General features: G+C 43.6%; 4 protein-coding genes and 2 long non-coding RNA genes across 8 annotated transcripts; 2 read left to right on the forward strand and 4 right to left on the reverse strand.

The window, feature by feature from the left end:
* Positions 1-1,129: 1,129 nt before the first annotated feature.
* Positions 1,130-43,891, reverse strand: LOC115102679 (vasopressin V2 receptor-like). The gene is made up of 9 exons (XM_065005521.1): positions 43,461-43,891; positions 42,680-42,720; positions 18,073-18,461; positions 17,126-17,371; positions 14,556-14,702; positions 12,501-12,729; positions 11,951-12,463; positions 4,150-4,368; positions 1,130-3,026 (listed from the first exon to the last, which is right to left on the reverse strand). Exons 3-8 carry the CDS (start codon positions 18,457-18,459, stop codon positions 4,169-4,171), a joined length of 1,722 nt encoding a protein of 573 aa, XP_064861593.1. The 5' UTR covers positions 18,460-18,461; positions 42,680-42,720; positions 43,461-43,891; the 3' UTR covers positions 1,130-3,026; positions 4,150-4,168.
* On the forward strand, positions 5,641-69,019 carry LOC135562984 (uncharacterized). The gene is made up of 3 exons (XR_010460177.1): positions 5,641-5,738; positions 6,711-6,779; positions 68,104-69,019. It is a non-coding gene; the product is annotated as an uncharacterized LOC135562984 (long non-coding RNA).
* Positions 7,064-7,733, reverse strand: LOC135562985 (uncharacterized). The gene is made up of 2 exons (XR_010460178.1): positions 7,521-7,733; positions 7,064-7,104 (listed from the first exon to the last, which is right to left on the reverse strand). It is a non-coding gene; the product is annotated as an uncharacterized LOC135562985 (long non-coding RNA).
* A 14,362-nt stretch (positions 69,020-83,381) lies between the features above and the next one.
* LOC115102678 (SLIT-ROBO Rho GTPase-activating protein 3-like) lies at positions 83,382-103,539 on the reverse strand. Its single transcript, XM_065005522.1, has 23 exons — positions 103,343-103,539; positions 101,315-101,518; positions 98,410-98,483; positions 97,823-97,994; positions 97,387-97,552; positions 97,026-97,088; positions 96,724-96,828; positions 96,514-96,642; positions 93,730-93,951; positions 93,535-93,636; positions 93,166-93,372; positions 92,924-93,008; positions 92,483-92,510; positions 92,272-92,371; positions 92,126-92,186; positions 91,922-92,003; positions 91,275-91,399; positions 91,031-91,136; positions 90,079-90,306; positions 89,934-89,971; positions 89,621-89,786; positions 84,864-84,912; positions 83,382-84,617 (listed from the first exon to the last, which is right to left on the reverse strand). Exons 3-23 carry the CDS (start codon positions 98,468-98,470, stop codon positions 84,453-84,455), a joined length of 2,460 nt encoding a protein of 819 aa, XP_064861594.1. The 5' UTR covers positions 98,471-98,483; positions 101,315-101,518; positions 103,343-103,539; the 3' UTR covers positions 83,382-84,452.
* A 4,469-nt stretch (positions 103,540-108,008) lies between these two features.
* LOC115102677 (N-alpha-acetyltransferase 10-like) lies at positions 108,009-111,016 on the reverse strand. 2 transcript variants are annotated; one of them, XM_065005524.1, is made up of 8 exons: positions 110,818-111,016; positions 110,327-110,425; positions 110,070-110,128; positions 109,940-109,985; positions 109,646-109,761; positions 109,347-109,391; positions 109,001-109,087; positions 108,009-108,625 (listed from the first exon to the last, which is right to left on the reverse strand). In XM_065005524.1, the coding sequence occupies exons 1-8, from the start codon at positions 110,836-110,838 to the stop codon at positions 108,442-108,444; spliced, it is 657 nt and encodes a 218-aa protein (XP_064861596.1). In that variant the 5' UTR covers positions 110,839-111,016; the 3' UTR covers positions 108,009-108,441. The 2 variants fall into 2 exon arrangements, with proteins under 2 accessions (XP_064861596.1, XP_064861595.1); XM_065005523.1 differs by having other exon boundaries at positions 109,347-109,394.
* A 15,063-nt stretch (positions 111,017-126,079) lies between these two features.
* Positions 126,080-140,841, forward strand: zgc:158263 (ceramide kinase family protein). 2 transcript variants are annotated; one of them, XM_029622862.2, is made up of 13 exons: positions 126,080-127,548; positions 128,591-128,689; positions 129,814-129,951; positions 130,300-130,428; positions 130,636-130,699; positions 130,980-131,125; positions 131,398-131,472; positions 132,087-132,239; positions 134,243-134,348; positions 136,488-136,591; positions 136,878-137,074; positions 137,282-137,592; positions 140,366-140,455. In XM_029622862.2, the coding sequence occupies exons 1-12, from the start codon at positions 127,422-127,424 to the stop codon at positions 137,570-137,572; spliced, it is 1,629 nt and encodes a 542-aa protein (XP_029478722.1). In that variant the 5' UTR covers positions 126,080-127,421; the 3' UTR covers positions 137,573-137,592; positions 140,366-140,455. The 2 variants fall into 2 exon arrangements, with proteins under 2 accessions (XP_029478722.1, XP_029478721.1); XM_029622861.2 differs by having other exon boundaries at positions 126,089-127,548; positions 137,282-137,568; positions 140,366-140,841.
* Positions 140,842-144,179: the final 3,338 nt, after the last annotated feature.

Raw genomic sequence — 144,179 nt, forward strand, 5'->3', positions numbered from 1 at the left:
GAATGGTAATTTCCTTCATTGTACAGTCTAAATTAAATTCCTCGTGTTTTTTCTATAATGTGTTATTACTTGTGCATGGACTTAACACCATCAAATATTCAGATGTGGTCATCTCTGCATAGTAGCAATGTGATATCTCTCTCGTGGGCAGTCTGTGAAGAGTCACGTCTCCATGTGTTTATGAGATATCCTCATAGCATGACATCCATACATGACGGTGGCGGCTGTGTTGCACTTCTAAGAAGTACTTCTAAGAAGTCTCTCTCTATCTCTTCTCGCTATGTTGAACATTCTCCCGTGTGCCTAGTATTGTTAATCCAGATTTAAAAAATCAGATTTCTCTCCAGATGTGAAATATAATCACATAATTGCGTCCCAGCTTGTTGTTGAAGCCTTGGTCTGCTAGATTCATTCACTCCCTCTTCTCTCTCTCTCTCTCTCTCTCTCTCTCTCTCTCTCTCTCTTCTCACTATGTTTAACATGCTCCAATGTGTCTAGTATTGTTTATCCAGAGTATTTATTCTGATTTCTCCCCAGGTCTCCTCTTACTTGTTTGACTCTTTCTCTTTTCACAAGTCACCATTGTTCTTTCTTTCTTTCTTTCTTTCTTTCTTTCTTTCTTTCTTTCTTTCTTTGAAACCAGATATTCCTCTCCCGCTCTTCTGAGTGAAGATGAATTCCACCTCAGGCATGCATTTAGAAAACATTTTGATTTGATTTCCTGTAGTTCATCCATAATATTAGCTTCCACTACTTCAACCGCCCCTCCAAGGATTGCTCCCAAGCTTGCTCCCACGCTCTCATCCTCTGTTTATTCTGCTTCCAAAAATGGTCCTCTCCAGTTATTTCTTTCACTCTCACTCTTACTCTCTCTCCCTCCATCTCTGTCTCTCAATTCAATTCAATTTAAGGGCTTTATTGGCATGGGAAATGCTCACTCTCTCCCTCCCTCCCTCCCACCCTCCCTCTCCCTCTACTGGGATTCAGACAGTTACTCTAGATCTAAATAAAAGAGTAAAAGTCATCCACTGTTCCTCTACCTTCATATCATCTTTCCTCTCCTCTCTTCAGGCCTCTGATTGGAGTTGGGTTGCAGCCAATAATCAGCATAGGAACCTCCCTACAAGAAGAGACAGAAGAGAGACAAGGACACACACACACACACAAACAAACACGCACACGTGCAGACACACACACATACACACGCACACACACACGTACACTCAGCTAGTTAATCAATACAAGTGGTAGGTAGTACAGAGATCCAAAGACTTGGCTCTGTGGAATTAGTCCCATTCACCCTCCCACAGCCCCACAGCATCTGTAGCTGCATCCAAAATGGCACCCTATTTCCTATATAGTCCACTACATTTGACCAGGCCCCAAAAGAAGCGCAATTTGTAGGTAATGGGATACCATTTGGGGCCCAGATTGTTTCTCCATCTGCATATTCAATCCACACACTCATGCAGTCAATGTAGGAGATTATAAAATCATGCATATGTAATCAGAACCATACAGCCAGTACAACGTGTATGTCTAATATGAACAATGAATTGCACAAGTATCAGCTTCTCTCTCTCTCTCTCTCTCTCTCTCTCTCTCCCAATTTTAATTGTAATTTTTTCAGTTCAATTTACTTTATTGTCATGACGTAAAGCTTACTTTGGATATTTACAATATGAAAATAATAAGAATCAAAATGATCAACGGGACAACAGTAACAACAACATCCAAGTGTCAAAATAACCATACATTGAACAATAACAATAAGCATACAGTAGAGGACATGTGCAGGTTGATTGGTCTGTCAGACACTGTCCCTCAACTTATGGCAGGCAGAAATGTAGTGCACTGCCAACACACAGCTCTCTGCATCCTCCCCCAACAGGACGGGTAGCCTATCCTCATCAGAGAGGTCTTTGAAACTTTGAATAAGGGTTTCAAATTTGGGGAAATGACACTCTCGAATTGTTTTATATTTTGTACATTTTGTCAGGAAATGCAGCTCCGTCTCAGGTTCTGCTGTTGTGCAGTGGTTGCACAGCCTTTCCTCTACAGGGAGTCCGGTTTTCCTGTGTCTACCCTTCTCAATGGCAAGGCTGTTCTCACTGAGCCTGTACTCTCTCTCGCTCTCCCCCTATTTCTCTCTCTCTCTCCCTCCCTCTTCCCCTCTTTCTTTCTCTCTCTCTCTCTCCCTCTCTCTCTCCCTCTCCCTCTCCACCTCTTTCTCTCTCTCTCCCTCTCCACCTTTTTTTCTCTCTCTCTCCCTCTCCCCATCTCTCTCTCTCTCTCTCTCGCTCTCTCTCTCTTTCTCACTCAGTCTGCTGTCTGGCTGCTTTGTTCTGTAGTTTGAGCCATAGCGTACTGTGAGCTTATGCACTGCTTTGTACATTAGGCATGTAAGTCCACTCAACAAACATTTAATGTACTGCCTGTGTCGTCTTGCGAGAGGTGAAGTAATTTGTAGCCTTGAAGGGAATCACCGTCTGACAACTGCACTGTTCTCTTTATATAGAGACAGACATGTAGAGACAACGTATAATACAGGATGTGTATACTCCATGGTCAGCTTATTCAAAGGAGCATTTGAATATCTTTCTCTGTTTTCGTTCCGTTTCTACAGTACCAAGTGAACATCTTATCCTGCTGTTGATATATGCATATTTATAGGTACAGTACCTATACAGGTGCTGTAAAGGTCTATATTCCATTACGTAGTGTCGATGTCTTCACTCACATTTGTCCTCCTCAGCTGACTCACGTTTCTCCTCTCGTTCAATAGCAACCTCCTCGGTGTGAGGGAGAGAAGACAGAGGGGACAGACAGACAGACAGGGGATGTTTCATAGGGGTCCTTCCTTCCTGGCCATAACACAGCTGTCCATGTTTCCGTGTTGGGGGAAATGTGTTTGCTGCCTGAAGGTCAGTGCGGGCTGTCCTCTAGTCTTAGGTGCTGGCAGCAGTGGAGGTGGTGGTGTGTGTGTGTGAGACAGTACAAGTTGTCCTTGGTGGAGTGTGTGTGCTCTAAAAAATTGAAGAATATATATTTTTTAAACAAGTAAATAAATAGAATCTCAAAAAGATAGGAATCAAAATGATTGACACCCCTGTTTTTAATACTCCAGCGCCCTACCCTTGTGAGGATAACAATGCGATTGGAAAACACATTGGGAGGGATCTTAGATCATTCCTCCATACAGAATATTTCCAAGATCCTTGATATACTTCGTCTTTATCATCAAAGATCCACCAGCATATTTTACAGTAGGTGTGAGGTACTTTTCTGCGTATACTTCTGTTTTTCAACGCCAAACCCACCACAGGTGTGCGTGGCAGAAGAGCTCTTTTTTCATGTCATCTGATCACAGCACCGGTTCCTATCCAAGTGCCAATGCCATTCATCAAACTCCAGGAGTTTACATTTGTTGGATGGCATGAAAATAAAGCTCTTCGGTCACGCACACCGGTGGTGGGTTTGGCGTCGAAAGAAAGATGCATATGTCGAGAAGTATCCTATACCTAATGAAAAAAGACAGTGGTGGATCTTTGATGTTGTGGGGCTATTTGGCTTCCACTGGTTCTGGGTTCCGGGGCCCTTGTTAAGGTTAAGGTCAACGGCATCATGCACTTGATCAAGTAACAGGACATTTAAAAATCCTTAAAGAAATGGTTAATTGACCACCAAATCATCATTCTGCAATGGGCATCCCATCTTAGTCTCCGGACTTGAAAACCTGTGGTTTGAATTGAAGAGGGCAAGTCCATATGCGCCACAGATGAAGGATATCAAGGACCTGGAAATATTCTGTATGGAGGAATGGTCTAAGATCCCTCCCGATGTGTTCTCCAACCTCATCAACAACAACAAAAATATAAGGGCAGTGTCATTATCCTCACAAGGGTAGGATGCTGGAGTATTGATAACAGGGGTGCCAATAACTTTGATCCCTATCTTTATGAGATTTTTTAAATGACTTGTTTAACAAAATCTCCTTCTCTAAGCAATTGTATTAGTATCAATTAATATAAATTTCAACAACAAAAATAGCATACAATATAGCTCAGTATTTGTATTATTTATTTCTTAATGATTTTTTTGCTCATCTTTATCAAAGGTGTCAACAAATATTGACCGAACTGTACGTACGTGTGAGTGTCTGAATGTGTCAGTAGAGGCTGTCCTTGGTGGTGGAGGTGTGTGTGGTGGTGGAGTCGTCAGGTATGGAGCCCCTGCGCGGGGTTCTTGGTCTGCAGCGTAACAGGGCCTGTAGCTCCCTGGACACAGAGCTGCTGAAGAAGGTGTAGATCCAGGGGTTGGTACACGAGTTCAGACTGGCCAGCAGCATCAGGATGGTGAATGCTACGCCTGCAGAGAGAGAGAGAGGACACACATACGGTCAGGCAAAGACACACACGCGGACGCGATCAGGCAAACGCACACGCAGCCATCAGTCAGCCTGCAGGGAAGTGAGGGACATTGCATTGCCAGAGCCAGCAGCACAGCAGCCGTAGGCTACAACTAGTAAATTACAGCAGAGCTGACTGATCGCAATAGACTGTGAAGGTCAGAGATATAGATAGGTTTGTTTGATTTGTTAAACACTTTTTTGGTTACTACATGATTCCATATATGTTATTTCATAGTTTTGATGTCTTCACAAATATTCTACAATGTAGAAAATTGTACAAATAAATAAAATCCTTGGAATGAGTAGGTGTGTCCAAACTTTTAACTTGTACCATGTGACCTCACAGGACTAGAATGCACTGCTTCCCTCTCTCTCTTAGCTCTTAGCCTCTTATTCTGCTGGACCACTCAAGCTGGACCTCTCAAGTTGGACCTCTCAAGCTGGACCACTCAAGCTGGACCTCTCAAGCTGGACCTCTCAAGCTGGACCTTTCTTCAGGAGGGAGAAGAACCTCCATCTTCAATAGGACGACCACAGGGCCTGCATGGACCTTAGCCTATAATGGCAGGAACTGGTGAACTGATCATTTTGGGGAATGTACCTTTTAGGGATTAGTACTTGTATTGAGCACTGTCAGTACAAGGAGCCAATAAAGAGCTAGCGTAGCCTGAACGATACACTTAAGCTATCCTTCTTCAAGGAAAGAAGGAGAAGACAATTAGAGCACAGACTGAGTATAACATCAGGTCTTTACTTATTGTCTTTCATTCTATTGCCCACCTTTCCATGATCATTATCATTTATGTTTGTAAATATTTTGGTTAGTGTTATTAAATGTTGATTGTATAAAGAACTTGTGTTTGTCTTGTTATTCTAGGAAAGAACTCCGATTGATTCTCAAAGAATTCATACCTTCAGATGAATCAATTCATTACTATTATTCTAACTGTAGCTTTATGAGCCATAACTAAAATAACTGACAAATCAGGTCTTCTTAGAATACCACTTTTTTCCCAATAACTGGACTGATGCCCCGTTTATAATTCCATAGTAATAAGTGTACACTTTACTTTACAATAGTGCTGTTAAAAAGGCCAGCTCTTATTTAGCCGTTTCATCATCCCTAATCTAGTAGTTAAAATTATATTTGCCCAACACTTTATTTTCACCAAAGTGGTACCTATAAATCACCCCACTTGTATCAGCCAATCACAGTCCGGCGTTCCCTGTCTACCTCCTGCCATCAGATTGAGATCGCGCCGTCTGAAGAGAAGGAAGGACATATTGGACTGTTTTCTATGATTTCTGTTATTGCCTGCATCTAATTGTAAGTACTGTACATGTCATTGCTCCTTTAGTTGGCTGTTGCTAAGGCAGTCAAGTTATTTACCATATTTAGAAGGTATTTTCCTTTACATCATGCTAGTTACTCTTTTAGCCAGCTAGCCAAGTAGGTGCTAGCCAGTCATGCCAGCTAATTTATACTCTGTGTACCACATGCCTAGTTTAGGATATTATTTTTTACGTTCATATTGTCAGTTTATGTAGGAGAGTTAAAAAGGTTATTCCATCAAACTTCAAATTATTAGAATAGTACACAACGCAGAACAGAACAAACAGGTTGGGGGTCAGTGGCCCAAGCCCACGAACAGGAATATTCTAAATTCAGACAGAAGTCAGATCGCTATGGAACTTTACTTTTGGTGTCTATTTTTAATTGTTGCGCTACTGGTGCTGCCTGTTGATGTTAGGTAGGCAGCTACAGTAGCTGAATGATATTAACATCTTCGGGTTTTGTTTCATTAAATGTATTTTATTTCATCTGGGTGCTTGCGTCACCTACTAACACCCTGGTACTACCCGTAGCTCCCGTTCTCCTCAGTCCTACAAAAGCACTAACGTGAAATAAATAAAACATCCCGAGGTTAATGCTGTAGATATTGTTATACGGTGGTGTGAGACTATTGAAACATGTACCTTTGAGAGTTTTATTGTTGATATTAATATAGTTTACAGAGTGCTAAAAAGTGTTGCTGTTGCTAGCTAGCATGCCTTTCTGTGATGCAGACGGTTCGCTGAGCTGCCGACTGGTGCTGGCGTTGCATTATGGGAGATGTAGTTTTGGCCCTCTACGGTTTGAATGGGATAGAGGCGATTTCACGTTGTAGCTTGTTTGTGTTGCAGTGTTTTTGTACATGAGTTGTTGTATTTTGGTACTGTAAAAACTGAAAGCCCCTAGCAATGTATTGGGGATGTGAGACAGGATATGTGTTTTACCTTTCTTCATGCTCCTGTATAGAACAACTTGTCTGATGGTGTATTGGAGACTGATGTGTTCCTGTCCTGTCTTTTCACAATACTATTGCAGGTATGGTTTTATTGTCTAATAATTAAGATGATACATTCTTTGTATTAAGGACTGGTTATTATTTTATAGTATGCATTATGGCTTTATGTATGAGTGTGATTGTGTGAGTCTGAGAAAACACTGAGAGAGAAATAACAACTTGTCAGATGGTGCCTTGGAGACTGATGTGTTCCTGTCCTGTCTTTTCACAATACTATTGCTATTCTGCCCTTGAGTTGCGCTCCCATGCAAAACTAGACAGATAGCTAACAACTAAGTCTTCAATAAAACTCCCAAGGCGTGACTTTTCTTGAATGAATATATTGAAAACGTTTATGTTGTGAAACTGCAAAATACAGAAAAGAATATACTTTAGTGTTCAATTCACACCGACATACTGTAGCTGTACATTAAACATTTGAAGTTGCATAAATACAAAGCACGCGCTAAGGTACCATGCATCTGGCATGATGCCAAACCATATAGCTAATTGTTAACCATATGGTAATTGTCTCCTTTCATTACTCTAATGTATAACCATCTATGTAGAATAACAAAGCATATTACACTAGAAACAGTAACAAAACTACAGTATTGTATATTTTACAATTCGTTTGCATGACGCATGAGCAAAGTAATACAGCTAACGACATACATTAAAGGCATTGCAATTTGTTAGTAAATGCAACCAACATTGATATGTAAGCAACTCTATCAATAACAAGATTATCATCATTAGCTAAATGCTTGAATCGAACTTACAAACAAATATTTTTCCAAGGCTGAAGCGTGACAAGAAATAACTACATTGAAAGACCTGCAACGTAGCGTTGTTTGTAGCTGCTCTATGCGTGCAAAACAAATTCTGTACTTCCTGTTTGCGCCGTCTTTCTAAGTACCAGAAAGCGCCACTAGGGGGCAAATAACACCATTGAACACAATGAAAATCCAATTTAACCATTGTAATAAAATAATCTGTTACCTTCTAACAGGATGGCAGCACAATTGCAGATCGACATAAAAGCCAAAAAGACAGCCGCGGTGTCGCTCTTCATTTCTTGGTTCTCCTGTGGTACATATAAAGACCGCTACACGTATAGCCGTGTTTATGGACAATTACAACCTTTATTTAGCCTCATGCTACTCTGCGCTGTATATTTAGTCTTATGTATGTATGTATGTATGTATGCTAATTTAGCCTGTGCCTTTTCTGGTGGGGCAGTTACTATTCCTTGTTGTGGTCTCCTGCACATGCGCAGAACTTGGGTACATTGCCGTCACATTTCAGTTACTTTCTATGTCATTCAATTGATGTATTTTTGTATTTTATTTTACCTTTATTTAACTAGGCAAGTTGAAAAAAAAAAGTTGAAAAAATGCACCCGATCTTTAAGAGGTTTTAAGAACAAATTCTTATTTTCAATGACGGCCTAGGAACAGTGAGTTAACTGCCTGTTCAGGGGCAGAACGACATATTTGTACCTTGTCAGCTCTGGGGTTTGAACTTGCAACCTTCCGGTTACTAGTCCAATGCTCTAACCACCAGGCTGCCCTATAGTTATCATATGGTTACCAATAATCTATAGCCTATGCATTTTGTTTGGCCCCTTACATTATATCTTGGCATAAGCGGTATAGAGATTGTGTATTCTAGATACTAGCACGAATACCACCACAGTCTACTGGGCCTGTATATTGTATGTAAGCCTATACTCATGGTTATTCCTTTCTATTCTGTTACCATAGAAACACTTTTATACACTCTCACTTCCACTGTGAGCACTGTCAATCAAGGAGTATGGTAGGGTGAACCCTTATCTGTAATAAACCTGTTCTGAAGACATCTGACCTGTTCTTGCTGGACAGACCTGTGGCGGCTGTACCGCATCCTCTGGCAGATATAGCTCTCTAGTATATCTCTTAGTATTTTTCAAGTGCACAATATAGGGAATAGGGTGCCATTTGGGACGCAGGCATGGAGAGATCGAGGTCATGGTCCACTTCTTCCTCTTCGGTTACAACAGAGAGTAGTGACTATTTAACAACACCAGTATTCAGTGTGGAAACGAACTGTTTACGGTTTTCCATTTTAGTTTCCCTCTGGCACCATTAGACGTGCTGTAAATTCCCTTCTGGAACAAAAATCTAAACTTTACCTATTTCCTTTGGTCACTTTCTACTTCTAACATGCCGTTTTTATGTATTAAGTAGGACACCAAGCACTGGCCTCCTCCCTCTTTACTATTGCCAGTTTAGGAAGATAAAAGGAGCTGGGGGTTGACTAGAGACTACACAGCTGATAGCAATCAGTGTGTGCATGATGACTTATGTGTGCGCACTGTGTGCGTGTTTGCATGCTTTGGGTGCCTATTCATGTTTGTGTTTCACTCTGTGTGCAAGCTGTTGGCAGATGCTATTGTTGATGAAATGTCAACATCTGTCCGGGGTGTGAGAGCAACAGGGGATAAACAGGTTATTTACTGACACTGTGGTATGCTGTGTGTGTGTGTGTGTGTGTGTGTGTGTGTGTGCATGCCAGTTCTGCTTCAGATGAGAGAAGAAAAAACTAATCCACAGTGTTGAAGTTGTAAACCGTTGTAAGCAGACACCTGACACAGTGCTAGTTGAGTTGAGTTATGTTATGGTGACCTTAAATAAATTCTAGTTCTGGATCAGTTGTGGCACTTGAAATCGGAGGAGGGCTTATAGTAAAGGCTGCAATGACATAAATGGAATGGTATCAAACACATCTAACACATGGTTACCACGATATATCGGTAAGCGTATTGGAATCGGCCGATATTAGGTAAAAATGGCCCGATGTCTAGTTTAACGCCGATGTGCAAAACCGATGTCAAAGCTGAAGTGCATACCTATATAACGTAGGTAGATGACGTAATGACGCCACGAAAAATACAGTGCTACACAGAACAAAAGCAGAAAAATACTTAGAGCTCACTTCCAACAACTAAACAAGTTCAAGTCGAGCAGTCATTTGAAAGTGTAAGAACATTTCAGCGAGACAACTCAAAGGCAAAATCCATTAATGCCAAGATAATGGAATTCATTGGCCTTAGCAATCAACCGTTCTCTGTCGTGGATGATGTTGGCTTTCGCCGACTGGATCGAGCACCTCGAGCCCCGGTACACATTACCAAGTAGGCGCTATTTTTCAGATGTTGCCCTACCTGAGTTACACAGTATTGTTGAAACGCACATCCCTGAGCTACTTGCTCTGGGCGTCACTGCTATTAGCTTCACGATTGACTGACATTTGAACCAGCAATGTCAGCCCTATGAGCATGCTGAGTCTGACAGCACAGTGGGTCTACGAGGATTTTGAACTGAGGAAAGCCCTATTGCATGCTCAAGAATGTGCTGGTTCTCATACCGCTACTGCCATTTCAATGGCATTTGAGAACATGTTTCAAACTTGAAAACTTGAACACACTCCTGGCTCCATTCGAACAACTGACTGGAGAAATAAGCTAATCAACTGTGTCTGCAGCAGACGTGATACCGTCTGTCATGGCATTGAAACGCCTGCTCAACTAAACTGCCCACGCAGACCGTGGGGTTAACACTTGCAAAAGTACTCTACAAGAGGCTGTGAACAAGCGATTCGGTGGCATTCTCTCTGAGCCTCTTTACTGTGTTGCCACCATTGTCGATGCTAGGTACAAGGGCCTCTACTTCGAAGCAGACAAGAAATAAGGTTTACGTGAAATGTTACATACACAGCTGGACAAGATGGAAACGGACACAGTGACAGTGCGCACCGAGGAAGAGAAGTCACGGACAGACAGAGCTGAAACTTCACTGCTTGACATGTATGATGAAATCCTGGTTGAGAATGAACAAATGAACAACAAAACAGGACAGCAAGTAAGTGAAAGAAATAGATTTTGATGATGTTTTACTGGTAATGGGGACATGTGTAAAAGGCAAGAAAATAACTTTTTGGTCAGTGGTGTGTGTGTGTGTTAACTATTTAAATGTACTAGAATGCTTAAAATGCTGCTAAAATTTGTAATATTGGTTACCGATATCGGGTGTTTTTTGCCATGGAAAATCGCATATCGGTATTGGCCAAAAATGTAATATCGGTGCATCCCTACTACCAATTACATCAAACTGAAAGAAGTTAAGCTACACTAAAGTTACCCCTATGAAAAATATAGTAAACTAAAGTTACTTTGAAAAAGTACTTAGTGAAAAATTATCATATGTAAATCTGAAATGTCATAGACTGTAAATTGCAAGCACAGATCTGGGGTCATATGGGGTCATATGATGTCAGAAGAACCTCCCCCGGCCCTTGTCTCACAAACACCACTCTAGCTCAGCCTCCGTTAATCACACAGACTAATGGTTGGTATCAATGGATGTAGTAGAAATAGACAGGTCCAATGGTACAACCCAGAAGTCTGTAGGTGTTTAAAAAGGTTTTAGAAGTCCAAAACATGCCAGCGTCAAAGTGGGACTTTAGGATTTAAACACAAAAACAATGTTTCAAGTGAGAATTAGGAAGGTCTGATAAAGAAAAAGAGAGAAGTTTATTGCCTACTTTACCCATGTTTTTCTTTTTGCAATTTTTTTTGTTGTAGTTCCAGTAGTTAGCTACACCACTATATGGCTAAAAGTAATTAAAGTGCAATTCCATCACTTTTCGTTTTCATTTTCATTAATCCAGCACAATACCAGTGTCGACATATATTTTGTAGAAAAAAGATAAAGTTAAAAAGTTCTACTCGATGACATCAATGATTTTCAAATACTATGAGAATCGTGGTGACGCGTGGAGCAAGAAAGTACCCTCCTATTGGCCAGAATGTGATGTCACAGAGAACCATTTTTTAGGAACTTTCTTCTTATCTTTTTAACCACTGATCATAGAAACGTGCTGTTTTTACATATGTAGATACTGGTATGGTGCTGGAGATAGTGAATATGAGGTTGAGAAGTGGCGGAATCGACCTTTAACTACTGAAAACACTACCTAGATTTGAATTCAGTTCAACTACCACTAAGCTACTGTAAATTACTAGTTGAACTACATGTAGCTCTGGATATGAAAACAATAACAGATTTTTAACCTCAGTGACCCAAATATTTTGCCATACAGCGGAGCTCAGTATGCTTTGTGTGCTTAGTAAGTGTGTTTCTGTGTGCGTGCGTCTTCGATCTCTAACCTTGGTCTGGAGGGTTGGGGTCCCAGGCGGCCCACAGCTGAACGATGAAGAAGGGGGACCAGCAGACTGTGTAGACCAACACTATCACCAGAGTCATCCTCACCGTCTTAGACATGGCCTTGGAGATGGAGGGGGGCGTCAGGGCTCGGGGGGTTGGGGGAGGGTACTCCAGCGATGGGCGTGGAGAGGAGACACACCGGGGGGAGGATGGGAGCTCGAAGGATGTGTAGGACTCATGACAGTGGCATCCGCCATTGTTAGGAGGCACTGAACCACCACCACAACCACCTGAGGTGACTGGGCCATGGGATCCATGTGGGCACGGGTCACATGATGGGGGAACTACAGCTGTACTGGAGCCCCTTTGGTCACTGAGGCCGGGGTTGGAGGGGAGGGTTAGGTTATCTGGGGTGTTGAAGGGGCTTTGCTGTGTTGCTGCTGTGTGGTTGTTGTGACAGCTGCTGTACTGTGGAGAGGGGGACAGGTAGGGATAGCACTCTGAGGGTACAACAGCTGTAGTAGACTGGGGAGAGCGGTAAGAGAGGGTTGCAGAGAGTGCTGGAGGGGTTGTTGTTCATAGTCTTTAGAAGCTGCTCCCCTCCTACTCCTGCTCCTCTCCCCCCTCTGCATCCCCCCCCCCGCTCCCTGGTCGCTCTGTTGTCGTCCTTTTTGACTCTGTGGAAGTGGAAGATGACAGCGTTGTTCTTCTTGAGCTCTGCTGACACCATCCTCTCTGACTTCAGATAGATGTTGTTGTGAATCTCTCTGAAGATCCGTATCTGGAATGAGAAAGAAACGGATGAATGAATGAATTTGTCTTAATGAATCTGAATATGTCTGAAGTATGTAGCTAGATGCTAAAAGAGTAAAATACATACAATTAATAGAAACGTACAGCTAAATTCCAAAATAGAGGAAACACTTGAGTAAATGAGGGATACAAAGTATATTGAAAGCAGATGCTTCAACACAGATTCCTAAGTTAATTAAGCAGTCAACATCCCATCATGCTTAGGGTCATGTATAAAAATGCCCAGCCGTCCATTATTTTGGCTACCATGCCTAGAAGAAGAGATCTCAGTGCCTGAGACAGCATTTTTCACCACCATCAACAAAACACCAAATGATGGGATTTCTCTCAGAATGGTGTTGCATCCCTCCAAGTTCTAGACACTTGTAGAATCTATGCTAAGGTACATTGAAGCTGTTCTGGCGGGTTATGGTGGCCCAACGCCCTAAAGATACGTTACGTTTAGGTGTTTCCTTTATTTTGGCAGTTACCTGTAGATACTAATAGAACAAATGTACTTAGACAGTAAAAGAGTGCACACAGAGAAGTATTTTGGAACCGATTCATAAACCTAATCATCCCAACACAGACACCAAACACAGACCTTTCTAACTCAATTAAATGTCCTAGATTCTGTTTCCTGAAAAAGCACAAGACCCCAGCAGGTCATGAGAAACTGGGTCTTAGAACAATGTCTTGCCAAACCATGTTAGCAAGGACGTCACTTGATCAGATCTGGGTTCAAACACAACTTTAAATAATTTAGAATACTTAATAAGCTGTTTTGACTGAGCTTGCCTGGCATAATGGAACCAAAAGAATATTGCCAAAACAGCAAACTCGCACATCGGGGGAACTCTAAGGCAGAATAAATCACACACTCAAATTATTCAAAAGATTTTAAATAGTATTTGAACCCAGCTCTACACTTTATATGAAACACAAATTAATTCAATGTCCCTAATCTTTGGCTGGGATCTGGTTCATTTGACTGTTATTCTGGTTCCTCGCTGGGTCCCTCACAGTGGGTAGTGTTCTGACAGGCCAGCCACACAGCAGTAGGTCTACAGTGGGCTGTGTTAATTAGGCCAGGGGAAACAGCAAATAGCCGGACCCTGGAAATATCTTTCCTTAAATAGAGCAGCTTGCTCTCTCTCTGAGTCTGACTGGACCAGAGGGAGGTAGCCCAGAATGTCTCTATCCCCCACGGGACGCTACACAACACCAGCCAGTACAGCCACCCCATCTACCCCACCAGCTGTCCGGCCTGTCCCAGATCTGATAGAACTGACTCCCTGCAGTTTATTCAACAGTGCCTACCAAAAACCGCTCCATCAAACAGCAAATTTTATTCATGCAAAATCAAATTTTTTATTCTGTGTTTTGTATGTTCTCGGGGGTGGCAGGTAGCCTATAGCTTAGAGATATGGGGCGCATCCCAAATTTCACCCTATTCCCTATATAGCGCACTACTTTTGACCAGAGCCTTAAGGATAATGAAATAGGAAGTGTACTAGTAAACGGAGGGCAGCTGGTCTCTGATCCCAGGCACCCCCCAAGGGCATTGCATCGCGGTTAACGCTGTGCCTGTCAATGTGGAAAAAGGATACATTTCTATTATAGTTTTGTTCGGTGGTCACACTGTGTTGTCTCCTTGTCTTGTACCTGGCAGACAGTGATCATTAAGCCTGGCAGTGTGTGTGCGTGCATGTGTGTGCGTCTGTTTCAGTAGTAGTACCTGGCAGACAGTGATCATTAAGCCTGGCAGTGTGTGTGTGTGTGTGCATGTGTGTGCGTCTGTTTCAGTAGTAGTACCTGGCAGACAGTGATGATTAGTGCTGGCAGTAAGAACACTGCTAGGGTCATCCAGGTGATGTAGGCCTTGAGTCCCCACGGCTCAGCGAAGTGAGCCCAGCACTCAAACTCTCCTGGAGACACCTCCGACCGCGAGAAGATGAACAACTGGGGAGAGGGGAATGTTGGAGGAGGGAGAGGGTGGGGAATGGAGGGAGGGGAGGAAGGAAGAGTGAGGGGTGAGGGAGTCAAAACCAAACCAAACATCAATTTCCTTCACAACTAACAGAACAGGAGACCACATTGTCTAGGAAACTTCCACTGATCTCATGATACGCCTAAAAATGGAACACCTTAAATTTGACTGCAGGCCCTGGGGTCAGGGCAGGAGTGTCCCATTGAGACCTCATTTCCTGAGCCAGCATGTCATCTAGCTGTCCCTGGTTCACACCTGCGGTAGCCTATACTGATCAGCGGTGCCAGTGTCCCTACCTCTATATTGTTCTGAGGGCAGCTCTGCCTCGAGGGCAGAACATATGGAAATGGTTGTGTGAAAGCTCAAGTAAACAGTAAGTGGCTGTGGGCTGTCATGTTAGGGTTGTGTTTGAGGCTAGGGTTAGGGTTGAGCCTGGATGTGGACATGAAGCTAGGGTTGGGGTTGAGGGTTAGGGTCAGTGGAGGCTCTTCAGAGGAGGAAGGGGAGGACCATCCTACTATTTCTGAAAAATAAAAATTGTCACACGTTTGAGATAAATCTATAGTAAATATATATCACTTCACCAGATAAGTGATTAAAACACACTGTTTTGCAATGATGGTCTACATTATCCTCAACAGCACCCTCTAGGGTGGCACCATGGTGTAGCTGGAGGACAGCTATTTTCTGTACTCCTCTGGGTACACTGACTTCAATACAAAACCTAGGAGGCCTGTGGTTCTCACCCCCTTCCATAGACTTACACAGTAATTATGACAACTTTTCTTGCAGTATGAAATATCTTGTTCATCCAATCAAAGGCTCAAAGATTTAATCAAGTACTGAAAGCATAAACTACAGCTAGCTAGCACTGCAATCCATAAAATGTGGTGAGTAGTAGACTCAAAGAGAGAGAAAATAGTTGATCAGTTTAGAACAAGAGGGGGAGAGAGAGAGAGAGAGTGGGAGAGCTAAGCAGGGTTGGTCCTGGTCTGTCCCTGGATGGGAGACCAGATGCTGCTGGAAGTGGTGTTGGAGGGCCAGTAGTAGGAGGCACTCTCCTCTGATCTAAAAGAATATCCCAATGCCCCAGGTCAGTGATTGGGGACATTTCCCTGTGTACGGTGCCATCTTTCGGACGGGACTTTGAACGGGTGTCCTGACACAAAAGATCCCATGGCACTTATCATAAGAGTAGGGGTGTTAACCACGGTGTCCTGGGCAAATTCCCAATCTGGCCCTCATACCACCATGGCCACCTAATCATCCCCGTCTTCCAATTGGCTCATTCACCCCCCCCCCCCCTCTTTTCCCCTGTAACTATTTCCCAGGTAATTCATGTAAATGAGAATGTTAAGGTAAAATAAATATAGAAATAAAACCTGACTCGAACAGAGAGGAATGCTATTTACGTTAGCTAGCTGGCTAAGGATTTCCAAGACTGCAAGGTAGGGATTTCCAAGCCGAGGTAAGCTTTCGGTTTTATGAATTGATTGCTTCCGGGGCCCCCCGGTGTAACTGCTATACTGCTTGACGTGGTTGTGCACATGGATTGGATTGTGGGTTTCCTAGCGCGTTAGTTTTAGTTTGTTGACTATAATATGTTAATATGGTGACAACGATGTAGGCTGTGTAGCAGCTAGGGGTTATAGTATGAAGGTTTGGCTTGGAGAAGATTTTGCGTCTGGTCACTGATCAGGGGTGTGTTCATTACAGTGATTCTGCTGCAAAACATTTCTTCAACGTAAGCAAACGAAACGGGGAGGGACCTACATAAAATTGTCCAATAGAAAGGAATGTTTTGCAACTGTTTGGACTAATAATTACACCCATAATCAGCTAGATGCAGGCAAGAGTGTGCAAGGGAGTATTGATTGTGTCACTTTCTGTCATCTTATTTCTCCAATTTGTCTCGACCTGTGCACCTACGTTATAAATGTTCATTTGTATGCTAGGTTGTATTGTCATAATGAGTATAGGGTAAATTTGAGTATCATGTAGTCACCTAAACCCATCAATGTTACATAGAACTGGGTGAATGGAATAGGAATGACAGTCATCCTAAATGCTGTAATAGAAATAAAGCCTCGCTAATCAAAAATAAATAAAAATCGTCCTCACGAACCGGCACTGGTTAGGGTTGAGCTGGGATGTGGACATGAAGCTAGGTTTAGGGTTAGGGTTTACCTGAGATGTGGACATAAAACTAAGGTTAGGCTAACTGTCCCCTACAGTACCAACCTGTGGTAGGGAGAGCAGCAGGGCCAGGCAGTCATGATGGAGTTAGGGTTAGAGGTTAAGGCTTAGGTTCAAGCTTAGGCTCAGTGTTCCTACCAGCCTGTGGTATGGAGAGCAGCAGGGCCAGGGGGTCAAAGGTCAGTGATAGTGCTCCTACCTGTGGTATAGAGAGAAGTAAGGCCAGGCCCCAGGCCATCATAATAGGGGTGTTCCAGCGGGACACGGACCCACCACGGTAGGCCTGCAGTGGGCAGCAGATGGCATAGTGCCGGTCCACTGTCATGGCAACAATCATATAGGAGGACGCGAACATCCCTACGATCTGCAGGTACTTTACTGAGCGACACAGAAAATCCGGCCCCTGGAACCTTTCTGTGATGTTCCACACCAGCTGGGGAAAAACCTGTGGGGCCGACAGGAAATAAGAGAACATTTAGCGTGGCTACGTTAGATACTAACATACTACGTTAGATACTTGCATCCATGAATCAATGCATGCTAGTGTGGACATTGAACCAGAGTAGACTGACTGCCATAGCAATGGAATAACAATAATAATATTTATTTGAATGCTCACGCCATTTCCACCATACAATAGTAGGCAAATGTGTGTTAGTCATTTAGGACGGCCATAGGATCTTAATTTGAGCCAGTTTGCTACAGCAGGAAAATAATCCTGCAGCAACAGAAAACGTGGATTATAATGGACATTTTGGTAGGGGTTGCTACATTTTTCATGATGTCAAATCAAGTCTAAAATTTCAATGTGAAAATTACTAACTTTAGAAGCCTTTTTAAAACTCAAATACACTAGAAGTTTGCAGGAAATTGTGCAGCAACCATAATAAATTAAGATCATATATCTGTAACAATGATTTCGAGTTGTAGGAATAGTTGACTAATTCATATTGTTAAACAGACTAGAAGGGACAGAATCATGGTCATGTTAGCTTCACCACACTCTCCATGTCATTGTGACTTAGCTCACTCATTGGTTACCGATGTTGATTACTGTATACATGTGGTGCCTAGCAATCAAAACAGGGCTGGGGTTAATCCCAAGAGAACTGGAGTTGACTCTAATCTCTAAGGTGTCAGTCTCACCTGGAACAGCGCCACCACCAGGTCAGCCAGACACAGGTTGACCATGAACAGATGCATCGGAGCGTTGTGTTTCCTCCTGCGGAGCAGCACCCACAGTACGAAGCCATTCCCTAGGGTAGTGAGGGCCAGCACCAAGCCCAGGACCCCTATCTCCGCCCGGGCCAGACCCAGATCCCTCACCCCGGGCTGGGGTAAGGCATGGGGCGTGGTGGCTGAGGCGTTCTCGGGGATAATCCAGTAATAGGACCCTGCCCCTTCGTGAGAACTGTTGAGGGACGTGAAGTCGGAGAAGAGGGAGGAAGTGAGGTTGGTTCTTCCTGTTGTCACGGACGCCAGAGAGGAGTGGCCTAATCTATTCCAACCCATTTCCCCGGAGATGGTTTCCATGCCTGCGTAAAACACAAACAAAACAACAGAAACCTCATAAAACTAATAATGATCAAATCTCCCCCTGTGTTTGTTTTGTAGGGAGAGAGGGCAAAGAGGGCACAGAGCCTGCGGAAATGACCTATAGTCCTATAGTCCAGCCCTGTTCTATACCGGAGCATGCAAGTCACAAACTTCCTCTGTTTGTTTGCAGTAAACATTGTGGCTAAGATTTGATAATAAACTGATGGTTTGTTAGGTTTGGTTAATCCAATTTTTATTAAATTATCTTCAATTGCCTTCTAATTTGTTGGACAGACGAGCAGTCTTACTATCCCCCTTCCCTCCTTTCCTACGTCTTAGCACTCTCTGTCCAGACTTCTTGACAATACTTCTACCATATTTCTTTTCTTCCAGGGTCTCTCTCTAGACAAGCTGGAAGAACACTTTGTTTCATTGATTTGGATCTTCTTCCTGGTATGTTTTGTCATGAGGATATAAATCGCTTTTACAGGCCTCATTATGAAACAAACGTGATAATAACAATAATCCACGATGAAATCAGGGAGGGGACTGTTAATTTATATTATTTATTTTGTGCGTTAGTCACACGCCATATCTCAGACAGCACTGGGACGATTTTGACTAAAGATAGGCGAATGATGCGTTTTGCCATGAAGATCCGCCGTTTACTAAATTAAACTGATAGGCCCAAGGCGGGAGGTATTCTAATTAACTGACATTTGTTAGTCACACGCAATACCTCAATTGGTCCAAGGGGGGGCGATGCGTTATTAGTGCGGAGACTGTTGCCTTGCTTACCTTCTAGAGTGTTTTCCTTACAGAAATAATCTTAAAGTGCTTCAAAAAGAAAAACAAATGGCAAATGCAACAACATGATGGTTTTATCATTAGATTGAATGTTTTCAGATTGAGATTATACTGATTGTTCAAACTTAAAAGAGATCCTTCAATGTCAACTCATTGTGTCTATATGCAGTACTCTGAATAGGGAATAGGGTGCAACCATTGTTTATTTCCTGTCAGTATATATGTAGTTCAGTAAATCTGTGCTTTTATGTAACAGTTCTACAACCTGTCTGTTGGTCTATCTATCTGACTCTCTCCTTCTGTCTGACGTAAGTCCCGCTTTCAATTTGTTTTTTTCTCATACTTTCCTTGGCTCGATTTGACAGCTTTTCCCTCTATCCCACTCTCCCTGTATCCCTCTCTTTCTCTATCCCTCTCTCCCTCTATCCCACCACATTTTAGTCCTTCACCTTTGCTCTTATCTCTCTCTCATCCCTTGTTTATACCATTATTTTGCTCCCCTCCAATCACACTCTTGATCCCATTAAAATCCAGTTTATTTTCTCTCTTTTATAAATAAATAGCACAAAAGTAAATAATAACATCATTGATATGAATGACACTGATAATCAGAGAAACGAAGTCGTGGGATAGGGAGAAGCTTTGACCAAATAAATAGACAGGGAGAGAGGAGGAGGAGGAGGAGGAGGAGAGGGAGAGAATAGGGTGAGGGGGTGGTGGGAGAGCGAGAGAGTGGTGAGAGGAAGGAGAGAGAGAGCGAGCGAAGGGGAAGCTGAGGGAACAGAATAGTTGAAGAGAGATGAAAGATAAGACAGGAGGAGGAGGAGGAGGAGAGGGGTGAAGAATGGACAGGAAATTAGGTCATAATGATACTATAATTACTATGGTGACAGCAGGTATGACCTGACTGATATTATCAGGAAATTGGATGTAATATTTGTAATATACTTGTTACAGTATTTATTTGACCTTTATTTAAAGGTGCAAATTGTACAATTCTTCATTCAAATAGCAGGCGACTAACTTAAGAACCAAGTCTTATTTACCCTGATGGCATTCCTAGGGACAGTACTCACTTTGAGAGTTAGAGGTCAGGTTGTTCTGGAAATATATATTTGGAAACTGAATTAACGTAGCTCTGGTCGAATTATATTTAAATTTAGTGTGACTAACAAGAAATTACAAGGTTTGCACTCAGTCGTACCACAGCCACTTAATGTGCAATTTGCTGCCAGTAATAACGTTCACACAGCCTGGTATGTGTGATAATACAGCATGACTTATTCTTCTAAAGTGTTAGTAACTGTGTTGTTCTCTGCCAGAGGCATGTATCTATAGAGAAGACCTGGGTTCAATTACTATTAGAAATATATTTTTTAAATCTTTCAAATACGCTTGCTCTGTAGTGTCTAGAGTGCCAGATGGTGGGGGTTACAGTTCTGGGACTATTCTATTGATCAATTAAACCAGGCAAGTTCAATCAAGCACAGATAAAGTATTTTAAATGATTTCAAGTAGTATTTGAACCCAGTTCCGCTGTACAGGTTTTACAACCCAACACAGCTGCATCGCTCTAGCCCATTGTCTGTGTCACTCAGCAGGCAGGTAGGGAGTGATTGAGAGACAAGAAGCAGAGCAGAACCAGAGCCAGCGCTGCACTCTATGAATCCCCACGGGGTTACCAACCAAACGTCAGGAATCCCCAAACATTGCCAATGATGGCGATGGGTTCAACCATACTTTAAAAGAAAGCTGATCATTTGGGCCAGATTAATGCACTTGTTGAATATCTGCTAGCTTACCTAACCATATCCTCGAGAGTATAGTTTATTTTGTACTGTATTTCATAACTTCAATTGTGGGATATTGTCACTTTACGTTCATTAGTACAATTTGTAACATTACACATATTTTTTTATTTTGTTCAACGCACTAGTTCTGAGCGACTGGTTTGAAATGCCTTTGAAGGCAAATGCAAATGCACTTGCACAGAAAACATGTTCACTTGGCTGACTATGTAACTACTGCTGACTGAAACATGCTCAGTAAAGTTCGCCAAACTTTATATCTTTGTCTGTCATAACTACCACACCAACTATTTTGAGACACGGTCGCAGCAGTGGGATTTGGACCTCGGAACCGTTTTTAATTAGATAAATAGATAGGTACTTTATTCATCGCTGAGGGGAATTTTTTCAAAATGATGTGTTCAAGGCTGTAGTCAGAGGCCTCTTCTTTCTCTCTCTCTTCTGTCTTCTTTCTATTTTTAATCAGGGAATCTCTTGGCCTGACATTGAATCCCATTGGTCCCCGTTGTATCTTTAATCTAAAACCTAAGAGGCTTCTTTATACTTATGTTGCCCACGGCGTCTACCCTTCCCTACCTCCTAACCCCTCCCTCCCTCCCCCTGTAATTATAGGTGGCCTTGTGAGCATCCAGAAAATGTTTGTTCGCTAGCACAAGCTTCATGCCAGACCAAAGTTAATAGTTCATACATTGTTTCAAGTTCGTTGCAGACAGGCCATGTGTAGCCAATGAAATTTATAAGATATTTAGTTTATCAGGATATTTTCTACCTGCAGGCTGCAATGTTTTTCTTTGTTGGATTTATGTAGGCTATTTTTACATAGTTGAAAATAGAATAGAATTACTTTTTAGGTTTGTACAGGGGCGCAACTTTCACATGTCCCGCCCCCACATTCTGAAATTACATTTTTGTCCACCCCAGTTTAATCATTGGAATGTGATTTTAAAAAAGGCGGCGACGGTGTGCTTTAGGACCATGCGGAGACATTTATGACCGGGTGGACACCACAGAGTAGCCTGACAGGCTCTGTGAAGGCAAAGGTTCTGGAAGGCTGGCTGGACCATGGGAGAGTTGAACATGGTGTGTACGTGTTGCACTCTTTCACTGAGTTGTAAACAGAAACGGGCTATTTTTTTGTTGACTGGTAAACTAGTGTTTATTCGCAGTGCTGAGCTAGTATTGTAACTGACACGTAACGTTAGCTGAGGTGAATGAATAGGTTACACTAGTGAGTAGCTACCACAGCCATGTAAGCTCCAGCCTCTAGTTGTCTGTCAGACAGCGATATGAGGCGGCTATTATTACTATCTAACAGCAGTTGTTTGTATGGGAAGGTTTGTAGCCTTTGTTTTGTCCCATTTCAGAAGTAAATGAACTTGGCAAGCTTTCGCCTGTTGATGTACCGTTAGAGAGAGAGCTGGCCAAAAGTTGGCTTACATTAGCTATTATTTTTCCCTTAATCAAACTAGACCTGAATCCAACAATGAAATAATCGGCCAAATGATTGAAGATTGATATTCTGATGTTTTTTTCAGTGCAATGTGAGTTGTATTATTCAGTATGTCAATGTCATGTTATTGATCTGTAAGTTCCCCTAGCTAATTCCCTATTTTTCAGACTGACACAGTAAAAAACAGCTCTAACATTACCGGCTTCATTGTCATGGTGCACAGTAGAAGTCTGCGCGGACCGATTTCTTGCCCGCTCCCACTGGCGCTATCACAAGAACTGGTCCCAAACCCTGTTATTTCAGTCCAATGTGATGCAGCTCACTTGCCAGCCATGGTCCCTGCAATTTTGCGCCCTATAGGCAATATAAAATGGGCAGAAATAATTTAAGAAATAGGTTAAATTACCAGATTCTCACATTGGTCTTATATTGTATTACTGGGCTGTATCAGCATATTAGCATCAGCATATTGCTAGATGTAGTTAGAAGAGAGCAGAGTTGGAGAGACTTGCACTTTCTCTTGAGCTATTTTTATAGGCTACCTTTTAGGAGTGGGAAGATTTTTAGATAGAGAAATATGGGTGATCAATATTTAGGCCTATTTCTAGGCACTATAGCCTAATCATAGGCCTATTTAGGACGTACATTTCCTTGGAAAGATAACTGCCCCGTGCTTTACGCTTAACTAGGAGAGGTAGGCTACTGAAATTGAAGCTGTGAATTCTGAGTGTGTGAATAATGCGAAAAAGATGTGTTTTTAATACAATAGGTAGGTTGACTCATACAAAGCAGAAAGAGGACCGTTTCCAAATCATCTGTGGGATATAGGAAAAATATTTGAATCCCAAAGTCGTCTGTCTGACCGCCGCTCCTGCCTCCAGCGTGAAAAAATGCCGACTGCGCCGCAATGATCTCTGTCGGGACCTGCAGGTCCCGCAGGCATCCCGCGGGAATGGTGCCCTCTAGTGCAGTCAGTACACAACACTATACTCATCATGTTTTAGCAGGATCAGATGGTGACAGGGGGTCCCAGCAGGGTCAGACAGCCAGGGAAGACCAGTCTATGGAGCTCAAGTACATTTTGCGGTATATTCAGTGAATGATACAAAGTTCCATCTTGAATAGATGGCTCGACCTACAGTAGCTACAGGATAGCAGCGTTAAGCATAAAGCTAGAGTCTGGGATTATGTTAATAATGGTCATTTCAATTATTGAACCATTTATTCTATTCTTAAATGATATAATGTATAAATGTACACCAAGATAATTCTTTGTCATACCTCATTTTAGGAGGATCAGGCCAGGGAAGACCGGTCTGTGACAGAGGTGAGGTGAATTTTTGCAGATACAACACTTTATTCACTCTGTCCAGCTGGACAAGCGAGATGCAATTTTAAGGCAGTCTGACAAACCTCCAAAGTTGATTTCCAAACTGTATCAAGGGTTGATAGAGGCTTTTACCAATTACATACAACAAGTCAAAGAAAAATATGAGGAAGACCTGGGAGACGCTATTGATGATGATGAATGGATACAGATATGTTAGAATGCCCAGTCATGTTCATATAATCTCAGACATAAATGACTGCAGTTTAAGACCATCCATAGAACGTTCCAAATGCCAGTGAAACTGAATATCATGCACTCAGAAATTCTATTATTCTGCTGGAGGTGTAAAACATAAAAGGGTCCATATTTGCATATGTTGAGGTCTTGTGAAGGTATGTTATTTGATGTTATTTTATCTCCGCATGTCTACAGATTCTCAGTTCACCCTGTTTTTGTTTGCTTGGAAATGTTGATACTGGAGACTGTTATCTGAAGAAACTGTGTAACCTAGCATTTATAGTGGCTAGTAAATGCATTGCAATTAATTGAACGGTTGGTTATCCTCCCACAATGTATGGAAGAAATGTCAAGTTATGTACAGTATTACTAGATTTGTTTTAAGGGTATACTGTGCAACTTTCATAAGTTCTGGCTAGAGGCCTTATATGTACGACAAAAGGAGTCTGTATTGAAAACATGCCCACGTCAGGGGAGAATACCTATTTAGGCAATCCCTTGCTGTTGGGCTGTTCAGTCCTGGCCCTGGGGGTCGGCTGTGCTGTTGTCACTCTGGTCTTGGCCTTACACACCGGAAACCAATAATGAATGTTTCACTGAGATCCTAAAGCTGAGTGGGGTGTGTTGGGTTGAGGCGCTATAAGGCCAGGACAGGGTGACCCAGCTCTATTGAATGCAAGTAAAAAGAGCTCTACAGTACTATTAGTACTATGAATTATATGGAGAAGGGGGGGGGGTCCTGTTTCTGTGTGTTAAAGTATAGGTGTATGTGTGTTCTTTAAACTTTTGTTTTCCAAACCTTCCCCTTGAGACAAAAAAAAAAGATGGGAAGAAAGTTGTTTTGGGGAGAGAGTTGAGTTATTGACTAGACTGGTGGGGGTCTGGCGTGTAGGGTTGGCTGGGCGGTCTGGCAGACATTTTATATTGATTTGAGGATGTCTTGAAGACAATTTACTTTAGATGTGCTTCACAGTAGGACCCCCAGACCCTCTCCTCAATTATGTCCCCTAATAGCACTGCTGGGTGATTTAAAAGTAATAATATAATAATAATATAATATATCAATAATATAATAATACTCTTAGCAAAAATGTTTATTTTTCATTTATAATATGTAGAATATATGAGAATTAGAAAGGTTTAGAACTTTTGTGAAACATCACAGCAGAGTTGAAAAATATATGGCACGCAGAAATTAAAACTGGATGGTGTTCAGAGATAGATGGGAGGGGTTGAGTGGAGCTGAAGTATGGGACTAAAAAATAAACAAGAGATAACTATTGTAGAATATACTATTTAAATAGTATGTATAAACTGGAAGTAGAAGCCTGAGTGTTATTGTCCATTAGTTTACTCCAATTAGGGGAGGGATGGTAGGGTGAGGAGAAAATAATAAAGGAAAATATATTTTTCACAAAAAAAAAATATATATATTTACCCAAAAATATATGGGGGATTGGAAATGATGCAGACAATTATATTGATGGAAGCAACAATTTATCTGCAATATTAAAGCTGATCTAGCCCTACCAAAATGTTTTTTTTTATCTACATCCCCACTTCTAAAACCAAAGTTGCGCACCTGGGTTTGTATAATTTTCATTTAGATTTTAATATTATTTTGATTAACCACATGACATTGATTTTGAGATATGATGACTAGAGGTCGACCGATTAATCGAAATGACGGATTAATTAGGGCCAATTTCAAGTTTTCATAACAATCGGTAATCGATCATGGCCGATTACATTGCATAATTGCAAGGCTATGCTCAGTGAGTCTATACATAGTCAAGGATTTTCTTAATTTTAGGTCAGTCATTCTGCCCTGTTTACTTTAGGTTTAGGGCCAGATTCTGTTGAGATAATTCCACTAGAGGGAATAGTAGCCGTTTTTGTGCTATTTTGTGTGTTTTTTGCGCTGATCTTAACTTTTTTTGTACATCGTGTTTCCGCCATCATTTCCTATGACCGCAAAGAGCTTCTGGACATCAGAACAGTAATCACTAAACTCAATTTGGATGAGGATTTCTACTTCAATGAGTGGGGTGGTGGGTAGCCTAGTGGTTAGAGCGTTGAATTACAGGAAACATCCACACTGAGCTAAAGGCTAGAGCTGCTGCTTTCAAGGAGCGGGACACTAATCTGAACGCTTATAAGAAATCACGCTATGCCCTCAAACGAATCATCAAACAGGCAAAGCGTCAATACAGGACTAAGATTGAATCCTACTACACCGGCTCTGACACTTGTCGGATTTGGCAGGGCTTGCAAACTATCACAGATTACAAATAAAAACCCAGCCACGAGATGTCCGCTGACGCGAGCCTACCGGACGAGCTAAATTACTTCTATGCTCACTTTGAGGCTAGCAACACTGAATCATGTATGAGAGCACCAGCTGTTCCGGACGACTGTGTAATCACAATCTCCATAGCCGATGTGAGTAAGACCTTTAAACAGGTTAACATTCACAAGGCCAAACAAGATACCAGGATGCACACTCAGAGCATGCGCTTACCAGCTGGCAAATGTTTTCACTGACATTTTTAACCTCTCCCTGACCCAGTCTGTAATACCTACATGTTTCAAGCAGACTAACATAGTCCCTGTGCACAAGAACGCCAAGGTAACCTGTCTAAATGTCTATTGTCCCGTAGCACTCACATCTGTAGCGCAGGAGGTCGGTGGCACCATAATTGGGGAGGACAGGCTCGTGGTAATGACTGGAGCAGAATTAGTGGAATAGTACCAAATAAATCAAACACATGGTTTCCATTCACTCTGTTCCAACCATTATAATGAGCCGTCCTGTAGCCATAAAACGCTTTGAAAGGCTGGTCATGGCCTACATCAACACCATCACCCAGACACCCTGGACCCACTCCAATTCGCATACCGCCCAACAGATCCACAGATGAACACTGCCCTTTCCCACCTGGACAAAAGGAGCACATACTTGAGAATGCTGTTCGTTAACTACAGCTCAGCGTTCAACACCATAGTGCCCTCCAAGCTCATCACTAAGCTAAGGACTATGGGACTGAACACCTCCCTCTGCAACTGGATACTGGTCTTCCTGACGGGCCGCCACCAGGTGGTGAAGGTAGGCAACAACACATCCGCCACACTGACCTTCAACACAGGGGTTTCTCAGGGGTGCATGCGTAGTCCCCTCCTGTACTCCATGTTTACCCACAACTGCGTGGCCCGCATGAATCCAACACCATTAATTTTGCCGACTACAGAACGGTGGTAGGCCTCATCACCAACGACGATGAGACAGCCTATAGGGAGGAGGTCAGAGAGGACATAAACCTCTCCCTCAACATCAGCAAGACAAAGGAGCTAATCGTGGACTACAGGAAATGGAGGGCCGAGCACGCCCCCATTCACATCGAGAGGGCTGTCATGGAGTGGGTCAAGAGCTTTAAGTTCCTCTGTGTCCACATTTCTAAGGACTTATCATGGTCCAAACACACGTGAAGAGGGCGTGAAAATAACTCCTCCCCCTCAGGAGGCTGAAAAGTTCTACAGCTTCACTCTTGAGAGCATCTTGGCTGCCTGCATCACCGCCTGGCATGGCAAATGATTTCCATCTGACCATAAGGCGCTACAGAGGATAGTGTGTACGGCCCAGTACATCATTGTGGACTACTATACCAGGTGGTGTCAGAGGAAGTCCCTAAGAATTGTCAAAGACTCCAGCCACCCAACTCTTAGACTGTTCTCTCTGCTACCACACAGCAAGCGGTACCAGAGTGTCAAGTCTGGGACCAAAAGGCTCTTGAACAGTTTCTACCCCCAAGCCATGACTGCTGAACAGTTAATCAATCTCTACCCTTTTTAGTTGCATTGACCCCATTTTTATTTGTACTGATTCTCTTGCACCGGCTCTATGCACACTTACTGGACTCTACCAACACACTCACACATATTACACTGACACACATGCATATTTATGCCACACACACATACACATACACACACACACACACACATACACATACACATACACACACACACACACACATAGGCACACTTTCACACTCTTCACATACGCTGCTGGTACTCTGTTTATTATCTATCCTGATTGCCTTGTCATTTTTACCCCTACCTGCATGTACATTACCTCAATTGCTTCAACTACCTCGTACCCCTGCACATTGACTCGGTACTGATACCCCTTGTATACTGTTATACACTGAGTGGACACAACATTAGGAACTGGTCTTTCCATTACATAGACTAACCAGGTGAATCCAGGTGAAAATATGATCCCTTATTGATGTCACTTGTTAAATCCACTTTAATCTGTGTAGATAAAGGGAAGGAGAACCGTTAAAGAAGGATTTTTAAGCCTGGAGACAATTGAGACATGGATTGTGTATGTGTGCCATTTAGAGTGTGAATGGGCAAGACAAAATATTCAATTGCCTTTGAGCAGGGTAGGTGCCAGGCAGACCGGTTTGAGTGTGTCAAGAACGGCAATGCTGCTGGGTTTTTCATGCTCAACCATTTCCTGTGTGTATAAAGAATGGTCCACCACCCAAAGGATATCCAGCCAACTTGAAACTACTGTGGGAAGCATTGGAGTCAACATGCATCCCTGTGGAACACTTTCGACACCTTGTGGAATCCATTCCCTGACGAATTGAGGCTGTTCTGAGTGCAAAAAGGGTTGCAACGCAGTATTGGGACTGTGTTCCTAATATTTTGTACACCCAGTGTAGTCTCTTCATTGTAACTTTTTCCTTTTTAAAATTATTTTTTTTACTCTGCATTGTTGGGAAAGGGCTCGAAAGTAAGCATTTCATGGTAAAGTCTACACCTGTTGTATTCGGCGCATTTGACAAATACAATTTTATTTAATTTTGCTTTGATAGCATTCCAATTTGTTCTGTGTTTTGGTTTATTCTTTCCAGTGTGTCAAATAGTTATAATTGAGCTTTCTCAATATTTGGTTGGGTTTAATTGTGTTGCTGTCCTAGGGCTCTGTTGGGGTCTGTTTGTGTTTGTGAACAGAGCCCCAGAGCCAGCTGGCTGTGGGGACTCTTCTCAAGGTTAATCTCTCTGTAGGTGAGGGCTTTGTGGTGGAATGTGTGGGCATTGCATGTGGTGGAATGTGTGAGTTTTGTGCTGTACACACAGTATATTTTTGCAGAATTCTGCATGCAGTCTCGATTAGCTGTTTGTCCCTTGTCCCATTTTGTGAATTCTTGGTTGGTGAGTGGACCTCAGACCTCACAACCATAGAGGGCAATGGGTTCTATAATATTGAAGTATTTTTTTAGCTACATTCTGATTAGGATGTCAAGTTTTATGTTCCCTTTGATGGCATAGAAGGCCCTTAGATCGTTCACAGCCTTGTGGTAGTTACCTGTGGTGTTGATGTTTAGGCCGAGGTAGGTATAATTCTTTGTATGTTCTAGGGCAATAATGTCTAGATATAATTTCTATTTGTTATCCTGGCAACCATACCTTTTTTGGAACACCATTATTTGAGTCTTACTAAGATTTATTGTCAGGGCCCAGGTCTGACAGAATCTGTGTACAAGATCTAGATGCTGCTGTAGGGCATCCTTGGCTGGGGACAGAAGCACCAGATCATCTGCAAACGGTAGACATTTGATTTCCGAGTGCCCTCTCTCTCTCGCACTCTTTCTTTCACTCTCTCTCTCTCTCTCTCTCTCTCTCTCTCTCTCTCTCACTGAATCAGTGCTCACTGTGACCAATAAAACTGACTGAATTAGAGGTGTGAATGTTTAAATGTTTAAATTAAATTGGGATCATTAACGCTTAGAAAGAAATCCCTAACTGAAAAACAAAGATTCTTTTGTGTTGTTTTTTTCTCCGCAAAATTCAAATCACAGTGAAGTTATCACAAAACTACCACTAACTGTTACAGCGATGCTTGTACAAACTCGAACCTAGTCGCAGACAAACACAGCAAACAGAAGTAAAGGTAAATTCATCTCTTTACTTAGTCGCAGACAAAAACAAGGCAACAGCACAAGAGTGCACTAAGCAAAATATAAGACCAAAGCACAGATACAAGCAACTGAGGAACCTAAATATTTGAAGGTAATCAAAACCAGGTGAAACCAATAAGTAATAATTAGGGTAACCTGGAAACTAGAACACAAGGCAAGGGCGTCCTCCAGCGGTAACCCAAGGGAACAACAATCAAATAAACATAACCTGTGACAGGACGCCCCCCCCCACTCAAGGAATGGCTCCTGACATTCCACTAGGGGTAGCAGAGAGGCGACGAACTCCCGAATGAGTCCAGGATCCAGAATGTCGGAACCACGCTGGAACTGATGACTAGAAAGGATGTGTCACACAGTGTAGGCTGGCTGTCCCACTATCATTCGAGGCGGAGGTGGAGGCCGAGTGGCCGGAACCAGAACTGAACACCACAGGCTTGAGTCTGGAGATGTGGAAGTTGGGATGAATCCTCATGGACCGGGGAAGATGAAGGCAATAGGCCACTGGATTGATGCACCGTAGAACCTTGAATGGCCCAACATACCGGGGTGCCAACTTCTTAGATTCCATGTGTAGGGGCAGATCCCTAGGAGACAATCAGACCATCTGGCCTGGACGCAGGAGAGGGTGAGAACGGCGATGGCGGTTGGCCTGTCGTTGAGCTCGAGCAGAGAACCTCAGTATCGCTGACCGAGCCCTCTTCCAGGTCCGGCGGCAACGAGAGATGGGACGTTCAGCGGATAGAACCGCCACTTCAATCTCCTGATCTGGAAACAGAGGAGGCTGGTATCCGTACAACACCTGGAATGGTGACAGGCCGGTGGAGGAACACTGGAGAGTGTTGTGTGCGTACTCCACCGAGGGAAGTTGCTGACTCCAAGTGGTGGGGTTGGCAGACACACAGCACTGTAAGGCGGTCTCCAGATCCTGGTTCACCTGCTTGGCCGTTGGACTGAGGGTGATAGCCCTCAGTCAAACTGGCTGATGACCCCAGAAGGTTACAGAACGCCCTCCAGAATCTGGAGGCAAACTGGGGGCCCCGGTCGGAGACAATGTCCAGAGGAAGTCTGTGAAGGCGGAAAACATGCTGAATGACTAGCTGAGCAGTCTCACGGGCAGATGGAAGCTTAGGCAGCGGAATGAAATGTGCCGTCTTGGAAAAGCGGTCCACAATGACCAGGATGACAGTGTGGCCCTCTGAGGATGGAACCTGTGATGGAATCCATAGAGAGATGAGACCAGGGTCGAGAAGGTGTTGGCAGCAGATGAAGAAGCCCCAGAGGCTGCTGACTAGGAGTCTTATTCCGGGCGCGTGTCGGACAGGGAGCCACGAAGGTCAGAGTGTCCACCTCCGCTGAGGGACACCAAAACATCCTCCTCAAAAACTCTAGCTTTTGCTGCCCTCCCGGATGAGAGGTGAGACGCGATGAGTGAGTCCACTGTACCTTGGACCGTGCCCCAAGAGGAACAAAAAGTCTGTTAGAAGGACAGCCGTCAGGAACTGCCTCCCTATCTTGCACCTCCCTCACTACAGTCTCTATACCCCAGGACACCGGCACGAGGATGAGCGACTTGGGGATGATGGATCCAAGTGGCCGATCCTCACTGTAGCTGGGGAACTGGCGAGACAGGGCATCCGGCTTCACGTTCTTAGAACCCGGGTGGTAAGATAACAACATGAATCTGAACCGAGTGAAGAAAAGAGCCCAACAAGCCTGTCGGAGATTGGGGCATCCTCCTGGATGTAGGCCAGGTTCTTGTGGTCCGTCTAAACTGTAAAAGGATGTTCCGAGCCCTCCAACCAGTGCCGCCACTCCTCCAAAGCCAGTTTGACTGCAAGCAGCTCCCGATTGCCGACATCATAGTTCCTCTCCGCTGGAGTGAGACGTCTGGAGAAGAAGACACAGGCGTGAAGCTTTTGGTCTTTAGCTGAGCGCTGAGACAGAACTGCACCCACATCAACGTCAGAGGCATCCACCTCTACCACGAAGGGAAGAGAAGGATCTTCATGAACTAGAATGGTTGCAGAAAAAAAAATATTCTGGTCCTGGAACGCCCCCTCAGCAGCCGAGGTCCAGCTTACATGCCCAGCCTTACATGCCCTTGGTGAGCGCTGTCAATGGCACAGCCACATAACTAAAGTCTCTCACAAATCTCCGGTAGAAGTTAGCAAAACCCAAAACACGCTAGACTTGCTTGACAGTGCTGGGCCGCGGCCAGTTGACCACCGCTTCTACCTTTTGGGAGTCCATCCGTACACAGCCTTGAGACACAATGTACCCCAGGAAAGAGATCGGAGGAATGTGAAACTCACACTTTTCACATACAAGTGGTGAGAGAGGAGTCTTTGAAGGACCTGGCATACATGTTGGACTTGTTCAACCATGGACATGTGGAAGATGAGGATGTCATCCAGGTATACAAACATGAACTGGTGAAGGAAGTCGCGCAGCAACTAATTTATTTTATTTTATAAACAAATACCTAACTGTTGCTAGCAGCAGCGTAGGCCCCCAACTACAAACATTAGATAGGAATCTTCACTCTAAAGAAGTGCCAATTACAGAAATGATTGCAGTTGATATGCAGCCATTGTCACTGGTAAAGGATGTCGGCTTCAATGCCTGATGGCATATTTAGAACCAGATGACAAGATGCCATTTTGAAAAACTGTGATGGTCTGGTTTGTACAATGATTGCTCTGCAAGTACAAAGCGCAAGCTCTCAATATATTGTGGGATGACTATGAACACGCTGCCATACATCACTGCAACAAGTCGTCACACTGATGAGAAGTGGGACGTGAAGTTCCATGTACTGACAACTGAGAACATGGAGTAGAGGGACACAGCAGAGAGACTAAAAATGGCATTAACTACCATCGTTGCTGAGTGGGTGGTGGACAGCAGTAAGGTAGCCTTGAGTAGATGCCTTCTGGTAGCCTGAAGTAGATAGAACGGTATTGCCACCTAGTGGTCATACACAGCCCCATAACTGCATTAAGAATTCACATGTCATTTTATTATTTTGTTCTTATTGTTTAAACATTTAAATGATAAACAAGAATGTTTGTTTTTGTTGTCACATCCCTAGACTGAATCACCCTCCATAGGAAGGTTTCATGATGGATCGACTACACTGGGCCACGGTAGGAATGTGGTAATGATGTTAATTAACCTAGATACTGAACCAGGAACAGCTCACATTCTTCTCTAGTCCAGGGTCATTTTTTATTTTACCTTTATTTAACTAGGCAAGTCAGTTAAGAAGAAATTCTTATTTTCAATGATGGCCTAGGAACAGTGGATTATCTGCCTTGTTCAGGGGCAGAACGACAGATTTGTAACTTGTCAGCTCGGGGATTTAAACTTGCAACCTCCCAGTTACTAGCCCAATGCTCTAACCACTAGGCTACCCTGCCACCCCATCAGGCACCAAACTGAAGAAAACAGAAGGTACTGCCTGGATTTGTCCAATAACAAACACCCATTTGTGGTGGTGGTGATTACTAACTTCAAGACATGTGGTTATGATGAGGATGACTTTACGGCTGGTAATTGGTAATTACTTGAAATCAAATTTGATCAAATGTGTGTGTGAGGTCTCCCGGGCTTGTGCTGATAAAGCATCTTCAGTACTCTCCCTTTCTACTCTTCCTCCTCATCCTCCTCCATAAAAAGTCCTCAGTGCTCTCCTCCTTCTAAACCTCGTCCTCAGGCGAAGACAAAGCCGGTGGACGAAACTCCTTCCTAACACGTACCTAACACGTTTAGTCATCGCTGTTAGATCTAATCAATCTGTAAAGTCACACGTGTAAAATGGGGTCTCCTCCAAGGCTGATTAAGCATCTTCTGTCCTCTCCTCCTCTGTTAGTACTGTTTAGTCACTGCTAGACATCATCCCTTGAGCGAATACCAAGATGTCGGTTTACATCAGTTTCCCGAAAACAGTTTTCCCCCAAAATTGGTCCCTGGTTCTCGAGTTCTTGAGAGCACCCTGCGGACATTATAGGATTTCCACCATGTTCCGTGTTCCAGAACTTCCATTCTAATTTACATAATTGAAGGTGCATCCAAAATACACGATAAGCATGATTTGCACACATTCATACACGGATGAATAATGGGATGACGTGCACTGCACTACACACACACACACGCATGCACACACAGAGTGGTGCGAGTCATACAACCCAAATGTGCTGTGAGACTTGGATCAAAATGCCGCCTGTTCACAAACACCCATGCACGCAGGTACACACGCACGGAAACACACACACGCACGGAAAAACACACACACATGCACGGAAACACATACATACGTGCACGGAAACACACACACACACACTGGTTGGCAGAGCAAGCAGGCAGCAATGAGAGTCATAGAAGCAATCAGAGAGCAACTAACAGTTGAGCTACACAGGGATTCTTGGAAATATTCTCTAAACTTTCACACCTCTCTCTCTGTGTACTCTGCCTGACCATCTCTGTCTCCATCTCTCTCTCTTGTTTTTTGTCTGTCTGTTTCTCTCTCTTTCGCTCCCCCCCCACACACACACACTGTTCTCAAAAATAAAAAATCCTCTTCTTGTGCAACCCTGCCTCTATGTTACACCAAAAGCAATAATGCATGAAATAACTCAACCGTGTGGGTGAGTGATATGTCTTACGCCATATTGTACTGTGAACCAAGCAGCGTTGAAGTGGAGTCGTCGGCTGTATACTGCTCTGTTTAGCTCGCTCCATATTGTCAAATACTTTATTTATATACCAATCAATAACACATTTTTCAGCCGAGGCAGGAAGATTAAGCTGCTGAAACACTCTATGGGTGCAGTACACTTCTAGAGCCTTTGATCAGTATTCTGTTCTGGAACACATGGGAACATAATTAACATTATAGATTGCAGTTGTCCTCTAGCTGCACACTTATACTTCAACTCTCCCACACAAACTAATCAGAACCCCGACTACTCACTCACATTTTGAGTTGTATTACCTTTTCTAAACTTGTCCGGCAGAATTTAAAGTTAAATGAACATTCCGTCATTCCGTAATTTGCGGAGGGAGAAATGTCCCAAACATTCTCTATGTAGCCTATACTTTGAAAGTCAAAAGGCTTCTCTTGAACTTCTACACTCTTGGGAAAAAAGTACTCTAGAACCTTAAAGGGTTCTTCTGCTGTCCCCATAGGAGAACCCTTTGAAGAACCCGTTTGGGTTCCTTCTTGAACCCTTTCCACTGAGGATTCAACATGGAACCCACTAGGGGCCTCCTATGGGGACAGCCAAAGAACCCCTATGGAAACCTTTTTTTGAAGGGTGTATGAAGTAGCCTGAGGTTCCCCTCTATCTCTATGTAACCTGAACACTTTGTCCTACAATAGCGTACCTTGCCAAAACAACCTATTAAAATGTTAATGTCCCGACCACACCTCATTGACCTGCATTGCAATGACACACTTGCTGCTTGACTTTGCAATGAGGGTTCTCGCCTTGAGCCATAGTCAATGAAGGTTGGCACTGACAGACTTACAGACATCTCTCTCTAGGTCTACAATACACCATCCAGGCCAGGGGGGCCGAACTCATCTGGCCTTGCAGACAGGGTTGTTGGGTTGGGCTCAAATCCATTTAAATTTGAGTCAATTCACAAAGTAAACTGAAATTCCAATTCCAAGTTGTTGTCATAGAGAAACATTGGTGAGAATTGGAATTTCAGTTTACTTCCTGAATTGTCGGAATTGAAATGGAATGAACTTCAACCGTGGTCTACTGTCCCTGCTTGCCGAAGAGAGGGTCCTAGTTGAAACCGATGAAGCCTTGTTCACAGCTCTATTGACTGTTGTTTTTGTAATATATCATTAACCAATAGGGCTATTATACTGTCATACTGCACGTGCCAGGAAACTGACCCTCTTAAACTTGGTTAAGCTTCTCTAGTGGCCGTGAGTTATTTACTCTGAAAAATAAGAAACTTACAAGGTCATGCAAGTTACTTGTTTCTGTTGACGTCAAAAACATCATAAAAAAATGTCAAGTAAATTATATGGGGAGAAATTTTCCCAAGTAATATCACATTAGCCTATGTTTGTTTAGACCTCTGCCTTATATCCATAACTGAACACAGAACATAGAACACATAAGCAAGGTTTGGAACCGGTTCAGGGAACAGAACCGAAAACTGGAAAATAACTACATTTGGTAACACTTCCTTTTAATTACATGTGTAATTACACTACAACAAGTATTGTAGTTGACTCATAGTTTCTTCAGGCACAGTTTGCCGGCCCTTAATGAATAACACCCATGCCAATATATCCTCTAAACACCGGCTTCGAGGACATTATCACTTTGCCAACATATTCAAATAATGTTTGACATACTTTTATTAAAAACTTGATTTTGATGAATTTACTCATACTATTTCATCCTTCCAAAAGATATAGTCCCGACACAAATCTAGCGTTGCCAGAGACGTGGCCCAGTCGTTCAGACTTTTTGTTTAGTATATATGGACGCGACAGTCTTTTGTTCTAAATGTTCCATTGCCATACTGGCTGGCAACGTTCTTATATCTTGCTTGCTAGCTAACCAACTACGGCAAACTTACAGTCCCGTCAAAAATTGCAGCAAAGTAGCTGCATTTGCATTTGTTTAAGATGTTTTCTAGTGACATTTAATTGGATACATCCATAACAATGAGCTAATGAGGTGCGATTTTGCCTGGCATAGAAAATGTGCTCACTCGTCAGGACACTGTTGTTCAGAGGAGCTAGCCAACAACACAGCTAACATAATCACTTCAAACTGAAGTTTCATTTGACCTTTTTTGTATTGGCATTTCTTTGTATATATCCATAAAAATGATGCCAACTGATTCATGATTTCGACTGGCTGAGAAACGCTGCCTGTCTGTCTCATCCAGATTCCAGACATGGTCAATACTATGGGACAACTGGAGATAGAATTTTAATATTTAAACAACGTTGCAAATGTCAGAGAGACAGACAGCAAGTTTCATACAAATCTCCGCTGTTGAAGTCTAAAAGAATGTGAGATAATGTCTTGTGGGGATCAAGTTTATAAATTGCCTGGCTGGGCTGATGAGACAGTGGATTGTGCAGTGAGATTGAACAGAGTAAATAGGCATTTTAACATCATAGATTTAGCCGGTGGTAACTTGTTGAATAGACACCGGCTGGAATGTGGTTTTAACCAATCAGCATTTAGGATTAGACCCACCCGTTGTATAAAATGTGATAACAACATGTAATTGGTATTAATTCGAGAAGTGTAACAATGAATGCTTGTTACCATGCCTGTTACAAATGGGTAGGTTGTGACAAAGGGATCCCATGTGGATGCACTGCGTGTCTGAGAGATTATCACCTATGCTCAATAAACTCGAATTACTAAACCATGAATATGCACTGTTCAAAACATATCTCCAGTCAACATTGTTGCTAGCACTTGCCCCCAAAATAAAGGGTTAACTTGGTTGAGCTGACGAAAACAGATCTAATACAAGTGTAATCCCAGATAAGGAATAAGACACTATTTGAAAGCACATGTAATGTTTGCCTAAGTACAATGTAATTACTAGTTGTTACGCAGGTTTTTAGCTAGTTAAAATGAAGTGTATCTCGAGGGGTACTTACTTGTAACTAATGTGTACCTTTACAGTACATTACCCATTCTGACAACCTGGCCCTCAATTTAAACCTTGTGGATGCAAGATCCAAGTGGGAGAATAAATACACTAGTACACCACATATCTGCATAAGTACAATGTTATTACAAGGTGTTATACAGGATTTGTCTAGTTATAATGAAGTGTATATTGAGGGGTACCTACTTTAATTATAATGTACCGATAGCCAGTGGTGGAAAAAGTACCCAATTGTCATACATATAAATGTGATATTTATTTTTATATAAATTAGCAACCAAAAAAAAAAAAACATTTTTGCTTTGTCCTTATTGTGTGTAGATTGGTGAGAAAATGTTTTTTAAATACTATTTTGAATAAGGCTGAAACCTAACAAAAGGTGGAAAATGTCAAGGGGTCTGAATACTTTCCAAACATAGTAAGCAATTTTCGGGGACCACTTTTTGTATACAAAAGTACCGGAGAATCTCTTTAATAATAAACAACCATTCATAAGGATGGTCATCAACATAAATGCAATTTTATGTTGGAAGATTTTCAATGTTGTATTATTATTTAGATGAAAGATATGGAAAGCCATTAAAGCCATTTTTGAGTAAGCTGTCCCCAACCATTTGTTTTTATTTTGGTCGACAGAGAAGTCGTCTGTAATTTCGACCAATCGATTAGTCAAAATGTTGAAACGTGTATTTTTCCATATATAAACACCCTATGTGTTTGAATAAAATATATGCCCTGACCTGAGCTTGTCTGATTCTTTAAGCACACTGTTTGATTAAATAACTAAGACACACAAATTACTCAAGCGGGAGGGAGCCCGATGGCCACACTGTAAAATAAAAAAGTCAAGAGTCCCTGTGCGACTGTTGTCTCTCTCTCCTCCCTGCTGCATCGAACAGGCTCCACAGCACAGCAAGTGTTTACCACACTGTCCATGTTGTAGCTGCAACATAATTACAGCCATTTAGTTTCTTACTTTTTTCTGAATGAAAAGTTATGTTACTGAAATACCTTGTTTGTTTTGGAAAAACTTTCCCTATTCCCTCAACTCTTGCCCTCTTTATGTGAAACATGTTTGCATCACATGCACGTGACCAATAGGGCTTGACCATTAGGGCTTGACCTATAGCCTATCATAATGACATCTTTGTCACGCCCTGACCTTAGAGAGCCTTTTTATTTCTCTATTTGGTTAGGTCAGGGTGTGATTTGGGTGGGCATTCTAGTTTTCTATTTCTTTGTTGGCCGGGTAGGGTTCCCAAACAGAGGCAGCTGTCTATCGTTGTCTCTGATTGGGAATCATACTTAGACAGCCTGTTTTCCACCCTAGTTTGTGGGATCTTGTCTTTGTATAGTTGCTGTTTAACGCTACAGAGCTTTAGGTTAGTTTATATTTTGTTGGTTTTTGGTGATAATTTAATAAAGTACGATGAACATTTTCCACGCTGCACTTTGGTCTCACTCATTCAACGACGGACGTGACAGAAGATCCCACCACCAAGTGACCAAGCAGCATGCCCAGGAGTAGAGTACATCTTGGACCTGGGAGGAGTTAATGGCAGGGGACAAGACCCTGCCATGGAATCAGGCGGAGGCAGCGAGAGAGAGGAACGGCGACAAGACCAGGAATATAGGACACGACGCAAGCAAGAGAGGCAGCCCCAACATTTTGGGGGGGAAGGGGGCACACGGAGTGGTCGGCGGAGCCGAGGGTTGAACCAGAGCCAGTCACAGAGTCGAGTGAGGAGCTCGATTCCGGAGAGAGGTGCTGGCGTTGAGAGCGCTGCAGAGCATAATCTTAAACTGCCATGCTCACACCAGTCCGGTGTCATATGCACCGGATTCACGCATCTGGCCTCAGGTGCGCATCCCCAGTCCATCCCCAGTCCGTACGTCCTGTGTCTCCTTCACGCACTCGCTTTAGGGAGCATGTGACCGTTCAGGCACCATGTTATGCGGTTCTACGCACCGTGTCTCCAGTGCGCCTTCACAGCCCAGTGCGTCCTGTGCCAGCACCCCGCACTTGCCGGGCTAAAGTGAGCATCCAGCCAGGATGGGTTGTGCCAGCTCTACGCTCCAGACCTCCAGTGTGCCTCCACAGCCCAGTACGTCCTATGCCTCCTCCCCGCACTCGCCCTGAGGTGCGTGTCATCAGCCCGGTGCCACCTGTACCGGCCCCACGCATCAGACCTGCAGTGCGCCTCCACAGTCCAGTACGTGCTGTGCCTCCTCCCATCATTCGCCCTGAGGTGCGTGTCATCAGCCCAGTGCCACCTGTACCCGTCCCACGCATCAGGCCTCCAGTGCGCCTCCACAGTTCAGACAGTTCCCAGTCCAGAGCTTCCGTCGACAGTTCCCAGTCCAGAGCTTCCGTCGACAGTTCCCAGAGCTTCCAGAGTTCCCAGTCCAGAGCAGTTCCCAGTCCAGAGCTAGAGCAGTTCCCAGTCCAGACAGTTCCCAGTCCAGAGCTTCCGGCGACAGTTCCCAGTCCAGAGCTTCCGGTGACAGTTCCCAGTCCGGAACCTCCAACGACGGTCCACAGTCCGGAACCTCCTACGACGGTCCACGGTCCGGAACCTCCTGAGACGGTCCGCGGTCCGGAACCTCCTGAGACAGTCCGCGGTCCGGAGCCTCCAGCGACGGTCGGCGGCCTGGCGCCTCCTGCGACGGTCGGCAGTTCGGAGTCCCCGGCAACGATCTACTGTCTGGTTCCTCCAGCGATGATCTACGGTCCGGAGCCTCTAGCGACGATCCACGTTCCATGGAAACGGAGGGATCAGCAAGCGGAGCGGGGTCTACGCCCTGAACCGGAGCCGCCACCGAGGTTAGATGCCCACCCGGACCCTCCCTCATAGAGTCAGGTTTTGCGGCCGGGGGGGGGGGGGGGGGGGGTGTACTGTCACGCTCTGATCTTAGAGCCTTTTTATTTCTCTATTTAGTTAGGTCAGGGTGTGATTTGGGTGGGCATTCTAGTTTTCTATTTCTTTGTTGGCCGGGTAGGGTTCCCAATCAGAGGCAGCTGTCTATTGTTGTCTCTGATTGGGAATCATACTTAGGCAGCCTGTTTTCCACCCTAGTTTGTGGGATCTTGTCTTTATATAGTTGCTGTTTAGGCTACAGAGCTTTACGTTCGTTTATATTTTGTTGGTTTTTGGTGTTCATTTAATAAAGTACGATGAACACTTTCCACGCTGCACTTTGGTCTCACTCACTCAACGACGGACGTAACACATCTATAAATTGGTTATAACAAAGTCGAACACCGTAACACGTGACAGCAAAATGGATCCGGAGGACGTGAAAAAGAAACTTGATACGGGTGTATGTTTTCTGGTTTTTCAGGAGGGAATGTGGAAGTCAGATGTGTGGAAGACATTTAGACTTAGTTGTGGAAATTACTGGAGCTCCAGAAAAAGGAGGGTATAGGAGGAAGTGCTGAGTGAGTATTGTGTGCCAAACAACTGCTGTTGGATTACAATATTATACTTTTTTCAAAACCATTTGGAACAGTGTAAACAAGACAAAATGAATTAGAAGTGTATCAGAGAGTCTGTTATAACGAGAGAAAAATATATATAAAGCCTTTATTACAGCAAAGACTTAAAACAGTTACATGCATTCGTTGAATTGCGGTTTATTTTCTGTACGGAGCTACTTATCCAAAGCTTCCTTTATTTCATTTTAAAACTAAAGTGCTTGATTGAATGACACACTCTTAGGACTGCAGCTCGATGGTGGTTATGGAAGGCTATTACTGTAAGACACCGACTAATGATAATGACATTACTTATTATAATGATGGTCATAATAATAATAGTAATAATAACAATAAGAAGAAGGAGATCAAGAAAAAGTAGGGTATAGGAGGGAGAGCTGCGTACATATTGCGTGTGACAAACAGGTGCGGTTAGATTACAATATTATTTTTTTCTGCCTGTTTGTAGCAGTGTAAACACTAAATAAATAATAAATAATATCAGAGTCTGTTCTAACGAAAAACAATTGTAACGCCTTTATCACAGCACTGCAAAGATGAAAAAGAGACTGATTTGTGAAATGGCTTTATCCAACATTTTGCGGTTGTGTGAGGCTTGGTGCTCACCGGATTCAGTAGGCTTTTGACACAAACACGAACAAGCAACAGAGGCAGGATCTGTCTTATTTCTGTAGATTATATATGGATGATTTATAAAGCCAGGCATGTTTAATAGTTAGGCTATTGATTATAGACCGTTATAGATTATAGTTGGTTTCCTCTCTACTCAATTTTCTTAGACAATTTTGTCAAGAGCTGTTTCCTCGTCTCCTCACTCCGCTGCATTGTTCTCAACACTAATATGCGGCTTAACTTCGCTATTATGCACGTAGCAACATATAGGGAAAGGCACCAATTCAACGGTTCACTGAAGATTATGTTTAAGAACCATAGACAGCGCTGGAGGTAGCGCATTTGTTATAGAATAATATTATATTTATTAGTGTTGCACCATTATTCTTACATGATATAACCAATTGCAATTTCAGTAGCACATGTCTTAGGGTGATGGACTGTGCCATCCACATGGCATCCGTAATGGATTAGTCCACAGAGACAGGCACGAATCAGACATGTTACTTTTTTTAGATAATTTGCAACTGCTCGACTAAAGAAATCTCGGTCGACAAACAGCCTATTGACCAAACAATCGACCAGTCGACTAAATGGATTCAGCCTCAGTTTTTGATTTTGTCTGTGTACAATTTATACTTTATGAGTGTATATTTGAATAATTATCCGGGTTCATACATCTATTAATTAGCATCAAGAGAGTTTTGGTCAGTGTGACAGAATGTAGGCTAGGCATGTACACACCAGAAGAGAAGAACAAACCAAGGTGAGTATAAATCTTCTCTCCCTTCTCCCTGCCTCAGTCTCGGCTCTCACCTTTTTGTCAGTGCATGGTCAACCTCCTCATGCGTGTCCTGCTACAGCAGGGGAAGGAAGGAGAGATAAATGGTTGTAGTCATAACCACAGCCTACAAAAACGTAATGAAAAGTACAGAAAGGTCCACACACTATATGCTCTTTATATCACCTTAAATGCAAACGTTTAAAACGTTCTTCATTAGTCAAATATTGTCATTAAAGGTGAAATACGGAGCATATAGCGTGCTGGCCTTTCTGGTCTTCTCAGGAAAGGAGAGAGACTCATTATTTTCCATAAAAATGTATTAGACTGATGACTGGCTGGTCTAAACGCAGTGGCAATTCCCAGGACCAGGAGCTCCCATAAGGATCCCTACATACACAGTTACTGACCTTGGATTGGTCAGTTATACAAGGAATGAACAAACTGAGATAAGCGTGGCAAGAGTGTTGACATATAGGCTAGGTACATATAGAAGAATTTAGTTGACTTTCTGCATCTGAATGTCTATAGGCTAGGTTGTTTATCACAAAGCTTTTAGTATAATCTTTTCTCATTTTGCCTGTCATCATGCTTCACACACACACACGCTCACTGAATATTTATTGTTGTAAACTGCCATGTTCAGACAAACGCACAGCTACTGTAACATATGAGGATGAAAAAAATACATATGTTTACACCGGATAGGCACTGTGAAATGTGTTGTTTTACTTGGTCATAACGTTACAAGGAAAAGTAAAAAGGTAGCTAGCTACAAACGCTCAAGTGAGTTAAAAGGTAAAGTACAGTACTTACTTTTGCTTGTGATGCTCTTCAGTGATGTTTCACAAAGGTGTCAAGAGTCCTCACCGAAATTCACATCTTTGGTCCTTCAGTTCAACACTGAAGCCCATGCATTTCCATTGTGTCTGTTTGTGTCAGAATCAGAGAATCCGTTTGTCTATTTACTCTAATGTAGATTAAGAGACCTGTGTTAGAACTGTCTCAAAGTCTGTGTAATCAAAATTTGTAGAGAGCTTGTTGAGTGAAATCAGTGTGAATATTGTATGTCTGTACTGTATTTGCCAGTTTGTGTGGTTGATGGTATGTCGGTGCTGTGTAGTTCACAAGAGTCTGTGAGAGTAATCCATTAGTTCACCATGCGTTTCTGTGCTCCCTCTCTTCTCTGCTATTTCTGAGTGCCTCTACTCACTGACAGGACTGAATTTGAGCTCCGTCTGCTCTTACCATCCCTCCTTCCCCCTCGCCCTCCCTCCCTCTCCTCCCCCTTCCCCTTCCTCTTGGCTCAAACTAGCCTGTCCTCTAGAACGGGAGGAGGAATTAACAGCCAGAAGGAAGGGTAGCCAATGTTATTATACATACCTATGAACTCTCAGAGAGAGCTAGAGAGAGAGAGATACCGCATTGTAATAGGCTAGATTGACTGTACTCTATGTAGCCTATAGTGTTGTTGTTATGGGATGGAGAAGAGAGAGAGATAGACAGGAGAAACATCCAACCATAGGAATAAATATACTTTACTGAGTAAGGTGTTGTTGTTATGTAATTACTGAGTCATTGGCATTTATTGTTGTTTTCATGCCAGCTCGCTCATCCCTTAATTCCTCCTTTGTTAACAACATTGTTACTAAACAGGTAAAACATGTGATCTCTTTATGAGGTTCCTGGAGTGGCCTGTTGGTCATGAATACCACAGTCTATGACTAACTATTGGCTGAGTCAGCTTTGTCAACAACAGCATGTTCACAACCCACCTGGCTGAACACACATGTAGGTAGGTCACCATCGGGGCCTGTTTTGAATTATGTAAAGTTTTGTGACCCTTGTTAAATGCATTTTAAATACATTTGACTTTACTATACAAGAGAGAGAGAAAGTGAGTGAGTGTGTGTTGGTGTGTTTTAGAAACATACTTTGTTGCGTGTGTTTGTGTGTGCACACTGTCTCTGTTTTCATGTCACCGCCACCAGCAAACAAACAAAAGAGGGTTTTACCAGGAGTGTTGTCTTTCTCTGCCTGACCATACCAGAGCAGCATGGCTCAGCTGGCCCTGAGCCAAAAGATTTGGTAAAGAGGTCCATGGAAAGCAGACCGTGGGGGATAGAAGAAGGACGTCGGAATCGTATTTGCTCACATTCAACAAATCTGATCTAACAAAGTGGTCATCTGAACATCTTGGTCATGTTCTGTTATAATCTCTACCCGGTACAGCCAGAAGAGGACTGGCCACCCCACATAGCCTGGTTCCTCTCTAGGTTTCTTCCTAGGTTTTGGCCTTTCTAGGGAGTTTTTCCTAGCCACCGTGCTTTTACACCTGCATTGTTTGCTGTTTGGGGTTTTAGGCTGGGTTTCTGTACAGCACTTTGAGATATCAGCTGATGTACGAAGGGCTATATAAATAAATTTGATTTGATTTGGTCATCGTCAAATCTGTTATGATTGATGTGTTGTAACAGGCCCTTAATGTGGTTACTAAAGTCGGATTTTGGAACATTTTGTTTTCACTGCATAACATTTAGAAGTTGTTATTTTTCAGGTTGATGAAGTGACTGCTAACTCCCGCTCCTATAACTGGTCAGCATAGCTAGCATACAACAATCACTGGTAGTAGTCAGTCTTTTTAAACTGCAATGTAGTTGATTGGGTGACGATGACATGAACATGTATTGGGGTTGACAAGTGATTTTTTTACCTCAACATAGTATGAAATACACATATAGGCACATTTTTCTGGTGGGCAATGAGGAGATTCAGGATCTTTCCCCCAAGACATCTTTCCCACACAAGTTTCCATGGAATTACCATTGTTTGGGTCAAGCTCCGTTGACCTCTTCACAGCATCTGTAGAGACTCAGTGTCCCAGAGGGTCTCTGAAGCCAGAGAGCTATGGAACTAGAACCGTGCCAGATTATCCTCACATGTCACCTTCAAACTATTCCATTGTTCTACCGATGGTTCTCATAAGTTAATGCAATATGATTATCCTGTATTTTAACCGGAGCCTTATGGTGACTGGCTGGTCTAGTGCACTAAATAGGAAATAGGGTGCCATTTGGGACATTGCCAATGTGTCACATTGCTGCAGTGCAGCATCAATCGCTGATCCACTTCTGATCCATTCAAATGAAACAGCAGCGCGTGAGCAGCGTATGGGAGGCCGAACGAAGGCTTCCGGCCAAAGAACTTAATGAAATGACCTCAGGCAGCCCATAAAAAACAAAGCTATGAGTCTAGGTCAAGCACTGGCGTAAATCCCTGAGAGGGAAAAGAGGCATCTTGTGATGATAGTTTAAGCAGGAGGGAAACATTTGATTAAGCCTGGTCACTCAGACATGGAGGGTGTGAGTAGTCTGGTGTCTAAGAAAACAATAACACTTTGACAGAAAACCATTGAGACACGATAATAACACTTTGACCAGTGAGACACGTTTCATTCAACCACACTTGACTAGACAGTCAAGCACTGCATTGGAACACGGCCACCATTCCAATGTTCCCTAGAAACGAATATATTGTCCATAATAGTAATAACACTTTGACAGAAAACGAGTGAGACACGTTTCATTTAACATTTAACCATGCTTGACTACACAGAGTCACACACATTGAACCACCGCCTCCATCACTCACTGTGCAACAGTCCACAGGCAGATCTGTGTAGGCTATGCGCATGGGAAGTGAATGGGCATGTCGAACGAAGTTAGGAATTAACTATAAACTCACTCCACAGCTAGCTTGAAATGTTGCGGATGAAGCCATTCAGTTGTTACCTTTTTGGCGGCTCAACCCGTTGGAACGTTGTCAAGGAGGGCGGTCACCTTTGTTACGAAGCAGAGGATCACTGGTTTTAGCCCAGTATGGGGCAGTCGAACAGTGGAGGAAGCTAAGCTGTTAGCAACACACTGACCCCCTCCGTGACACATGTATGCGCTTAACAATAAACACATCAGGAGACAATTTATTTATTTTTAATTATTTAATTTTTTTATCAGCTTTACAAACATAGCTCTAAGATTATTTTCTCTTTCATGAGATACAGACAGTTGCTTTGCACCATCTCATTTTGTAACTTTTTTTTGTGTAAAAAAATATATTTATTTCATATTCAATAGGCTTGTTTTAAAAAAAATATTTCCCTAGTTTTTGGGATCAAAAGAGTTGATTAACATCAATACAATACATTACATCACAAATGACTGAGAATTGATTTGATGGAATTCACAATAACAAGAATATCACATTGTTCAACCCTTCCACATTTCATTTCAATGCGTCTTCTCCCTTTTTAGTTTAGTTCGAACTTTCCTCCCGGGCGTTAGCTTCTATTACAGTATTAAGATAACATTCTAGAATGACCGAATACCCTATGGATAAAAGTTCCACCACAGACGTTCCTTTTACTCAAGAGTCTACGTTTAAAAATGGTTTAGTGTTCTTTTAAAAATGTCTTTCAATTAAAAGCCACAGATTCTGCTTCAGGATGTTAAACTGGTGTGGCCTAAAGAAAATATCGGGTGACATCCTACATAGGGCTACGTTTCACATCTTTTCTTTTTGCATTACCTGTAGATGGTGAGGAGTGACGTCACTTGACCGGGTTGAGCAGTCGTGCTGGCCATCTCAGAAGGGGTGGACGGCAGGGGGTGATCTCTCATTGTCCTCGTGTCTCCGGCTCCTTCTGGGTCCACGTTGGAGGACCGTTCACATATATTAACCTCGCTCTCAGGAAGAAAAGAGTTGAAAATTGTCTTCTTCTTTTGCGCTCTCACTCTCCTCGCTCGATGACTGTAATGGTCTCTCTCAGATTTCTTGTCTTCGGCCTTCTGCTGTTTGCATTCATGTTCTGCTGATTCTTCACTGGAAGCTGCCTGTCTTAGAAGGAGTGGCCATTTTTATCACATAGGGTGCATTTTTGCTGGTGTTTTTATATTCTCTGGCTTTGTGGCCAAGGGATCCACAGAGCCAGCATTTGATGGTTGTACATTCTTTGGCTTGATGCAAGGTTACAGATGAAGCAGCTACCTGTCTGGTGTAGAAAACCCTACCACTGTAGATGCCCAAAGCGATTGCATTCGGCACCTTTAACAGCTCTCCTGTCCTTCCCCTCTTCACCTCCACCCTGTACTTTCTCACTCCGTACCAGATCCCATACTTATCGACGGGCTTCACAGTTGGCTGGTAGAATGGTGCGATATCTTTTGATGAAGGTTCTTCTCACCGATGTTCATTGAGGATTCCACCTGCCAGTGCTTCCACTTCTCATCCTGTGACTTGGTTGCATAGATTCCAGGAAGCGGTGCAAAGACGTCTCTGCTTTGAAAACTAGTTCACGTTCTTTCCTATTAGCTAAGGCTATGAAACTATAGATGTCACTGGCATTAATCCAATGAGACTCAAACAAAAGGTTATCCCCAACATATACTACACTGGGGGCCTTGTTTTCCCCCACATATCTCAGCCGGGTCCAGTACCATAATGGTAAGGCTTAGGTTGGCTGATCACTGTGGAAGATAAGGAGGGTGGACCACGGCTTACAACCGCGTCCTGACATTGTGTGTATACTAGTTGAGTTCAAGTGAATTAATTGCCAGGGCTGCACTATAACAAAACAGTGAATAAGTGTTTGCTAAACTAACTGTCAACAACCTATATAGCTGGCTAGCTCTAAGCATCAAAACTGAAAGGTGTCTCTGATGCTCCATTTTCCAAGCATATAGCAGCTCTTGTGCCAGTTTTAGATCCACCACAACTTTGTACTTGAGTAGGAACCAACCAACATGGAACCCATATAATTATAATTAACCAGTGGTGTAAAGTACTTGTGTAAAAATACTTAAATGGTTGTTTTCGGTATCTGTACTGTAGTTTACTATTTATATTTGACTGTTTTTACTCCACTACATTCCTAAAGAAAATAATGTACTCCATACATTTCCCTGACACCCAAAAGTACTTGTTACATTTTGAATTCTTAGCAGGACAGTAAAATGGTCCAATTTACACACTTATCAAGAGAACATCCCTGGTCATCCATACTGCCTCTGATCTAGCGGACTCACTAAACGCAAATGCTTTGTTTGTAAATGATGTCTGCGTGTTGAAGTGTGCCCTTGGCTATCCATACATGGAAGAAAAAATAATACAATTGTGCCATCTGGTTTGCTTAATATAAGGAATTTGAAATTATTTATGCTTATGTATATTTAATCAATTACATTGATTTTTGATACTTAAATATATTTAAAATCAAATACTTTTAGACTTTTTCTCAAGTAGTATTTTACTGGGTGACTTTCACTTTTACTTGAGTCATTTTCTATCAAGGTATCTTTACTTTTACTCGGGTATGACAATTGAGTACTTTTTCCACCACTGAGAATTAGTAGAATGGACATCCCCATTCAGGTCAATTATGCCATGATGGGTGGACTGGTGGCCATTTTGAGTGTCCCCATAGTTTTTCTCATTCTATTTCTATGGTGAAACCCAAGTGCAAACATCTCAATGTTCTCAATCAGAACTCTGTGGTTATTGGCTGGACATTCTCCCACATGTTGAGGCTCATTTCCAGCTCAGCATCGGAGCAGAGTATCAGGCCAGAAATGAAATGACAGCGGTTTTCCCCTGAGATGGTTAGGCTGCATCCCAAATGGCACCCTAATTCCCCAAGTGTGTGTTGGTGGACGATGTAGGGAATAGGGTGCCATTTGGGACATATCATTTGTCTCTTATGCAAAACCTTTCAGCAGCTACTCTCACAGACCTCCTCCTCGTTCTAATGGCGGTGTTGAAAGCTCTGCAGTCCACTCCGTTGCATAATGGTCAACGAATCAATCGTGTGGTCAATCCTGGACTGATGGACATTCCTTAGTTCATTCGTTCCCCGCCCTGGGGGATGTGGAATACATGGAGCCAGACCCAAAGCCAGTCTGTCAGTCTGCTTTACTGCCCGATGTTCCAAGAAGTTAAGAACCCTTGGCCTTGAGTCCACCAACACACACACACAGAGTCGAGTTCCGTTTGAGTTCTCCAACCAATATGGCCTGGCGAACGGAGCGTCGGTCCACAGAGATGATTACTGTTTTACGAGACACTTTATATTCTCCACGCGGGCCGAGGTGCGAAAAGTTCATCCAAGCAGATGGGGAAAGAAGTGGGCCACAGGCCTTGAGGAGGGGAGGGATGCCAGGTAGCACACGAACAAACACTAGTGATGTGTGGATTGACACATAAAATCCGCAGTCATATCGAGGCGGGCGTGTTTGGGGTCATGAAATACTATGTGGATGAAGGGTGCGTGGGTGGGTGGTTGAATGAAGAGGAAATAATAAAAACGTCCATAAATGTACAATTCTTGTGAAATCTATATCTATTGGCTACATTGAGGTTTTTCTTTCATTCTTTTTAGGCTATCTGGCATTAGTGCGTAAGCCTTTAAGGTTTAGGGCCTAACTGTACGCGCGCCAAATGCTTTTGGGAACGGGCAGAAAAAGTTAATGTCGATCCACTGGGGGGAAAAGCACAAAGTCAGAGTTGAATTCAATAAAAGAAAATCTGCGAAATGGAGAATGGAAAATAATGACAAGGGGGGGGGGGGGCAGAAACGTAATGTTTGGGAAAGATTTGGTGAGGTGGTAAAAGAGGATGATAGCAGTGTTATGTATGATGATTATTATTTTCTTTATTTTCCGTTCTACATTTCGCAGCTTTACTTTTAGGTTTTCCTGTTTACCTCCAGAGCATTACTTGAGCTTGCTCCTACCTTTCCGATTTGGTCCTACATACCTACACGTACGCTACAGTCACAAGACACTGGAGGCAGGGCTTTCTGCTATAGAGCTCCATTTTTATGGAATGGTCTGTCTATCCATGTGAGAGACGCAGACTTGGCTTCGACCTTTAAGTCTTTTATTGAAGACTCATCTTTTCAGTAGGTCCTATGATTGAGTGTAGCCCAGGAGTGTGAAGGTGAACGGAAAGGCACTGGAACAACGAACCACCCTTGCTTGTTCCCCTCTCTCCTCTGGGATTCTCTGCCTCAAACCCTATTACAGGGGCACTGGCTTACTGGTGCTCTTCCATGCCGTCCCTAGGAGCGGTGCGTCACTTGAGTGGGTTGAGTCACTGACGTGATCTTCCTGTCCGGGTTGGCGCCCCCCCTGGGTTTGTGCCTTGGGGGAGATCTTCGTGGGCTAAACTCAGGATAGTAAGTTGGTGGTTGAAGATATCCCTCTAGTGGTGTGGGGGCTGAGCTTTGGCAAAGTGGGTGGGGTTATATCCTGCCTGTTTGACCCTGTCCGGGGGTATCGTCGGACGGGGCCACAGTGTCTCCCGACCTCTCCTGTCTCAGCCTCCAGTATTTATGCTGCAATAGTTTATGTGTCGGGGGGCTAGGGTCAGTCTGTTATATCTGGAGTATTTCTCCTGTCTTATCCGGTGTCCTGTGTGAATTTAAGCATGCACTCTCTAATTCTTTCTTTCTTTTGTTGTGCTGCTGCTCCAGTTTAAACTGTTCTGCCTGTGGCTATGGGACCCTGGCCTGTTCACTGGATGTGCTACCTTGTCCCAGACCTGCTGTTTTCAACTCTCTAGAGACAGCAGGAGCGGTAGAGATACTCTGAATGATCGGCTATGAAAAGCTAACTGACATTTACTCCTGAGGTGTTACGCCAAGCCCTGTGCAACCACTGTGATTATTATTATTTGACCCTGCTGGTCAGCTATGAACATTTGAACATCTTGACCATGTTCCGCTATGATCTCTACCCGGCATCGGCATAAGGGGACTGGCCACCCCTCATAGGCTGGGTTTCTGTACAGCACTTTGTGACAGCTGATGTAAGAAGGGCTTTATAAATACGATTGATTGATTGTGAGGCGCTATACAAATCGCTGTACAAATTCGACAGTCACAGGACGGGGACTTCAAATAGGCCTATGGCACGTCAAGGGAACTGTAGCTTACTGAACAGATGGGTTCATTTGAAACTGAAATCTGGACACTGACTGAAGCTCTATAACCTCTCACATAGCCTTAATATTAACTTCTACAGAATTAAGCATTTCTTGCAATAAAATTGTACACTAAATGTAAGTTCTGACTAGGGAACAGGAGTGGAGAAATAAGATTTCTTTCTTTCAACATCTGTAGAGGTGCTATCTTTATCAGCATCATAAAAAGCTGATAGTATATCAACCACATAAAATGTACATCCAAGCTGAACTGAAATATGATCAGAAACATGTCATTCCCACAGCTTTTTATTTCCTTACAACCGATCAAACTGATGTCATTTGGAAATGGTTAGAATGGTGTCAGCTATTTTCTTTTATTATTTTGAATTTATCAAAATGGGGGTATTTAGAATACCGTATAGGTACAGACCATTGAACAGAACAAGGCTGATGTCAGTAACTTCATTTGGACAAAAATGCAGATAGAACTTTATCATACCAAGCTCTTGAAATAGCCTACCAAAATGTCGGAGATTATAAGCAGAAACATATCTAAATTAGTAAAAATTTGTGGGTTAGGGTCAGGTGCGGGCCTCAGATTTTCACTGTATCACATATAGTCTGGCGGTTGTGGATGGATTATTAGCAATTGCGGGCGGGTGCGGGTGAACGAACACCTGACACGCGCACCACTAACACACACACACACACACACACACACATAGAGGTAGGGAGTGAGATGATTGGAGAAAGGGACAGTACCTGGACCTGAAGGTAGGAGCTGGCAGCAGTATGGAATATCTGAGGAAGCGTTTATCTGTCACGTCTCGTAAATAGCAAAGACATATGTGAAATTTGGACATATTGTGCTCGATGGATGTCCTGGGGCCGGGCCTCAATGGATGTTCTGGGGCCCACCTCGATGGATGTCTTGGGGCCCGGCTCGATGGATGTCCTGGGGCCTGCCTCGATTGTTGTCCTGGGGCCCTGCCTGGGAGGATGTCCTGGTGCCCCACCTCAATGGATGTCCTGGGGGCCTGCCTGGTGGGATGTCCTGGGGCCCCACCTCAATGGATGTCCTGGGGGCCTGCCTGGTGGGATGTCCTGGGGCCCGCCTCAATGGATGTCCTGGGGCCCGCCTGGGTGGATGTCCTGGGGCCCTGCCTGGCTGCGCGTTTATTTTATTACCGTGCAACCAGGGGGCCCCCAGGACCGAGTTTGGGAAACCCTGCCCTACGGTACTGCCCAGGGATATAGAGATTTATGGCAGGCACCTGTCACAGAGAAATGCAAACGCCTGCTGGTTGGCAGAGCGCCGGGCCATCTCATTGCGCTTGTTGGCATCCTCCTCCCACTGGAACATCAAACTCCTCCACTGTGTGACCACCGTTGTCCAGGGGAACATTTGGATGACTACCTTCAAATTAACTCTCATCTGACGCATCAGGGCTGTCCCCTTTGTGTGTCCTAAATTGTTTCCACGGAGGTGGATGACTGATATATTCATGGTCAGAAAATATTTCAGGACCCTTCCGCTGAGAACAGCTCATCCATATTTCACACTCCTGTAGTCATCTAGCCAGCTACATTGTATAACTGTGTAGTAAGTATTTGCTTCAGTATTTGTTTCCTTGCTCTCGCCAATGATCAGTAGGATTATGAGCTGGGATTTTAACAATCAATGCATGACATTGTGAGTGTTCAAAAGCTGTTGCTGTATTATAATATAATGTATAATAATGTTGCATAATCATCCTTCCGGTGTAAAAACAATGGAAATTAAAAATAAATGTTAACACCATCTTTTCACATGTGAGGAGAATAACAAATCAAAGTTTATTTGTCATGTGCTCTGAATACAATAGGTGTAAACCTTACAGTGAAATGCTTACTTACATTTCAACCCCACATGTGAATATGGAAATTCCACATCTGAAAGTGAAGTTTTCACAGTTGGAGTTTTCTTAAATATGAAACTGCAAATTATATTTTCACTTTCAAATGCGAGATTACATGTGAAAAACAATCACATGTTAAAAAAAACTACATTTGCAAATGTTAAATTACACGTGACTGATTTTGTTGTTTTTCACATGGATATCTGATTTTCACATGGAAAAGTTGTTATTAACATGTGAAACTACCAATTTCACATGTGAAACTGCAATTCACATGTGAGGTGAAAACATGTTATTCTCGTCACATGTGAAAGAGTGTTAACATGTGAACTCTAAATGTAATACATGTGAATATGTGGTTTTACGTGTGAAATTCAAGCTCAACATGTGAAAATAGCTATTTCACATGTTGTCACATCCTGACCATAGAAAGCCAGTATTTTCTATGGTAGAGTAGGTCAGGGCGTGACTAGGGGTGTTTAGTCTAGTTTATTATTTCTATGTGGGGTTCTAGGTTTATTTTTCTATGTTGGTGTTTGTGTATGATTCCCAATTAGAGGCAGCTGGTAATCGTTGTCTCTAATGGGGATCATACTTAAGTTGCATTTTTCCACCTGTGGGTTATGGGATATTGTCTATGTTTAGTTGCCTGATCGCACTGCATTGTCGTCACGGTTTGTTTATTCTTTATTTGTTTTGTATTTACTTAAGTTTCACTTTATTAATTAAAAGTATGTGGAACTCAAAGTACGCTGCGCCTTGGTCCGACCATCATTATTACGAACATCGTGACACATGTGAAAATGTGATTTTGACACGTGAAACTACAAATTTGACAAGTTTTTTGATGTGCTTCTCCAAAAATGATTGTTGGAACTTCAATGTCTCCCTCCACAAATGGCTTTTTTTACACTATTTTTCCACACTTGCAATCCCCCCATCTGTCTCCTTCTGCAACTATTCCATTGTAAACAGGAGGGGAAAGAACAGGAAAAACCAGAGACAGTATTTCAAGCATGAAAAATGGATGGAACACAGTGGAGCAGAAAATTATAGATATATTCGAGAGAGAGAGAGCGAGAGAAAGATATTCTAGGGCCGTCATAATCTCCTACATTGTATGCATACATGTCTTATACATGACACGATCAAGATAAATCAGACCAACGTGAATCAGCTTCTACAATGTGACGGTTGTGGGAGGGAAAGGCTGTGTTTAGTGTGTGATATAGAGTGTGCTGCATTCAGGAGGGAGTGTATTTACAGTGTGTGGATTGAATATGCATATGGGGAAAACAATCTGCCCCAAATGGCATCCTATGCCCTATACATTGTCTTGCAAAAGTATTCAACCCCTTTGGCGTTTTTCCTATTTTGTTGCATTACAACCAGTAATTTAAATAGATTTGTATTTCATGTAATGAACATACACAAAATAGTCCAAATTGGTATAGTGAAATCAAAAAAATTACTTGTTTCAAAAAATTATAAAAAATACAAACCGGAAAAGTTGTACATGCATATGTATTCACCCCCTTTGATATGAAGCCCCTTAAGATCTGGTGCAACCAATTACCTTCAGAAGTCACATAATTAGTTAAATAAAGTCCACCTGTGTGCAATCTAAGTGTCACATGATCTGTCACATGGTCTCAGTATATATACACTAGTTCTGAAATGCCCCAGAGTCTGCAACACCCCTAAGCAAGGGGTACCATGAAGACCAAGGAGCTCTCCAAACCGGTCAGGGACATAGTTGTGGAGAAGTACAGATCAGTGTTGCGTTATAAAAAAATATCAGAAATGTTCAACATCCCACAGAGCACCATTGAATCCATTATTTAAAAATGGAAAGAATATGGCACCACAACAAACCCACGAAGAGAGGGCCACCCACTCAAACTCGCGGACCAGGCAAGGAGGACATTAATCAGAGCGGCAACAAAGAGACCAAAGATAATCATGAAGGAGCTGCAAAGCTCCACAGTGGAGATTAGAGTATCTGTCCATAGGACCACTTTAAGCCATCCACTCCACAGAGCTGGGCTTTACAGAATAGTGACCAGAAAAAAGCCATTGCTTAAAGAAAGTGTGGACGGACCACTAGAGGGCAGGCTGGGCTCATGGATAGTTGCCCAACAGAGCCTGGGAGACAAGGTAACCAGGGTCAATTAAGCACAGCTGACGGTACTAATGAGATACTCTCCTTCCCCTATAAAAGAGAGAATGGAACCAGAAGAGAGAAGGGGAAACTATCTCTGGAAGATGGCCACCGAGAGAGGGAAGCTGTGCTGAAAGAACCACTAAGACGGTGACAAAACCGTGATTTATGTTTGTTGTAGTTTAAAGATTATCCTATTATGTTCTTGTTTCATCTGGAGAAGAAGATGTGTGTTTTTCCTTGGAAGATTTTTCATTGATTATGTTTGAATGTTTTTGTTGACAAAATACTCTCAATAGAGAACCGTGTTCAATCAGAAAAACCTTTTTCCTGACTCGTTTATTCCACCTTCCCGCTTTAGAGTGACGCCTAATTACTTGGTACGCTCACAAAAGAAATAAGCAAACACATTTGGTGTTCGCCAAAAGGCATGTGGGAGACTCCCCAAACATATGGAAGAAGGTACTCTGGTCAGATGAGACTACAATTGAGCTTGTTGGCCATCAAGGACTATGTCTGACACAAACCCAACACCTCTCATCATCCCGAGAACACTATCCCCACAGTGAAGCATGGTGGTGGCAGCATCATGCTGTGGGGATGTTTTTCATCGGCAGGGACTGGGACACTGGTCAGAATTGAAGGAATGATGGATGGTGCTAAATACAAATTCTTGAGATTTTAGTCTTCCAGAGATTTGAGACTGGGATGGAGGTTCACCTTCCAGCAGGACAATGACCCTAAGCATACTGCTAAAGCAACACTGGACTGGTTTAAGGGGAAACATTCAAATGTCTTGGAATGGCCTAGTCAAAGCCCAGACCTCAATCCAATTGAGAATCTGTGGTATGACTGAAAGATTGCTGTACACCAGCGGAACCCATCCAACTTGAAGGAGCTGGAGCAGTTTTGCCTTGAAGAATGGGCAAAAATCCTAGAGGCTAGATGTGCTAAGCTTATAGAGACACACCTCGAGAGATTTGCAGCTATAATTGCTGCAAAAGGTGGCTCTACAAAGTATTGACTTTGGGGGGTGAATAGTTATGCACGCTCAAGTTTTCTGTTTTTTTGTCTTATTTCTTGTTTGTTAATACAATAAAAAAAAAATAGCATCTTCAAAGTGGTAGGCATGTTGTGTAAATTAAATGATACAATCCCCCCCAAAATAAATTTTAATTCAGGTTGTAAGGTAACAAAATAGGAAAAATGCCAGTGGGGGTGAATACTTTTGCAAGCCACTGTATACTGCACTTATTTTGATCAAAGCTCTGTGGGCCCTGGTCAAAAGTAGTTCACTATATAGGAAATAGGGTGCCATTTGGGACACAAGATACAGATGCTGTGGGAGGGTGAATGGGAGTCATTTCACAGAGCCAAATATTTGGGTCTCTGTACTACCTACCACTTGTATTGATGAAACTAGCTGCTTAAGTGTGTGTGGGTGTGTGCGTGCACATGCGCGTGTTTGTGTGCGTGAATGTGTCCGCACGTGCATGTGTGTCCTGTCTTCTATTTCTTATAGGGAGTTCCTATGCTGATTATTGGCTGCAACCAATTAGAGGCCTTAAGAGAGGAGAGGAAGGGCGATGTGAAGGTAGAGGAACAGGGGATTACTTTTACTCCTTTGTTTAGATCTAGAGTAACTGTCTGAATCCCATTACAGCATTAGCAAACCCGGGGGAGAACAGCTGAATAAAAGGCAGAAAGAGAAATCCAAAGGGATGGAAAGCAGGCGAATGAAAGACAGATGTGAAGATAGATGGATGGCCAGATGGCACGGAAGAGAGACTATACGATAAAGGTGTATCAACCTCACGTCACCGTTACAAAAGGATCTAGACACACAACTAGAAGCCCAAAGATCTATATCGCATGTCAAACTCTCCACCGAGTGTCTGCGGGATTTCACCCCTCCCTTGTTTGATTGATGAATTAAGGTCACTAATTAGTCAGCAACTCCCCACATCTGGTTGTCTAGGTCTTAATTGGAAGGAAAAAACAAAAACCTGCAAACACTAGGCCTTCCATGGAATGGGTTTGACACCCCCTGGTCTATATAATTGAGCAGGAAGACTCCAACAATATTGATGGACTGACCAAACTTTTCTCCTGGACATTTTAGAGCCAATGAGAGCCAATGTAAAGACTGTGAAGACATAGAGTATAGACCAAGTTGTAAATAAACCTCTAGAAAGCTCTGAGAGTAAGCCCCAATGATGTTTATAATGATGTACATAAACTGACTATATGTATAATATAGTTCTTCAGAAAGGAAACCCCACATACAAGTTTAAAGATGCACTATGGAGAAATTGCTCCGCCATTTCCTGGTTGCTAAAATGCTAATAGTTTGCCTAATTTCAGTTTATGTGACATAACAAGCACTTAGGCTATAGTGTAGAGAATCGTAAACTGCTGTGAAATATATTTTCCATAGCCCAAAAAATTGTATTTTCAGCTGTTCCAAGTTTGTGTACAAAACCGAAAGTAAAAGACGCAAAAACAAAACTTAAGAACTGGAAGCATTGAAACTGGAAGCACAAAGAAAAGATATACCGCTTCTTAGACTTGCTTTCAATGAGAATGACAGATCTATAACACACATTTCTATGTGAATTTGGTCAGGTTGCCCAAAAAGTTACATATTGCAGCTTTAACCATTTATTAGGAAAGATTACAATACATAGTCTTGGCGTTGAGTCTCTGCTCCTTCAGGGTAGCTCACTACCAGAGCGAAGCGTCATATTAAAATAACTACAGGCAGTGAGCACAATATGTTATACCAAATCCCCTGAAAAGAAGAAACACAGAACCCAGACAGGTGGAGGCTGTGGTGGGATTTCAGAAGAAAACAAGCATAGTGAGTAACTGCTAGTTACAGCTAGTTAGCAGCAAGAGACACCAGAACTGGTCAGGTTAAGTAGTGTCATGTTATGTCTTGTCCCTGTGCTTTCCCTTCTCTTCGTTTCCCCCTGCTGGTCGTATTGGTTACTCTCTCTCGCTATCGTTCCGTTCCTGCTCCCAGCTGTTCCTCATTCTCCTAACGACCTCGTTTACTCTCTCACACCTGTCCCCTCTTTTGCCCTCTGATTAAGTCTCTATTTCTCTCTCTGTTTCTGCTTCTGTCCTTGTCGGATTCTTGTTTGCCTTGCCCTTGTCCCGTCCTGTCGTAATCTGCCTCTTCTTCAGATGCTGCGTGTGAGCAGGTGTCTCTGTCCTCTACGGCCCGCGCCTACCCCGAGGGACCTGCAGTCGGTTGCCGCTAGCCCTGCAATTCTCCTCTACTACTAGAAGGAGGACTCTCCTGCATAAGATAGAGGATTTATGTTTTCCCTGTTTGGACATCTCCTGTAAAGATTGAGGATTTATGTTTTCCCTGTTTGGACATTAAAAGACTCTGTTTCTGTTGAATCGCTGTTGGGTCCTTACTCATCTGCATAACAGAAGAATCCGACCAAGAATGGACCCAGCGACTTCGGATCCTCTCTACTCAGCCGTCGAGATCCAGGGAGCGATGCTAGGCAGACACGAGCAGGAATTGTCTGCTGCTCGACATGCCGTTGAGACCCTGGCCGCCCAAGTCTCCGACCTCTCGAAACATATTCACAATCTCCGCCTTGATCCACCGGCTACTTCCAGGGCTTCCGAGTCTCCGGAGCCCAGAATTAATAACCCACCGTGTTACTCTGGGGAGCCTACTGAATGTCGCTCGTTCCTCACCCAGTGTGATATTGTGTTCTCTCTCCAGCCCAAAACGTACTCCAGGGGTACAGCTCGTATCGCCTACGTCATATCTCTCCTTACAGGACGGGCTCGTGAGTGGGGCACGGCAATCTGGGAGGCAAGGGCTGAGTGTACTAACCAGTATCAGAACTTTAAGGAGGAGATGATACGGGTTTTTGATCGTTCAGTTTTTGGGAAAGAAGCTTCCAGGGCCCTGTCTTCCCTATGTCAAGGGAATCGATCCATAACGGACTACTCTATAGAGTTTCGCACTCTTGCTGCCTCCAGTGACTGGAACGAGCCGGCGTTGCTCGCTCGTTTTCTGGAGGGTCTCCACGCGGAGGTAAAGGATGAGATTCTCTCCCGGGAGGTTCCTTCCAGCGTGGATTCTTTGATTGAACTCGCTATTCGGATAGAACGACGGGTAGATCTTCGTCACCGAGCTCGTGGAAGAGAGCTCGCGTTATCCGTTTCTCCCCTCTCCGCATCACTACCATCTTCCTCCAGTGGTTCAGGTGCTGAGCCCATGCAGCTGGGGGGTATTCGCATCTCGACTAAGGAGAGGGAACGGAGAATCACCAACCGCCTCTGTCTCTATTGCGGTTCCGCTGGTCATTTTGTCATTTCATGTCCAGTAAAAGCCAGAGCTCATCAGTAAGCGGAGGGCTACTGGTGAGCGCTACTACTCAGGTCTCTCCAAGATCCTGTACTACCTTGTCGGTCCATCTACGCTGGACCGGTTCGGCAGCTTCCTGCAGTGCCTTGATAGACTCTGGGGCGGAGGGCTGTTTTATGGACGAAGCCTGGGCTCGGGAACATGACATTCCTCTCAGACAGTTAGGGGAGCCCACGGCCATGTTCGCCTTGGATGGTAGTCCTCTCCCCAGTATTCAGCGTGAAACGCTACCTTTAACCCTCACTGTCTCTGGTAATCATAGCGAAACCATTTCTTTTTTGATTTTTCGTTCACCTTTTTCACCTGTTGTTTTGGGCCATCCCTGGCTAGTGTGTCATAATCCTTCTATTAATTGGTCAAGTAATTCTATCCTCTCCTGGAACGTCTCTTGTCATGTGAAATGTTTAATGTCTGCTATCCCTCCTGTTTCTTCTGCCCCCTCTTCACAGGAGGAGCCTGGTGATTTGACAGGGGTGCCGGAGGAATATCATGATCTGCGCACGGTCTTCAGTCGGTCCAGGGCCACCTCCCTTCCTCCTCACCGGTCGTATGATTGTAGTATAGATCTCTTTCCGGGTACCACTCCCCCCGGGTAGACTATATTCTCTGTCGGCTCCCGAACGTAAGGCTCTCGAAGATTATTTGTCTGTAGCTCTCGACGCCGGTACCGTAGTCCCTTCCTCCTCTCCCCGCCGGAGCGGGGTTTTTTTTGTTAAGAAAAAGGACGGGACCCTGCGCCCTGCGTGGATTATCGAGGGCTGAATGACATAACGGTTAAGAATCGTTATCCGCTTCCCTTATGTCTTCAGCCTTCGAGATCCTGCAGGGAGCCAGGTTTTTCACTAAGTTGGACCTTCGTAACGCTTACCATCTCGTGCGCATCAGGGAGGGGGACGAGTGGAAAACGGCGTTTAACACTCCGTTAGGGCATTTTGAATACCGGGTTCTGCCGTTCGGTCTCGCTAACGCTCCAGCTGTCTTTCAGGCATTAGTGAATGATGTACTGAGAGACATGCTGAACATCTTTGTTTTCGTTTACCTTGACGATATCCTGATTTTTTCACCGTCACTCCAGATTCATGTTCAGCACGTTCGACGTGTCCTCCAGCGCCTTTTTAGAGAATTGTCTTTATGTGAAGGCTGAGAAGTGCGCTTTTCATGTGTCTTCCGTCACATTTCTCGGTTCTGTTATTTCCGCTGAAGGCATTCAGATGGATTCCGCTAAGGTCCAAGCTGTCAGTGATTGGCCCGTCCCTAAGTCACGTGTCGAGCTGCAGCGCTTTCTCGGTTTCGCGAATTTCTATCGTCGTTTCATTCGTAATTTCGGTCAGGTGGCAGCTCCTCTCACAGCCCTTACTTCTGTCAAGACGTGCTTTAAGTGGTCCGTTTCCGCCCAGGGAGCTTTTGATCTCCTCAAGAAGCGTTTACATCCGCTCCTATCCTTGTTACACCTGACGTCTCTAGACAGTTCATTGTCGAGGTTGACGCGTCAGAGGTGGGCGTGGGAGCCATTCTGTCCCAGCGCTCCCATTCTGACGATAAGGTCCATCCTTGCGCGTATTTTTCTCATCGCCTGTCGCCGTCGGAACGTAACTATGATGTGGGAAACCGCGAACTGCTCGCCATCCGCTTAGCCCTAGGCGAATGGCGACAGTGGTTGGAGGGGGCGACCGTTCCTTTTGTCGTTTGGACTGACCATAAGAACCTTGAGTACATCCGTTCTGCCAAACGACTTAATGCTCGTCAGGCTCGTTGGGCGCTGTTTTTCGCTCGTTTCGAGTTCGTTATTTCTTATCGTCCGGGCTCAAAGAACACCAAGCCTGATGCTTTGTCCCGTCTCTTCAGTTCTTCAGTAGCCTCCACCGACCCCGAGGGATTCTCCCTGAGGGGCGTGTTGTCGGGTTGACTGTCTGGGGAATTGAGAGGCAGGTAAAGCAAGCACTCACTCACACTCCGTCGCCGCGCGCTTGTCCTAGGAACCTTCTTTTCGTTCCCGTTCCTACTCGTCTGGCCGTTCTTCAGTGGGCTCACTCTGCCAAGTTAGCCGGCCATCCCGGCGTTCGGGTACGCTTGCTTCTATTCGCCAGCGTTTCTGGTGGCCCACTCAGGAGCGTGACACGCGTCGTTTCGTGGCTGCTTGTTCGGACTGCGCGCAGACTAAGTCCGGTAACTCTCCTCCTGCCGGCCGTCTCAGACCGCTTTCCATTCCCTCTCGACCGTGGTCTCACATCGCCTTAGACTTTATTACCGGTCTTCCTTCGTCAGCGGGAAGACTGTTATTCTAACGGTTGTCGATAGGTTCTCTAAGGCGGCTCATTTTATTCCCCTCGCTAAACTCCCTTCTGCTAAAGAGACGGCACAAATCATAATTGAGAATGTTTTCAGAATTCATGGCCTTCCGTCAGACGCCCGTTTCGGACAGGGGTCCGCAATTCACGTCTCAATTTTGGAGGGAGTTTTGCCGTTTGATTGGGGCTTCCGTCAGTCTCTCTTCCGGTTTTCACCCCAGTCTAACGGTCAAGCTGAACGGGCCAATCAGACGATTGGTCGCATCTTACGCAGTCTTTCTTTTCGAAACCCTGCGTCTTGGGCAGAACAGCTCCCTGGGCAGAATACGCTCACAACTCGCTTCCTTCGTCTGCGACCGGGCTATCTCCTTTTCAGAGTAGCCTCGGGTACCAGCCTCCTCTGTTCTCGTCCCAGCTCGCCGAGTCCAGCGTCCCCTCCGCTCAGGCTTTTGTCCAACGTTGTGAGCGCACCTGGAGGAGGGTCAGGTCTGCACTTTGCCGTTATAGGGCGCAGACTGTGAGAGCCGCTAATAAGCGTAGGACTAAGAGTCCTAGGTATTGTCGCGGTCAGAGAGTATGGCTCTCCACTCGTAACCTTCCCCTTATGACAGCTTCTCGCAAGTTGACCCCGCGGTTCAATGGTCCGTTCCGTATTTCTCAGGTCGTTAATCCTGTCGCAGTGCGACTTCTTCTTCCGCGACATCTTCGTCGCGTCCACCCGGTCTTCCATGTCTCCTGTGTCAAGCCTTTTCTTCGCGCCCCGTTCGTCTTCCCCCCCGTCCTTGTCGAGGGCGCACCTATCTACAGGGTTCGGAAGATTATGGACATGCGTCCTCGGGGCCGTGGTCATCAGTACCTAGTGGATTGGGAGGGTTACGGTCCTGAGGAAAGGAGTTGGGTTCCATCTCGGGACGTGCTGGACCGTTCGCTGATCGATGATTTCCTCCGTTGCCGCCAGGTTTCCTCCTCGAGTGCGCCAGGAGGCGCTCGGTGAGTGGGGGGGTACTGTCATGTTATGTCTTGTCCCTGTGCTTTCCCTTCTCTTCGTTTCCCCCTGCTGGTCGTATTGGTTACTCTCTCTCGCTATCGTTCCGTTCCTGCTCCCAGCTGTTCCTCATTCTCCTAACGACCTCGTTTACTCTCTCACACCTGTCCCCTCTTTTGCCCTCTGATTAAGTCTCTATTTCTCTCTCTGTTTCTGCTTCTGTCCTTGTCGGATTCTTGTTTGCCTTGCCCTTGTCCCGTCCTGTCGTAATCTGCCTCTTCTTCAGATGCTGCGTGTGAGCAGGTGTCTCTGTCCTCTACGGCCCGCGCCTACCCCGAGGGACCTGCAGTCGGTTGCCGCTAGCCCTGCAATTCTCCTCTACTACTAGAAGGAGGACTCTCCTGCATAAGATAGAGGATTTATGTTTTCCCTGTTTGGACATCTCCTGTAAAGATTGAGGATTTATGTTTTCCCTGTTTGGACATTAAAAGACTCTGTTTCTGTTGAATCGCTGTTGGGTCCTTACTCATCTGCATAACAAGTAGACTGCATATACAGTGCCTTCAGAAAATATTCATAGCCCTTGACTTATTCCCAATTTTTGTGTTACAGTTTGAATTCAAAATTGATTACATATATCTCACCCATCTACACTCAATGCCCCATAATGCCAAAGTGAAAACATGGTTTTAGACATCTCCCATCTGGTGTATAGCCGACTTAACCAGGTTTTGCCTGTGCTTAGCTCCAGTCTGTTTATTCTTTATCCTGAAAAACTTCCATGTCCTTAACGATTACAAATATACCCATAACATGATTCAGCCAACAGTAATGTTATGAAGAAGTAATGGATAAGAAGTTAATGCTTTACCGCGTTTTATGCAGTATTACTTTAGTGCCTTGTTGCAAACAGGATGCATTTTCTTGAATATTTTTTATTCTGTTCAGGCCTCTTTTATTTTCACTCTGTCAATTAGGTTAGTATTGTGGCGTAACTACAGTGCTGACTGTTTTAAAGTCACCATTGGCCTCTTGGTGAAACCCCTGAGCGGTTTCCTTCTTCTCCGGCAACTGAGTTAGGAAGAACGCCTGTATCTTGTAGTGGCTGGGTGTATTGATACACCAACCAAAGTGTAATTATTAACTTCACCATGCTCAAAGGATATTCCATGTCTGCTTTTTTATTTTATTTTTTACAAATCTACCAATAGGTGCCTTCTTTGCAAGGCATTGGAAAACCTCCCTGGTCTTTGTGGTTGAACCTATGCTTGAAATTCAATGCTCGACTGAAGGCTCTTACAATTATCTGTATCATTGTAGTCATTCAAAAAAGTCCATGCAACTTATTATGTGACTTGTTAAGCAACTTTTGACTCCTGAACTTATGTATGCTTGCCACAATGAAGGAGTTGAATACTTACATTTCAGCTTTTCATATTTGATTCATTTGTAAACATTTCGAAAAGCATAAATTCCACTTTGACATTGTGTATTGTGTGTAGGCCAGTGATGACAAATCGAAATTTAATCCATTTTAAATTCAGGCCGTAACACAAAAAAATGTGGAAAAATTAAAGGGGTGTGAATAGTTTTTGAAAGCACTGTAAGTAGAATGTGAATTCAATAGGTGCAATTCCCGCTAACGCGATCAGCTGATGCCACCACACTCAGGTTTCCCTACTGAACCGGCTTTGCTTTATTTCCTGCCAAAACCAGCACCTGGATCTAGATGCGCTGCTGTTTTTTGTTTTGCACTGAATATATACATGTATTTGGATGTACTTTATGATTAGCCCTCCTCGTAGGCTATAACCCGGGGTTGATTATCTTACGCGTCATCGAACTGAATGAAGGAATGAACAAATTAAATAATGAACGAATGAATGACTGATCAAGAAAAAAGAAATGAATGAATAGTTTATTTAATGGTTTATGTCAAGTCGACTTTAGCTACCCATTCCTTACGTTCTATCATGAGGTTTTGAACAAGCTAATTCATCTTTTCACAGGTTGTATTGCTACATAGGTGAGTGGTGTGTTTTGTATCAGAAATATGTTCACGTCTGTAGGCTACGAGAGGTGACAGGAGGCGACAGAATGTTCAGACCAATGTTCCATCTGGTGCCAAGGTGTGTGTGTGTGTTTGTGTGTGTGCCTCTGTGTTTGTGTGTGTGTATGTGTGTGTGTACGGTACATGTTCCACATACAGTCCACATACTTCTAATATCCAGAGTACATGTAGGTGAGCGCTGACATAATTCACTTAATGATGATGATGATTATGTTTGTTTATGAGTGGAGGTGGATAATTTGGCTGTGGTTGAATGAGAGTGTTGTCAGTGGGAGCCCTGAGCGGAACAGGAAGAGACAAGGAAAGAGGGAGAAGGAGAGAAAGGGAGTGGGGTGAATAGTGCTCTGTTAGGGAGGGGAGAGGGAGACAAGAGAAGGACTCTTGTGGTATTTTTTACACGTCAGTGTGGTTCCAAGACCGAGTGATAATGTGTGTGCGCTTGTGCCTGTGCGTGTCTGTCCATCCGTCTGTCTGACAGTGTCTCTGTCTGTGTGCCTCTGTGTCTGCATCCGTGTGAGTCTGCGTGTGTTTCTGTCTTGAATTGCTGGGTTCTCCTCTGGTGTATAATTTATTCCAAACCGTTACGCCTAATGTTCTAAATGTCACCCGGTGATTGATTATGGCTTAATTCTCAGTTCATAATTCAACGGACGTCCTTAGAAATGTCTGGCCTATGAAAACAAGCCGAGGTGCGTTTAAAGGCCCAGTCCTGCGTTTTCCACTATTTTGACTTACTATGGGACAAAGTTACAGGTAACTGCCAAAATAATGTAAATGAGGGATACAAAGTATATTGAAAGCAGGTGCTTCCACAAAGGTGTGGTTCCTGAGTTAATTAGGCAATTAGCATCCCATCATGCTTAGGGTCATGTAAAAAATGCTGGGCAGGCCATTATTTTGGACATTATTTTGGCTAGCGTGGCTGTGCCCTCATAGGATGACAACGCCCCCATCCAAAGGGCACGAGTGGTCACTGAATGGTTTGAATAGCATGAAAACAATGAAAACCACATACCATGGCTGTCTTACTCACCAGATCTCATTCCATTTGAACACTTATGGGAGTTTCTGGAGCGATGCCTAAGACAGCGTTTTCCACCACCATCAACAAAATAGCAAATTATTGAAGAATGGCATCGCATCCCTCCAAGAGTTGTAGAATCTATGTCAAAGTGCATTGAAGCTGTTCTGGCTCGTGGTGCCCCAACATGACACTTTATGTTACCTGTACATACTAACACTCTCCCACAGACCTTGTAAATCTAAGCTGTATTTGTCTCATTAGTGCTGGTTTTGGATAGAGAGACTGTGGGCGCATCCCAAATGGCACCCTATTTATTATTTAGTGCACTACTAGTAACAACAGAGCCCTATTGGCCCTGGATAAAAGTAGCGCACTGAATAAGTAATATGGTGCCATTTAAAACACAAACAACAGGGCTAGCCGACAAGAGGTGTCGTCATAATAGAGAAAGGCCGTCTTGACGAACGTTCAGGAAATTAAACGTAATTACAGAACAGACGTTACTCTGCAATTACCCTATCTTAGAGAAATCAATGTGATTTTCAAACATTACATTTACCATGCTTTCATAGCACTGCCATCATGCAAAGAAAGCATAGGCTACATACATATACCATAACCGATAATACGATTTGCCTTAAAGGTTTTTATCAGCAAATAGCCCATCTCAGGCCAACATACGGGCTTTGAAGTGAGGTTAAACAATGTGGGAACAATTTATGTTGTTGAGCAGATTTGAAAGTTTCCTGAGTCCTGGAAGAGCTGTTTCTCATTATTCAACAGCAGAGAGGAAAGGGGAAGGAGAGGGTCGGAGGGAGAGAGGGGGATGAAAGGAAGGAGAGGAGTGAAGGAGGGAGGCTAATGGAAAGAAACCAAGGCACTACACAGCATCAAAAACACTGAATGGACAGCGAGCTGTTTTGTTTGTATTTTATCTCTAAAATGTAGTGGTTGCAGTATGTAGCGATACAAGGTTAAATGGAAGAGAGATGGGGGATATATAGGGAAGGGGAGAGAGAGGGGGAGGGAGAGAGCGTGCAGCGCACAAGAGAGGAAGAGAAATAGATGTATCAGCAGAGAGAGAGGGAGGGGGAGAGAGAAGGAGGGAGCAAGAGGGGGAGAAAAAGAAAGTGAGAGTGAGAGGGAAAGTGACAGAGATAGAGAGAAGCAGCAAAAGAGAGAGGCAGTGAATGAGGGAGAGGGAGAGAGATTCTGTTCATCTCACATTACAGTCAATGAAACATTAAGTGTGTCAGTCAGCATAGTTTAGTGTGTGTTAGTGTTGGGATCAGTTTAGCCTGTTACTGAATAATGAATATGATTACATGGACAGGGGTGACTTGATACTAGATCAGCACTACTACTCTGAGACACTCACTCTGGGCCCTGGGTTCAAATAGCATTTGTTTTCCTTTCAACTATGTCAAGCGTTTGATTGCTCGGAGTGCCAGATGAGATGTGTGGTTTTTGCACTTTTGGGACTATTCCATTTGTTCCATTGCACCAGCCAAGCTCAATCAAGCACAGCACAAAACATTTGAGAGAAAACCCATCCCATTTGAATCCAGGTCTGAACACAACAGAACAATATTAATCCACCCTGTGTCACTGATCCCTCTCGCCATTGACATCTTCTCTCTCTCTCTCTCTCATTCAGATCTACTTTCAGAGAACAGCAGCGTGATGCCAATCTGAGGAGGGAGGGATGTGTACAGTATCTGTAAATGAATGTGTTTATGATGACTTTCCCATAAACCCTCAGGGAAATATGACCCCCCTAGTTCCCAGGCCAGGGTGTTTGTGTGTGTGTGTGTGCTCACACATGCTTATGTGTATGCGCACGTGCGAGCATGTTTGTTCCCAAGAAAGAGAGGTCCAACTGAGGATATAGGGTTCAGACCCTGTTCTGTCCTGGCTGTGGTGGAAAAAGTACCCAATTGTCATACTTAAGTAAAAGTAAAGATACCTTAATAGAAAATGACTCAAGTAACAGTAAAAGTCACCCAGTAAAATTCTACTTGAGTAAAAGTCTAAAAGTATTTGGTTTTAAATATACTTAAGTCTCATAAGTAAATTTAATTGCTCAAATATATTTTTTACTTAAATAAAAGTAAAAATATAAATAAAATAAAAAATCCTTATATTAAGCAAACCAGATGGCATGATTCTTGTTTTTTTCCCCAATTACGGATAGCAAGGGGCACACTCCAACACTCTAACATAATTTACAAACAAAGCATTTGTATTTAGTCCGTCTGCAGATCAGATGTGGTAGGAATGACCAGGGATTGTCACGCCCTGACCATAGAGAGCCCTCGGGGTTCTCTATGGTGTTTTAGGTCAGCGCGTGACTAGGGGGGTTTCTAGGTATTATATTTCTATGTTGGTGTGTGTGTATGGTTCCCAATTGGAGGCATCTGATGATCGTTACCTCTAATTGGGGATCATACTTTGTGTGTCCTTTTTCCCACCTGCGATGTGGGATATTGTTTTGTGTGAGTGCCTATGTCTTTCACGATCATTATGTCTTTGTTGTTTTGGAAGTCTCACGATCATTAAAATGTGGAACTCTACTCATGCTGCGCCTTGGTCCAATTATTCATACGACGGTCTTGACATAGATTTTCTCTTTTAAGTGTGTGAATTAGACAATTTTCCTGTCCTGATAAGCAGTCAAAATGTAACGAGTACTTTTGGGTGTCAGGGGAAATGTATGGAGTAGAAAGTACATTATTTTCTTTAGGAATGTAGTGGAGTAAAAGTTGTCAAAAATATAAAAAGTAAAGTACAGTTAAGTACTTTACACCACTGGCTATGACCAGGCATTATGTCTTCAGGTCTAACAGTGAATTGTTTGTAACTGTGCATGATGTCTCCATGGATATTTGTAGTCACATTTAGAGTTGGAGGATTCTCTGGTGGTAAACTGCTCTCTGATTAGAGCTGTGTCCGAAATGGCACCCTATTCCCTACATACAGTAGTGCCCTACTTTTGTCCAGAGCCCTATGGGAAAAGGGTGGCTTTTCAGATGAAGCCTAGGCCTTGTATTACCAGTAGAGCTGGAAAGTGAGCGCACAGACACAGTTAAGATTTGATTTGATTTGACTTATGATCCTGGATCCCCCTCACCACCACCAGACACACACACACACACACATTGCATGCAAGCATGCAAACACAGAAGTGGAAACAGACACACACGCACACAAACACACACACACACACGTCAATAAGGATAGGATGAGCTCCGGGGCATCCTTTTTCCATTGATCATCCTTGAGATGTTTCTACAACTTCGAGTCCATCTGTGGTAATTTCAATTGATTGGAAATGGTTTGGAAAGGCACACACCTGTCTATATAAGGTCCCACAGTTGACAGTGCATGCCAGAGCAAAAACCAAGCCATGAGGTCGCAGGAATTGTCCTTAGAGCTCCGTGGCAGTACTGTGTTCGAGGCACAGATCTGGGGAAGGGTTCCAAAACATTTCTGCAGCATTGAAGGTCCCCAAGAACACAGTGGCCTCCATTATTCTTAAATGGAAGATGTTTGGAACCACTAAGACTCTCCCTAGAGCTGGCCACCCGGCCAAACTGAGCAATCGGGGAGAAGGCCTTGATCAGGGAGGTGACCAAGAACCCGATGGTCACCCTGACAGAGCTCTTGGAGATGGGAGACATTTCCAGAAGTACAACCATCTCTGCAGCACTCCACCAATCAGGCCTTTATGGTAGTGGCCAGACAGAAACCAAGCCTCAGTAAAAGGCAAATTACAGTCAGCTTGGAGTTTGCCAAAAGGCACCTAAAGACAAAACAAGCTTCTCTGGTCTGATGAAACCAAGATTAAACTGGCCTGAATGCCAAGTGTCACGTCTGGAGGAAACCTGGCATCATCCGGTGAAGCATGGCGGTGGCAGCATCATGCTGTGGGGATGTTTTTTCAGCGGCAGGGACTGGGAGACTAGGCAAAGATGAAGAGAACAAAGTACAGAGAGATCCTTGATGAAAACCTGCTCCAGAGCGCACAGGACCTCAGACTGGGGTGAAGGTTCACCTTCCAACAGGACAACGACCCTAAGCACACAGTCAAGACAATGCAGGAGTGGCTTCGGGACAAGTCTCCGAATATCATTGAGTGGCCCAGCCAGATTTCGGACTTGAAACTGATCTAACATCTCTGGAGAGACCTGAAAATTGCTGTGCAGCGACGCTCCCCATCCAACCTGACAGAGCTTGAGAGGATCTGCAGAGGGGAATGGGAGAAACTCCCCAAATACAGGTGTGCCAAGCTTGTAGCGTCATACCCAAGAAGAGGCTGTAATCGCTGCCAAAGGTGCTTCAACAAAATACTGAGTAAAGGGTCTGAATACTTTTTATTTGTGATAAATGGGCTAAAAACAATGTTTTTACTTTGTCACTGTGTGGTATTGTGTGTAGATTGATGAGGGGGGGGGGGGGGGAACAATTTAATCAATTAGAATAAGGCTGTAATGTAACAAAATGTGGAAAAAGTCAAGGGGTCTGAATACTTTATGAATGCACTGTAATGCAACCAGGTCGTTCAAGATTGATGTCGAAATTGGACATCTTTCAAAACCGGCTAGTAGGGGCAACAGTGAGCACTATTACATCAAGTATGCCTGGGATTTGCTAGGGCGTGGTGGATGGGTGTAATCCCATGACTCTGGATCAGAAATTTGAGTGTTCAATCCCAGTCGTGGACACCGTTTTTTTGTTTTTTTCTATCCCAAACACTGACCTTAACCATTCGGAACGTGTGCCTGAACTTAACCCGTAACTTCTAAATTTGATGTTTGGAAAAATGGAATGACACTGGGCAGCAGGAGCAACAAGAATAGTTTGAAATTTGATGTTTGGAGAACGTGGAGGAACGTCTAATTCTGCAGTGAGACTTGTTGAGCTTGTTGAAATATGTGGGTTCGTGACCTTGGATTAGCTGTTCTCTCTGTGTGGATCTGAAGAGCAGAGCAGTGGAACTATAATAGAAATAGAACTACGAGAAATGACAAAGCCATCATAGCATATTGACTTGAACGGAGATGTCCATTCTAGTAAATCATTTTCTTATGGGAACTACTGCTGTGTGTCTGACAGTTGTAAAGTAGTTTTTCTGTCTGTCTGAATGGCCCAAGCTACAGACTGTCTGGAGGACTGGGCTGTTCTAAATATAAATGTGGTTGTTATGGTTATTGATTATTGATGGTTACTTATGCACATTGAGCATGGGAAATGCACTCTACAAATGAAATATTATTATTATTATTAGACAGACAGACATACAGACAGGGAGGCAGACAGACCTGAACAAATGTCCAACTCTGTGATCGAACACTTAACCTTCTTATCCAGAGCCATAGCGATCACTGTTACCCCTAGTGGCCGGTTTTAAAGGAATTTCCGAAGTCCTCATGACATGGATAGACGTCCAGTTTCGAAGTCACTCTTGAGCGATCTGCCTGGTCAATCCACACCTTCACTGATGTCGGCATTCTGCATCTGTTGTGGAAGGCGACAGAGTTACAGAGGTGTTTGTCAGATTACTGTCTCCATGACTCTTGAGAGTTAACACCTCTGTCAAATATCATGAAAGGTTCAAGAACTGTTCTAGAACTGTGAAATCCAGAAGTTTATTCAAATATATTTTCAGTGCCCACTGTTCTAGAACTGTTAAAGGAGTGGTTCATTTTTATTTTTTTTACCAAATCAAAAACATTTATGTGAAGGGCACGTTAAAGAATTGTGCAGACACTGTTTTTGCGATCTCACTTGGTTTTGAGAAACTTATTCACCATCAATAGGCTTCATCATTACGCGTTCGGCAGTATGTGGGCCAAGGAGAAGCATGAACAAAGCCCCCGAAAACACCCCAATAAGTCCTTTTAGAAACAGCAACGCTCTCAGTATAGTGATGCGGGTCTTTAGATGTTGTTTCACATGAAATTGTGTAATTCTGAACTTTATCTGCAAGGTTATAGTCCACTTTTGTCGGATTCAAGCAATACTTTCCCATATGCGAGCAGGCGCGTGCTTTCTCGTTCCCATTGTGGCGACACGAGAAACGCACGCTCGCACATGGAAATAAATGAGTTAATTACTACAAAAATTCCACGTTAACGATAAAATGACAAACAAAATACATATGTAGGTAAGTACATGGTGGAGTCTTTTCTGTCTCCTATCCTTCTGGTGGTGGCGGGGACGATGAAAAACTGTAGGCAGCAGCAGTAGAGGTCTTCACGGAGCCACCTGTACCCGAATACCCCAGACCTGATCCGGATCCAGAATTATAAATAATGTCATGGGTCTGGGTCGGATCTGATATGATTGTCATGCGTCTCAGGTATATGTCATTTTAACTGTCATGTCCAGCAGGACCCATATCGATCTGAACACGACTGCTGCAGTAGAGAGAGCTAGACGTTTTTAGTCGTTTATGCTGCTGCTCTTTGCTTGTTGTTGTTGGCCAAATCGTCGACAAAGTGGCAATTGGCTACAGTCATAGAGTGAGGCAAGAGTGGGGCAAAAGTTATGGGATATCTAATCAATGGAAGATGGAATTAAAAGTTAAAGGAGAAAGATAGGCTACAACAACCAAGAGCCAGCAGGTTGGGTGCTACTTTATATTCTGAATGGAGCTGTTGTTGTTTGTAACTGTTTAGGACGAAAAAGCGCAGCCTCAATGAGCTCTGAACGAGCTTTTCCCAGTTTGATGCAGTCGAGGCAGGTACTATGTAATCCTATTGGATGATAAATAACCACCTGTAGCTATGGCAGCCATTAGTCTACTATAGTGGGAGTCGGCTTGGTGGGTTGCTGTTTCTTATCTCTCCCTCCTTCCTCCCTGTTCCGTGTCACTCGCTCACACTCACAGTAGCCTACATACACAGCACGGCCCCTGCTAGAGCGTCGCCTCTCTATGCCTTCTCTCCCTCACGCTTTATCAGTTCTGATGAATAAAGTGGCTTCAAATGGACTTTTATGCTCACAACACGGACATTGATGAGCTTTAAATGTCACTGTGTGGCAGGCACATAGATGCAATAGGCATGTATAATGTAATGTATCTAATGACTAATGTTATGGCTGTAATTTCAGTGAGGCTGGATGTACTACCTGTCTGCTTAACAAGCATGTGAAAGACAACAAGGCCGCATGCACAGACAGATGTACAGTAGCATGCCTCAATATACGTTAACATGTCAACTTCACAGCCATGTCCCAGGCTCCCAGCTGCTCCATTAGTCAGTGGTTCCATCATCGACTAGTGGAAAAACACCTGGGATTTTGGGAGACAACAACACCAAGAAAATAACATGGGTTATAACTCCTCTCTCCAGGTTCCACCACAGCCCAAACCGAAATGGCAAGACTTCAGTTGAAATGCTCCTTACAAAGAGAGTGACTGCTTATGGGTTATTGTGTGTTAAATTCAGGCTGTAACACAACAAAATGTGGAAAAAGGTAAAGGGCTGTGAATACTTCCTGAAAGCACAGTATGTACCTATTTTAATATTTTCTACTTACTTTGCTTTCAGGCCCATGGGGAAGGGGTGGGGTTGGAAAAACACCCTAGTTGCTAGGAGGGTGGGAGGGGTGGAAAAACACGGTTTCCGGGTGCGTGGTTGGAGGGCGACCTTTTTAATGGGTGGGGTTGGGGGATTGGGGTGGAGGCTCACTTCTTTTTTTTTCTCTCTCTCATTACATACTAAATGTATCGTTACTTTTGGATCTGTGACGCGAGCTAACTATTAAATGATATGAATTTGTGTATTGTGCGTGTAGCCCCCACAAGAAAAATGAAAGAAGAAAAAAAAGTGTCCTGATTTGGCCTGGTTTGTCTAGGTGCTCGGGCAGAGCAGGTATGCACTAAAGCAAGACAGATAGCCACTCACTAGTGTACACTCTGTACTAAATACTCACTAGTACACTGACCTGACCTGGCCCCTTTTAGTGCTGGGTCACAGTAGGCATGTACTGTAAGACAGATCGTCTCAACATCAGGTATGTACTGTAGTAAGACTGATAGGTAAGATGGATAGCCTTCACAGCAGGTAATGTTAATATAATAAGCGGTCTGAATCATCTTAGCACCAGATCACAGCAGGTGTGGACCAGAACTCCCCTTTTTAAGTGTATTTCTACTACAATTGCTACTGTTACACTGCTATTCATTTAACCATGTACTGGCTTGGCTTGGCCTGGCTCCTCTTTGGTGCTGGGGTCACAGCAGGTACAGTGGGGCAAAAAAGTATTTAGTCCGCCACCAATTGTGCAAGTTCTCCCACTTAAAAAGATGAGAGGCCTGTAATTTTCATCGTAGGTACAGTTCAAGTATGACAGACAAAATGAGAAAAAAAAATTCCTTCGACCTCATGGCTTGGTTTTTGCTCTGACATACACTGTCAACTGTGGGACCTTATATAAACAGGTGTGTGCCTTTCCAAATCATGTCCAATCAACTGAATTTACCCCAGGTGGACTCCAATCAAGTTGTAGAAACATCTCAAGATGATCAATGGAAACAGGATGCACCTGAGCTAAATTTCGAGTCTCATAGCAAAGGGTATGAATACCTATGTAAATAAGGTGTTTTTTAATTCTATTTGATAAAAAAATCATTATGGGGTATTGTGTGTAGATTAATGAGGAAAACAATTAATTTAATCCATTTTAGAATAAGGCTGTAACTCAACAAAAGTCGAGGGGTCTGAATACTTTCCGAATGCCCTGTATATTAGAGAGAGGCTATGAACATCTTACTGAGATAAAAACTTTAAGCTGTAGTCATAGCAAGAGGAGAAAAATAATCAAAGCTGTGTTTTCTGGTAGATTTACGGAAAAATCTGTTTTCATCAAAAGCACTTGAGAAACGGTGCACCTGGAGAGAATGGGGGAGGAAGGAGGGAGGGCAGACATGCAAGAGAGAGAGAGAGAAAGACAGAGAGTCCCAGGAGGATAGTATAAGAGTGGAAAATATCAAAAAGAAGAGGGGAATGTGATGTGAGGGGAATGGTCTGTGTGGCAGCTACCATGGGAAGAAAGACAGGGGGAGAGGAGGAGAGGTGGAAATATGTCTAGATTCTGGACTTGGTTGAGAATGTTTTTTGAAAATCTGATCTATAAATGTCCAACCTTATTTTGGGAGGATTAGAAGGATTGCAAGGGTCTTTTAATGTGACAATATTTTCTTCCCTAATAGCAGTCTAGACAAGCCCTTGACAAGGCGAGGAGGCTGAGGTAGGCTACTCCCGAGACCGGGATGAGACCTCACATACGGAGAAGGTAGCAGACCTGGGTTCAAAAACTATTCAAAATCTTTGTAATTACTTTAACGTTGGCTTTAGCCTGCCTTGAGTGCCAGGTGGGCGGTGTTTGCAGTTTGAACTTTTCTATTGGTTCCATTGCGTCAGGCTATAGGTCTAGATTCAATCAGATCAAGCGTTGACTGGCGATTGCCGACACACGCATAGCTGATGTGTCATAGGTGTAACTCTGTTTGAGCTGTCAAATCGGCTATATGGAAATAGTTATGCTCAAATAGAAAATCATTAAACAAAATAACGATGATTACTATCATCCTAATCGAGGTGCAGATTACGTTTCACATTCCGGTGTTTGAAATGATCAACAAGGCTGCATGGGATTTCTCTTAATGGACTCCATGCAGCCAATGGCAATGTCCGGTTTAGGTATGATGACAGGAGACGCTTGTGGATTTGACAGCTCGAACACAGTTCCACCTCCGAACCGCCAAAACAACCGCTATGTGGATCTGATTGAATCGAGCCCTTCGTTCAAGCAAGCCCAGTTAAAGTATTTGAAATGATTTGACATAGTATTCGAACTTGGTTCTGCACGAGGTAGTAGATGGGAGACCAGATCATTTATCACAAGACATTTCATCAACGCCCCCAAGGAACGTGGTCTGTTGTTTTAGTAACACCTGGCAGTAAAAGAGTCAAATAAAAATAAAACTGGGGGTTTGACTGAATAAGTGGGGGACTGATGGGAGGCGCGGAGCTGGCACCATGCCACGGGGTAATTATGTTGGGATGGAAGCCACAATGACATCACAGTCATGTTATGTAGGTCATCTCTGTGTGCATTTCTTGATGTAATGCAGCTTTGGCATTTTCCCCTGAATCAAGCCAAGAACCCAGGAGGTAGAACACTTGTGAGGGATGGAGGAGGAGGAAGAGGGAGGAATAGTTTGAAAGAAGGCACAACAGGTCAACAGGTCCAAATAGAACAAGCATCCCATCAATATCTAATCAATCACCCCCATGCCCCCCCCCCCCTCTCTCTCCCTTCTTCGCTTTCTCTATTTCTCTCTCTCTCTCCCTCCTCTCTCTTCCCCCTCTCTCTACCCTTCACTTTCTTTTTAGTCTGTCTATTCGTCCGGCTAATGATTGCTGAGGTTTAACCCCTAATGATTAGCAGCTGCATTTCTCCGTGGTCCGCAGAGGTCTATCCCTTCTAAAGGAAAACAACTCCACCATTTTGACATGAAACCAAACAGAAATAGCACGTAGTTAGTCTGATGCCGCTCTCCCACCGGCTTCGCAACCAGCCAGGAGGCTTTCAGCCAGACATTAAAGCCCAGAGAGAGCTGACTGGGGAACGAGGGGGTGGAGGCGCCCACTCACCCTGCGGACGTGATCCAATAACACCCCAGCTGGTCCAACCCTCCCCCCCAGCTAGTCTCATCTGTTCCCCTAAAAGAACAATGATCACCTAAGTCCTCTGACAGCTCTGATTACCAGTGCCGGGGCACAAGAGGCCAGAGAGCACGGCCTAGTGTAGGATATACACACGTGGGATACATTTCCCTGTGTGAGTGCGTGTGTGTGAGTAGGGGTGTGTGTATGTGTGTCATCACAACACTGACATGATGATATCTAATTACACTGTGTGTGGCACATAGATGTAATAGTTATGTAAATGTACAGTATGTAGCTAATTGCCAAGTTATGACTGTGTGTAATATCAGTGAGGGAACATATAGGATCTCTATAGGGGGAAACGCCCGCTCGACCCTCTTGCTCCTGTCCCATAGAGGCTTCCATGGAGCTCAGGAGATAAGAGGAGAGATCTATCTACAGCCAGGGGAAAGAGTCTCCCTCGGTGGTAAGCCCTGGTGGTATCCCTGCTGACACACACACAATCTCACGCACACACACACACATACATACATACATACATACACACACACACACACACATACATACATACACACACACACTGTAGAGAACAAACCCATAAACTCCCTCCCGATGACAACAGCAACAGATGTGGAATCAAACTTCAGTCAGCTGTTTCCTAATCCCATTACTGTACAGTTGATCTGGAGTAGAACAGTAGTAAAAAGTTACATGTACAGATATGCCACTTAACATACACTTTTATCATAAGCGACTTACAGTACAGCAAGTACATCATTAATTTGACGCCATTGCAGAAAAGTGATCCTGCAACAGTGTGATCGAATTAAAATCCTACATCTGTAGGGCCAAAAAGAAAAACTGTACTGCATCAGACACTAGGAGTGAAGGTATGGAGGGAATAGCTGACCCCTGACGTATTGTAACGTACCTAAGCCATGTGGGTCTGAACAGGCCTACTAAACAGAGCAGCAGATGACTGGAGCCAGCTGTGGTGGGCAACGGCCTGATCGGACAGCCCGATTGATAACTATCTCCTGGAGAGCAGCGCTGAGCCGCGTTCTTTGAGTAGTGAGAGAAGATCAAAATTAGAACGAAGGAACACACACACACAGGAAGGGAAGAACTGGAACGCAATCACACACACACAGCCATGTGCACAAACAAGCTCACACATTCACGCACACGAATTTATGGCCTGAAAATGACCTGTACGAACTTGGATTACGATAGATAAACAGAGTGAGAAATGAGGAGATATAGCCGGAGGGAGTTAAAAGAGAGCAAGAGTTATGTCAACTAACATCATCATGTTGAATATCATTTCCATATCTCACTGTTAGGGTCAACCTCTAAAACCAACACTTAGTTTGTCATGGAAGAAAGGAGTTGGTTTTCAAATACAAGAGGATGACAGAGACAGGAGAGAGATATGAGGAGAGAGAGAGAGATTGAGAGAGACAAGATATACATTTGCCACAAGGATGGGAGAGGACAACGAAGGGTATTTGGGCCTCTTGTCAGACCAAGGAGATGGCCAGAAGGAGATGATTAAATTGAGAGCGCTACAGAGGAGAGAGAAAGGAAAGCGACAGGAGAGAGCGATGGAAGGCAGAGAGAGATAAAGAGAGAGGGGAGGGAAAGAGTAGGGAAGTCTGTCTGTAATTAATAAAAGGGCTGAAATGAAATCTACACTAACCTGCTTGATTTGTTTCCCAGGCAACTCCAGTGGCTCTGCTGGAGGGGTTATGGGCTCAATCCCTGTTGGTCTATTGGATGATAACACATGGAGAGAGATCGCAACCTTTCCATCAGGTGTTTGTTCTCTTTTAAAGCTCTTTCCCTCTACAGATCATCAAGTATGAATTCCTACCACATGAATCACATGCTAGCTCCGGCTCAACCACAGGGACATTAGGGGGGAAGATTTATGGGGGAGAGAGAGGAAGAGATTGGCGAGAGAGAGTGGTTTAGGGGAAAGAGATGTGAGTGAGGGGGAGAAAGAGGGAAAGAGTGCAGGAGAACAAACCAGCATTAGGGGAGATGGAGGTATGACGGGATCTATAGGGGAGAGAGGTGGAGGAGTTATTGGGGAGAGGGGAGAGGTGGAGAAGGTATGGGGGAGATAGAGGAGAAGGTATGGGGGAGATAGAGGAGAGAGGTGGAGAAGGTATGGGGGAGATAGAGGGGAGAGGTGGAGAAGGTATGAGGGAGATAGAGGGGAGAGGTGGAGAAGGTATGGGGGAGATAGAGGAGAGAGGTTGAGAAGGTATGGGGGAGATAGAGGAGAGAGGTTGAGAAGGTATGGGGAGATAGAGGAGAGAGGTTGAGAAGGTATGGGGGAGATAGAGGGGAGAGGTTGAGAAGATATGGGGGAGGAGGTGGGAGAAGGTATGGGGGAGATAGAGGGGAGAGTGTAGAAGGTATGGGGAGATAGAGGAGAGAGGTTGAGAAGGTATGGGGGAGAGGTTGAGAAGATATGGGGGAGATAGAGGGGAGAGGTTGAGAAGGTATGGGGGAGATAGAGGGGAGAGGTGGAGAAGGTATGGGGGAGATAGAGGAGAGAGGTTGAGAAGGTATGGGGAGATAGAGGAGAGAGGTTGAGAAGGTATGGGGAGATAGAGGAGAGAGGTTGAGAAGGTATGGGGGAGATAGAGGGGAGAGGTTGAGAAGATATGGGGAGAGGTGGAGAAGGTATGGGGGAGATAGAGGGGAGAGTGTAGAAGGTATGGGGGAGATAGAGGAGAGAGGTTGAGAAGGTATGGGGGAGATAGAGGGGAGAGTGTAGAAGGTATTGGGGAGATAGAGGGGAGAGGTTGAGAAGATATGGGGAGATAGAGGGGAGAGGTGGAGAAGGTATGGGGGAGATAGAGGGGAGAGGTTGAGAAGGTATGGGGGAGATAGAGGGGAGAGGTGGAGAAGGTATGGGGAGAGGTTGAGAAGGTATGGGGGAGATAGAGGGGAGAGGTGGAAAAGGTATGGGGGAGATAGAGGGGAGAGGTTGAGGACGTATGGGGAGATAGAGGATTGAGGTCGAGAAGATATGGGGGAAATAGAGTGGAGAGGTTGAGGAGGTATGGGAGAGATTGAGAAGGTATGGGGAGATAGAGGGAGAGGTGGAGAAGGTATGGGGGAGATAGAGGGGAAAGTTGAGGACGTATGGGGGAGATAGAGGGGAAATGTTGAGGAGGTATGGGGGAGAGGTTGAGATGGTATGGGGAAGATAGAGGGGAGAGGTTGAGAAGGTATGGAGGAGATAGAAGGGAGAGGTTGAGGACGTATGAGGGAGATAGAGGAGAGAGGTTGAGGACGTATGAGGGAGATAGAGGATTGAGGTCGAGAAGATATGGGGGAAATAGAGGGGAGAGGTCGAGGAGGTATGGGGAGATAGAGGGGAGAGGTTGAGGAGGTATGGGGGAGAAGTGGAGGAGGTATAGGGGAGAAGTAGAGAAGGTATGGGGAGATAGAGGGGAGAAGTGGCAAAGGTTTGGGGGAGATAGAGGGGAGAGGTGGAGTTATGGGGGGGTCTGGGGATAGAGCTCAGCACAGGAAGCACCGACCAGCATTAGGGAAAACAATGTGGGAGGTATGGTGGAGAGACAGCGATGGAGGAGAGAGGGGGAAGAGGGGGGACTGGGGGAAGGACCACAGGGAGCATGATGCAGTGATTAAGAGCTTGAGGGAGAACATGGGGAATGTGTTGAGGGGAACAGTCAGAGGGGGGTGAGAGAGAGTATTGAGCAGAGACATCAATCTAAAATGAAGGAGAGAGAGCAAGAGAGAGAGAGTATTGAGTACACACACAATGAATTTGAGTGGGGTAAGTCTGAGCAAATTGGGCTGGAGAGGATGTACTCATAACATAAATCTTAAACGACAAACGAAAGAAATGCAGAAGAGTGTCTAAGCCAACTTCAGGTCTTTGCAGACCAAATAAGTGATGGAGATGGCGATAGAGCCAAAATACACCAGAGGGTAATTCCCGACCCACTTCACACACCATATATCACTCATCCAGTCCTTCAGTCGCTCCCCAGCGCAGGGTTCCCTATGTACCTTACATTAAATCTTCTTACATGAAGTCGCTCCATAAACACATTTCTTTATTCAATATGCAGATGAATAAATCGCAGGGAACAACTTTCCCACAGAATCCAAACAGTTGGGGAATTGGCCAACAGTGGATAGGGGTCAGGGGTCTATGTCCGTTGTGAAAGGGGCGGAGTGAAAGTGATTGTTTAGACAGTACGTCTGGCCCCGTTGTACACCTGATATACACCATGTTTTAAACAATGGTTGTGATACAACTGAGAGTTTGTCTGCGCAAAAATGATTACACAACCATTGTGCAGTGTCTCGGCGAAGCTTTTGTGATTATTTTTGTGCAGAAAAACTCTCTGTTGTATCCCAACCGTTGTGTCGAATGTGTTGTATATCAGTTGTGCAATCTGAGTGTGTATGGAGCCCTGATGAATTGGACAGGGGTCTCTGTCCTCTCGGACTGCAGAACCACAGGGTTGGAGTGACTGTGATGGCTGGGCAAGTACCTCTGTGTACATTGTGCCGGAGGTCACAATGATTTCTTTTCATTTATAACAGTTATTTGACAGGGACAATGCACATCGATCAACATCACTGTAAATGTGCCGGATGTAGCGAGCCTGATCATTTTAATCTGGAATCCCTGATGCAGTGTTTGATGTCCATTACTTGGTTCCCAATCCCAATTTGATCCCTAGAACCTATACTCTATGCCTTTGGGTCCACCCGTAGACCCCTATGCCTTATGCCCTTGGGTCGTCCCCTAAACCTTACGTCCTATATCATTGTGGAGATCTGAGAGGATTGGATAGTTTTAACTAAGGGCTCGATTAAATCAGATCCGCTTTAGCCAACATTTGCATAGCGGTTGTTTTGGAGGTATGGGGAGGTGGAACTGCGTTAGAGCTGTCAAGTCCACAAGTTGCTCCCGGCATTATACCTAAAGCGGACCTTGCCATTGGCTGCACAAGGTCCCATTATGAGAGATCCTATGAACACTGGAATGTGAGATGTAATCTACACCTAGTGTCACGTCCTGACCTTAGTTCCTTTTTATGTCTCTATTTTGGTTTGGTCAGGGCGTGAGCATTCTATGCTTTTCATTCTATGTTTTGTTCTGTGTGTTGTATTTCTATGTTTTTGGCCTGGTATGGTTCCCAATCAGAGGCAGCTGTCAATCGTTGTCTCTGATAGAAATCTGTCATTCTGCCCCTGAACAGGCAGTTAACCTACTGTTCCTAGGCGGTCATTGAAAATAAGAATTTGTTCTTAACTGACTTGCCTAGTTAAATAAAGGTTAAATAAATAAAATTAAAATACTTAGGTAGCCTGTTCCCACCTGTGTTTGTGGGTAGTTGTTTTGTGTATTGCACCTTGCGTAACTGTTTGTTTGTTGTTTTTGTTGTAGCATCTTTCACCAGAACCAGATTTTTCCTGCAATCTAGAGCCATAATCATTATGGTTATTCTATGTAAAAAAAAAAAAAATGTATATTTTTCGGTATAATGAGCTGTCTGTATCCTCCTGATTGGTGGTTCTTAATTATTCTTTTTTAAATAATAATGTGTGTGTGTTCAGCTAGCTAGACAGTGTTCTGCAGGTTTGCCACATGCCTTGTCTTGACGAAGACTTCCTGCAACGTTTCACAATTTGCTTGTCTTGACGAAGACTCCCTGCAACATTTCACAATTTGCTTGTCTTGACGAAGACTCCCTGCAACATTTCACACTTTTCTCTGCTGCTCAAAGTGTTTCAAGCCTGTGCCGTTTCCTAATCCCAAACGCAGATAATTACAGTGTAAGATTTCTCCTTGTCAAACAGCTAATAATGGGATGCATATGTTGTTGGAGCACAGTGTACTGAAGACAGTGCGGGACATTTCAAGAACGGGACAGACCACAGCTGACTTTTCTGTCCAGCTTCCCATTGACAACATGACTAGCCCAAACCTAAAAACGGAATCTTCCCTAACCCAAACCCTAACCTAATTTTAACCAATTCAGAAATGAAAAATCATTTGCACATCAGCCATGTCCCATTAGTTTCCCCCATCCAGAACATACAGTCCTCCTACAACATAGGACACAAACATACTGCATCCTCTCTGTGAGTTGGTGTTGCCACCTAGTGAGCAAATGTCTAACTGCAAATATCTTCTCAGTATCCAGTACAATGTGAAGTACAGACCTACAGTAACATGGGGAATTCTGAACAAATTCAACATAAACATTTATTCAAACAATCATCAGATCCAGAAAACAATATAAAAATAGCAATACAACATTTAAAAGTTCATCGTTATCAGTAGCTCAATGACTCAATCACAGACAGGAGATCTTGCTGGTACAGGTTAAAAATTGACATTTCATCTGATAAAAGTTGATAGAACATATGTCTTATAGGATCTCTATGATAAAGACCATATGGCCGTTGAATGTTCATAATTATAGGCCTACCCAAACATGAACCGTGAACTGACCAAATCAGATAGTGAGCGCTTGTCTTGGTGTTGGCATTGCACACATTGGGCATAGAGGGCCTCCATAGGCCCATAACCACAAGAGCATAGAATACAAAACAACACTGATAATAGTGTACATTACAAGTCATTGTGGGTAAAATAAGTTATGATATACCAACTCAAAATCTGCCATTGACTGTGTAGCATTGAAAGTCACTGGGGTCACTGGAGTGTGTCACTGGGGTTCTATCAAACACAGCCTGGTCCCACATACAGATCTGGGATCAGGCTAACCAAAAAAAAGGCCTCACAGTGGGAATCAAAACCTGTCTGTCCACTTGCAGTAGCAAGAATCCCCTTAAAGCTTTTACAATCCAATGCTTTTCAAATCCATGGCGGGGACTGTGCAAGTGCACACTTTGGGAAAAGTGTGGAGAATCGGGACACAGCCCTACAGTGAAAATCAGAGTGGGGGTCATTGGGGTGTGTTGTATCAAACACACTAACAAAAGGCTTCACAGTAGGAGTCAAACCCTTTTGTCTGTGACTGTCCATTCACAGGCTTCACAATGAAGGCTGCTGTCTGAGCAGACTCATACAGTACAGTGAACTGACTGCGTTTCCTGTAACCCAGCCATCTGTAATCCCACTGTCAAAGGCTGCTGTCACAACCTGTCGTCCTACACTGTGTCATCTTGTCTAAGTCTCTTGACTCTTTCGTCTCACTCCTTCCTTTCATTCCCTCTCATTCATTTATTCATCCATCGAGCCATTAATTCATTCTGGTCCCCTCTCTCTTTTTACCAGTCCAGTTGGTCAGATCTAAACAGGTCTTTCCCTTCTGCGCCCGACCCCTCCTTTCTTCTGCTCTGGAGGAGGTTGGGAAGAGCGGGACGAGGTGACCGGGGGGGTGGAGGAGGATGGAGGAGGGAATGATTGTCGAGCGATAAGCTCCTTGAAGACAGAGCTCATCTGGCGGCAGACCTCCTGTGAAATGAAAAGAGGGAATACGGGAGGAGGGGGACAATGATGAAGGGAAGAAAAAAAGAGAAGAATAGAGGACAGAGATGTTTTTCTTCACTGGACCGAAGTGGAGTCCCTCTAGCGTGGTCGCAAACCTCTTATTATGCACGCTTAGTGAGTTCAAAAATGACAACAGTAATTGCAACAGCTGCTGCCGGTAATTACAGAAATAAAATATTAAATATTAGCTTAATGAAAAACATGTCAGACCTTGTCAACCTGAACTGTTATATCTTCACTGGATGACAGGTCTTGGGCTCTGTGAAAAACAGAGAGGGTAAAGAGAGAGGGTAGAGAGAGAATTTCAGTTCCCCCGCTTAAGCTTATTTAGGTAACTAAAGTGCTGAGTGCTAAAACAATACAACAATAACTAGTAAAAATACCCTGTGAATATCAGAGTAGATGGTACATATTACTACCAAAGTTATGGCTACAGCAGTGGATGCAAATAATTGACTAAAACAAATGATTTTGCAATGAAGGTCTACAGTAGCCTCAACAGCACTCTGTAGGGTAGCACCATGGTGTAGCCGGAGGACAACTATTTCCGTCCTCCTCTGGGTACATTGACTTCAATACAAAACCTAGGAGACATGGTTCTAACCCCCCTCAATAGACTTACACGGTAATTATGATGACAACTTCCAGGGGACATCCTCTAACCAATCAGAGCTCTTGCACATGAACGTAAATGTTGTCCACCCAATCAAAGGATCAGAGAATGAATCTAGTACAGAAAGCATAAGCTACAGCTAGCTAGCGCTGCAGTGCATAAAATGTGGTGAGTAGTTGAGTCAAAGAGAGAGAAAGACAATAGTTGAACAGTTAAATTAATTTCTTCCTAAATGAAGGAAAAGCGAGAGCGAAAGATAGAGATTTCGTCCATTTTTTTCACTTTCAGTTTCACTGACCCCTCCTGTCTCAGCCTCCAGTATTTATGTTGCAGTAGTTTATGTGTCGGGGGGCTAGGGTCAGTTTGTTATATCTGGAATACTTCTCCTGTCTTCTCCTGGAGATCACATAGATGCGAGAAGGAATACAATCTGGCTGCTATGAAAGTGAACTGGGTATTCATTCCGCTGACTCTGCTGAAAAACTTTTCTTAAACGGAAGCAAACGGGACAAAATTGGGGTAAACATACCGGAATTTGTCCAATAGAAACTTGTTTATAACTGTTGGATTAATGATTACACCCTATATCATCTAGACGTAGGCAAGAGTGTGCAAGGCGGTATTGAATGTGTTACTGTTTGTCACCTCAAATTTCCCTCGACCTGTGTGGGACTACGTTGTAAACTTCATTCATAGGCTAGGTTGTAGCAACCTCATGATGGGTATAGGGAAAATTTGAGTATCATGTAGTAGCCTAAACGTATTACTGTTCAATTGAACTGGGTGAATGGAATTTGAATAACAGTCATCCAATATGCTGTAATAGAAAAAAGGCGATGCTCATGGAAAAAAATATTCCTCTATCATCTTAAACGGCACTGACCGCCACTGGGCTACAATGTGGTTTAAAGTCTCAGTGGTACAGGTACCACAGTAATAGGTGAAATATCTTTGATGGTACTTGTGGTGTTATTTGCATATTGCATCCTGATTGGCCATATACTGTGGGAATGTAGGGGTTCATGAGGAAAGCATATCTCTCTCTCATGTGGCTCGTAATGTGAAGCAACATGAAGTTAGCAATAAATGTGCCTTCATAAAGATGCACCGTTAGTAGTTATATTACTCACATACAGACAGGTTTGATTACGCTACATGGTGTTAGAAGTGGACTAGAACGGCTTACTAACAGAGATTAGCTTACAGCACCTGGTTGAAAGCTTTTGGGGGGAGAATCGAGGAGGCTAATCAGCATGGAAGACATTGCGGGAGAATCTTCACAAATCTATCGAGGAGAACCAGGTAAACACTCTCATGTACTGTATGAGAGAGGACGTCTTGTAAGGGTCTATACCTAAACAAACTCGAAGCAAAAGCAGTATGGACAAATAAGAGATTTCATGCATTCTTTATTGTGAAAAAGAATGTGATCTATGAGCGAGACCGCTTTAACATGTGGAGACCGGGGGGAAATGAAACAGTGGATTATTTTGTCACAGCCTTATATGCCCTAGCAGAATATTGCAACTATGGACTTTTGCATGATTAACTAATTAAAGACAGGCTAGTCATTGGGTTAGCAGACGTGCGTCTGTCAGAACGTATGCAGCTAGATACAGATCTCACACTAGAGAGAGCCATTGAGATGGCAAGGCAAACGGAAGTGAAACAGCATCAAAGTTGCCTGCGAGGTGACACAGTGAGCTAGAGCGCAGGAAAGGTTTTCACCAGAGCGGAGGAGCCCACGGACTGGTGCGCCGGCACGGTGGTTGTCCCAATGAAGAAGAGGGACGTGCGGATATGTGTTGATTTCACCAGTCTCAATGAGTCAGTGTGTAGAGAAAAATACATACTTCCCACTGTCGAACAGAACTTTGGCTCACTAGCCGGGGCGAAGATCTTTTACAAGCTCGAACTGAACATGGGCTTCTGGCCGATCCCGCTAGCCGAGGAGTCAGTTAAGCTAACAACCTTCATCACGCCTTTTCGGACGTTACAACTTCAACAGTCTGCCTTTTGGCATCGCTTCAGCACCTGAACACTTCCAGAACAAAATGGTGACAGAGGTCACTGAAAGCCAGGAAGGTGCGGTCTGTCACATGGATGATCTGTTGGCCTGGTGCCAACATCAGGAAGCGCATGATGCAAGACTTCATGCCGCATTGCAGAAGATGGAAAAAGCCGGCTTAACTCTGAACATGGGCAAATGTGACCAGTCAAAGGAGGAAGTGAAGTTCCTGGGCCACATTATCTCGGACATCAGCAAGCTACAGAGTTTTCTAGGATTTGTGAACCAACTGTGAAAGGTCATCCCTCTGCTTGCAAAAAAGGACGAGACCTACTCTCAAAGATAAAAACCACTGGTACTGGGGGAGCCTTCAAAGAGCTGAAGGAGGAGCTGACGTCCACACCCGTGCTAGCCCTGTACAGCCCAAACAAAGAGATGAAGGTGTCAGCTGATGCGTCTTCCTACGGACTAGGAGGAGTGCTGCTGCAGAAGAAGAGTGAGGAATGGAGACCCGTTGCCTACGCCTCCTGGTCTCTCACAATGACCGAGCAGAGATACGCTCAAGTGGAAAAATAAGCTCTGGGGCTGACATGGGCATGTGAAAGTTTCAGAGACTTTTTCATCGGTCAACACTTTCAGCTGGGAACTGATCACAAACCGCTCCTGAGCTTTCTGGGGAACCAACCCTTGGACACCTTCCTCCACCAATCCAAAGCTTCAGAATGAGATTATGAGATATTCCTACAAGATTGCTCATGTCAGTGGAAAGTCTGTGGACTGCAGATACGCTGTCATGTGCGCCAGTCAAAGCCAAAGCTACTGCTGCAGAAAAGGAGCACATGGAGAGCACAAATATATATGTGGATGCCATCATGGAACAGCTTCCAGCGAGTGTTTCCTACATGGACAATCTGAGAGAACAAATCGACAGTGTGTGCTTAAACATCATAACAATGTGTCAGGAAGGATGGTCTGAGTTAAGCGGATGCGAAGGACCGCTGAAACTGTACTGGGCAGAACGCGCTTTTCTCACAGTGCACAACGGTCTTGTGTTTAAAGGAACAAGACTTGTCACTCCATCAGCCTTACAAAATGATGACCTCACTAAGCTGCACGAGGGTCATCAAGTGCAAAGAACGCACACAACAGGCTCTATGGCGGCCTGGACTCAGCCAGCAAATGAACAAACTTGTGCTTCAATGCAGGACATGCATCAAAGAGCGCACAAACCACACAGACCCACTCATACCGTCACATCTTCCAGAGAGACCCTGGCAAAGACTGGGAGCGGACTTGTTCACTCTGAAAAGCACCACCTACCTGCTAGTGGTGGACTACTTCTCAAGGTATGCGGAGATCGCAAACCTGTCGCTAACAAAGTCTGTGGGCGTCGTAGTTCATCTGAAGTCCATCTTTGCCCGCCATGGGGTACCTGAGGTCCTGCTTACGGACAATGGGCCTCAATTCCCCGGAAGATCCCTTTCCAACTTCGCTGCCGAGTATGGATTTTGCCATGTCACCAGCAGTCCAGCAGTAGAGAGCTCAGACGGTAAAGAACCTCCTCAAGAAAGCAGCTGACCCTTACATTGCTTTGCTGGCCTATCAGTCAACTCTACTCCAGAATGGCAACTGCTGATGGGACAAAAGCTTCAAACCACAGTGCCAACACTCCCATCACTGCTAGACCCATTACTCCCAAACACAGCTGCGGTCAGCTCAAAGGAAAAGGAGAGAATGAGTGCAGTACAGCAAGGTTTCAACAAGAGTCACTGAGTCAGCGACCTCAGCTGACTCCCACCTGGAACACAGGTGTGGGTGACTGATTCAAAAGTCACAGGAACAGTGCTGAGGGAACATGCAGCACCACGATCTTACTGAGCTCAAAGTTAAAACCAATAAATAAGACAAAACAACAGCTGTCAAGTTCTTACAGTTTTAACTTACCTGTGGGGTAGATTTATGTTTAAAGAAATTAGACATTTTGGGTTAAAGTTTACAGAAAATATGTTCATGACTATGTAGAAATGTTCTAGAATAACTAGGCAGGAACAGACCTACTGACATAAGAGCAAAATAATCCCTTGAGGTCTATTGAGACAAAGGAAGTCTAATCTTTGTTCTCTGAAAAGGGAAGATGTGGTGTTCTGAATATTGCATCCTGATTGGGCATTTGCTAATGAGGGCCTGTGGGAATTTAGCAGTTCGTGAGGAAAGCATCTTTCTCTCTCATGTGGCTTGTAATATGAAGCAACTTGACGTTAGCAATAAATGTGCCTTCATGAGGATACACCGTTAGTAGCTATTTTACTCACATCCAGACAACTTTGATTACACGACAGTACTTACTCTTTGCGTGTGTAGCGGGGGGAGCGGGGCCTGCCGTGTAAGGCGGGGCCTGCCATGGGGATCTGTATGGTGAACTTTTCTCCAAGGGACACACTCCCTCCTGCTGGGGATGGTCTGGAACTGCAGCTGCTATTGGATCGAGATCGCTCTCCCTTTGACTCGGACTCTGGATCACAAAGAGTTATAAAAAAATTTGGACTGGGACAATGCACATCAATCAAGATTTCGGGTTTATGTTTCTCATAAAGCATAGATGGAAAAACAATATCCCTTTGTCAAACACACATGAAGTTAGCAGCTGGCCCCTTCTCACCTTTACTGAGGATTTCTGAATCCCCTTCTCCCTCCTCACTGCAAAATAAACACAGACGATCAACATCAAGTGTATGTGCCTGAGTATGTGCTTGCGTGTGTGTTTGTCTAGGTCGCTGTCCATTTATCTATGCGTTTTCTGTCACCAGTCGTCTTGCTCCAGCGTCATGCATTTCTCATACACCGGTCCCTGTAGCTCGGTCGGGCTGGGGAAGATGCTCTCGTGCTGCAAAATGAGGCCCTTCACCAGAGAGTTGATCTGAGGCTGCAGAGTAACAACATCCTCATCCTGCAACCCTCGCACCAGACTGGGGCCGAAGCACACAGCTAAGTTATAGGGCTGCATCATGTTCTCATCGCTGTACTGGGATACACTGGGGGAAGAGGGGGAGATAGAAGGGGAGAGAGGGAGGGAGGTAGCGCGAGAGAGTGGGAGAGAGAAAAAGAGAGAAAGAGAAAGCGACAGATAGAGAGGAGGGGAGGGAGAGAGAGAGGTGGGGAGGAAAAGAGAGAAGAAGAGGGGGAAAGAGGGAAGGAGACAGAAAGAGAGAGAGAGAGAGAGAAAGGGAGAAGAGGGCAAGAAGAAGAAGAATAACATAATAAGACAGCTGAAATTTCACAGTTCAAGCTCTTAGTGCTGAACCAAATGGCTCCCTGACCCTTTGAAGAACCCTTTTTGGTTCCAGGTAGAATCCTTTTGGGTTCCATGAAAAATTCCTTTCCACAGAGGGTTCTACCTGGACCCAAAAATAATTATACCTGGAACCAAAAAGGGTTATCCTATGGGGACAGCCAAAGAACCCTTTTGGAACTCTTTTTTTGTAAGTGTAGTGCACCACTTTTGACCAGAGCCTATATAGGGAATAGGGTGCCATTTGGGAAGCAACCTGATTGTGTTTTTAGAAAAGAGCTATCTCATCAAATGGCTGCTTCTCTCTTCTTTAAACAGAGGGTTTTCTTTGCAATACTGACATTTGCAAGGGCTTTGTGGTAAGTCTGGTAAGTGTATGGTTAGTTCCTCTTGACAATGACAGTAAAAAATCCCAAATAAGTGTTTGTTGGTGGACAATGTTTTAGAAATAGAACAAAGATACTTACTGATGGAGGAATGCAAAGAGGTATCTCATGACGATGATGACAGGTGGAGGATAGGAGGAGATGACCGATTTGAGTTGAGCTGCTCTCTCTGTCTCGTTATCAATCTCTGGAAGGGTTGGGTGCAACAAGGAGAAAGATTAAGGAAAAGCATATGAAAAGCTACCCAATGCACACATATACACACTCAAACAACCCCCACTCCCCACCCACCCTCACACATACAATCACCCACGCACACACTTACCTGCGTACTCCAGGAGATGACTGGTGCTGTCCTGAGGAAAGAGAGGGTTCTCCAGGGTTCTGAAGTAGAGCTTCAGTACTCCTGCAACTAAGTCCATGTCACACCTGCTGTCTGCCAGGGGTCCTCTCCTACAGGGAACACCAAGGGCACATTGCCCACCATTATTAATGATCAATACTACAGCGCTGGACTACGGCTTCCATAGACACCAGACCTAGGTTAAAATAATATTAACTTTCTATCTAAATGCTCTGACTGTTCAATTGAGCCTGCCTGAGCTTGCCGTTTTGGGACTATGCCATTGGTTACATTTAGCCCAATGCCAGCTTAATCCAGTAAAGACAAATGATCTGAAACAGATACTTTGAACCCAGGTCTGTACTAGAAGCAGCTAGAGCAGCAGGCAAGGAGCAGGTTGATGTTTATTGGGATGAATATTGCCCTGGAGGCAGCGCTGAGCGGTTTCTGCCAGATGGGCTAGCCGCAAAGTCAAAATTGGCTATATCGTATAAAAACAAACAATTAAGGTTAGGGTTAGACAAGGTTAGCAGCGTGGTTAAGATTAGGGTTAGGTTTCAAATCTGATTGTATTACTTTGTGGCTAGGCCAACTAGTGACCACCCTGCAGACAGGGACAGCAGACGGGCCTACCTCTCTCAAACGCATCTCTCAGACTGTTGACCTCGGCCTGAGACCCTGGTACTCTGAAGATACCCTCATGGTGGAGACCTACAGATTAGGATTGATTGACAGACAGACATGAAGACCTTCATAGATACACGCTTACAGTCCATTAGCTGTTTGTAATATACAGCATCAATATGCACCAAACATGCACAACAATGGCTCACCATTGAGGTTGATGAAGCGAATGCAGCTTTCCACAACCACTGGGATCTCTTGGCCCGATGCCTGAGAATATTGGGAGAAGTTGATTGAAATCAGGATACCAAGGAGGAGAATGAGATGTAGACAGAAAGCAACAGTAGGCTGGCACCTTTATGAACGAGAGCATGTCTCCAGTGAAGAGTTTGTGGGTGAACTGGATTATAGGTTGACCCTCCATCCTCGCACGAACAGACTTCCTGGAGTTCCCACTACAGGGGGGAGAAGACACACTAGTCAGTTGACTATGAGACAGTGCCCTAAACTGTTATGTTACTCTTATGAGGCAGTTATAAAGGTCTTACAGAGGAATGCAACTTGACCTGGCTTGATGACCATTGGTTGCTTCAGCTAGGAAGGGAAGAAAAAGGAACAATTAGGATAGCTGTAACAGCTGCATTACAGGAAATGAAGAGCCAAAATGACACTTGGACAATTAAGGAACAACAATGAGTGTACTGTATATGAGGCTATACTACAAAGTCATGCCGAACGGTTGTGTGTGTATTCAAGAGCTTGGAACTATTATCTGAAAAAATAGGATTCTGCCTTTAATGTTCAGAACCCTCATTGGGTTTAAATGGTGTCCGCTATTTTTGTTCTTGTATTCTTTTGAACTTTACAACATAAATTGGGGCATTTAGAGTACTGTATAAGTACTTTGAACAGAACAAGGCTGATGTCAATAACTACATTTGGACAAAAATGCAGATAGAAACGTATCGTCCCAAGCTCTCGTATTGTAGAAGTGGTTAGTGCTGTACCTTTCTCTACAGCCACTTTAAGCAGATCATGTTTAGCCTGTAGTTTGGATACCAGAGCGCTTTTACAGAGATACTCCTTCACTTTCTGAGAGTAGAATCAAACACAATTCAAAAAAGTCATCATCATCATCACCACCGTCATTTCCTTCTATTTCATTTTCATCATTACCGTAACCCCCACTATTATAGTGCACTACTTTTGGCCTGACCCTTAGGTGTAAGTCAGTTTAATAATGACTCACAGTACAGTAGAGGATCTCAGTCTCCTGCAGGTTGGCTCTGCGTCTGGCCAGGCTTTCATTGCTTCCCCCCTGACCTTGGCTCTGAGACGGGGACTGAAGATGGACCTGGGAGCCCTGGGTCTGGCTGCTGGAGGGTGGAGGATCTAGGTCATCATCACTGATACCTTCCAGCAGGGTAACGCGGGCCGCCCGTAGAGTCTTATCTGCCTAGGAGGGAGAAAGTGTGTAGTGAATATATTGGAATCCATCTTATCCACTACAAGATCGATTTTAAGCTTTTGAGGGAGCCATGGCCCGGTTACTGTAAAGCATTTTGTGTCAACAGTTGATAAAGGCTTTATCCATTTGATTGGTTGGACTGGACTTTACCTCCTCCGTTTCCTGGGTGAACCCGGTGAGTTTAGATTGTAGCTGTTGGAACCTGGTCTCCATCTCACCCCTAATCTCCTGCTCTGCACTCACCTCAAACACCTGAGAGGAACAGGGACAGGGAAGAATCAGGGGATATCAGACAGGTGGGAGCAAAGACATGAGACGTCGAGATACACAAGCCACACACCCTACCTGGTCTCCGCCGTGTGGCTGGAAGTGGAAGCGGAGGGGCAGACAGAAGGTGTTGGTGTGTGTCTGTAGCAGGTTGTCTCTGTCCTGACTCTGGTCCAGTCCAGACACAGCACTTTGGAGCTGCTGCAGCCCTACACTCAAGTTCTGCTGATCCCAGGACCGGCTGGACAGGTAGGCCAACAGCACACGGGACAGAGACAGGTGGTAGCCCACATCTGAACACTGAGAGAGACACAGAGAGATGACACTGGGATAAGACAATGTGTTTATGTCGTAGGCAGGGTTTGGGTCAAATACATTTCAATACAGTCAATTCAGGAAGCAAACTGAAACATTTGAATTGGAATACGTCATGCTAGTGACACGTTCCTACGTAATATTCATGTCCATGGTCTTTTGAATGGACTTCAAGATTATTTCAAGAAATCCATGAAAATGCGGTCAAATAAGGTACACTACCGGTCAAAATTTTGAGAACACGTACGCATTCAAGGGGTTTTCTACATTGTAGAATAATAGTGACGACATCAAAACTATGAAATAACACATATGGAATCATGTAGTAACCAAAAAAGCGTTAAACAAATCAAAATATATTTTATATTTGACATTCTTCAAATAGCCACCCTTCGCCTTGATGACAGCTTTAAAAACTCTTGGCATTGTCTCATCCAGCTTCACCTGGAATGCAGTCTTGAAGGAGTTCCCACATATGCTGAGCACTTGTTGGCTGCTTTTCCTTCACTTTGCGGTCCGACTCATCCCAAACCATCTCAGTTTGGTTGAGGCTGGGGGATTGTGGAGGCAAGGTCATCACTCCAGCACTCCATCACTCTCCTTCTTAGTAAAATAGCCTTTACACAGCCTGGAGGTGTGTTGGGTCATTGTCCTGTTGAAAAACAAATGACAGCCCCACTAAGCCCAAACCAGATGGGATGGCGTATCACTGCAGAAGGCTGTGGTAGTCATTAACCAGCTTAACCATGCTGGTTAAGTGTGCCTTGAATTCCCTGATTACCAACAACGATGAGACGGCCTACAGGGAGGAGGTGAGGACCCTCGGAGTGTGGTGTCAGGAAAATAACCTCACACTCAACATCAACAAAACAAAGAAGATGATCGTGGACTTCAGGAAACAGCAGAGGGAGCGCCCCCCTATCCACATCGACGGGACAGTAGTGGAGAGGGTAGTAAGTTTTAAGTTCCTCGGCGTACACATCACGGACAAACTGAATTGGTCCACCCACACAAACAGTGTGGTGAAGAAGGCGCAGCAGCGCCTCTTCAACCTCAGGAGGCTGAAGAAATTCGGCTTGTCACCAAAAGCACGCACAAACTTTTACAGATGCACAATCGAGAGCATTCTGTTGGGCTGTATCACCGCCTGGTACGGCAACTGCCCCGCCCACAACCGTAAGGCTCTCCAGAGGGTAGTGAGGTCTGCACAACGCATCACCGGGCGCAAGCTATCTGCCCTCCAGGACACCTACACCACCCAATGTCACATAAAGTCCATAAAGATCATCAAGTACAACAACCACCCGAGCCACTGCCTGTTCACCCCGCTATCATCCAGAAGGCACGGTCAGTACAGGTGCATCAAAGCAGGGACCGAGAGACTGAAAAACAGCTTCTATTTCAAGGCCATCAGACAGTTAAACAGACACCACTAACATTGAGTAACTCTGGGTCTTCCATTCCTGTGGTGGTCCTCATGAGAGCCAGTTTCATCATAGCCCTTGATGGTTTCTGCGAATGCACTTGAAGAAACTTCCAAAGTTCTTGAAATGTTCTGTATTGACTGACCTTCCTGTCTGAAAGTGACTGATTGACTCAAACGCATTAAGAAGGAAAGAAATTCCACAAATGAACTTTTAAGAAGGCACACCTGTTAATTGAAATGCATTCCAGGTGACTACCTCATGAAGCTGATTGAGAGAATGCCAAAAGTGTGCAAAACTCATCAAGGAAAAGGGTGACTATTTGAAGAATCTCAAATATAAAATATATTTTGTTTAACACTTTTCTTGGTTACTACATGATTCCATATGTGTTATTTCATAGTTTTGATGTCTTCACTATTATTCTACAATGTATAAAATATAAAAAATAAAGTAAAACCCTTGAATGAGTAGGTGTTCTAAAACTTTGACCGGTAGCGTAAATCTAAAATTATATTTTTGTTTATGGATAAATGTACTTCTGCCAGACATCTTTTATGACATTTTTGTGCTGAAGAGCATTGCGTTACATTTTTGCCCATTAAAGGCTATTCAAAAAGCATGAAAAAAATTCCAAACTACTTGCCGCGTCACTTTCATGGCGTATTTCAGTTTGCTTCCTGAATTTAATGGACTTGACCCCAACCCTGCCTGCCTGTGCAACATGTTGGATGTCGTATTGTAAAGTATTGTACTAAACCTTGGCTTGTGTGAGCCAGAACGGCTCATAGAAGCAGGAGCCTATCTCTTGTTTCTGTAGTGTGATGTCCAAGTACACCCCTTGGACAGGACGCTAGTCTATCGCAGGGCCTTACCCTTAATCTATCTCCTTAATGCTTAGTGCCAGGCAGAGACGCCTCGGATCCCATTTTTACAATCTCTGATATGACTCAGCCGTGGATCGAACTTCCATCTTTCCAATCTCAGGGCAGACACTCGTACCACAAGGCCGCTGAGTTTGCATCATTGCATTGCAGTCATTGTGTATTATGGCTGGTACTTTTCAGTACAATCCAGTGTCTTCCCTATTGGCGCCAGACAGCAGCTGTGAAGCACCACTCACATCTATGATTGAGGAGATGTCCTGGAGATAGTACTTGTTCATGGAAGCGTTGGCTGCAGCTAGGTTGAGGAGGTAGTCGTTTCGAGCCTTGGTGCACTTCAGCTGAATCTCCTGCACTTTACACTGTCTCTGGAAACACACATCGGAATGAGCCATTACACACACACACACACACACATTTTGAAAAAAGGGATGTGAGCTGTTCTTTACTTTCTCTATCTTCTTAGAAGCGCCTTGTTTCTGTTTCTCTGCTTCCTTCAGCTTTCCCTCTGCAGACACATAATCTGAATGGTACTGGTAGTAGGTCCTCCATGCCTGCAAGCCAGGAGAAACACACACACACACAAACGTTGAAGCACACACACACACACACACAGAGAGAACCTCCATCAACACGTCATATCATGCAAATACCAATACCACTACTTTATATCTCACTGTGTCCTATTTTAGAAAATATGTCATACTTTGTTTCTTAACTGGTGTCTGTTTCCCACACATGTTGGACTTACTGTCTGTAGCTCTGTGGTGACTTTCAGTAGACCATCCTGTAACTGGGTACAGACATCTTTACTCTGGAAATAAAGAGATCAACCAATAAATGTGTTAGATGACTAGAGAATGAAACAGAGGCCGAGGCAGATTAGAGATGGAGAGAGAGAGATTAGAGATGGAGATAAAGACAGATTAGAGATTGAGACGGAGATAGAGACAGATTAGAGATGGAGATAGAGACAGATTAGAGATGATTAGAGATTGAGAAATGTACAGATTAGACAGGAATATGACTCCCCAGGACTCCCTGTAAAATAGTGCAAATGTTACTGAGCGGACTATCCTGGCTGAATTAATCAAATGAAGATGGAGCAGTACCCTCTTGGCCAGGCGCTGTGTGATGTCCAGACAGTGAGTAAGGGGCTCGGTTAGGGTGGTCCTACAGATTTCACTCAGACCACTGTGGTCTCTGCTCTCCTGTCTGGTCTGAGCCAATAGCACCAGCCAACACTGGGCCACAGACTGGCCACTACAGGGCTCCTTCCTGAAAGATAGAGGCACAGGGAAAGGGCCATGGTTTAACCATAAATGTACTAGAATGGAAAATACTAGAATGGAAAATTAAAAAACAGAGTTTTTTAGTTCTGGAATAGGCTTAATCTGTGTCTGGGAAACATGTCATTTGTAGAGTGGATTCAGAGACACAAAGACCACCTCAACTCTAGCCTGATGCCTGATCTGTTTGTGACATCTTGCCAACTCAATGACCATAGGACTAACAGACATAGCACGAACAGAGCTTGGAGCAATTTACCTTTTGATTTTGGAGGTGAACCTCTCGGACAATTTGTCAAGCGAGCGTGCATACTCCCCTTCTATCTCACTGCGTCTTCGCAGGTAGTCTGTCAGGTCCTGAAGCTGCTGAGATTTCTGCTCCAATTGCAGGTCCAACACCTTCAACTGGTCCAACAACTGACAACGCACCTCTTGGGGAGGGAGCGGGAGAGTGGGAGGGAGGTAGGTGAGAGAGGGGGGGGGGGGGGGGGGGGAGAGAGAGAAAGAGAACGCGAGAGCAGGAGAGAGAAAGAAAGAAAGAGGGAAGTGGAGAGATATACAGAGGGATGCCTCCATTTTGTTTAATGACTTTGCATAGTGACTGAGTTCTACACTTCCATGTCCTTCAACCAAATGCCGAAGGTGACGGTTGTGTTGTACCATTGAGTCCAATGTGTTTACAGTCAATAAGCATTTAATATGGACTCAGTCTGTGACTAGACAGACATGCATGGAACTAGAACTCTGATGTACCAACCGGAGGACGGAGAGAAGAGAAACATTCAATATGAGCAGTACAGTAGAGTAACGTTAGAGGGTAGAAACAGTAACGAGGATTTCCCTTACCTTTGATTTGTGTGTCATAGTCTAGAACACCCACTTTTCTCAGCTTCACATTTGACGTCATTGTTGCTGAAACCCTGTTGCAAAGAGATGTCAATAATTCCACAAGGTTTTCTGCGATAGTTCAACCTGAAACCTTTACAACCAACCTGCTACCTAGTTCCTGGCAAAAACCCTCACTGTACCCATGCTTCTTAGAGAGTATATGTATTTGTGCAGCTAATGACCCTTCATCCGGGACAAAGTCCACTTGATTATTGACCTAACTCTTGAAAACCTTTATGTCTATACTTGTAGTGTACACTACCCTGCTGCGTCTTGATACATTCTGTCCCAAACACTTAGTAAAAACGCTCTGTGACACTCTTTGTTTACAATGCAGACCGACGGACTCCACAGTATCCACGTATTAGAGATAGACGGCCTGGGATAGACTGACTGAAATAGAGGGACTGTAAACAGTATTCTCTTACTGTAACACATCTAGTTCAAGCCAGCCTAGCTGCGTAGAAAGCCAGTTGGCATGTAACGCGCCGCTCTGCTCCCGCTGCTGCATAACTGTCGTATGCTGTGCGAAAAATAGCAACAGAAACATTTCAGCTGCTCTATAAATAATACTTTGCCACCGCCACATGGTACACAGCACTGTCACCGAGGGGATGTTCGTTTTACAAGCTACGGGTGTTTTCACTAATAGATTTAGTAACTGTAAGCAATGTTCCCTCTCGTTTTTTTCGGCACCGAGCACATTTCAGGTCTGCTGAGCGCAAACTTGAACCGTGTGAAAATTCTATGCGTGCGTTTACTGTGAACACTGAGGATGTACCCACTTTAAGTTACAGTTTTAACAGTGGCCTTGTAGGCTATTGTGGCTATTTGATCATAATGTAGACCTACCAAAGTGGCTTACCATCAAAAACAATGGAGAAAATGCATCCCATAACATTTTAACATGGAAATAGCTGTTTTATCATTCAGTTTACAGTAGCAACAAATGTGTGGTGTTCAATATCTTACATTCCATGAGACTTTTGAAAGAAAAAAAACATACAGGGCTTGACATTAACCTGTTTATCCACTTGTCTGTCAGACAAAGAGGTGACTGAAAATGTTGTTGTGTTGTTTGATGCAAGAAACTACATTACAAAATAAAACAAATTATTATTCCCATAACATTATTACAGAGGATCAGACACATCGTGCTACTGTACCCTCTGCCTATTAGCTACTTAGCTTATTCAAGTCTGTCTCAAAATACAACAAAAAAAGCTCTTTATCTGACTCGCTTTTCAAAGATGTCTAGTAATTTACACGTTTGTGCTCTTGTTGAAAGCAATCACTCCCCTATTGCTGACTAAAAGTGATCTATAACTGGGCTAATAACTCACTTTTTATTTTACCTTTATTTAACTAGGCAAGTCAGTTGTGAACACATTCTTATTTTCAATGACGGCCTAGGAACAAGTAAAGGATATTAACTAAATGTGCACACGCGGCTATATGCAGCTCTCACTTTGATCTCAAAACAAACGCATCTACTCACGACTGATCATGCTGTAAACACAGTTCAGTTCAATGTACAATGAATTCGGAAAATGTTCAGACCCCTTGACCTTTTCTACATTTTGTTACGTTACAACCTTATTCTAAAATTGATTAAATCATTTTTTCCCCTCTGTACTTTGCTCCATTCATCTTTGCTTCGATCCTGACTAGTCTCCCAGTCCCTGCTGCTGAAAACATCCACACAGCATGATGCTGCCACGACCATGCTTCACCATAGGGATGGTTGAGGTTTCCTCCAGACGTGACGCTTGGCATTCAGGCCAAAGGATTCAATCTTGGTTTCATCAAACCAGAGAATCTTGTTTCTCATGGTCTGAGTGTCTTAATGTGCCTTTTGGTAAACTCCAATGTGCCTTTTGGTAAACTTTGGGACACTTCCCCAGATCTGCGCCTCGACACAATCCTGTCTTGGACCTCTACGGACAATTCCTTCGACCTCATGGCTGGGTTTTTGCTCTGACGTGCACTGTTAACTATGGGACATTATATAGAAATGTGTCTGCCTTTCCAAATCATGCCCAATAAATGGAATTTACCACAGGTGGACTTCAATCAAGTTGTAGAAACATCTCAAGGATGATCAATGGAAAAGGGATGCAGCTGAGCTCAATTTCAAGTCTCATAGCAAAGGGTCTGAATACTTATATAAATAAGGTGTTTCTGTTTTTTTATTTTTTTTTATACATTTGCTAAAATTAAAATAAAAACTATTTTTACTTTGTCATTATGGGGTAGTGTGTGTACCCCATCATTTTAGAATAAGACTGTAATGTAACAAAAAGTTGGAAAAAGTCAAAGGGTCTGAATACTTTCCGAAGGCACTGTAAATGGCCGCACCAGTCTATGGGCTGAGTAGTGTGTGTAATCGAATCCTTCTCGGATGTGTTCTGCCTACAACAAAATCTCTTGCGTAGTTTGTTTTGTTTCGGTATGTTGCGTTGAAAGTGGCTAATATGGCATCGATTCGATCACAATTGCCACAGTAAAAGGAGACGTTGATAGTGTTAACAGGGACAACTTGAGAACAGTGGTCACCAACCTTTTCTGAGTCAAGATCATTTTAAATCAAAATGCAAGCCGAGATCTACTGCTGAGATTTTGTTTTATACATGACTTAAAAAAGGTAAGCCTATGCAACATTAACCAATCAAAAAACAGTACTGTAGCAATGAGGTTTGTGAAGTAAGCTATAGGCCCAATATATTATCACCGCATATTGGCTTTGCTTGAATTGCCCTGCCAATTGCTGTTCGGGACATTTTTTTCAATTATCTTTCAACATTTGAGGTAGTGAGCATACATTTAAATCATTTGCTTTCTATTTTTATTGGGCTAATGGTACCTGAATTTGATGGTCAGTCTCAGCTGATGGAGAGAGAGCAGCAGACTGAGGGTTCGCCTCTCATCATCCCTCCTCCGCTTTCTCTTTCCTCCACTAACACTGACCAAGAAGGGACACAGTCTTCCAGCTGATGGCGAAACTCATGTCACAATCTCCTGTTTCTCTCTGTGGGCTGATATTTCTGCGTGGCAGTCCCTGGGGGAGCTGTGTTGCCAGACAAGACACAGCACACATAATCCTTCAATTCTAGTTGACATGATTTGCAGATTATATCAGTTTACAAACTATTAACTACAGTTACTGGTTTATGACTATATAATTTCATGACAGTCAGACCCAGCCAGCCAATGTTGCTTTTCTGTTCAATAGCATAGGCCTGGTGTTGTTGGCATAATAGTGATCTGATGATCCAACATAATTTTCCATTCTTCCTCTACGTTGGATTCACTTACGTTGGATCCAGAGTCATTAACTTGTCCAGTGGATGAGAGAAAAGAGAAGTCTTTATGGATTTGTGTTGTTTGTTATTCCTTATGTTAGGCACTGTTAAAGGCCTGAGAAGTAGTGGATCAATTAACTACAGTTCAACCGCCATTTATGAAGTTAGTATTATTGGTAGACTAACAGTGAAATGTTTACTTAGGAGCCCTTCCCAACAATGCAGAGGAGAAAAAAGAGAAATAGAAAAACGAGGACATGGGGAATGCGGTTACCTTTAGGGGAACGATTTGATTGAGAGCTTAATGATCACTGCCAGGACTTATGGTTAAGAACTGCATTTGAATTGCCCTTCATGAAATTAGTAGTTCATATTATTGGCATCTGTCCTGCCTCTCTGTTTCTCTGTTGTCTGTCTGTCACATAGAGACACCTCTAGTGATCTTTTGAAAGGGGAAGACAGGGGTGGTGTTTCCTGTGTCAGGGGCACACACACACACACACACACACACACACACACACACACACACACACACACGCACCCAAGAGCAAATTAGGACTCACTTGACCTCCCTTAACCAGTCACTTGACTTCTCTTTCTCCGTCTGTCTTATCACTCTCTCACTCTTCACTGGCAACTAACTTCCTCTTCTATTTTCAAAAAGCATTCTCTTAACTTACAATTCACTTCCACATGTCACACAGCTGTTTTACAGTCTTCCCAATTTCACTCCCTTTCATTTCTTTTAACAAACAAAACAACTTTTGCCTGTGATTTCTTCAGTCCATCTAGATAGGCATGCCTATCGGTTGATCTATGTATGTGCCTGTAGGTTCCCCTATAGGTCTATTGCATCTCCATTTGGAATTTGTAACACATGTCGTCTCGCTTAAGAAAATGCATTTTTAGAAAGCAGATGTTGTACATGCAGCACGTTGTCTTCACAGCTTTGTCACCCTTTCCTTTCTCCTTCTCTCCATTCCTTCACTAAGTGATCATCATTGAATCACCCAACAGGAATTGGAGTTTATTGCCATCATCATCAGGACGTAAGCAGGGTACCAATTCTTAACTGACGTTCACTGGTCAGTTTTTAACTGGAAGACCCTTTTGTAGTTGCTGTATCTGATCGAATTAGATTTGATCTAAGGCTCACGCTTCGAACACAGCATCATCTGGATATGTGTGCAACAGAAGTTCAACATTCACCTTCTGCTACCATTTTTGTCAGGCCGTGTCGACGCACACAGTGTGGCGCATACGATCGATAAATCAAATTGACGCACCACACCGAACACACTGCAACTGCCTCTGCAACGCAATGCTGCAAGGCAAACGCAGCGTTTCATTGGTAATGAATGTCATAGTTACATGTGTTGCCATATGTACTAATTAGGTGTTTCCCAGGTTATGGTCCAACCACAACCACGCATAAAGGTCACAGTGGGGTGAGATACAAATTGAGAAATACAGTATTCATAACTGTCAAACAGCAAATAAACCACATTCACAGGAAGTAGAGAAAAAGTAACCTCACAAAATGAGAAATAAATGGCCTAGTTATTCTGTCATGAAAATGTGATTCTTACCTGGCTGAAATTAGTTTTAATACTCTTCTTTTCCACAGTGAGTAACATTTATCTCCAAACGATAACTTCTCTCTTCCTCCTCCTTACGTTAAATACACACACCTGGGTGCTCTCTCTCTCTGTCACAGACACACACACTCTGTTCCGTTGCCCCCTGACACACTCTCGGAGACATCCTGTGACAGCTTGTGAAAGAGTTGTAAAGAGTGAAAGCTTCTAATTCAAGCCACACCCCCTCCTCCTCATCACCCCCTCTTCTCCCCTCCCTCGTCATTCCATCCACTTTCCCCTATGAGTTCATGTGTATAGAAGTAACACACATAGCCTGAGTAAGAGTAAGCGCTGTCATCTATAATGACCGTATTTAGTCTTACCACCGATCTCTTACTCTGAGTAACTAATATACTTGATAAGAGCATTGCACTTAATTGTGTAACACGTCCTAAAATAGTGGTGCCAAATCCACCCACCATGTCACGACAAAACACATTCATATCATCTCACTGAACGAGCATGTTCTCCACATATAACATGATATAATCCTGATACTATGCATGACTAGAGAGCAGTAGTTTGCTTACTCTTATAGCTAATATTGTTTACCAGAAACAATGGTGCAGAGTGAAGTGACAGTGTTGTCATGCCTTTGCAAGGTGTGAAGATACCAGATAATGCGCGAAAACAGAACTGTTTGCCTGTGGTTAAGAGAAGGGAAGAGTTTTACTGAATGTCTAAAAAATATTGCTGTACAAGCTGAGAACTGTCAAACACTCTTCTTTCTCACTTCTAGCTTCCTGTGTATTTCCTTCCCTCCCTTCCAACTAAGACACATTAAATAGCGGACTGTTAACTGAAAGTGGCTTCTAACTGATCTATATTTTGTTTTGACTGTAGTTTTCGGTATAAATGTTGGTTTAAATTTTGATGCATTGCTAAGTTTATTTCTTCCCCTTTCTCAAGAAGTCTATCCTTCTTTAGAGTTTCATTCTGAAACTGTAAGCTACGCAACATTAAACCAAATTTTCCTTTTGTGCACAATCCCCAAAACACTTTTCAAAATGATTTTTATTTCCATGAAAGAGAGTAGAGTCTTTTTCCAGTTTTCTGAGAAAATGTACAATACCAGTCAAAAGTTTGGACACACCTACTCATTCCATTGTTTTTCTTTTTCTTTCTAAACAAATCAAAATGTATTTTATATTGGCCAGGGTTTCTCTGAACCAGCTTCATGAGGTAGTCACCTGGAATGCATTTCAATGAACAGGAGTGCCATGATAAAAGTTAATTTGTGGAATTTCTTTCCTTCTTAATGCATTTGAGCCAATCAGTTGTGTGTGACAAGGTAGGGGTGCTATACAGAAGTTAACCTTATTTGGTAAAATACCAAGTACATATTATGGCAAGAACAGCTCAAATAAGCAAAGAGAAATGACAATCCATCATTACTTTAAGACATGAAGGTCAATTCGGAAAATTTCAAGAACTTTGAAAGATTCTTCAAGTGCAGTCGCAAAAACCATCAAGTGCTATGATGAAAGTGGCTGTCATGAGGACCGCTACAGGAAAGGAAGACCCAGAGGATAAGTTCATTAGAGTTACCAGCCTCAGAACTTGCAGCCCAAATAAATGCTTCACAGAGTTCAAGTAACAGACACATCTCAACATCAACTGTTCAGATGAGACTGTGTGAATCAGGCCTTCATGGTCAATTGCTGTAAAGAAACCACTACTAAAGGACACCAATAAGAAGAGACGTTCTTGGGCCAAGAAACACTAGCAATGGACATTAGACCGGTGGAACTCTGTCCTTTCGTCTGATGAGTCCACATTTGAGATTTTTTGTTCCAACCGCCATGTCTTTGTGAGATGTGTTGTGGGTGATGGTGTGGTGGTGTGGGGGTGCTTTGCTGGTGACACTGTCAGTGATTTATTTAGAATTCAAGGCACACTTAACCAGCATGGCTATCACAGCATTCTGCAGCGATACACCATCCCATCTGGTTTGGGCTTAGTGGGACTATCATTTGTTTTTCAACAGGACAATGACCCAACACACCCCCAGGCTGTGTAAGGGCTATTTGACCAAGAAAGAGAGTGATGGAGTGCTGCATCAGATGACCGGGCCTCCACAATCACCCGACCTCAACCCAATTGAGATGGTTTGGGAGGAGTCAGACCACAGAGTGAAGGAAAAGCAGCCAACAAGTGCTCAGCATATGTGGGAACTCATTAAAGACTGTTGGAAAGCATTCCAGGTGAAGCTGGTTGAGAGAATGCCAAGAGTGTCCAAAGCTGTCATCAAGGCAAAGGGTGGCTACTTTGAATAATCTCAAATATAAAATATATTTTGATTTGTTTAACACTTTTTTGGTTACTTCATGATTCCATATTTGTTATTTCATAGTTTTGATGTCTTCACTATTATTTTACTTTGTAGAAAAACCCCTAAATGAGTAGGTGTATCCAAACGTTTGACTGGTACTGTATCTGTTTTCTAAATGTATCTCAGGACATCCTGTTGAAGACATCATGTTGGTGTACTTCAACACCTTGTAGAATGTGAGAGAGATGGTACCACAGGGCAGGCTAAATACAACAGTGTGTGAGGGTGATGGATGCTTCGGGTATGTATTACCTTGGTATCAGTTCAGTCTGTGATGTCAATTCTTCTAATGATGATAATGATGTTACCATGGTATCAGTCCAGTCCTGGAGGTCAATTCTTCTAATGATGTTACCATGGTATCTATCAGTCTGTGCTGTCAATTGTAATGAAGACAGGAACAGAGTTACTGGCTCAGGGGCTCATTTAGAAGGGAGCAACATTACAGAAAATTCAAATAGAAATGTGTACAACAGGAATGACTGTCAGATAGAATTGTAAGCTCTATATATCACATTTCCATCTGCAACATTTAAAACAGCACTAGTGTGAATCAGGGTTTTCGTTCAGGAAATGTGGCCCTGAACAACAGATTTTAATTTAGCCTACTGGCCATTTGAGAAATTTGCCGGATCCATATGCATGCATATCCCATTAGGGCGTCCGCCCGCGGTGCTCAGAATGACAGAAATCACATTTAGATTATGGTAATGCATATTAACAGAACATGCAACTCCTGTAAGGAAGCAGACAGTTTTCAAACCTTTGCCAAAATGCAATTTGCGGGGAAACCCCATTCTAAAAAGTGCACCTGATAACGCGGTTCCATATGCGACGGAGATGAAAATCTCTGTTCGAAATTTAGGAAGAGGGTGAATCTAAAGATGTCACAACGAGAATGGGTTGCTAATATGACTAGGACTGTGCATTTGGCTTCTGGAAAACGAAAGAAAGTTGATATGAAAAACAATAGAACAGGAGAGAAGTTGCATAGCTGTGGGTCCAATAGGGAAGTTAATGGAAATAAATTTGCCCAAATTATATAATCACTCCTATCTATCGTCTTATTTATGTTTGTGTGTGTGCAAGTAGAAAAAAACATGTTGATTCACCCTAGGTCTGCTTCTAGAGAAATGCCAAAGCCATCCTCCTCTCTTTCATATTGATGAAACAAACGGTCTGCTACGGGTGGCAACAATGTCATACTCTTTTTGACCAGACAGCATCAGGCTGGCTACACACACATAGACAGAGTGGTGCTGTTTTGCTCGCTCGGGTGCTTTATTAGGTGAGAAGCATTCAGCCTCTTGCGAATTGAAAGAAAATTATGACGCAGAGTTTTTTTTCTTGGTCAATTATTTGGGCAAGTCTTGCTTCCCTTGGCATCCACGAATAAAAATGTTGAGACAAGAAGGGGAGGAGTGTGTGGCGAAGACATAGGAGTCTGGGTTTAGCTGTCTCCCGCCAATTCTTGCACATTCAATTGTTTAATTGTGTGTATTGTTTATCCTTTTATTTTATTTATATCAATTCTCCTTTACATATGTCACCAGTAGTAAGTGTACCATTAATCACAGTCATTACGTTACATACAGTACATTTCTGTTAATTAATGTATTAGTCATTTACTGTTCTCATTCTCAAGAGTGGAAACGTTGTTTGCAGAGGTCACAACCTGCTACATATGTGAGAAACAAGTTTTGTTTGATTTCATAACTATCATTTACAATATTTGTCCATTTGTTTCATTGTCTTTTGTTTGGAGTGATCCATGTAACACATGTGAGTAATGAGAGTTTTTTTTTTATATATATATATTTAATTCATGACAATGATTGAGAAACTAAAACATTGAAATGAAACTGTTCTATGAAAATGTGCATATGAAAATCAGACATGGTACAAGGATAAATTGTAAGCTTCCCCAAACTTCAAACTCATGTTGCCTATGCGGTCAATAAAATAATTGCCTCCATGTTTAAATGGTCATATTTTGCCTGTAGGCTACTTTGAAGCAAGGGAAGAAATGGCTCATAACATGAAATAAATATTCAGGTTTCAAACAATTCCATGTTTTCAAAATGCATACTGCCTAATTTAGCCAGCTAACTGAAACCCTGGTCTGAATATGTCCCTAGTCTTATTACTAGTTGTAAAGTCTCACTACTGTAAGCGTTGTATGCATTCTACTCACAACAGTACGACCTAGTGGTCATTCTTAGAATTTCAACCTTAAATAGTTGCAATTTCAAACCTAGAAAAAAAGAATGCCACTACAAAAAGTATTACTTGAAACTTTTATTTTCAGCATTTTGAAGAATACTTCACAGATCTCATTAAGTCACACCCAAAAACAGAGGTAATTTTTTTCAAAATGTGTTGATTTCATGGGTGAGTGGGGGGGTTGAAAACAGTAGTAGTGACAGCATCAAGCCCAAAACAACCTTTAAAGAACCAGTTGTGAATTTGAGCTCAACATCAACTTGTCATTTCAGTTGCAAAGTCATTTATTTCAATCACATTGTATCACTAATGTCGAGAGAGAAATCCTATTTTAGTAAAAAAAAAATCTATTTTTACTTTACGCTGTAAAAGTAACAGAAGTGAATGGAGAAGCTGACTGCCACTGGGTATCATTTTTCCCTTTATGTGAGATAAAAAGTATAGTAAGTATCTTTGACGGCAAATTTAAAAATGGCTACTAAAGATGGCTGAGTCATTGTGAATCGGAGGATGAATCTTTGACGTCTGTGCTCTCTGTGGCCTCGCTAACTTCACTGAGGTCTTTGTTCTCTCCTCCGCTGTCCCCCTCTCCCTCTTTCTCCTGGTCACCGGGTGTGGTCGTAGCTGTAGGTGCTTCCTGACCCAGGGCCTTCATTCCTGACTTCCTCAACTGTGGGACCCATAGACAGAAACAACAGACAAAACGGTCAAAATTCAGTTGATAAAAAGGAATGGTTGACCTTAACCCTCAGGTAAAGAGAGTGGCTCATGACTGCGTTACGATTCTCTACCCTTCATCCAGAAGTGTGCACTTGTTCACTCCAGTTCATGCATTTAAAAGCAAGCACGGCGGGAGGGAGTTTGCACCATACTGCTCACACCAGTCTATTACTTTTAAATCCATGAGGAATAATAGAATATAGGACGCACCCTTCGGGGAAAAGGGTAAGCGACTGTATGCAAAACACTGGGTGAGACGAAGGTGGTTGGATTACGCCCATAAAAGCCATGCTGCTGGATAAAGGGAAAGAGTAAAAAAATAAAAAAAATTCACCTCATCAGCCATGTGGGCGAGGTCTCTCTTCATGGCATAGGCATCCTCCCCATCTGCATAGTACTTGGGCTCTATTTCACTAATCCTATGAAAGAGGAAGGAAATTATTAGTAAGTGAGTGACCAACAACATATTATACATGTACATTGCATCACTGCAAACAATGCCTGGTTAAATAAGAGCAAAAATAAATGAATTTGAATGCAAAGAGTATCATTAGGGAATATGACCCACAGTTCCTGAATAAACATCTGTTTGAATAGGAGGCTGACATGGAACATCTATATTACATATGCATTTGCTTTAAGAGGGTTTGTTTTCACAAGGATAGAAGGAGATCTTACTGGAATTTCAGTGTGTTTGAGTACAGGTGCAAGGCCGCTCGGTTACTGCAGTAGGAGAAAATTAGATGGATGCAATTCAAGTTATTTGTGAACAAACAAATACCATTTAAGAATTATCTGACACGAACAATGTCTCTCTGTATTTAAATGATCTTCTGGCTACACTTCTAGAGAACAGAAGAGCAGCATTCCATTACAAAAACTTATGTGGAAATTCTTATCGGAGAGTCCTATAAAAACGACTCGAAATAGAACCATCTCATTGAAGTTCAACACAGACATCCAGCACACTGCACTACCTTTTCCGGACATGAAGTGAGACGTATTTGGCGTTGAAGTTTTCAATCATAGCTCGACTGGCTTGGTCCATCAGCTTCTGAGCTAGTCCCAAACGTCTGTGAGAGCGCTTGACAGCCTGAGCGACAGAGACAATCCAAACCGTCGTTAAATAATCCTTCCTGTTACTCAACAACCGCACCTAAACAACCTGACAAGTGCTGCAGATGATAGTGCGCGCACGCCACACCCTCTTCTGCCTCTCCCACATTGATTAAATTAAGTACTACAATGAACAATACAGAACCAAGACTCACCAGGGACGTGATGTGACCATGGGGGACATCATCTGGATCCTCCTCCCTGCATACCACATAAAGAGTGAGGGCTTGATAGAGACTGACAAACAATGGCATGAGATAAGATCTGTTGTTCAGGTATACTCACATCTTGGCCAAAACATATCCCACTATTTTGCCATTCTCATCCTCTGCGATGTAGGAGAGCTGAAAGATGAGCAAAGACAAGGTGATGTTAGAGATAGATACACTGAGTTACACAGACATCGAGTAACAACTAGGCCTAAATCGAACGCGTTATTCCTTCTGATGAGTTAGATTCAATTTGTGACTGATTGAATGCCAGGACAAAGACTTGAGTCAAGTGGTGATGGAGTTGTATGCTGAAGAGGAGGCCATGTTAACCTGCGGCCAGGACAGTCCGTGGTAGAAGTAGTATTTCATCTGGTAGTTCTCTGGGAGACACAGCAGGTTGCAGTGCTGCATGTTCATAAGGTCCTCCGGCTGAGGAAACAGAACAAGGAATGTCAATGGTATGGATACTGACTGAAACAATTACTTTAACGTTAGTTAGCTAGAAAACTTCAGAAAAGGGACTACAAGAAGAGATGTCTGGAGTGGGGACACAGATTCAGTCAAAATATCAGTATTGACAATAGTAAGCTAACGTTAACTACACTTCAAGTGGCACTTCTCCTGTTTACTTTGTTGATAGTTACTGTATAAGCAATCTATTTAAATAGTAGCTAGCTAAATAGGCTAGTTGGCTCAGTTTGACATGGCATGCATAAGTGGAGCTATCAGAAACCCTTGGCTTGTTATTATTAGCGATGGGTGGCTATCTAGCTACGGTAAACTAGCACAGTGTTGCATGGTCGACAGTGCTTCTCACTTACCCTTGCGTTGCGAATATTCATGTTTTCTTCGACTGTCACACGTTCAGATGATGAAAAATATAAATAATGGGGGTAAAGTGTTCAAGCTATGAACTCCTAACGTAGTCTTAGATTATGTTTCAGGAGTGTTAGTTAGCTAGTTAGCAAGTTAAACCGAAGAGGAAGCATGCGCTTAACCGGAAGTTAATGAAAGGTAAGTCCCGCCTCTAGGGTCATGGCTAGAAGCTTCATCTTCGGTGGGGTTTATCGGCGGTTGGCATCTAGCATTATGGTGCATTATCGCCACCTACTGTACTGGAGTGTGAGCCAGATACAAGGAGAAACGACATCCACCCTTCTTACTCTTAAAAAAATATAAAATATTTGGGACAATAGTACAACTGCCTCGTTCCCCTCCACCCCCACATGGCTGTATCCCAAGTAAATCTTATCTGTATACCCATCTGTTTAATCCTGCCATGGGTTTGTAGCACCTCATATAGCAGGTCTTGTCTGCTACGTGATCCAAAGGACTGGAGACTCATTAACACTGCACATGAATCAGAGCAAATAACAACTCTGTCTGGCTTGACTTCCTCCACCCACTGCAAGGCCAACAGTATGGCCATCACATACTTTTTCTTGCCACTGTACCTCCCCACCCTCCCCACTGTACCTCCCCACCCTCCCCACTGTACCTCCCCACTGTACCTCCCCACTGTACCTCCCCACCCTCCCCACTGTACCTCCCCACTGTACCTCCCCACCCTCCCCACTGTACCTCCCCACCCTCCCCACTGTACCTCCCCACTGTACCTCCCCACCCTCCCCACTGTACCTCCCCACTGTACCTCCCCACCCTCCCCACGGTACCTCCCCACCCTCCCCACTGTACCTCCCCACTGTACCTCCCCACCCTCCCCACTGTACCTCCCCACTGTACCTCCCCACCCTCACCTGGATAGACCTTCCAAACCAGAAGTCCTTTATCCAGTTGTACATTCTTCCTCCTACCCCCATAATATCAAGCTTAATTAACAACCCCTCCTTCCACATCATATCATACACATTCTCCACATAAAAAAAAGACAGCTACAACAGTCTCCTTGTTCACCTGAGCCTTCCTGACCTCTGCTTCTAAGCAGAGCACTGGGTCAATATTCCCCTACCCTCCCTGAACCCACTCTGATATGGCGATACTAACCCCCTGCTCTCCAGGATGTAAGTTAACCTCTCCGCAATCATACGTTCCATAATCTTACATACATGTGATGTTAAAGCGATTGGCCGATGCCTCGTTGGGTCCTTTACTGGCTTCTGGATTGGTACCACTACTGCCTCCTTCCAACTGCCTAGTAGTTTCCCCTCCTCCCACACTGTTGTACAACACCAATACCTTATCCAGTGCCTCATCATTCAGATGGGCCAACATAACATAGCACACCTCATCTTTCCAAGGTGAAGTTAACCCAGCCTTACCTTGCCCTTTCACCTCTGCCATGGTAAATGGTGCATTCAACACATCATTTACATCCTCCCTCCTATCCAGCACTCCAGGATAATCCTCTCTCGTTCTCGTTCTCTCCCTCTGCACCTCCTCTGACAAATTAGCCCGAGCTATGCACTTGGACAAATGCTTAGGCCATCATCTCTGCCTTCTCCTCATCTGTTACTACCACATCCTTCCCTCTTGTCAACACGGGATAATCCCACTCCCTTCTGACCCCACTCATCCTCTTAATCATCCCCCATACTTCTCCTACAGGTGTCGCCTTTCAATGATGTCATAGACCCGATGCCAACTTTGACCTCTTTGCCTGACGAATAGTTCTCCTCACCAGGGCCTGTTTATACAGAATCAGATGTTGGAAGTTATGCATCCTTTTCAGTGCTTTTCAGTGGATGTTAAAAAAGTTTGAAATATCCAATAAATGTCGTTCCACTTCATGATTGTGTCCCACTTGTTGTTGATTCTTCACAAAAAAATACAGTTTTATATCTTTATGTTTAAAGCCTGAAATGTGGCAAAAGGTCGCAAAGTTCAAGGGGGGCGAATACTTTCGCAAGGCACTGTACATTTAAACTCAGTTTTTCACAATTCCTGACATTGAATCCTAGTAAAAATTCCATATCAGTCAGTTAGGATCACCACTTTATTTAAGAATGTGAAATGTCAGAATAATAGTAAAGAGAATGATTTATTTCACAGCTTTTATTTCTTTCATCACATTCCCAGTGGGTCAGAAGTTTACATACACTCAATTAGTATTTGGTAGCATTGCCTTTAAATTGTTTAACTTGGGTCAAACATTTCGGGGAGCCTTCCACAAGCTTCCCACAATAAATTGGGTGAATTTTGGCCCATTCCTCCTGACAGAGCTGGTGTAACTGAGTCAGATTTGTAGGCCTCCTTGCTCGCACACGCTTTTTCAATTCTGCCCACAAATTTTCTATGGGATTGAGGTCAGGGCTTTGTGATGGCCACTCCAATACCTTGACTTTGCTGTCCTTAAACCATTTTTCCACAACTTTGGAAGTATGTTTGGGGTCATTGTCCATTTGGAAGACCCATTTGCGATCAAGCTTTAACTTCCTGACTGATGTCTTGAGATGTTGCTTCAATATAGCCACATCCTTTTCCTTTCTCATGATGCTATCTATTTTGTGAAGTACACCAGTCCTTCCTGCAGAAAAGCACCCCCACAACATGATGCTGCCACCCCCATGCTTCACGGCTGGGATGGTGTTCTTCGGCTTGCAAGCCTCCCCCTTTAACCTCCAAACATAACGATGGTCATTATGGCCAACAGTTCTATTTTTGTTTCATCAGACCAGAGGACATTACTCGAAAAAGTATGATCTTTGTCCCCATGTGCAGTTGCAAACAGTAGTCTGGCATTTTTATGGTGGTTTTGGAGCAGTGGCTTCTTCCTTGCTGAGCGGCCTTTCAGGTTATGTCGATATAGGACTTGTTTTACTGTGAATATAGATACTTTTGTACCTGTTTCCCCCAGCATCTTCACAAGGTCCTTTGCTGTTGTTCTGGGAATGATTTGCACTTTTCGCACCAAAGTACGTTCATCTCTACTAGACAGAACGCGTCTCCTTCCTGAACGGTATGATGGATGCGTGGTCCCATGGTGTTTATACTTGCATGTTTGTACAGATGAACGTGGTACCTTCAGGCATTTAGAAATTGCTCCCAAGGATGAACCAGACTTGTGGAGGTCTACAATTTGTTTTCTGAGGTCTTGGCTGATTTCCCCATGATGTCAAGCAGAGGCACTGAGATCAAATCAAATCAAATTTTATTTGTCACATACACATGGTTAGCAGATGTTAATGCGAGTGTAGCGAAATGCTTGTGCTTCTAGTTCCGACAATGCAGTAATAACCAACAAGTAATCTAACTAACAATTCCAAAACTACTGTCTTATACACAGTGTAAGGGGATAAAGAATATGTACATAAGGATATATGAATGAGTGATGGTACAGGGCAGCATAGGCAAGATACAGTAGATGGTATCGAGTACAGTATATACATATGAGATGAGTATGTAAACAAAGTGGCATAGTTAAAGTGGCTAGTGATACATGTATTACATAAGGATGCAGTCGATGATATAGAGTACAGTATATACGTATGCATATGAGATGAATAATGTAGGGTAAGTAACATTATATAAGGTAGCATTGTTTAAAGTGGCTAGTGATATATTTACATCATTTCCCATCAATTCCCATTATTAAAGTGGCTGGAGTTGAGTCAGTGTCAATGTCAGTGTGTTGGCAGCAGCCACTCAATGTTAGTGGTGGCTGTTTAACAGTCTGATGGCCTTGAGATAGAAGCTGTTTTTCAGTCTCTCGGTCCCAGCTTTGATGCACCTGTACTGACCTCGCCTTCTGGATGATAGCGGGGTGAACAGGCAGTGGCTCGGGTGGTTGATGTCCTTGATGATCTTTATGACCTTCCTGTAACATCGGGTGGTGTAGGTGTCCTGGAGGGCAGGTAGTTTGCCCCCTGTGATGCGTTGTGCAGACCTCACTACCCTCTGGAGAGCCTTACGGTTGAGGGCGGAGCAGTTGCCGTACCAGGCGGTGATACAGCCCGCCAGGATGCTCTCGATTGTGCATCTGTAGAAGTTTGTGAGTGCTTTTGGTGACAAGCCAAATTTCTTCAGCCTCCTGAGGTTGAAGAGGCGCTGCTGCGCCTTCTTCACGATGCTGTCTGTGTGAGTGGACCAATTCAGTTTGTCTGTGATGTGTATGCCGAGGAACTTAAAACTTGCTACCCTCTCCACTACTGTTCCATCGATGTGGATAGGGGGGTGTTCCCTCTGCTGTTTCCTGAAGTCCACAATCATCTCCTTAGTTTTGTTGACGTTGAGTGTGAGGTTATTTTCCTGACACCACACTCCTAGGGCCCTCACCTCCTCCCTGTAGGCCGTCTCGTCGTTGTTGGTAATCAAGCCTACCACTTTTGTGCCGTCCGCAAACTTGATGATTGAGTTGGAGGCGTGCGTGGCCACGCAGTCGTGGGTGAACAGGGAGTACAGGAGAGGGCTCAGAACGCACCCTTGTGGGGCCCCAGTGTTGAGGATCAGCGGGGAGGAGATGTTGTTGCCTACCCTCACCACATGGGGGCGGCCCGTCAGGAAGTCCAGTACCCAGTTGCACAGGGCGGGGTCGAGACCCAGGGTCTCGAGCTTGATGACAAGCTTGGAGGGTACTATGGTGTTTGGTAGGCCTTGATATACATCCACAGGTACACCTCCAATTGACTAAAATTATGTCAATTAGCCTATCAGAAACTTCTAAAGCCATGACATAATTTTCTGGAATTTTCTAAACTGTTTAAAGGAACAGTCAATTTAGTGTATGTGAACTTCTGACCCACTGGAATTGTGATACAGTGAATTATAAGTGAAATAATCTGTCTGTAAACAATTGTTGGAAAAATGACTTGTGTCATGCACAAAGTAGATGTCTTATAGTTTGTTAACAAGAAATTTGTGGAATGGTTGAAAAAATAGTTTTAATGACTTCAACCTAAGTTTATGTAAACTTACGACTTCAACTGTAGCAATTAAACACGGGAGTGATAGATGTGCAGAAGATGAATGTGCAAGTAGAGAGATGCAAAGGAGCTAAATAAATAAATACAGTATGGGGATGAGGATGAGGTAGTTGGATGGGCTATTTAAAGACAGGCTATGTACAGGTGCAATGATCTGTGAGCTGCTCTGACAGCTGGTGCTTGACGTTAGTAAGGGAGATATGAGTCTCCAGCTTCAGTGATTTTTGCAGTTCGTTCCAGTCATAGGCAGCAGAGAACTGGAAGGAAAGGCGGCGAAACGAGGAATTCGCTTTGGGGTTACCAGTGAAATATACCTGCTGGAGTGCGTTCTGCGGGTGGTTGCTGCTATGGTGACCTAGCAAAGACTTGTAGATGACCTGGAGCCAGTGGGTTTGGCGACGAGTATGAAGTGAGGGCCAGCCAACGAGAGCGTACAGGTTGCAGTCGTGGGTAGTTATATGGGGCTTTGGTGACAAAATGGATGGCACTGTGATAGACTGCATCCCCTTTGTTGAGTAGAGTGTCGGAGGCTATTTTGTAAATGACATCGCGGAAGTCGAGGATTGGTAGGATAGTCACTTTTACGAGGGTGTGTTTGGCATGAGTGAAGGATGCTTTGTTGCGAAATAGGAAGCTGATTCTAGATTTAATTTTGGATTGGAGATGCTTATTGTGGGTCTGGAAGGAGAGTTTACAGTCTAACCAGACACCTAGGTATTTGTAGTTGTCCACATATTTTAAGTCAGAACCGTCCAGAGTCGTGATGCTGGATGGGCAGGCAGGTGCGGGCAGCGACCGGTTGAAGAGGATGCATTTAGTTTTACTTGCATTTAAGAGCAGTTGGAGGCCACGGAAGGAGAGTTGTATGGCATTGCAGCTCGTCTGGAGGTTAGGTAGCACAGTGTCCAAAGAAGGGCCAGAAGTATACAGAATGGTGTCGTCTGCGTAGAGGTGGATCAGAGAATCACCAGCAGCAAAAGCGACTGATGTGACCAGCTCGGAAACCAGACTGCATAGCGGAGAAGGTACGGTGGGATTCTAAATAGTCGGTGATCTGTTTGTTAACATGGCTTTTTAAGACCTTAGAAAGGCAGGGTAGGATAGATATAGGTCTGTAGCAGTTTTGGTCTAGAGTGTCTCCCCCTTTGAAGAGGAGGAGGACTGCGGCAGCTTTCCAATCTTCGGGATCTCAGACGATACGAAAGAGAGGTTGAACACGCTAGTAACAGGGGTTGCAACAATTTTGGCAGATAATTTTAGAAAGACAGGGTCCAGGTTGTCTAGCCCGGCTGTTTTGTAGGGGTCCAGATTTTGCAGCTCTTCCAGAACATCAGCTATCTGGATTTGGAGAAATGGGGAGGCTTGGGCGAGTTGCTGTGGAGGGTGCAGGGCGGTTGACCGGGGTAGGAGTAGCTAGGTGGAAAGCATGGCTAACCGTAGAAAAATGCTTGTTGAAATTCTCAATTATCATGGATTTATCAGTGGTGACAGTGTTTCCTAGACTCAGTGCAGTGGGCAGCTGGGAGGAGGTGCTCTTATTCTCCATGGACTTTACAGTGTCCCAGAACTTTTTTGAGTTTGTGCTACAGGATGCAAATTTCTGTTTGAAAAAGCTAGCCTTAGCTTTCATAACTGCCTGTGTATATTGGTTCCTAACTTCCCTGAAAAGTTGCATATCACAGGGGCTATTTGATGCTAATGCAGTCCGCCGCAGGATGTTTTTGTGCTAGTCAGGGCAGTCATGTCTGGAGTGAACCAAGAGCTATATCTGTTCCTCGTTCTACATTTTTTGAGTGGGGCATGCTTATTTAAGATTCATTTTTTATTTATCCGTTATTTTACCAGGTAAGTTGACTGAGTTGACACGTTCTCATTTGAGGCAATGACCTGGGGAATAGTTACAGGGGAGAGGAGGGGGATGAATGAGCCAATTGTAAACTGGGGATTACTAGGTGACCATGATGGTTTGAGGGCCAGATTGGGAATTTAGCCAGGACACCGGGGTTAACACCCCTACTCTTACGATAAGTGCCATGGGATCTTTAATGACCTCAGAGAGTCAGGACATCCCGTTAACCTCCCATCCGAAAGACAGCATCCTACACAGGGCAGTGTCATATTTAAAAAAAAAAAATTGACCAGAGGAAAAAGTGCCTCCTACTGGCCCTCCAATACCACTTCCAGCAGCATCTGGTCTCCCATCCAGGAACTGACCAGGACCAACCCTGCTTAGCTTCAGAAGCAAACCAGTAGTGCTGGCAAGATTGTGAGGAAGGCACTTTTAAAGAATAACCAGGCATCCTCTACTGACGGGATGAGGTCAATATCCTTCCACGATACCCGGGCCAGATCAATTAGAAAGGCCTGCTCGCTGAAGTGTTTTAGGGAGCGTTTGACGGTGCTGAGGGGTGGTCATTTGACCGCAGACCCATTACGGATGCAGGCAATGAGGCAGTGATTTCTGAGATCTTGGTTGAAGACAGCAGAGGTGTATTTGGAGGGCAAGTTGGTTAGGATGATATCTATGAGGGTGCCCATGTTTACGGATTTGGGGTTGTACCTGGTAGGTTCATTGATAATTTGTGTGAGATTGAGGGCATCAAGCCTAGATTGTAGGATGGCCAGGGTGTTAAGCATGTCCCAGTTTAGGTCACCTAGCAGCACAAGCTCTGAAGATAGATGGAGGGCAATCAATTCACATATGGTGTCCAGGGCACAGCTGGGGGCAGAGGGTGGTCTATAGCAAGCGGCAATGGTGAGAGACTTGTTTCTGGAAAGGTGGGTTTTTAGAAGTAGAAGCTCAAATTGTTTGGGCACAGATCTGGATAGTATGACAGAACTCTGCAGGCTATCCCTGCAGTAGATTGGCAGTTCTATCTTGTCGGAAAATGTTATAGTTAGGGATGGACATTTCAGGGCTTGATCAGTCCAGCTGCTCCACACCACCTTTCACTTCCCTATTTGCTTCACTCTGAGAGCTTTTTCCCTCTGCGCCATGTCCTTACAGAACAACAACAAGCTCCCATCTCTTAACACTTTAGCATTGACAACTACCCCAATCAAATCTTTAATCACAGCCCTCAACCTTATTGGACTCTACGCCTCAACTGCTCCTTCCTCCCTAAACTTCCGAATCACATTATGCTCCTCCTCACCTCCATGCTCTTTTCGCAGAAGAAATCAGTGACCGGAGCCAGATTACGATCAGCTGGAAGGAGTGGGACGGAAGATGGAGGAAACTGAGGTTTTGTTTGAAACTGCTAATGTGTCGAGTGAAGCTAATAGTACAGAAAGTGAGAATGAATGGGTTACAGTGGCGAAGAAAAAGGGAAACAAGAGAAGTAAAGATATATTGTAAAATAGAAAACCTGTCACGTGTGCTCCCTCTCTGGCCTCTAGGTCACCAGGCTGCTCGTTACGGAGCCAGGTGACTGTCACCATCATTACGCACATCAGCGCATAATGACACTCACCTCCTTGATTACCTGCCCTATATATGTCACTTCCTTTGGTTCCTTCCCCAGGCATCATTGTTTCGGTTTCATGTCTGTGCGTTGTTAATTTTTCTTGTTGTGTATTATGTTTTCATTTATTTATTAAACTCCCTGAACTTGCTTCCTGAATCCCCGGGCACATGTTACAGTGTTTTGGATCAATGATACTTGGGAAATCCATTTAACGTCTCCAGGAAAATCTGGAATGTGTTGGAAGAAAGTGTGGAGTCGGTGAGAGTCACCAGAAGTGTTTTTTTAAAGTTGTGTGTCTGCAGAGCAGAAAAAGCTTGTGTTAAAGGTTCAAAAAGATAACCGAGTGGAATGTTTCCTGCATGGATGTTCGTAGCAGGGCAACCTATCAAGGGGGTTATTTCTCGGGTGGCGCAAGACATCGATGGAGTGGTTGGTTCACGTCAATCGAACTGTATGGTGGACAGAGAAAAGAAGTTGACTTCATCCATACTACTGTTCTTTGGTGAAGAGTCTCTCCCTTCTCATATAAAGTTAAGATTCATGAGATACCCTATAAGAGATTTTGCGCACAAGTCAATCAAGTTTATTTACAAAGCCCTTCTTACATCAGCTGATGTCACAAAGTTCTGTACAGAAACCCAGCCTAAAACCCCAAATAGTAAGCAAAGCAGGTGTAGAAGCATGGTGGCTAGGAAAAACTCCCTAGAAAGGCCAGAACCTAGGAAGAAACCTAGAGAGGAACCAGGCTATGAGGGATGGCCAGTCCTCTTCAGGCTGTGCCGGGTGGAGATTACAACAGAACATGGCCAAGATGTTCAAATGTTCATAGATGACCTGCAGGGTCAAATAATAATAATAACCGTGGTTGTCGAGGGTGCAACAGGTCAGCACCTCAGGAGTAAATGTCAGTTGGCTTTTCATAGCCGATCATTCAGAGTATCTCTAGAGTTGAAAACAGCTGGTCTGGGACAGGTAGCATGTCCGGTGAACAGGTCAGGGTTCCATAGCCACAGGCAGAACAGTTGAAACTGGAGCAGCAGCACGACCAGATGTACTGGGGACAGCAAGGAGTCATCAGGCCAGGTAGAGGCATGGTCCTAGGGCTCAGGTCCTCTGAGAGAGAGAAATAAAGAAAGAAAGAAAGAAAGAAAGAAAGAAAGAAAGAAAGAGAGAGAGAGAGAAAAATAAAGAAAAGGAGGAAGAGAATTAGAGAGAGCATACTTAAATTCACACAGGACACCGGATAAGACAGGAGAAATACTCCAGATATAACAGACTGACCCTAGCCCCCCGACACAAACTATTGCAGCATAAATACTGGAGGCTGAGACAGGAGGGGTCGGGAGACACTGTAGCCCCGTCCGACAATACCCCCGGACAGGGCCAAACAGACAGGATATAACCACACCCACTTTGCCAAAGCACAGCCCCACACCACTAGAGGGATATCTTCAACCACCAACTTACTGTCCTGAGACAAGGCCGAGTATAGCCCACAAAGATCTCCCCCACGGCACATCCCAAGCGGGGGCGCCAACCCGGACAGGAAGATCACATCAGTGACTCAACCCACTCAAGTGACGCACCCCTCCTAGGGACGGCATGGAAGAGCACCAGTAAGCCAGTGACTCAGCCCCTGTAATAGGGTCCCGGTGGAGAGAGGGGAACTGGCCAGGCAGAGACAGCAAGGGTTGTTCGTCGCTCCATTGCCTTTCCGTTCACCTTCACACTCCTGGGCCAGACTACACTCAATTATAGGACCTACTGAAGAGATGAGTCTTCAATAAAGACTTAAAGGTTGAGACCGAGTCTGCATCTCTCACATGGATAAGCAGAACATTCCATAAAAATGAAGCTCTATATGAGAAAGCCCTGCCTCCAGCTGTTTGCTTAGAAATTCTAGGGACAATTAGGAGGCCTGCGTCTTGTGACCGTAGCGTACATGTAGGCATGTACGGCAGGACCAAATCGGAAAGATAGGTAGGAGCAAGCCCATGTAATGCTCTGTAGATTAGCAGTAAAACCTTGAAATCAGCCCTTGCTTTGACAGGAAGCCAGTGTAGAGAGGCTAGCACTGGAGTAATATGATCACATCTTTTGGTTCTAGTCAAGATTCTAGCAGCCGTGTTTAGCACTAACTGAAGTTTATTTAGTGCTTTATCCGGGTAGCCGGAAAGTAGAGCATTGCAGTAGTCTAACATAGAAGTGACAAAAGAATGGATTCGTTTTTCTGCATCATTTTTGGACAACGTTTGTGATATTTACAATGTTACGTAGATGGAAAAAAGCTGTCCTTGAAACAGTCTTGATATGTTCTTCAAAAGAGAGATCAGGGTACAGAGTAACGCCGAGGTCCTTCACAGTTTTATTTGAGACGACTGTACAACCATCAAGATTAATTGTCAGATTCAACAGACAGACAACAGACAACAGATTCAACAGATCTCTTTGTTTCTTGGGACCTAGAACAAGCATCTCTGTTTTGTCCGAGTTTAAAAAGACAATTTGCCACCATCCACTTCCTTATGTCTGAAACACAGGCTTGCAGGGAGGGCAATTTTGGGACTTCACCATGTTTCATCGAAATGTACAGCTGTGTGTCATTCGCATAAAATATTATTTTTCCGAATGACATCACCAAGAGGTAAAATATATAGTGAAAACAATAGTGGTCCTAAAACGGAGCCTTGAGGAACACAGACATTTACAGTTCATTTGTCAGAGGACAAACCATTCACAGAGAATAACAGATATCTTTCCGACAGATAAGATCTAAACCAGGCCAGAACTTGTCTGTGTAGACCAATTTGGGTTTCCAGTCTCTCCAAAAGTATGTGGTGATTGATGGTATCAAAAGCAACACTAATGTCTAGGAGCACGAGGACAGATACAGAGCCTGGGTCTGACGCCATTAAAAGGTAATTTACCACCTTCACAAGAGCAGTCTCAGTGCTATGACGGGGTCTAAAACCAGACTGAAGCATTTCATATACATTGTTTATCTTCAGGAAGGCAGTGAGTTGATGTGCAACAGCTTTATCTAACATTTTTGAGAGGAATGGAAGATTCGATATAGGCTGATACTTCTTTATATTTTCTGGGTCAAGGTTTGGCTTTTTCAAGAGAGGCTTTATTACTGCCACTTTTAGTGAGTTTGGTACACCAATGCCGCCACACCGAGTAAAGTTTGATTGTTAATCAAAGATTGATCGCTAGCAACAGCTTTCACCCTCTCCCCCAAGCTCAGACGTGAAGCCTGCGCTGTGCCAACCAAGCAGGAATCCAGCTTTTGTCAAATTAACAGTAAAAGTAGAAACATTTAGCATGTTTAGCTAACCCTAACTCTTTTTCTAACCTTAAACTAATTATCCTAACCTGCTATGTTAATTATCCTAACCTGCTACGAAAAGTAAAGTCTGACGTTAATTTGACAAGAATAGGATTCCTCCTAGCCATGTGGGATTGGAGTAGCTACAGCTGGAGAAATAATAATAAATTGGGGTGTGCTTGTATTTTTCCTGTTACACAAAAGTGTGCACTGGAAATTTGTTTTGCATATCCCAACTTCCCCATTGTACAAAGCCCCTATGGCAATTAAGGTTAAGTACAGCGCCACTGGAACAATTCAGCAATAAGGACCAAGCAGCGTGGCCAGGAGGAGCAGGGATCCTGGGACAACGACGGAAGCCCGAGAGACAGCTCCAAAACATTTTTGGGGGGGTGGCACACGGGGAGATTGGTGCAAAAAATGTACTTCCTCCTAGGTCCAAGATGTCCTCCACTCCTTTTAGACCTGAGCCAACTTCCCATGCTTACCGTGTGACAGGCAGGCACCTTGTTGCACACGGTGTGCGCACAGTGTCTCCAGTGCACATTCACAGCCAGTGCGCTCTGTTCCAGCTCCCTAACAATACAATACTTCTACTGGGTAAAATATTAATATCAAAACACAAAATTCTACATCTCTAGCACTCAACCTTTTTAAACAATTTGTTAGAGACTGATTCATCCTTGAAAGTACAATTGCTATAAGAAATCAGAAAGTTTAACAGCGTCAAAGAAAGTGGGATATTGGGAAACTCTTTCGCAGAGGTGGGACCAAGTCATTGTTTTACAAGTCGCAAGTAAGTCTCAAGTCTTAGCACTCAAGTCCCAAGTCAAGTCCCAAGTCAAGACAGGCAAGTCCGAGTCAAGTCTCAAGTCAAGACCAACAAGTCTCAAGTCTTAAACTTTGAGTTTTGAGTCCTAAACAAGTCATAATGTGCTCTTCACCAAATGTAATACCGTTTAATATTTTTAACAAGAGTAATAGTTAGTATATTACATTTACACAAATCATGAATGCTTTTAAAAATATATTTACTACTTTCCAAATAAACTTTATATTTCCATGGAAATACATGGGTAGCCATAAGAAAGACCCCCCCCCAATAGCGATCGACTATCGAGGATCGCTATGGGGCGCAATCGAGCGATGTAGGCTTGTACACAATCGCCCAACCTTAACACACACACTGTGTGTGTGGTCACAGTAGGCTAACATATGTCAATGGCTTTAGGAACAGCAGTAACATTAGGCAGGATTTAGGCTACCAACTGCCTAGCCAGTTGTAGCTCAATCTTGGGTGCAATGATCACGTTCCCGCACTGACTGACTGTGTGGAGGCTCCTTAATTTAACGTTACGTTAGCCAACATGCTACACTATCAAAGTTATGAATGATATAGCTATTGGCTATATCAGCCACGACTTAGCGTTCTTTGTGCAGCTTCAAATGTCGAACAAAGTTGGAAGTTGTTGCGCCTCCGTCTGTCATTTTCTTCCCGCATGTTTTGCAAGTTGCAATCCGTTTTTTGTTGACACAGCGTAGTCTTTATATCTGAAAATAATAATTTGGGTATCATCTTTCCAAGGGCTCCATCTGAATTCACCCGCCGACGTTCCTTTGCACTGCCACACGCAACTTTTTCTCAGCTGGCACAATTTGATTGGCTGCTGTCCGATTCAAACTAATCCGTTAAATGAAGAGTTGATGCGCTGCACACTTTTTTTTAATAGCATCATTTTTAATATTTGGGCTTGGGGAGGGTATCAAGTCAGGTCGAGTCAAAAGGCTCAAATCCAAGTTAAGTCACGAGTCATTGGTGTTGAAGTCAAAGTCGAGTTGCAAGTCATCATATTTGTGACTCGAGTCCAAGTCATGTGACTCGAGTCCACACCTCTGTTCTTTCGGGCATATTTTTTTTGAACTAAGTCGACTAGAGTTCTATTGAACAATATTAATTAAAGCAAATATATGTTATTAGAAGGGCAAAATGTTCCAAATGCCATGGAGTGTAAGCTATCAAAGTTTTGCCCTTATTTCTTTTTGTATTCGGCTACACCATTGCATTGATGATAACTGTCTTGTCCAAATGTGTTGTATCGTGTGTGTTTGTCTGTCTGTTTGACTATTGTTAAGTACATTGTCCTCAGTTCTTATGGTTGTCTTGTCCTGTCATAAAATTATAATAATCATTTAAAAAATATATACTAAAATGACTTAAAGTAACTGATGTTGACACAAGATGGAGGAAAAGTTGGAGCATAACTAACAGTTAAACTAAAAATGTACGCTTAATCCAGTATAAACTAATGTATAGAATTTATAATGCAAGAGACAAAATTCACAAATTCTCCAGCTCAAAGGCAGAGTCATGTCTTAAGTGTAAAACTAATAATGACTCAATAGTCCATGCTTTCTGGAAATGCTATATGATATAAATATATTCATCTGAACCCTCATTCTATACAGTCCTTTCCTAAGACTCACTTACTCATATGTGTTGCACGGGCTGGCGCATATGGTAACTACTGTCGCCACACACTACTTGAGAACTGAATAGGAACAGTAAGAGGGACTACAGAATTCACATTTCCATGGTGGTAGTCCGTGGTAGTACTAGATTACAGACGGTCAAATATAATGGTATCAGGGCCGACTCCAGGCATAAGAAACATAACCGGTGACACGACTTCCTCCGAAGTCGGTTCCTCTCCTTGTACGGGCGGCGTTCGGTGGTCGACGTCACCGGTCTTCTAGCCATTGCCGATCCACCTTTCATTTCCATTTGTTTTGTCTTGTTTTCCCACACACCTGGTTTACATTCCCTCATTACTTGTCGTGTATTTAACCCTCTGTTCCCCCCATGTCTGTGTGTGAAATTGTTTGTTGTAAAGTTCTTGGGTACTCTGACTGGTTCGTGACGGGTTATTTTATACCCATGTTTTGTTGTTCTGGGTGCCGTTGGTTTTGCATATTAAGCTGCTCCGGTTATTGCCCAGTTCTGCTCTCCTGCACCTGACTTCCCTGCAGCCAGTCACGCACCCCTTACCACCGGCCCCAACCCCCAATTTTTGGGTTTTGTTATTATTATTATCATTTTGGGGGGGACTCCGTCAGGGTCTCAATTTACCGTTGAGAGTTAGAATAGTAGAATACACAAGGTGCAAGTTGGAAATTTGGTTGTGCATCAGCAGTTTTAATCTTGTTTTGTCAGTCACTGATAGTCACTCAATCAGCTAAACAATTAACAATATTTAGATTGGTAAGTTAGTCTAGCCTGTTATCTAAACTTGTAGTAATCATGGCCAGAACCAGGGGCGCCCCATTGATTTTGTTAGTCACTCTTGCTCAGATAGCATGGCATAAGTAATGGCACATTGGGTAGAATCGCAGGACATTTACTTTAAGACTGAGCAAATGTCTCTCTGTCCCATTGCAAAATGAGTAAAATTGCTAAATGTTCTCTCCGCCCAATGGCAAAATGTGTAGAATTGCAGAAAATGTACTTTAAAATGAACATTCTTCTCTCCGCTGTCAAGAGGGGGGTGCACTAAAGGCTAGGCAGGCTGTGATTGGTACCGTGGCCCTTTTCTATTGGAGTGCAATGGAGCCAAATGTTCTGTTTTCTCTTATCAAAACTGGTTGAATTGCTCTTTTAACCCTGTAGGCACCTACAACATTCCACAGGTGAGAGAAATGACACAGTAAACAAGAGAAAGTACAAACAAATGAATTATGCTTTTTTGGGAGGGATAAAGAAAATATGCATGTTTCCACCAACAACAAAAAATCAGTGCGCGATGAAGTAATACACACAAAATGTCATTTTCAGCTCAAGTTTTCATGTACCGTGGTTAATGTCATGGAAATATAGCTATTGAATGTAACAGGGAAAACTGTGTGACCTGGCGCAAGCAGGATGAGCTACCATAAATCAAGTGCAAATCAAAACTCTCCGCAATCTATGCACAATGCTCATTCAAAAATGTTGCTATCATTGGCAATAATCAGTGCAATACCAACGTATTATGTTGATTAAAACATGTAAATAGGCTTATTAAGTCAACATCATAGGCAACTTCTCAATTCAATGTGCATTCAAGTTCAGACAGTTTGGGCAATAAAGACTAGACCTGGCTTTATAAAGAAAACAGGCTTATGAAATGTATTAATTCACACAGAGCATTTAAAAGTGGCTAAAGAGTCAAAGGAATCCAATATTTTGACATGCCAATTTATGCGAATTAAACTGCAGTGAATTAACCTGCAGGTTTCAACATCCAATCAGAGAGCAGCATGCAAATGTTGCAGATAGGTGAGAGATGAGGGAGGGGTGGATATTTTTGGATATTTCTTTTAGAACAGTAGCCTACCTGTCACAGACAAACTTGTTACTGTAAAGGGAAGGACTTTACAGATGCTGAGAGGTTTTGCTGGCGGGTCTAGTTCCCTATCTTATTGGTCTTATCAGAGCGTTATGGTATCTGAACAACACTTAAGATGTAGGCCGTCATTGTAAATAACAATTTGTTCTTAACTGACTTGCCTAGTTAAATAGAGGTTACATTTAAATCAAAAAAGATAACGAGACATTGTTCTTAGAATGGAGCTGTTATCTTGAGAGTTCATCAATTGCATGTAATTCTTGGAGTAATGTGTAGGACATGTTGTTTTACCCTTGCCGACATTCTTCTGCGATAGTGAGATAGACAGGATTGTAGTTCTCTATATATGTTTATAGAGATACATGTAGTATGGACATAGATCCAGTACGGTTGGAGTCCAGTCTATGGGTCGGTAAGAAACGTTACCGGGCAGCACTTACTGGCTGGCACCTCAACTGGACTGAGCTTGATAAGAAGAACCGCGATAAGAAGACCGGTGAGTGCCTTTTATCCTTGAATCAATCACTTTCATCATGCACGGCATCTATGCGACTCGCTCTCTTTTTTTAATGCGCACATTTCATTATATACATTTCGTTAAAATAAAATTGTATATAGGCTAGGTTTATATAAGATTTATATAGGATTTCATCTGAAATTGCCTGGTAATAACTGCACAACAACCTCTTTCACTCTGAGATTAAAGGAAATAAAAGGAACACTTGAGTAGCCTCATATGGTATTATTCCATCACACCAGCGTTACCAATGCTTGTAAGTAGAGCGAATGTGTTCTATGCGACACTAACAGAAAGTCACCAAACCTGTCTTAGGGACAAGTTATACAGCACCAACACGAAACACAAATTTACAGATAACTTAACACGGTCAAAACAAAGAAAACACATGCACAGTACACACACACAAATCAAGAGTCACATGAGCCTTATTAGGTTAAAGCTTTTTGGGCGACCCGATCAAATTCACATAGAAATATGAGCTATAGATCTGCCATTTTAATTGAAAGCAAGTCTAAGAAGTGGTAGATATGTTCTATGTGTGATATTTCTATGCTTCCCATTCTTAAAGGTGCATTATGCAGAAATTGCTCTGCCATATCCTGTTTGCTAATATACTAATAGTTTTCCTAATTTCAGTTCATTGTACCATCTAAACCGTTGTGAAATATATTTTCAATAAGCACGTGAATTTGGTAGGGTCACTCAAAAAGTGAAAAAAGTTTCGTTTTTTGCTCTTTTACTTTCGGTTTTGTACACCAGCTTCAAATAGCTGAAAATTGTTATGTAAAAGTAATTTCACAGTGGTTTAGATGGTACAATGATTCTGTACACAATTACTGCTTGTTTTGCCACCAATTAAAATTAGTCGAACTAGGCGATTTCTGCATATTGCACCTTTAAAGGCAAAATATCATAATGCTGTCTGTCTGTCTGTCTGTCTGTCTGTCTGTCTGTCTGTCTGTCTGTCTGTCTGTCTGTCTGTCTGTCTGTCTGTCTGTCTGTCTGTCTGTGATCACAGTTTCAGTACCAGTATCTGAGGTTATTGGTGTGGAGGAAGGGCGTGTGCAGGTTCTACCCCAGAGGTCAGTAGCTGAAGACACAGACAGAGAATTCACAGGTGAGTTATGTTACTACCCCAGGTCAGAGACATGAGCGGGGCCAATATTAAACACAATACAAAATCCAACTAAAACAAGTTCTTTGTAGGGGGGAAAGTCAGTAAAATGTCCATATAAAGAGTCAATGTGATAATCAGTAACAACAATAATCAAGGGTAAAAATAACCAGACAAATGACAATAATATTGGCATAGAGGACATGTGCAGGTTGGTCTGTCAGACACTGTCCCTCATTTTATGGCAGGCAGCAATGTAGGGCACTGCCAATGCACAGCTCTCTGCATCTTCCCCCAACAGGACAGGTAACCTATTCTCATCAGAGAGGTCTTTGAAACCTTGAATAAAGCTTTCAAATTTGGGGAAATGACACCAATTGTTTTGTCAGGAAATGCAGGTTCTACTGTGGTGCAGTGGTTGCACAGCCTTTCTTCTACAGGGAGACAGTTTTTCCCAGTTTTTCCCGTGTCTATCCTTCTCCGTGGCAAGGTTGTGCTCACTGAGCCTGTACTTTGTCAAGGTTTTTCTAAAGGTTCTGATCAGTAACCACGGTCAAATGGTTTGCCATGGTGTACTGTCGATGTAGGGCCAGATAGCACAGCATTTTGCTTTGTGCTTGTGCTTGTGTCTCCCAGTCGGTAAGGTACTTTTATTTTGACTGTGTTGTAATTTGGTTTATTTTGATTGATCTTTCTCGCTCTCTCTGGCTGACTCTCTCAATTCAAAGGGCTTTATTGGCATGGGACACATACTGTACGTTTACATTGCCAAAGCAAGCGAAATAGATTATAAGCAAAAGTTAAATAAACAATCAGAAATTAACAGTAAACATTACACCCACAAAATATTATGGCTATGTACAGTGTTGTAACAATGTGCAAATTGTTAAAATAACAGAAGGGAAAATAAACATAAAAATGGGTTTAATTTGTTCTTCACTGGTTGCCCTTTTCTTGTGGCAACAGGTCACAAATCTTGCTGCTGTGATGTCACACTGTGGTATTTCACCTAATAGATATGGGAGTTTATCAAAATTGGATTTGTTTTTAAATTCATTGTGGGTCTGTGTAATCTGAGGGAAATCTCTCTCTTTCTCCCCCTCCTGACTGTGTGTCCTGTTCTGCAGTGTTCTATGTGAAACGCAGCAGCAGCGGTAGTCCCTATGGGTTGTTATGGCGCCTGGGCAGGTCCCAGTTCTGCTGTCCCAGTAGGGACCTCAGAGACCAGTGGATGACCCAGCTGAGGATTGCCCTCAAAACACACAGTAAGGATAACGTCACTTGTCCCGAGAAAGGAAACCAATTAAATAAAATGTAACAATTCAACTGTATTTATTCCCTTAGGTTCAAAGGCAATGCAAGATCATGTCCTCCAGTATTAACATTGTAGTAGGATGTCCCTTGTGGGCATTCGTACTTATCCACTACATATAATCCACTATGTAGCCTGACTTTATGGCTCATAAACACAGGCATACTTTCATTTACACATGCTTATGTAGTGTGAATGTCTGCCTTCTGTCGTTTCTCATGTTTCCTCCTCTCTGCCTCTACTTTTCCTTTAATTTGCTCTCTTTCTACCGATCTGTCCAACCTCTCATCTCCTCTCCCAGGCCCCTCTCGTCCTCACAGGCTGTTGGTGTTCATCAACCCGTTTGGAGGAAAGAAACAAGGGAGGCAGATCTATCACTCTCTAGTGGCCCCACTGTTTGAGCTGGCAGGTATCAGCTCTCATGTTGTAGGTGAGACCCGTGTGAGACAATAGTCATTCTGTGACTTACTTCAACTGGTATAACTGGTAGTTAAGTGTATTTTGTGTTTTGTCTATAGAAGGTGCATTGAAAACTGCATTGTGTGTTGATATTGGCGTGATATTGGCATGATTATGCTCATACTAACATGGTCTATTGCAGTGTTTCTAAAAATGCTGATTTGTTTTTGTCATTTAGTGACAGAACGCGCCAACCAGGCGAGAGACCACATACTGAAGAAAGACCTGACTGGTTTCGATGGGTACGTCAGACATTACAATGTTGTCATGTAAACAGTAACACTATGGCAGCCAGTTAGATCCACACAAAACAATCTGTTAATAATATTAAACTGGGGGAATGTCCCATAAGTCTACTATTTGGCACCCTATTCACTATATAGTGTACTACTTTTGACCAGAGCCCTATGGTGGGTTCTGGTCAAAAGTAGTGCACTGTGTACGCAATAGGAGGCCATTTTGCACATACCTGGGATTGGATTTAATCACATCACTGACTGTTAATGTTTGTCTCTACCTCAGTGTGGTGTGTGTGGGCGGGGACGGAATTTTCAGTGAGCTGCTGCACGGTGTTATTGGCCGAACACAGCAGGAGGCAGGGCTATCGGAGCATGACCCCTCCGTAACGCTACAGTCATGTGATCTTCACATTGGCATCATTCCTGCAGGTGAGATAGACATTATTGGTTAAAAATGAAAGGCATTTGGTTGATATAAACATTTCTGACTCAATTTCTTTCATCTCTCCTCACATCTTCTCCCACCTCCTCAAAACTGCAGAAGGAAGTGTATGTTCTCTTCGTGTCCTTCTGAAGTTTTGAGGAGGCGGCGAGGAGGGAGGACACAAGGAATCGTGAAAGACTTAAGACTTAAGATTCACCCTGACTATAGAGTTGTGTCCTATATGAGACTGATATGAGTCTGTGTGTTCTCTCCTCAGGCTCTACAGACTGTGTGTGTTTCGCCACTGTGGGAGTCAACGACCCAGTGACCTCTGCTCTGCACATTATCATTGGTGAGATATGATCATAAATGAACACATTTATTAAAACATAATAACACATTTTAGATGACATTGTAGTTGACTTTGTTGTACAGTATCTATAGTTCTGGTGTCACTTAAAATCATTTTAGCCAACTAAACAGAATCGCTTTACTGGAGCTATATGCAACCATTTCAGTTCATGCCAATATTCAAAATCATGATCTAAACTAGGGGTGTCAAACATAAGGCTCGCTGGCTGGATCCGGCCCACAAGGGGGTCCAAACTAGCCCGCGGTCGTTTGAGTAAAACACATTTTTAAAATGAAATATTTTTTTGGGGGAGGGGAAACAAACTCAATATCCTTTAAAATGACTCAAATCAAATCTGTGCAGAAATTATAATTGAACTTACAGTTTGACTGTCCAGCTCGCTAATAATCTCTGAAAGGAAAGCTAGAGAGTCAGGGAATAATAGAAAACTCCTAAAATGATGGATAGAGACTAGTTATATTTGATTGACTCTGAGGAAATATAACGCATTTTCAGTGCGGCCCTCTGGACCTCGAATGCGGCCCCCGGGGCAAAATGAGTTTGACACCCCTCTAAACCCTCCTTGTCCTTCACCTTCCCACAAACCATTGCAGGAGACTCTCAGCCTCTGGATGTGTGTTCTGTCCACCATTGCTCGTCTCTGGTGCGTTACTCTGTGTCTCTGGTGGGGTACGGGTTCTATGGTGACGTGCTGGCTGAGAGCGAGAGACACCGCTGGATGGGGCCTCTCAGATATGACTACTCAGGTACATATGTAATGGAAAATTAAAGCAATAATACTTGTTGAGGAGGTTTGCATTCATGTGATTATTGGCACAATGTGATGCGGTCACTATGTATGAAGCGAAGCTGAGTGTTCTAATATTGCAGACATATCATAGATGGTGCCTCACAGACAGGACAACTAAGTTAAACTGTATATGGAATGTGACTCAAGTATATGGAATGGAACCTAAAACAGAGACACGTCATTATATTGAGTTGTTACTGCAATACTTCTTAAAGGGATTGGTAATTCGGGATTTCATTGAATTGGCTCACGAAACTGCCTCTAACGTCCTTCATACTGGACACAGAGACATAAAATGGGAATCCATGAGTTCATCTGACTCCGGAGAAGTAGATAAAAGGACCTATTGCCAAAAAGTATCCCTTTAAAGGATAAGCTCTAAGAAGTAAGTCATGTCTATTATGCTGTATCAAGACAGTGTCAAGCTGTATCAAGACAGAATATTCAAATATATACAGTACCAGTCAAAAGTTAACACACCTACTCATTCAAGGGTTTTTCTTTATTTTTACTATTTTCTACATTGTAGAATAATAGTGAAGACATCAAAACTATGAAATAACCAAAAAAAGTGTTAAACAAATCAAAACGTATTTTAGATTTTAGATTTTCTTCAAAGTAGCCAACCTTTGCCTTGATGACAGCTTTGCACACTCTTGGTATTCTCTCAACCAGCTTCACGAGGAATGCTTTTCCAACAGTCTTGAAGGAGTTCCCACATATGCTGAGAACTTGTTGGCTGCTTTTCCTTCACTCTGCAGTATAACTCATCCCAAACCATCTCAATTGGGTGAGGTGAGGTGATTGTGGAGGCCATGCCATCTGATGCAGCACTCCCTCACTCTCCTTCTTGGTCAAATAGCCTTTACACAGCCTGGAGGTGCATTGGGTCATTGTCCTGTTGAAAAACAAATGATAGTCCCACTAAGCGCAAACCAGATGGGATGGCGTATCGCTGCAAAATCCTGTAGTATCCATGCTCGTTAAATATGCCTTGAAATCTAAATAAATCACTGACAGTGTCGCCAGCAAAGCACCATCACACCTCCTCCTCCATGCTTCACCGTGGGAACCACACATGCGGAGATCATCCATTCACCTACTCTGCATCTCATAAAGACATGGCAACAAGAAATCTCAAATTTGGACTCATCAGACCAAAGGACAGATTTCCACCAGTCTAATGTCCATTGCTCATGTTTCTTGGTCCAAGCAAGTCTCTTATTATTATTGGTGTCCTTTAGTAGTGGTTTCTTCACAGCAATTTGACCACGAAGGCCTGATTCCCGCAGTCTCCTCTGAACACTTGATGTTGTGTCTGTTACTTGAACTCTGTGAAGCATTTATTTGGGCTAAAATCTGAGGTGCAGTTAACTCTAATGAACTTATTCTCTGCAGCAGAGGTAACTCTGGGTTTTCATTTCCTGTGGCGGTCCTCATGAAAGCCAGTTTCATCATAGCGCTTGATGGTTTTTGCGACTGCACTTGAAGAAACTTTCAAAGTTCTTGAAATTCTCCGCATTGACTGACCTTCATGTCTTAAAGTAATAATTGACTGTCATTTCTCTTTGCTTATTTGAGCTATTCCTGCCATAATATGTACTTTTACCAAATAGGGCTATCTTCTGTATACCACCCCTGCATTCCAGGTGACTACCTCATGAAGCAGGTTGAGAGAATGCCAAGAATGTATATTTTGATTTGTTTAACACTTTTTGGGGTATTACATAATTCTATATGTTTTACTTCACTATTAGTCAATAATGTAAAAAATAGTAATAAAAAAAAAGAACAATCCTGGAATGAGTAGGTGTGTCCAAACATTTGACTGGTATATATATATTACATACTAATTATTAGAGAAAATCTATCCTCTCTCCCTCTGTGTGTTTCGGTCTCCATGTGTTTACAGTATGAGTTCGAGACATATGATGGCTGCTAACCCTACTCTTCCCCCAGGTGCTATGGTGTACCTAAGTAACAGGAGCTATGCAGGCGTAATTCAGTACCTACCAGCAGACTCCCAGCTCTCCAGCCCCAGGGACAATACACGCTGCCTCTCTGGGTAACTACTAACTAAATTTCTTAGAGAATAAAGACACTCACTGCCTGGTACAAAGATCCAAAACAACAAACTGGTAGTTACAGCAGATGAGGCTGATCAAGGGACAAAGGAAAGGATGGTCCTTTTTATCTGTTAAAGAAGTTGCACATGCTCCTCTGATTGAGAGAGTGCGTTCTTGACCACATATTGATAAGCTTAGCATTAACAACTCGCTGATGGTAACAGAGGGGGTTCTGATATCGCTACCCATCTCAAATATAAGGTCCTGAAAGAAAATAATTGCCCTTGATTCCATGGTACCTCAACCATCCCAGTCCAGTGGGGAGAAACTGTTCTGGGAGCTAGGATACATCATCAGAAGGCGAAAGTGACACAGCCTCAATTCACTCAGTTACAGTCACTTCCACCTGCAACAGAGACCCTGGTGTTGGGTGTACATCTGTACCTTAAGGAGGGCAGTTTCCATGCCAACGTAGAGCAAGCTGATCCGGAAGAAAGGAGAGACAGCACCTCCTTGGGAGAGGATAGAGACACTGGTGCCTGTGAAAGAAGAGTGTAGCCTACCTCTGTGAAAGACTATACCCAATGTCTTTTGTCTGAAATAACTGCCCCACGATCTGTGAGGGAGTGTAAGGGACTGTGAGATGCTTCTCTGTATATATCAATGATGTTGCTCTTGCTGCGGGCGATTCCCTGATCCACCTCTACGCAGACGACACCATTCTATATACTTTCGGCCCGTCATTGGACACTGTGCTATCTAACCTCCAAACGAGCTTCAATGCCATACAGCACTCCTTCCGTGGCCTCCAACTGCTCTTAAACGCGAGTAAAACCAAATGCATGCTTTTCAACCGATCGCTGCCTGCACCCGCATGCCCGACTAGGATCACCACCCTGGATGGTTCCGACCTTGAATATGTGGACATCTATAAGTACCTAGGTGTCTGGCTAGACTGCAAACTCTCCTTCCAGACTCACATCAAACATCTCCAATCGAAAATCAAATCAAGAGTCGGCTTTCTATTCCGCAACAAAGCCTCCTTCACTCACGCCGCCAAGCTTACCCTAGTAAAACTGACTATCCTACCGATCCTCGACTTCGGCGATGTCATCTACAAAATGGCTTCCAACACTCTACTCAGCAAACTGGATGCAGTCTATCACAGTGCCATCCGTTTTGTCACTAAAGCACCTTATACCACCCACCACTGCGACCTGTATGCTCTAGTCGGCTGGCCCTCGCTACATATTCGTCGCCAGACCCACTGGCTCCACGTCATCTACAAGTCCATGCTAGGTAAAGCTCCGCCTTATCTCAGTTCACTGGTCACGATGGCAACACCCATCCGTAGCACGCGCTCCAGCAGGTGTATCTCACTGATCATCCCTAAAGCCAACACCTCATTTGGCCGCCTTTCGTTCCAGTACTCTGCTGCCTGTGACTGGAACGAACTGCAAAAATCGCTGAAGTTGGAGACTTTTATCTCCCTCACCAACTTCAAACATCAGCTATCTGAGCAGCTAACCGATCGCTGCAGCTGTACATAGTCTATTGGTAAATAGCCCACCCATTTTCACCTACCTCATTCCCATACTGTTTTTATACTGTTTTTTTATTTATTTACTTTTCTGCTCTTTTGCACACCAATATCTCTACCTGTACATGACCATCTGATCATTTATCACTCCAGTGTTAATCTGCAAAATTGTAATTATTCGCCTACCTCCTCATGCCTTTTGCACACATTGTATATAGACTGCCCCTTTTTTCTACTGTGTTATTGACTTGTTAATTGTTTACTCCATGTGTAACTCTGTGTTGTCTGTTCACACTGCTATGCTTTATCTTGGCCAGGTCGCAGTTGTAAATGAGAACTTGTTCTCAACTAGCCTACCTGGTTAAATAAAGGTGAAAAATAAATAAATAAATAAAACAGTACAGGACGCTGGTGTCTTTGACAGACTCTTTTTGTATGTGATGGATAGTTACCCCCAAGGGAGTGCGAGATGATGATACACATATGAATGGAATGTATGGCTGTCAGGAACATGTGCTGTTGTTACATCACTGAGTATATTACACTATACCTATGTCACGTGTAAAACAGGTAATAGTTGGTAATCTGTGTGTTCCAGGTGCAGTGTGTGTTCTAAAGGCACAGAGAGACTGTTCCCCCACTCTCCAGGTGCTAGTTCCCTCTACAGCTCCCACTTCAGTCAATTCAGCAGTGACACTGAGGGTAAGGCCCTTACAAACAGTCTATAAAAAGTCTACACAGACACTAAAGTCTACACACAGTGTACACCCAGTCTACACACATCCGATGTAATAAATGGAGGTGGTTCAATGAACCACACTGTGGTGGTGAGTAACTTTGCCTGATACTGGAAGTCTTATGTTAGCTCTCAGAGTTAATACCTTGGCTTTAGCTCAGTGGGCTAACAGTCTTGTGGCATGCTGGAGAGCAGGGTTCAAACCCTGGTGTGTCACAGAACTTCCTCTGCTCTCTCTGCCCCGTGCTGCAGGTGAGTGGGTGAGTGTGGAGGGCCGGTTCAGGGCTGTGTCCCTCACCTGTATGTCCAGCTCCTGTCCTCGCAGTCCCCTGGGCCTGTCCCCCTCCGCACACCTGGCCGATGGGACAGGTGACCTGATCATCGTACGGGACACACACCCCTTAGGGTTCCTTACCTTCCTACACAGACACACCAGCACACAGGACCAGGTGAAGACCACCTCAGCGAGGCCACAAGAAATGTAGCCAGACTAAAAATTCAAACTCTGCAGCCATGATCGCTAGCTACATTTCTATTGTACGTGGACTGGCTTGCCAGGCTTCAAGTACTGCACTGCAGTATGGAAATATCAGTTATCTGAGACAGAAATATTTCAATAGATGCATAAAATGTCTTTCCTATCTGCTGTATTTTAGTTTGACTTGCCGTTCGTGGACGTTCACCGAGTGAAGGCAGTACGCTTTTCTCTCCCTACCGGAGAAGAGGAGGACAGGGATGAAGAGCGGGAGAGAGTGAATGATGGAGGGATGACGGAGGAAGGAAAGAGACCAAGCCGAAGCGGTTCCCACAAGCACCTGGTAGAAAGAGGAGAGGAGCGAGGGCAGAAAGACTTCCTGTGTGGTTTGTGCTGCAGTAAGGCTCCTACAGTGTCTGTGTGGAACTGTGACGGAGAGATACTGCCTCACACTGAGATCTCCTGCAAGTAAGGGATGACTCATCAGATCATGTAAATCACTAATTATTGTCTTACCTGACATTAAAGATTCAGTGTACATTTAGTAGTCTGCTTTAGGCATTATCTGGAGATTCTACTACCCCTTTAACCCTCTTGACTCAAAGTCTAGCTCAAACTGTTCAGAGTAGACAGACAATTACGTGAAAAGTAACTATTTTGGCATCCTCTCATGTGTGACAAAGACAGGGGCTGACAATAGCCTATCTACCGCATATGCGAACGACCGATAAAGGAGTTTGGACTGTGACGCAGTGGACTGTGACGCAGCCCATGCAAAAAAACAGGAAGTCTCTAGAGTAAACAAACAGGGTTTGTGATCTATTATATTAACAAGATGGTAGACTGACTGCTCTAAAAATTGAAATGTATGTCCGCAAAGGCAAAAGGCAGGCAGGAGGAGGCCAGATCAGGTGGGAACATTCTAGCCAATGAGGGGGCAATAACATGTGTGAACAACAGGTACAACTCCAATATAAAATTGTTTTTCTAAAAGTTACGAGAATGTCATATCAGTACACTCGTAACAAACTAAGCATTATGAAACTTCTATTAAAAAAAATAAGCCTCACCTATCAAAATGGTTATTCACTTTTATCTTGACAAAATTCGACAGTCTCTCATTGGCCCCCATACTAAACCTCGGAGTTGACCCCTTGCTTAAAATCAAATCAAATTAGATTTGTCTCTTGCTTCATAAACAACAGGTGTAGACTAAACAGAGAAATGCTTATTTACAGGCCCTTTCCAACAATGCATAGAAAGAAAATAAATAAATAATAGAAAAGTAATATCACGTAATAATAAATACATGGGTTACGATAAATTTGCTATATACACGGGTTGACGTGCAAGGGTACGATGTAAGGTAGATATGTACATAAAATTAGGAATAAAGTGACTAGGCAACGTAATGGCCCGTACGCATTACCCTCTGTAGTGCCTTGCAGTCGAATTCCAAGCAGTTGCCATACCAAGCGGTGATGCAGCCAGTCAAGATGCTCTCAATGGTGCAGTTGTAGAACTTTGTGGATCTGAGGGCCCATGCATAATCTGGTCAGCCTCCTGAGGGTGTAGAGGAGTTGTCGTGCCCTCTTCACGACTGTGTTGGTGTGTGTGGACCGTGATAGATCCTAAGCGATGTGTACACCGTGGAACTTAAATCTCTCGACCCACTCCATGATCAACTCCTTTGTCTTGCTGACGTTGAGGGAGAGGTTGTTGTCCTGGCACCACACTGCCAGGTCTCTGACCTCCTTCCAATAGGCTGTCTCATAGTCGTCTGTGATAAGGCCTACCACCGTTGTGTCGTCAGCAAACCTAATGATAGTCATGGTTGAACAGTGTGTACAGGAGGGGACTAAGCACGCACCTCTGAGGGGCCCCCGTGTTACTGGTCAGTGTGGCGGATGTATTGTCGCCTACCCTCACCACCTGAGGGCGGCCCATCATCAAGTCCAGGATCCAGTTGCAGAGGGAGGTGTTCAGTCCCAGGATCCTTATGATGAGCTTAGAGGGCACTATAGTATTAAACACTGAGCTGTAGTCAATGAACAGCACTCACACCCAGGTGTTCCTCTTGTCCAGGTGGGAGAGGACAGTGTGGAATGCAATAGAGATTGCATCATCTGTGGATCTGTTGGGGCGGTATGTGAATTGGAGTGGGTTGAGGGTGTCTGGGATGATGGTGTTGATGTGAGCCATGACCAGCCTTTCAAAGCATTTCATGGCTACAGATGTGAGAGCTGCAGGGCAATAGTCATTTAGACAGGTTACCTTGGCGTTCCTGGGCACAGGGACTATGGTGGTCTGCTTGAAACATGTAGTTATTACAGACTGGGTCAGGGAGAGCGTAGAAAATGTGAGTGAAGACACTTGCCAGCTGGTCAGCGCTTGCTCTGAATACGCATCCTGATAATCCATCTGGCCCTGCAGCTTTGTGAATGTTAACCTGTTTAAAGGTCTTACTCACATCGGCTACGGAGAGCGTGATCACACAGTCCTCCGGAACAGCTGGTGCTCTCATGCATGATTCAGTGTCGCTTGCCTCGACAGAAGGCTTTTGGGTAGGTTCACATCACTAGGCAGCTCACGGCTGGGTTTCCCTTTGTAATCCATGATAGACGGCGCTGTAGGATTTGATTTTAGTCCTGTATTGATGCTTTGCCTGTTTTAATGGCTCGTCAGAGGTCATATCAGGATTTCTTTGAAGCGTCCAGATTAGTGTCTCGCTCCTTGAAAGCAGCAGCTCTAGGGAAGGGATATACCTAGTCAGTTGCACAACTGAATGCATTAAACCGAAATGTGTCTTCCACATTTAACCCAACCCCACTAGCCTTTAGCTCAGTGTGGATTTTGCCTGTAATCCATGGCTTTTGGTTGGGATATGTATGTATAGTTACTGTGGGGACTATGTTGTCGATGCACTTATTAATGAGTCCGGCGACTGATGTGGTAAACTTCTCAATACCATCGGATGAATCCAGGAACATATTCCAGAATCGCCTCTCCCCCTCTAGTTTTATGTAATAAAACATTATTACGTCAGGACACTATTGAGGGCACTACTGAGCTGAGCAGTGTTGTATTTCTCTGGCCTGGTAATTCATACACCATAGTAGCTGAAATCGTGCTGGAAAGGACTTTGTGAGAATGTTTTTTTTTTAACCAGCACAGTATTGTTAGGATCAGCACGATCCTAACACTCTGTCCTAATTTCTCTTGTTGTCCTGTTCCTTCCTTCCCTCCCTCTCTCCCTCCTTCACAGGGTTCATGGTCAGCTGGTGCGTCTGTATGCCCGGGGCATTGAGGACGGATCAGCCACTCCCACCAGGAAGTGCCAAGACGGACACAGGAAGTGCAAAGGGAGATGTGTCCTCAACAACTGAGGAAGGCTGTGTTAGGGTCCATTCACACTACTTGTAGGGAAAAACACTATGCCAGAGATGATGACATTAATGATTGGAATCAATGATTTTGCCGGGTACGACCAATGAAATGGCTTCCTTTCTGTTTCCAGTGTGAGTATTTCAATACCTAAGTCTTAAGATGGAGGTTTGAATATGAAGGCAGTTATAGGAATACTTTTTTCTACATAAAATGCCTTGATGCCAGTAGCCTATGACATCTTCTATGACGTCTTCTGTTAACATGTTATGTTCACTTAAGCAGTTTTTTGCAGTTATGAAAATGTTGTACACACAACAATTGAAAACCTAATAAATGTACACACCTTTTTACTCTGCAGAATGTCGAGCTTTCACATGATTTATTGTTTATCGTAGAACTGACATCCCTCTGGCTTAACAATGACATTTACCTGAGGAATCTGTGGCTTTGTATGTATACAATAGGACAAACCTGTTTTTCTTGAACCTTAAGATCATCTCCTTGAAGCACAGTGTTGATCTAAGTAGCAGAGAAGCAGGGCAGATGAACCAACATTTATTGTTGAAATGACTGGAGCAGTGTGTGTGTATGTGTGAGTGTGAGTGTATGTGTGTGTGTGTTGTGTGTGGGCTGTAGAGTGAAGGAATACTCAGAGCTGGCCCATATACCTGGAAAGAGAGGAACAGAAAATAGTGTCAGTCATCAGCCAATCACAGCGGAGCAACTTACGCCTAGAGCAAGCCTGGACTGAGTGATAGAAATGTAGGAACAGTAGATGGAAATATAATTAGTCAGGTTTCTAGTTTAGAAAAGAGAGTTTGCAAATTTGGATGGTGTTATCTGATTATATCCCAATATGATTTAATTTTGGTTAAAGACAGCTATGTGATTTTCAAAGGGGGGATTTGAGTAGACAGTGGAGAACTTTCTACCTTGCTGGGTCATGGTTTGCACTCTTCCCACCGGGCACAGACGTCAGTTCAACGTTTAGATAAAATTTTTGTTGAGTTGTCAACTAATGTGAATTCAACATGAAATCAACTGAACATTTCACAATAACATAGGATTAAGGTAAAAAGTTAGGTAAAAAAATCATAATGCCCTTACTTTGATGAGTTTTTGCAAATCCAATCAGTTTTACACATTGATTCAACGTCATCACATATATTTATTTTGTTGACATTACATGGAAACAATGTTAATTCAACCAGTTGTTCCCCAGTGGGTTATCTCCTCTGCTCAGGCTCTCCACTGTGTTTTGGAACACAGCCTCACAGGTATTAACATAGCACCAAGAACCTGTCTGTCTCACGACTTCCGGCGAAGTCGGTCCCTCTCCTTGTTCGGGCGGCGTTCAGCGGTCGACGTCACCGGCCTTCTAGCCATCGCCGATCCACTTTTCATTTTCCATTTGTTTTGTCTTTGTTTTACACACCTGGTTTCAATTCCACAATTACATGTTCATTATTTAACCCTCTGTTTTCCCCATGGTTTTTGTGCGTGTTTGTTTTCTGTATTTCGGTCCTATTGTGTGGGCCTGGTATTACTACATGTATTTGGTCATTTTGAGTAAAGTTACTTTTATTACTCATCTCTGCTGTCCTGTGCCTGACTCCTCTGAACCAGCTACACCCAGACCTTTTACAGTCTGTCTGACTGTTTCCTGCTTTTCTCGCACTCTTTACCATTTGTAGTGTGTGAAACTACAAAATGTCTTGCGGCAACCTGCACAATGTTATTACAATACATTATTTTGATACATTGTAAGAAATTCAGTATTTTCCAACACTCTACCCCAGCCAGATGCAAATTGATCAAGGGACACAACAAATACATAGCTTTGCATGTGTGGCTCCTTGCCACAATCAATCAGTATGGCAAAAATAATCTCTGCTCAGAGGGCCTAGAAATAATTTTGTTAGAGAGAGAAGCTAGTGTGGAAGGAGTGTCTTCCAATTTGGAAGATTAAGAATTTTCAGAATATCAGGATCATGTCTCACAATTTGGAGTCTGTCAGTGAGTTGGAAGAAGAGGATGAGATTGACCCTCAGCCAGCCCCAGGACCAGCCCGTCAGCAGACAGCTCATCAGCAGCCTGCAAGACTGTTCCACTGGATGTCATAAGGTGAAAGCACCAATTTGTAAGTCGCTCTGGATAAGAGCGTCTGCTAAATGACTTAAATGTAAATGTAAATGTAAGAGGAGAAATATGGATGTAAAAAAAAAGTGAAATTGAATGGTCATCTTGCCTAAGGAATGAGCCACCCCACATGGCTGCCAATGTGATAAGGATGCAACCAGGGCCGACGCGGATGGTGGTTAAGTTCTTTTGAACTGTTCATCGCAGACACCATCCAGATAATCATTCTGGACTGCACTAATTTGGAGGGAAGGTGTGTTTTTGGAGAGAGATGGAAGGAGTTGGACCAAACTAATTTACATGCATACTTTGGGGTTGGAGCGAGCAGTCGCATCCGCAGTCGCATCCGCACTTCGGTCTGCACTTCGGTCTGCAGGTAGTATAACTTTTCATTACATTTCATTATAGTACAACGGTTTGATTTGTCTAATCTTAGCAATTTCTTCTTAGCTAGCTACATAGCCGTCTTTGTATCAAAGATAATTGCGTAATTATCGTATTTCGTCGTCCTAACGTATCTGCCCAGCAGCTAGCCAGCTAGCTAACGCCCACCGTCTACATAGCTAGCTACATAGCCGTCACGGTATCAAAGATAATTGTGTAGATAATTGTGTAGTCTAGAGCGATTTTCTAGGTTACCTAGCCAGCTATTGTCGTTCTTTTAACGCAACGTAACGTAATCAACACTGCTAGCTAGCTAGCCAGCTAGCCCCTGAATCAACAACGCAGCCAGCTATTTGTCGTCCTTAATGTAGGAGACACTGCTAGCTAGCCAACAGCTAGCCAACGTCTACCGATTAGAACTCAACAACCCGGTCGCATTCCGCCTCGCTCCACAGGTAGTATCACATTTTCATTTCATTTCATTACAGTACAACGGTTTGATTTGTTTGATCGTAGCTAGCTACATAGCTAGCTACATAGCCGTCTCTGTATCAAAGATAATTGTGTAGTCTAGAGCGATCTTCTAGGTTACCTAGCCAGCTATTGTCGTTCTTTTAACGCAACGTAACGTAATCAACACTGCTAGCTAGCCAGCTAGCCCCCGAATCAACAACGCAGCCACTGCCAGCTAGCCTACAAAGTCAACAACGCAGCCACTGCCAGCTAACCTACTTCAGCAGTACTGTATCATTTTTAATCATTTTAGTCAATAAGATTCTTGCTACGTAAGCTCAACTTTCTGAACATTCGAGACGTGTAGTCCACTTGTCATTCCAATCTCCTTTGCATTAGCGTAGCCTCTTCTGTAGCCTGTCAACTATGTGTCTGTCTATCCCTGTTCTCTCCTCTCTGCACAGACCATACAAACGCTCCACACCGCGTGGCCACCCTAATCTGGTGGTCCCAGCGCGCACGACCCACGTGGAGTTCCAGGTCTCCGGTAGCCTCTGGAACTGCCGATCTGCGGCCAACAAGGCAGAGTTCATCTCAGCCTATGCCTCCCTCCAGTCCCTCGACTTCTTGGCACTGACGGAAACATGGATCACCACAGATAACACTGCTACTCCTACTGCTCTCTCTTCGTCCGCCCACGTGTTCTCGCACACCCG

The sequence above is a fragment of the Oncorhynchus nerka genome, linkage group LG20, assembly GCF_034236695.1.
Source record: "Oncorhynchus nerka isolate Pitt River linkage group LG20, Oner_Uvic_2.0, whole genome shotgun sequence".
NCBI lineage: Eukaryota > Metazoa > Chordata > Actinopteri > Salmoniformes > Salmonidae > Oncorhynchus > Oncorhynchus nerka.

What these genes read in the sequence shown, in the direction of transcription:
- LOC115102678 (XM_065005522.1), bottom strand. Translation starts at nt 98,470, where the DNA reads ATGACGTCAAATGTGAAGCTGAGAAAAGTGGGTGTTCTAGACTATGAC. An exon ending in TCACCCAGGAAACGGAGGAG is followed by an intron (nt 93,373 to 93,534) that starts GTAAAGTCCAGT and finishes TCTCCCTCCTAG; the next exon opens with GCAGATAAGACTCTACGGGC. An exon ending in CTCTTTGCATTCCTCCATCA is followed by an intron (nt 90,307 to 91,030) that starts GTAAGTATCTTT and finishes CTCTTCCCCCAG; the next exon opens with TGTATCCCAGTACAGCGATG.
- LOC115102677 (XM_065005523.1), bottom strand. Translation starts at nt 110,838, where the DNA reads ATGAATATTCGCAACGCAAGG. An exon ending in TCACTTCATGTCCGGAAAAG is followed by an intron (nt 109,395 to 109,645) that starts GTAGTGCAGTGT and finishes TTTCTCCTACTG; the next exon opens with CAGTAACCGAGCGGCCTTGC. An exon ending in TCAAACACACTGAAATTCCA is followed by an intron (nt 109,088 to 109,346) that starts GTAAGATCTCCT and finishes CCTCTTTCATAG; the next exon opens with GATTAGTGAAATAGAGCCCA.
- zgc:158263 (XM_029622861.2), top strand. Translation starts at nt 127,422, where the DNA reads ATGGACATAGATCCAGTACGGTTGGAGTCCAGTCTATGGGTCGGTAAG. An exon ending in CATTGGCATCATTCCTGCAG is followed by an intron (nt 131,126 to 131,397) that starts GTGAGATAGACA and finishes TTCTCTCCTCAG; the next exon opens with GCTCTACAGACTGTGTGTGT. An exon ending in CACACTGAGATCTCCTGCAA is followed by an intron (nt 137,569 to 140,365) that starts GTAAGGGATGAC and finishes CCTCCTTCACAG; the next exon opens with GGTTCATGGTCAGCTGGTGC.
- LOC115102679 (XM_065005521.1), bottom strand. Translation starts at nt 18,459, where the DNA reads ATGGAAACCATCTCCGGGGAAATGGGTTGGAATAGATTAGGCCACTCC. An exon ending in TACTTCTCTCTATACCACAG is followed by an intron (nt 14,703 to 17,125) that starts GTAGGAGCACTA and finishes CCCTCTCCCCAG; the next exon opens with TTGTTCATCTTCTCGCGGTC. An exon ending in TAATCATCACTGTCTGCCAG is followed by an intron (nt 12,730 to 14,555) that starts GTACTACTACTG and finishes TTCTCATTCCAG; the next exon opens with ATACGGATCTTCAGAGAGAT.